This window comes from Accipiter gentilis, chromosome Z, assembly GCF_929443795.1.
Source record: "Accipiter gentilis chromosome Z, bAccGen1.1, whole genome shotgun sequence".
NCBI classification, from domain to species: domain Eukaryota; kingdom Metazoa; phylum Chordata; class Aves; order Accipitriformes; family Accipitridae; genus Astur; species Astur gentilis.
In genome coordinates, this window is record NC_064919.1 from 16,634,435 (window position 1) to 16,778,613 (window position 144,179).

A 144,179-nucleotide genomic window follows, 5' to 3' on the forward strand; every position below is an offset into this window, starting at 1 on the left:
TGAATGAGAGTTCACAACCTGCTGAAGTTCAAGAACATTGAAGTACCAGCTGTGTGTTTTTTATTCCCTAGGGCAGTCATTATTACAAGGTAAGACATGGTGGTTGCATCTGTCTTTTTTATGCACACATTTTCAGGAAGTAGAACCTCTGCTTGAAGAACAGAAGCCAACTGAGGACTTCATAAAAGACTGTCATGGTCATTAGGTGCTCCATTTTTTCAGTGCACCAGTGACTAGGAATAGACAGGTAAGACAAAGAATTGAGGCTTATTATTCCTAGCCAACATCTGCAAATTGGAGGGTGATTCAGGCCCATGTCTCCCTCCTGCCTCTCCATCACTGCACATGTTCCATGCCATGTGACAGGATGAATTTTGTATAAATGAACAGTGTCCTGCAGAAGTGTCTAGTGTTCTGTCTCGATCCAATGTCAGGGAAGGTTTCGATATGATCCCAAGAGTGAGATTAAGACACAAATGAGGTCAAATGCCATATACCCAAAGAGTTTTATTATCAAAAGTATCAAAAGTAGAAAATGGTAGCACCAGGATAGAATGGAAGAAAAGGCAGAAATCAAGCAAGCAGTCGGGATAGAGTTGCAAGGATAGTCACCACCATGGATCCAGTGGCATCCCATTTGTCCTCAGTCTTCAGTTCTTCAGTGGTGGGTGCACACCATGGCTTGTCTCCACAGGTTTTTATAGGGCATATTTCGATGATGCATGCACATATGTACTGTTAATGCACTGTTCACACGCTGCAGGTTTCGTCTATCACAGAAACCGGTATCTTATCTCAAAGACTACAGTTTCCATGAGAATGGTAGCCTCCACATTCCTCCATGCTTCTTTGGCTCCAGCCCATTTCCTCCCCTGGATGCCTCAGTGGCCTGGTAATCCTTATGTTCTTATGGACAGAGGAGTGTCCTGCTTAAACAGGCCATCTCAGAGACAAAGGGCTCAAGATAAGTAGTAACAATCCTTGAGATGAATGTCTTGAGATGACAGTCCAGTCTCTCATGCTTAACAATCTTTGTTACAAACAGCTCGACATAACAATTCAGTCTCTCACATGCTCACACCTGTTGTTAACTACAGGATGTGTTCTACCTGGAACAGGTGGCAGGAATGTAGTAGGTGGACCGAGGAGGTATGGAGGACTGAGTTTTTTGACAGCTCAACTGCACTGTACGTATATGCTACTTGATGTCATACTAGCAATTATGGGAGGAGGTAAAAATATAAAGCAATACTGAAGAAAGCAAGGTGAGGTCTTAGGGGACATGTAAGAGTTGGCAGGATGGTGCTGTATCTATCTAAACCTGCATCGGCCCAGGTACATACAGGAGCCCTAAAACTGAGATCAGCAAATAATGAAGACAACAATTTCTGACAGAGTCAGCAAAAGCCATCCCTCTGCTGCTAGAGTGGGGATGTAGTTCTTTGATGAACAGCAAATCAGTCTGTTAGCTGCAAGTGAAAGACAAGGATTTCACCAACCAGCCCTGAAGTGGAGCTGTTCTCACTGAACATGCATTCTGCAGACTTTAAAATGAACCTGTTAAAAGTATCCTGGGAATAAAGGAAAGAGATGGTGGATTGATCCAGGATGAGGAGAAAGCCAAAACCCTACTAACTGAACCATAATGGTGGCAGCACCTACAAATTTTTCACATAGAAAACAAGTTGTCAGACCCTTTTCTGAAATAGGGACTAGCCACAGAATGGAGCATTCTTATAATATGAAAAAAAGGCTATAATTCTGCCCATGCCTTTGAGATAAACAGTCTGTTTTCAGAGTAAGTGTGAAAGATTCATGTGAACATTAGACTATATTCTGATTGCATCCCATGCAAGAGAAAAGTAGCAGTGAAGTAGAAAAATCAAAACTAAATAATGGAGTTCATTAAGTGAGAAATGGAGCAGAAATGAAGGGGAATATGGTGATAAAGTAGAATAACAGGCCAAATAATACTAAAAACAATTATAATCTTGCATTCATAATGTAAGGCATAGGATTAAATGATAAAGCCTTAGCAATGAGTTTAGAGTAAAAAAAAATTTATACACTAATGACTCCATTCATTTAAAGTTGAGACACTAGATGTATGTTTACAGATGTATTGCCTTATTTATCTGAAGTCTGATTCAGCCGCATTTGGTTGCACTAATACCTTGATTCAGGTAGAATTCTGTGACTCAGTTTATAGCCTTTCCTTTCTGTGTTTGCTATACCTACCTTTCCTGGGACTCACACACAGTAAGGTTGCCATTTGTTCACCAAGGAAACCATGTCATATCTAACCTTGTTGCTCACGGAAGTAAAAAACCAACTTGATGGAGTTACTTGTCTGAGTAGGACACCTGCATTATAAGAAGCTGTAAAAGAAACTATCATTTAGAAAAACTTTGCACTTCCCTGGAGTAGAAATTTGAAAGGGTTCAGTAGTGATTTTATTCTTAAACAAGGAAGTGACAACAGGAATTGTTCCTCATAAAATTTCAGTTTGTTTTCTTTCTCATATCTCAATGTTCTGACAACAAACTGTATCTGGAAGAGGGGGAAAAAAAGGGCATAAAAAAAATAAAAAGGTGTGGCTTGGCAAAAATCCAGAAGAGAAGCAGTCAAAATAGAGACTCAAGACCCAAAAAGGCACTGAAAAAAAACCTAGCAGGAATATCTTGTTGGCAGACTATCTGATTTGCTCATCATCACATACAGACTTATGTGTACTTTGAGACGGTTGAAAAACCAAAAGTATTTGCACTCTGGAAAGTCCATACAGAAGCTTCTAGCCCACTTAAGTTGTGCAGGAGGGACTTCAGGTCTAAGCACTGCCCTTGTATGCTGAAGAAGCAGCAGCTTTGCAAAGGCCTCAAGAGGAAAGAACGGGGAGTATTAGAACTGAACTAAGCTGCAGTGTTCCATACTGTGTTGTATGTTTGGTTTGGTTTGGTTTGGTTTGGTTTTTCTATAAGAAAAACATTAATGACACCAAGCTGAGTGGTACAGTTAGTGGTACAGTTGATTCACTAGAGGGAAGGCATGGCATCTAGAAGGACGTTGACAGGCTTGAGGAGTGGGCCTGCATGAACCTCATGAAGTCCAACAAAGTCAAGTGCAAGGTCCTGCACCTGGCTTGGGTCAATACAAACTGGGGGATGAATGGATGGAGAGGACCCCTGTAGAGAAGGACCTAGGGATACTGCTGGACACAAAAGTGGATGTGAGCTGGCAACATGGGCTTGCAGCCCATAAAGCCAATTGTATCCTGGGCTGCATAAAAAGAAGCATGGCCAGCAGGTCGGGGGAGGTGATTCTCCCCCTCTATTCTCCACTCTCATGAGGTTCACCTGAAGTACTGTGTCCAGCTCTATGGTCTCCAGCACAAGAAAGAAATGGACCTGTTAGAGCAGGTCCAGAGGAGGGCCATGAAAATAATGGTCAGAGGTCTAGAGCACATCTGCTATGAAGAAAGACTGGGAGAATTGGAGTTGTGCAGCCTGGAGAAAAGAAGGCTCTGGGGAGACCTTACTGGGGACTTTCAGTATATAAAGAAGTCTTATAAGATGGAGAGCATCTTTACCAAAGCCTGTAGAGACAGGACAAGGGGCAATGTTTTTAAACTGAAAGAGGGTAGATTTAGATTGGACGTAAGGAAGAAATTTTTTACATTGAGGGTGGTGACACACTGAAACACGTGTATCACTGGAGGTTTTCAAGGTCAGGTTGGACTGGGTGTTGAGTTATCTGATCTAGTGAAAGACATCCCTGCCCGTGGCAAGGGGTTTGGACTAGATGATCTTTGAAGATCTCTTCTAACTCAGCCCATCCTATGAAAAAAGCAGACATTCTCATACTGTTTTACCATCTTCTAACCTTAAATTGGAGAAAGACAACTTCCTGTAATACATCGTTTTGGTATTGCATGTGTTGTATTTTTTAATAAAATTATTATCCTACTCGTTTCTGAGGTTGATGTTTTTGTACACTTTTATAACAATTTCTTGGAGTAACTCCATTTTTAGGGTCTCTGACATTTTGTATTGCAAAGAAACTTCTAAAAGCTGTATAGATGTTTTGAAGACTGAAAATTGCCTGGATTAAGTTGCTGAAGAGTAACCATGTAACTCTACTAACTCAAATAATTTGTTGTTTTATCCCTCTTCAGATAAAGTCTCTGGCTGTAATCAGGACATTACTGATGCAGCTTACCATTGAATCCTACACAAGTAGGATTTCATCGATTTTAGTTAATTTAAGAGGTCTCAGGCTATCCACAGATGTAAGCTTCTCACTTTGGAGATCAAAAAGAAAATCATGGATCTGAATTTCCTACTGATACTCAGGACCATTTTTAATAAAGTCTTGTGTACTAAAGTTCTTGAATTTTGAAGTCAAAATCATAATTCTGTAAAATACTTTGTTTTAAGTTTTTGAATGATGTTGTAAATCAGTCCTTTTTTCTGTGGCCATTAAGATATATTATGCTTTCTTCAGAACCTATGTAAAAAAAAAAAATCCAATTTTTATTTATTAATACTATTTACTTATTTGGTAAATAAAGGAGATCTACTGTTCTTTTATTTTGCAGGGTTTTTTTTGTTTTATTTTTTGCTGAAATATCTTATATCTTTAAAGAAAACACCATTCATTTTTTAAGCCTACATATACACCTTTTAAGATCCTAATTCAATAAACAAATCAATACTTAACATTCTGAAATTTTATGGCTTTAATCATTAGAGGTGTCGGAACTGTAGACTTTTTATTTATTTATTTTACTCAAACCTATTATCCCAATACTGATAATAAGGGTCCGTTTGCTCTTAAAGAGGTGATGTGAGCTTCAGTGTACAAGGCCACTTTAAACATAGAGATAATTCTAAGCCACTTTTCTGATCAGTGTTTAGTCCAGGAGCCCATTTGTTGTACTACGTTTCCTTTTCTCTCCCCAACCCCCACCCCCCCTTTTTTCTTTCTAGCTGTGTGTTCCCTTTCTTTTTCTCTTTTTTAGACATGAAGTTTTTCAATGTATTAGTAAGTGAAAATTCTTTTAGTCAGAAGCCTTTCATGTGCTTTCCCCTGTAATCGTGATAAATAGCTATGCATATGGGGAAAACCTGATTATTTTCCACCAAGCTGGTGTCATAAAAGGGGATAACTTTTTCAAACAACTCTCTTAAATTAGTGATAGGCAATAGTGAAAAATCTCACAGAATATAATTAAACTCAGTATCCTCATTTATAAAATTTCTCTCTTCCATGTATTACTTTCAAAAAAGTTAAGTTGGACTCTGACTCCTTCCATTCATTTTGTATATCAACAGGCTGTCTCATAAACTGTGATTTTATCCAGACAGTGGCAATGGTTCATTCAGCTTCAGTCTTTGGCCTTACCTACAAGGGTGTGGTGGGTTGACCCTGGTTGGATGCCAGGTGCCCACCAAAGCCGCCCTATCACTCCACCTCCTCAGCCCATGTGCACAGGACATCCTCTGGATCTTTGGAGACTTCCTCATCATCTAGATCACTGTAGATGACTTCCACCACTGCTAACTCTCTCAGGTACTGGATGCCTTCATCTGCGGTAGTCCACTTTTCTGAGGAATTGACAAGATCTTCCTTGAATGGATATCTTGTCCTCACACTTGAGAGGAGCCAGCTCCAGAGACTGCAAATTGCTGCCTCTTTTCCAATTCCTCTTTCAATTCCCTGGTTTCTAGCAAGGGATCCCAGCTGTTGGGCTTCCTTGCCTTCCAGTTGCTGACTATCAGCCCCGTTATTCCAGCTTCTGAGCAGCCAGGCAGCAATCCGCTCACCTGTCTGGCGGCTGTAATCTTTCCACAAGTCCCAAAGTTCTGAGGACGTCAGGGACCAGGTAGTTTCTGCTTCCTTCATTGTCCCCACAAGATAGCTCTTGCAGCACAACAAAGCCATCAGTGCCAGGACAAAGCACACAGCCATTATTGGCATTAACATGTTCCCAAACTCAGCAAGATAGAGATAAGCAAGCAGCCAACAAACTCCGTGACCTGCACAGGAGCTTGCCACTTAATAACTAGCTATAGAACACTTAATGCAAAACTGCCATTGTCATGTCCCACCAGAGTCACCAAAAAGGACTGTGGTGGGTTGACCCTGGTTGGATGCCAGGTGCCCACCAAAGCCGCTCTATCACTCCCCCTCCTCAGCTGGACAGGGGAGAAAATATAACAAAAGGCTTATGGGTCAAGATAAGGACAGTTTAATAAAGTGATAGCAAAGGTCTCGTGCGTGAAAGCAAAGGAAAACAAATGATGTTATTCTTTACTTCCCATCAGCAGGCGATGTCTGGCCACTTCCTGGGAAGCAGGGCTTCAGTACGCGTAGTGGTTGCTCCGGAAGACAAAAAAAATTCCCCCCTTCCGTCTCCCTTCACTTAGCTTTTATATCTGAGCTAATGTCATAAGGTATGGAATATCTGTTTGCTTAGTTTAGGTCAGCTGTCCTGGCTGTGTCCCCTGCCAAGATCTCACCCTGCCCCCGCCTGCCATTGGGGGGGGGGGGGGGAGGGGGGCAAAAATGTTGGAGAGACAGCCCTGATGCTGTGGGAGCACTGCTCAGCAGCAGCCAAAACACTGGTGTGTTATCAACACCTTTCTAGATACCGATGCAGAGCACAGTGCTATGAGGGCTGCTATAGGGAGTACTAACTCCATCTCAGCCAGACCCAATACAACGGGTCTAGTTAATATCAGAGGTACATGTTTCCATACTATAAATGACATTCACTACTCATGATATTATATGTAATGACAATTCAGGTCTACTATTTTTCTTTCATGTTTGTGAGTAATTGTTATACTGTCTTTACAGTTGCAAGTTTCTAACTATATATAAATTGTCCTGTATGTTTTTTTCAATTTAGATATGACTATTGCACAGCCAAACCTTCGACCTTGCAAGATATACCAAAAATAGTTGACTGAAATCTGCCAGCCACTCAAGACTATTGCTGCTATGCTGTTTTTAAAATCATTTATTGTTAGATATATAAATACCTTTACCTCATTTGCATTATTTATGTATATCTAATACTCCTTTAAGTTGATTAGATCACTTTTTTTTAACCAATTCATAAAATGCACATTTCAAATTAATAAGTATGTGAGGTTACCATAATAAATTTTTGTACTCAAATCACAAACAGTGTAAAAGAATTAAGTTGCAGATGACCACACACAAATAAATAGTTGATTGAGGATATCAGTGCTTGTACATCATTACAGAGACTTTGATTTTAATATCATATGTGATTAAGAGATGGTTTGCTGACAGTATCTATGAGCTGTCATGGGGGTGAAAAATAGCAGCTATTAAATGACTCTCTCATCCTGCAGAGAAAGATCTAAAAAAATCTAATCATAGGAAGAAAACCAGGAAATGAAGAGAGAAAAATCTATTCTGATTTTATCTATGAAGGTAATTGGAACAAACTGTTAAAGCTGGGAGTAGCTGTCCATTTCTTTCTGTTGCCACATGAAAAGAAGAAGTCTTTGAGGAGATACTCCCTCAATGCCCTTAAGTATTGTTTGTTTATAATCTGTAAAATTTTGATTATATTTTTACTAAATTGAGGACAGTTTACCTTGGGAACTTTGATTAATTCAGTGCATGAATGTGAATGGACTGTGGTATCTGAGTCCATACCTTCTTAATAATTTTGTCTTCACTGTTCAGTGAGTTGCAGCAATTTCTTCATACCATTCAAGTCTTGAAAAAAGAACTATTAACTTTTTACAAGATTTTGGGGAAGACATTGATCTCAGTATACTATTTTATATAAGTGAATTGTTTTCTAGGATAAAGAGATGTCTGTTTTGTAAAAAGGCAGGATAATTGCCTCCTCTATTTTATATGTATGGCAATAACGCATGGAGAGCAAGCCCAAATTGTCAAAACTGTAAAACTGATTTTTTCTGCCCATTCCAAGAAATCTAGGACACAATGTTAACATCATTAAAGCCTTTTATTTGTTCAGTATAAAGTTACCAATGAACTTATTGACTGTTGCCAATGAAGACTTTTGCAAGTTCAGTTACAAATCTTCAAATATACGGGACAATACCAGAATCCTTTCTGAAATGCTAAAGAAAATAAGTCCAAATGGGGCAAAAACTAGTCCCAGTTAATGCTTGTTGTTCAAAGTCCCACTTTCACATTTTAAGATTTTGTCTGAGAAAACGTTTTGCTAATACATTCAATGTGTTCCTTATAGTAGATATCACTCTGTAAGGTATGAAATAGACATTTAAAGGCCACACAATAGAAACTGTGGTTCATTTCACATTCTCCTTAAAAACCTGTCTAACACATTCTAATACTTAATTCCTATGTTTTGTTCACAGTCTAAATTAATAGCCTCATCTAGGGGACACAAAAGGTTGCTAGCTGCTGCTCATTTGATTCTGCCTAGGAAGACATACATCATGTTTTTCAACAGCAGACCCCAACAAAACACTTACAGCTTTGCAGACATTTTTGATGTTTAGTTTTTATTACAGACATCTCAGATTTTGGCAGTATATCATAGTGTATTTTACCACTTCACCCATATAATATATGAGAAATTATATGTTTTACTTTGGATTCTTGTCTCCAATCCATTTTTTTTAAGTCTGTTTGGTCATTTTTGCTGTCACTAAGCGCCAACTTCATCCTTAAGGAAACCAAATGTTCTGTGTAATACAAATGCTGAGCTGCTTTGTCTATTTTCTATTTTATTCTTTATTAGTCATGCCTTTGGCAGTTGCCTTTTCAGACTTATCTGCTTTCAGGCTACATTTCCTTTTCCAGGTGTGTAGGCCTTTGTTACATTGAATTTTAATTCATTTCAATGGTTTCCATGAAATTTCGAGGCTCTGCACACTGCTGCGTACGTCATAGAGAATTGGCATACATTTCTTAGTGTCTTCTGTGGTCCAGATGGATTTCTACATGGTCAGTTTCACATGCATATATATATTCATAGGACAACATTCATTATGTGAACCTAAGAAAGGAAAGTTCTCATTACCTTCTGTTTTGGCACTGAAGCAGTTTTTCCTGTCTCCAGTGAATCAATGCTTCCTGACTATGAAACAGTAGTACTATAAGGTGCATTCTTCTTTATATTCTTACCTTTCTGCTCAGGTATATTCTTTTCAAGGAAACAGAATGCATTTAGGATGTAAAATATAATAGTTAGTAAGGTGCAGCATTAATTATTTCTAATAGTTATAATTTTTGGAGATAACTCCTAGTGTCCCTTCTCCACTGACATCTGGTAATGTTGTTAGCCTGTAAGGTACAACACTATGGTAGACTACAAGGAAAAATGCTTCTTCTATAACCAACAGAAGAAGTGTTAGCTGCAGGTAGATCTAGATTCAATTCTTTGCTGTCTTTCTGAAAGTCTGATCATATTTTTATTCATCATCTATTTTATTATTTATTATTTATAATTATTTTATTCATCATTTATTTTTCCTCTTTTGGGTTGCTCTGGTACTATTAGTAAAATAGGCTTTCTGCACTAAACCAAACATGAGAGTAGTGATATTTTTATTATTCCCTTCGCTTTGAGGCAAATAGGTTATCTGTACCTGAATGACAAGACTTAGTGGAGCATTTTAAAACACCGTTCTAAACAGATCAACAAACAGCTACTGCATTAAAATCTGGTGAGGTTACCTCCCTGTACAAGAAATCTTAGTGGAGATCAAGGTACCAAGGAATCAAGCAAGTAGCAGTTAAGCTGCTGGGTTAATATAAGTTCTTTTGACTACATATGTTATGTTCTTAAGATAAATAAAGTTCAGTAATGTTGCCTTGGTTTTAAAAGAATGCTAAACATTTGTTGAGCTGCATGATGAACAACAGCCTTGTTGTCTTGGCCAAACATATTCTTACTAAAAAATGTCCATTATTATAAGTTTGTTGAGAAAGGAAGACTCATGTCATTGCAATTTCAGCAGACATAATGTTCCTGCTATTGTCTCTAAGAGCTTGTTCTCAGTGCTAGTATTTCTACAAGGTTGAAAGGAAATAAATGTTGAAGAATTTTAAAAGAATTTCCAGCTACTGGAACTTGTACATCTCTTCGCAACTTCAGTGAAGATATACTGCATCTCCATGGCACTATTCTCAGGGTAATGGAAAATTATGATTGAAACAAACAAATAGAAATGTTGGTATACTGAACTCAGTATTTCAAGTTATTCAGAAGAAAGATCTAGAGGTAAGAATGAACACAGCTGAAGTAACAGGAACGTACCTCTGCAAACAGTATTTAAGCTCCTACTCTCACTATCTGATAAGAATGTCAACAACATAGTAACACACTTCAGCAACAAATGTACTTCATTTTCAAAACATGTTTTCTCAACATGCAGTATTTGAAATTTCTGTGTACTGTTTTAGCTTATCCAGTGTATCTTGGGAGAATTTCTACAAAGATAATGTTCACAAAAGCCAGATGTCACTAGCTTGTGTTATGAAATCTACTTATTTTAAAGAACTTGCATTGTTATTCCTTAGACTTTAAGCTGTAAGGTTTTAAAAATATATTTTCCACTCTGCTTACTCGTTGTTTATATTGAACATTCATATGATATTGCCTTTCAAAAAAAAAAAAAATGTTTTACTAGCATTTTGTTTTCTATGCAACTTTCCACATGGAATTGAATTTTTTTGTTGTTGTTAAAATAGGCTTTTTACTAGTGGAATTTACAATTAGGGTTTTTTTTCTTCAAGGAGGAAAAGCTAAAAAGTTCTTATTAATAAATTAATGTTTTGTTTGTTTTTAATGTTTCGTTTTCATCATGTGTATGATAAAGCAGAATAAGAAACCATGGTTTTCCTTCCTCCAAGATATATGAAAATGTGCTTTGAATGGAAATTATTTATTTTTAATTTGAACTGAATATTTTTTTTTTCATTTTCAAACAAAAAAAAGGGTATTTTATGAGTCATGAAAAAAATGCTACATTCCAGAGGAGATATTTCCAATGTGCTCTTAAAATGCTACATAAAATGTTTCAGTTCTCAATGCACTGTAAGAACCCTGTCAGTAGGGCTCTTTTACTTCTGACTGACCTACCAAATCACAAATAGGTTTTATGAAAATAGCTGTCTTCAGTCATACACTCTAGCATAAAAACAAAGCCCTTAGGCAAAAGCTTTCAACCTCAAACTTGATTCTGAAGGGAAACTCCCATTGCTTCACACCCTTCCAATAAGTTTGTTTACCAAAGGTCAAGTAGTTCTCATTCTTCACCATGAACTCAGCTTATTGATATATCTAAGTGATAGAATATTATCAGGATTTTCTTTCTTCCATTCATAAATATGTAGAGCTGCTCCACTGTTGTAGACAACTCATTGAGAAAACTTGAAAAAATTGTCCATGAAAGGATTCTGTGCAGAAATTATTAATCTCAAAGTCAGACTTAAGATAGTGAAAGCATGACAGGTCATCCATTCCACTATCTTGCTTATATTAAAGTCATCCTACTATATTATTTTCAGAGTGTTTTCCTAACTTGACTGATTTTGTTATTATTACTATTTCTAAGGGACAAAGAAGAAAACTGTTGTGGTTTAACGCCAGCCAGCAACTAAGCACCACGCAGCTGCTCACTCAGTCCCCCCATCCAGTGGGATGGGGGAGAAAATCAGGAAAAAAGAAGTAAAACTCCTGGGTTGAGATAAGAACGGTTTAATAGAACAGAAAAGATGAAACTAATAATGATAATGATAACACTAATAAAATGACAACAGCAGTAATAAAAGGATTGGAATGTACAAATGATGCGCAGTGCAATTGCTCACCACCTGCTGACCGACACCCAACCAGACCCCGAGCGGTGATTCCCTGCCCCCCACTCCCCAGTTCCTAAATTAGATGGGACGTCCCATGGTATGGAATACACCGTTGGCCAGTTTGGGTCAGCTGCCCTGGCTGTGTCCTGTGCCAACTCCTTGTGCCCTGGCTGGGCATGAGAAGCTGAAAAATCCTTGACTATAGTCTAAACACTCCTGAGCAACAACTGAAAACATCAGTGTTATCAACATTCTTCTCATACTGAACTCAAAACACAGCACTGTACCAGCTACTAGGAAGACAGTTAGCTCTATCCCAGCTGAAACCAGGACAAAAACCTTTAATTATGTAAGACCATAAAGTTGTTTTTATTTGCTGGTGCTGAAATTTCTTCTCTCAAAATGGTATTGCTAGGGTGATCCTACTGCAATTAAGCATCACGGGATCTGTATCATGTCATAAAATAATGAAATAATAAATCTTATGTATAGAATATGAATTACAGAGAACTTTACCATTGCCCTCATGCTGTTTGCAACAGTGGCATTGACTGTTACTAGCTTTGTATGGCATAGTCTCCAGTGAAACAAAGGATGAATTTACAGACCAATTTCACTAATGCAATCCTTTCCAGAACAAAAATGACATAGTGAAAAAAACAGCTAAGAGAAATTTTTTTTTTTTTTCCATATGTTCTGGTGAATGAATACGGAAGAAAGCAAAGCAAGATCCTTTCTATGTTGAGTTAATAAGGGAGAGAGAAACAGTGTTTGTTGGTTTATAATGTCAGTTACATCACAAAAAGATAATCCTGGATTTTGCTGCAGTATTATTAAATTGATAGCTATGCTTGTTCTCTGTATGAGTCCTTTAATGCAACATAACATATCACAGTTCCTCTAGTTTTTACTGTGAAATCATCATCTTGCAAGAATAAAAAGAAAAAAAATAAATCATAAATATAGCTTGTACCTGCATCGGGTAGTGACAGAGTAAATATTTCTGTGCTTATTATATAAAATGATAATAGCGTATCAGCAAGATTTGAACTATAGGACTCACGGTACATTACCAAATTATTTAGAACTCTACAGATATCTTTCTGGTATAAGCCACGTTTTCATGTCTGAGTTATGGGTGTGTACGTTTTTACAGGAAAATTCAGTGTGTTTTATTTAGGATTACAGAGACTAGTAGTAGATTGCTATGTCCAGTAGACATTTGTATTACCAGACAAATTCTTTATGGAAAAATATTTGAAAGTGTATGGACTATTTAGTATGGATGTAATTTTGTCTCCCTAATATAGACATCTAACACCATTTAAATGTTGGATATTCAGGATATCCAGCATCAGAAGGGTCATCCAGAAAGACACTGGTCTTTAATAATTCATGTGCCTTGTCGACTGTGTGGTTGTCGCAAGTGTCCTAATACATATAAAAATTGTACCAAGCAGTTACATTTAGGTGAACTAAGCTGCATCCTAAATGATACCATAAAAACCATGTGTGACATGGTAAAGAAAAACATTCACAGTTCAAGTGTCTCTAAAATATTATTTCTTTCAGAAAGGTTTTTCATAAAGGAACTCTTACTTTTTTACTCACAAAATTTATTATTTTATAAATCAGGTATCGTGACAGTCTGACAAATTATAGTCAATGTCTCAAACATTCATTAAAGAACTTTGGTGGAGAAAACAGCCTCTGTAAAAATGCTGGAGTTTTGTGAACAGGACAATGTAGCTGGAGGAGAGGGCCCCCTGGAGGGTGGGACCCCGCTTCTCCAAAGCAGCAATTCCTTATCTTAAGTGACCAGGAGAAGGAGCACAGCATATGCGCCTGGAGGAGAAGGGCCCACGGAGGATGGACTGTACTTTTATCTTAAGCCGTCATGGCAGCAGAAAAAGAAAGGCAACTCTGTCTGCAATGAACCCCCTCCCCCCCCTCAAAGCTCACGGACCAATTCCAGAGAACCCCAGGAATGGGACTGTGCATGTCGAGACCATCGACTAACACATTATAAAAGAAGGGAGAACGAGTTCTCAGGGCATGTCCTCTGGAACTGGATCTCTACACTGGGTGGACCAACGCTGGACCCAGGACTGGTGAAACCCTTTTCTTACCTTTTTCTTTCTTTCTTTCCTTCTTTCTTTCTCTCTTTCTCTCTTTCTATCTTTCTCTTTTGCCCTCTCTCCCTCTTTTCCTTCTCTCTTGTCCACAGTCCCTACACCTCATCCTTTTAAACATAAACTGTTGACCAAGTCTGAGACTAGGAGTGGATCTAGCTGCCCCTGGGCTCCTCTTTGAGAAGGAGTCTAGAAAGCAAGGGGGTCTGCTCTGAATCTTGTGACTCAACAGGAGGGCTCTCCTTCTGATACATTTAATGTTTCTTCTTCCATTTCTTTTTCTACACCTCCCCTCTCTTCTCAAACAGCGGCTTAATTACATGTTGCTAGGTTCATTTTGATAAGTTCACTTGTACTTGGGCAAGGTTAGCTTGGTTGAATAAATGTTGATTGTTGTTTGAACTCCCCTGGTGTCGTTTCACCTTAATTCTGACAAAGGAAATACATGAACCTGGGTCACTCCAACTTTGGGATGTGACAGGTATCTATACCTCCCCGCTTCCACCATGCTGTCAAAATTAAATGCACCTATTTGTAGTTTGGAGGGGCATTTTAGAATGGAATTATTGGCTGACTGATACAGTGCCTCTAGTAGGGTCAGTAATGCAATAGGCACAATAGAAAGGACAAAGTAGGATAAAACTAAAACTCAGAAGCTTATAAATCATGAAAGAGGCCATTTCTGACTTACATAATAGTTAAGATGTATTGTCTGTGTTCACTCATATGCCAAAATGTTCCTTTTGTTAGTGACAAAACTACTTCCCCTCTACAAATTTTCATAATCTTGATACAATTTCCTAAAACTGATCCAAAAATTTTCCTTCAGATTCATGTCAAACAGCTGTATGGGATGCTATTCCCATGTGATACTGGAATCCAAATACACAATGTAAATTCCTTCTTAATTTGCAGGGTACAAAGAAAGAAAACATTTCTGTTAGAACAGACCACAATGAAATTATTTTGGCTTCCCCCCTGCCAGTGCCCCTGCTAATTGAAGTAGAAAGGAAACAGAAATGATAAAGCAGAATGATTGTTCCAAGTTTTTACTGAAACTTTGCAGACTCCAGAACCTGCTTTTCCAAAACTAACTACTTCGTCCCTGGCCAAACAATGCATTACATTTTCTAATCCCTGAGCAAATCTCAGCTTTCCTAGATGGAAACTTTATTACTGTTTTTTTGCAACTTGTGATGTCTCTTATCTGTGTGAAAAGACCATGATCTGTTATTAACTCAAGCCTACAAGCTTACTCTATTAATCTTTTCCATTGAACTTCTGAGATAAAAAAGAAGAGGGGAAAAAAAAAGGCTTTATCAGATATTGAAAGATATTATTGAATGTTTCATAGCTTCCAGTCATGCTGTGAGAATACACCAATCTATATTTACCCCAACCACTACAGCTTACTTGTATTTTGCATTCAAACTCTTGCTTTTGCCAGTTACTTAGTCTTCATGTACATCTCAGTAAACAATATAAAAGTCAATTATTATGTTTCATCCTGCAGTTTCATAAATTACTTATTTTGTACACATATTTTAAACAAAAATATAAATGAAATGAAAGCCAATGAAATTTCCATCCTCTGGGTTAGATTTTAGTGCTTTATAGAATCATAGAATTATTTAGGTTGGAAAAGACCCTTAAGATTATGGAATCCAACTATTAACCTAACACTGCCAAGTCCACCACTAAAGCATGTCCCTAAGCGTTACAACTACCTGTCTTTTAAATATCTCTAGTGGTGGTGACTCAACCATTTCCCTGGGCAGCCTGTTCCAATACTTGATAACCCTTTCAGTGTTAAGAAATGCAGATTTCTCTAATAACATAAAGGTTATTAGAAATAACAGAAATCAGGTCTGACTTATTGTTTTTATTGCATGACCTTGTAATGACTTTTCCCTGACCAGTTTAACACACTGAAATTTTCCTATCTGACAACATTAGGGGCAGAACCACTGTCAAGAAAGCACTTTAAGATTTTGAGGCAAAGATGCAATTTTCATGACAGTATACTTTCTTCCAAAAATAATTATTCAGAGTACATAAGTTTTCTGCCATGTTACAGTTTAGATGAACTGCTAATTTAGGTTTCAGACACTTGCTGGCTAGAAAAGGTCAAGAGAGGACACAAGAATGATGTAGACACAGGATTTTTTTCCTTTTGTTCATATAGCTTTGTGTTGCATTATGGGTAGAGCTTAGAGGGAAAACAGTGAATAGTTTACAAACCAGAAGTTTTGCATAACCAAAACAACTGAGGAGGAACAAAGGATATAGGATTAAGAAAATGGGGTATTAACAAAAGAGAGTGAAAGGAACTGGAACAGTAGCCCATGGCTAGCCACTGTCTAAGCTACATTAAATAATCAACATATTTTATTAATTCTTTCCTTATGCACAGAAAATAAAGAAAAGATTTGATTCTTCAAGATAAGGACTGGAGAAGTCATGTATCTCTTCTTGTAACAGCTTCAATCCCAGCTCAAAAAATCTGACTCTTAAAATGACAGCCACTAAATAAGAACAAAAAACTTCCCTGATCTTTTTTAAACTTGAGGAGAATTAACTTCTGTATATAGGCTTGTGAGAAACTGAATTGTTACCTTGAGCTGTTTGTCTCAAAGATTGTTAGGTGCGAGAGACTTCTGAAGCCATTCATCTCAAGGATTGTGGACTGCTTATCTCGAGCCCTTTGTCTCTGAGATGGCCTGTCTAAGCAGGACATTCCTCTGCCCATAAGGACAATTACCAGGCCACTGATGCATTCAGGAGAGGAAACAGCCTGAAGCCAACAAGCAGGTCAGAATGTGGAGGCTACCATTCTCATGGAAACTGTAGTCTTTGAGATAGGATTTGGTCACACAAAGGTCGTGAAAGATGAAACCTGCAGCATGTGAACAGTGCATGAACAATCCATATATGCATACCTCATCGAAATATGCCCTATAAAAAACGTGGAGACAAGACGTGGTGTGCACTCACCACCAAAGAATTGAAGACTGAGGACCAATGGAACACCACTGGATCCATAGTGGTGACTATCCTTGCAACTCTATCCTGACTGTTTGCTTGATTTCTGCCTTTTCTTCCATTCTATCCTATTGCTACTATTTTCTACTCTTGATATTTTTGATAATAAAAACTCTTTTGGGTATATGGCATTTTGTTACTGATTTGTTATTGATTTGTTATTAGTAAGATTTAATCATATTCAATTTTGATAGGAATATAGAATTATATATCTCTATTGCATTTTATACATTCAACCAACAACCAACAGCTGCTGTGAAATCCTCTGTATAACCCTGTACCAAGGCCGGAGGAATTGGCCAAAATCACCTAGTAGGAACATTTAGAACTTAGATAACAAGCTTAAGATTTAAGATAATTTGGATATACTAGGAGTATTTTATAACCTAGAAGAATGTATAAGATGTCAGAATTTTAAATTAATGGAAACTGATAAGTTCTTTATGAAGCAACTTGTGGTTATCTGCCAAGAAAGAGTTAGTTACCTGCCAAGGGCCAAACTGCGCAGAATCACCTAAGGAAGTTCAAGAAGCGTACAAGTGAGGAAGACTATTGTTATAAACTAACAGAGCCAATTCTATATAAAATTGATATATTTATTGAGAATAGCAAGCAAGCAGCGCTGGGCGGCTGGGGAGTCCGCGCTCCACCAACAGCTCGCGTTTTCTGTTATAGTTACATTCCTTTTATACAGTTAATGCACCCCTTTCTTGTAAATTTCCATCTTGACTTGCTTCTTCTTTCTTCACAGGTTTGTAGATTCGGTCAATCTTCTCAAAAAGGCAAGTGTCTGTGGAATGTCTTTTGTTGTGGAGGAATGCAGTCGTGGTAGAGTTAATCCCCTTATCTGGTCCATGGTCTTTTCCCCCCTTATCTAGTCAATCACGATGTGTGTCTTCCCCCTTCCCGACTGGTATGTAAGCTTTATTGTCTTCTTTTTAATTCAACACGAATTACACAATGTCAGGGAACAATTTGGTTCCCTGTCTATTACAGTCCCCCGTTTTCCTTTTTGGTACCAGCATTAATTCGTGTTTCCAATTTAATAAGAGTCCTTTTAATTGGAGTAATTTCTGATTCTGATTCAATTTCTCTTACTTCATCTAAGTTATTACATTGTTGTCTCAATACCATTAACCGGATTGATTCTATCCTACTCTGAACAAGGGTTATAACTTTATTTAAAATACATGGACCAAAAGTTAAGGTTAGTAATAATATTATTAGGGGTTCCATCAAGGTTGAAATTAGGGTGGTCATCCAGGGTGATTGGTTAAACCATGATTCAAACCATCCTTGTTGGGCTTCTCTTTCTCACTTCCTTTGGGCAATTCCTTCTTGCACTTTAGCCAGGGAGTCCCAAACTACCCCAGTGTGGCCTGCGTAAAAACAGCATTCTTCTCCTACAGCGGCGCACAACCCTCCTTGTTGGAAAAATAATAAATCTAACCCTCTTCTATTTTGTAAAACTACTTCAGACAGGGAGGTAAGGGATTTTTCTAAATATGAAATTGACTTTTCAATTCGTTCTAAGTCCTCATCCACTGCTGCTCTTAAAGAGGTTAACCCTTGATTTTGTTGTATAATGGAAGTTATCTTTGTTGCTGCCCTGGTTACTCCTAAGCCAATAAGAGTGGCTATAGTAATGGCTGTTATGGGTTCTCTCTTCCTGATTCTATGTTCTCTACCTTCCCAATAGGTATACAGATCACTTTCCTGATGGTAAAGTATTCTCGGGATAACTGTAACTTGGATACAGTATTCTCATTTTTTGTTGAAAACGTTTAGGGACAGACATGGAGTGAGGCCTGTTTTGGAGCAAATCCACCATCCTTCTTCACCTGGTATGACCCACTTATCATCTGTCATGTTGTTTATATACTCTATCCATGAGCTACAAAGCCTTTTTTTCTTTTCACGGGGGATTTTCCCTAAACATACTCCTTTTCCCCTTATTTGTTTTAAAGTAATGCCAATTCTTCTTCCTTCCCACCGGCACTGTAGGGGGTTGGTTTGGTTCGTGAGGTTATAAGTGGTGTTTATTCCTATGGCTTCATAGAAAGGAGGTTTAGCGTCATAGCATAACCAACAAGCAACAGTAGCATTAGGGTTCGTATGGTTGAGGGCTTGATAAGCTGCTTGGACTAACTTCCATAATGGTTCAGTATAACTCTCTTTGGTAATGATTTCCCCTAAGGTAGGTTCTGGAGCTAAGATGGATAAGTTGGATACAGTTCCATTAGGCTCTTTCTTTGGTTCTGATTCGGTTCTTTTTATAACTCTATTGGGGCCTATGGCTTGAGAATTCGGTATCTCTTTTTTTTGAATAAGAATTAGCCCTCCTCTGTCTGTGTTAGGCCAACCTTCCCAATACCTGACTCCCCAAGTTTTTCCCAGTAACCACCCAGGGTCTTCTGGTAACATGACATTTAGGACTAAATATCTACAATTACTGTAACCAACTGATCCTCCATAACTAACTGATCCCCCACTCCAGTCGTACTTAGGTGGTTTAGAGGTGTGAGGTCCCCATTCTACTTTCAAAAATTTGTCTTTTGTCGGGGGGAGTCCAAGCGTTTGCAATAGTAACACAGTCCCAGTAAGCACAGTAATATTGGTTAGGCGTATTGCAATACCCCTTCCCTGGATTAGAACTAGGACAAAAATAAAAGGGTCTTAGGTCTAAGCATGGACTTACGGGAGCTAGAGTGCAAAGTGAGGCGGTAAAACTGGGGGACCCTGCAGTAATTTTCTTTTGGATCATTGCGGAATCTCCCCATCTTGACAGAGTCCATTCGTATGGCTGGTGGAGATTTTTCCCTTGTACTGAGCCCATCCATATCAAAACTAATAATTTTACAGTTTTTAGGGTCTAAAATTGTATAAAGCAAAAGCACTAGAGCTTGATTCCAATATTTAGGGAACAGTGGTGGTATCCATGGACCATTGTGGGTATTATTTTCCCAACTTAATATATCATCGTAAGGTGTCTCTTTTATACTCCAAGATCTTTGCCTTTTTGTGTCCTTAATTTTTAAATCCTTTAGGTCATTGTGGAGTGAGGTTGGGTCAGTGGGAAACGTTAGCGTGTTTTCAACTTGGTAGCGCTTACTATTTTGGTCTGTAGCTTCATATTTAAAGCAGCTTGTCATTAACAGTCCCCACAGCAGTACATTTCTGCCTCCTCCGTCTACTCGGTTGCTTCGAGCAACGGGGGGTATCATCTTCTCGGCAGCAAATGTATTCTTCAGGGGAGCACTTGTTAGGCTGCTTGGCCTGTCTTATTTTGTAAGCGCTCCAAAATTTTTTTAATTTTTTTTTTTCTTTCTTCCCACAAGTAGCAACTCACTCCCACAACCGTTTTCTACAATTTATGTCAGTTATTATTGTTACGTTAGGTCAAAGTTTGACAAATATTTCTTACCACTCAGTGGAATCCTTCTCAATTTTTCCCTAAGGAAACCCTTAGGCGTAAGGCCTTGTTAGTCAGTTGTTTTTCCTGATCGTGACACTCCTGACAAAACCCCTCTGGGGGAATACCTGTAATGGCAATGATTCCACCACTTTCCCTGACACACTATACACTTATAACATACAAATGGTTAGCAATTATAATATAGATTTACACAGTTGATGGTCACAGGTTTACTCATTTGTTCTTTCTTTTCAAAGTAACCTTCAAGTCCTCTGAGTTGTTGGCCACTTCCCAATGAGAAGTGTGGATCGGTCCCTTAACCCGAGTAGCATGGGTCCATCCCTTTTCCACCGTCCGGATGGCTGTATTTGTAGTTAAAAGAACAAGAAACGGACCTTCCCAGCGGGGGTTTAGAGATGTTTCTTTCCACGTTTTTATCAGCACGTGGTCCCCAGGCTCAATTTTATGAATAGGAAATCCCAAGGGGACTGTTTGCTCCATTATTCCTTTCTGGCGGTTGTCTCTTATGACTTTTGCTAAGGTAGTTATGTAGGTATGGATAGATGCATCTTCAACCTTGGGGTGTTGGATTGGTATTCCATGGGAATAAGGCATCCCATATAACATCTCATAGGGAGATAATCTCGTATTAGTCTGGGACCTTGTCCTGATGTTTAATGAAGCTAATGGTAAACATTTAACCCATGACATTTTGGTCTCTACCATTAGCTTCGTTAATTGTGCCTTAATAAGCCCATTCATCCTTTCTACTCTTCCTGAACTTTGTGGATGCCATGGGGTATGGAATTCCCATTTAATTCCTAGAGCCTCTATTGTTTCCTTTAATATTTTGGATGTGAAATGCGTTCCCTGGTCCGAATCAATAGCTATAACCATACCAAATCTGGGAATAACTTCTTCTAGCAAATGTTTAACTACAGTTTTAGTAGTAGCTTTCACGGTGGGATAGGCTTCCACCCAGTGGGTAAGCTGATCTACTATTACCAAAAGATATCGATATCTTCCTACCTTAGGTAACTCTGTAAAATCTACTTGGATCCTCTCAAAAGGTCTGCAGGCCAATTTTCTCCCTCCAAGGGATTTTGTTCTAAAGTTAGACCTGTTCACCTTTTGACAAGTTAAACACCCTTGGACCTCTTGTTTTGTCAGATCATATATGCCTATGCACCCATAGTATTTTAAAAATTGATCAGCTAGGGCTTGGGTTCCCCAATGGGTGGTCTGATGTAGTCTGGAAATTATATGTTTAGCATAAGCTTTTGGTAACATTTCTTGTCCGTCTGGGAGGATCCATTTATCATCCATCTGGACAATCCCTAAGGCCTGAAATTTTTGTATTTCTTCTTCAGTAAAGACTTTTTCCTTATGCTCAGTTAAGGTTTTAATGGGCATTGCTTCTATTTCTTGGGCGGTTGAGGTTGCCTTCTTTGCTTCATAGTCGGCCCGGTTATTTCCTCTGGTATAAAAATCCCGTCCCTTTTGGTGTCCTTTCATATGCACTACTGCTATCCGTTCTGGTTCTCTGATTGCAATAAGAATTTTCCTTATTAATTCTTCGTGGATTAAAACCCTTACCCTGGGTATTGATAAGTCCTCGCTCTTCCCAAATTTTCCCAAAAGTATGTACTACCCCAAAAGCGTATTTTGAATCTGTAAATATGGTTCCTACTTTTCCTTTTAGCCTCTGTAAAGCCTTTAATAATGTGTATAATTCACAGGCTTGCGCTGACCAGCTAAGGCTAAGGGGGCCAGACTCCAGTACTGTTTCTTTTTTTCCATCTATTATTGCATATCCTGATTTCCTTTTCCCTTCCTCCATCTGTGAGGAGCCATCAACAAACCATTTTTCTCCTTTAATTAATTCCTCTTCCTCTAAATCCTCCCGGATTTTGGTTTGATATTCTATCAAGCTGATACAATCATGTATGAGTAAATCATCTACGTGCCCATACAAAAACTGGGCTGGGTTTTGTGCCGAGGTAGTTTTTAGTTCTAAATTGGGAGAATGAAGTAAGATTGCTTCATATTTTAGCAATCTACTATCAGTTAGCCACTTTTCTGCTTTTTGATGCAAAATTCCCCTAACGTTATGGGGAGCATACACTTCTAATTTTCCCCCGAAGGTTACCTTAGTTGCTTCTTCTACCATTAAAGCCACAGCTACTATAGCTTGTAAACACGTAGGCCACCCTCTACTCACAGGGTCTAAAAGTTTAGAAAAGTATCCTATCGGTTTTTTCTGTCCTGCCCAATCCGGTGCTAGTATTCCGTATGCCGTGTGATTATCTGTTTCTACAAATAAATAGAACTGTTTCTTTAAATTCGGTAAGCTTAAAACCGGAGCTGTTATCAAATCCTCTTTTACTTTATTCAACTGTTCTTCATCTTTACTTGTCCACCAAATTTTATCACAAGTTAATTTTTCATATAAAAATTTTACTTTACTACTATAATTTTCAATCCATTATCTACAATAGCCCAAAAGTCCTAACAGTTGTCGAACATGTCTCTTAGTTTTTGGAGGTGATAATCTTAAAATTCCTTCCACCCGATCAGGATCAAGTTTTTTGGTTCCCTGGCTTAGCCAGTGGCCTAAGTATTTTACCTCTGATTCAGCAAACTGAAGTTTTGATTTAGAAACCTTAAGCCCGACGTTCCCCAAAAAGTTCAGTAACTGTATGGTGCTTTCTCTAACTTCTTTTTCATCAGTTCCTGCTATTAATAAATCATCCACATATTGTAAAAGCTTAATCCCTGGGGGTAGGGTAAATTGTTCTAATATGGTTTCTAAGGCTTGCCCGAACAGGTTAGGTGATTCCGTAAACCCCTGGGGCAACACTGTCCATCTTAACTGCTGTTTCCTACCTGTATCAGTGTCCTCCCATTCAAAGGCAAAATAGTCTCTACTGCTTTCATCAAGGGGGCAGGTTTAAAAGGTATTCTTTAAATCCACCACACTATACCAAGTGTAATCTGAGGAGATCTGATTCAATAGTGTGTATGGATTAGCGACTACTGGAACCGGGTGACCGTACGGCTATTTACAGCTTGTAGGTCCTGAACTAGCCGGAATGACCCGTCAGGCTTTTTGACAGGTAATATGGGGGTATTATGGGGTGATATACAGGGTTCTAAAGTTGTCTTATATTAAACTTTGTATTATGGGTTTTAAACCTTTTCTTCTTTCTATGGACAACGAGTATTGCTTCACTCGTATTGGTCTCTCTGGGTTTTGGATAGCTACCTTTATCGGCGGAATATCTAATTTTCCTATATTGTCTTGGTTATACCATATATCAGGATTGATCTCTGCTTCATCAGTGGGATTTAAAGGATACAACTTTACCACGAGATTATCATTCTCCACCAATAAATTAATCCCTAAACTAACAATTAAATCCCTTCCCAAAAGATTATATTCCGCTTCAGGCACCATCAGAAATTTACCCACGCAAAATTTTTGAGGAGCCTCTATTTCAATAGCTTGAGTTTCATATACCTTAAATGGTTCTCCCTTTGCACCTGTAATATTTATGGTGTTTTTAGTAAGGGTGCAACTGGAGGGTAGTTTCTGAATGGTGGATCTCTTGGCTCCTGTATCTACTAAGAATTCTACCTCCTCTTTTTGGGGACCTAATTTCAATTTTACTTGGGGGTCCATAGATGTTTTAGTTCCCAATAAGTAGAGCCCCTGACCCCCCTATTCATTTTTAAACATCTGCTCATCCTGTTGTTTTTTTTTTTACAGTTCCGCTTTAAGTGCTCTCTCTTCCCACAATAATAGTATTCAATTCCTGCTTCTTTATTTTCTGGTCTAATTGGCTTTCTTTCTTTGCTGGGTCCTTTGTTGTCTGTCCTCATGGACCCTGGTTTATTAACTCTCTGTCCTTCTCGGACGGGTGCAACTAAAATTTTGGCCTGCTTCTTTTGACTTTCCTCATCTCTGCGTACATACACCTTCTGAGCCTCTCTCAACAACTCATCCAATGCTTTGTCCTGCCAGTCTTCTAACTTCTCCAATTTCTTTCTTATGTCCACCCACGATTTAGCCACAAACTGTGTTTTCAACAGGGTTTGACCCACGGCTGTATCAGGGTCAATTCCAGAATACAACTGCAAATTTTTCCTTAATCTTTCTAACCAGTCAGTTGGAGTTTCATCCTTTTTCTGATACTCATTGAAGGCCTTATTTATATTTTGACCTCTGGGAACCGCTTCTCGTATGCCCTGAATTATTATGTCTCTTAAATCACTCATATTTTGTCTATCTCCTGCAACTTGATGGTTCCAATTTGGTCTCTGTAGGGGCCATTTCACATCCCCCTGGGGCCCATGTTGATGTCTTTGGTCCCAGTATTTCATCCCTGATCTCCTAATCATATCACTTTCCTCAGATGTGAAGAGTATCCTTAAGATAGCCTGAATTTCATCCCAAGTGTAAACACTAGGGCCTAAAAATTGATCTAGTTTTTCGGAGACCCCTAGAGGGTCCTCGAGTAAACCTCCCATTTCCTTCTTAAATTCTCGGACATCCCCAGAATTTAAGGGTACCGATACAAATCCCACTCCACCCTGATTTCCCCCCATGGCAACTTCTCTTAGGGGCAATAAGTGTGTCGTTTCTTGGCCTCTCCGAGTCCTACTCCGAGTTTTCATCCCCTTTGTTTCTACTGGGGCAGAAGGGGTCAGGTGAGTGGGTAATTGTGGATATATTCGGGGTGGGGATGGAGGGGGTGATGGGGTCGGGGATGGCGGGGGATTTGGAGCTGGGACATATGGGGGTGGGGAGGGTTGGTTATTTGGGTCCCACTGTTCACATGGGGGCCCCTTCGTTTTTTTCTTTTCGATTAAAGTAAAAATATAACTTCTAGCCGAGGATATTATCCAGAGGCTGGCATATTCACTTTCTTCTAAACTAAAAGGTTCTTTTTGGTTCACATATACATTCAGAGCTTGACATACCCAAACTGGCCAACACAATTTATCAGCCCTTATCTGTTTCCCCCTCATATTTCCATAAAATAATGTATCATCTTTTCCTTATTTTTTTCTTTACAAGATGGCCAATCATTCCAATATTTAATCATTGATCCCAAGGGACTATCTACCGGTATATCAGGTAAATGGCTCTCCTTTTTGAGGGTACTTCTCTGTGAGTCCCCTCCCAGGCCAGAAACTTTACTCTTTTTCTGTCCCATCGTCCTGAGGTGCCTTCTTTCTCTCAATACCTTTCGTTTCCCTCCTTCGGTGGCCAAGTCCCTCGCGGGAGATTGGAACCGCACCTAGAAGAGGTCCGCACTCGCTTCGCAGAGTTTTCTGTGTCTCACACACTCGCACACTCAAGGAATCCCGTCCCCAACCAGCGGTTTATACTTACATATCTCTGCCGTCTGGATCTTCGTGCATGATTTTACAGGGTGTTAGGAGAGCTCATTTTTTCTTTCCTTGCTTGCTACGCTCAGGTAATTTAGGTCCATGAAGGTCAGAGCGAGTCTGGAACGGGACCTACCAATCCAGGACCATCCAAAGATGGGGGCGCCCTCCCGAGTTGGGGTCACACACCAGCTTAACTCTGATCATGTCGGGGTCACCGAAATTGTTATAAACTAACAGAGCCAATTCTATATAAAATTGATATATTTATTGAGAATAGCAAGCAAGCAGCGCTGGGCGGCCGGGGAGTCCGCGCTCCAGCAACAGCTCGCGTTTTCTGTTATAGTTACATTCCTTTTATACAGTTAATGCACCCCTTTCTTGTAAATTTCCATCTTGACTTGCTTCTTCTTTCTTCACAGGTTTGTAGATTCGGTCAATCTTCTCAAAAAGGCAAGTGTCTGTGGAATGTCTTTTGTTGTGGAGGAATGCAGTCGTGGTAGAGTTAATCCCCTTATCTGGTCCATGGTCTTTTCCCCCCTTATCTAGTCAATCACGATGTGTGTCTTCCCCCTTCCCGACTGGTATGTAAGCTTTATTGTCTTCTTTTTAATTCAACACGAATTACACAATGTCAGGGAACAATTTGGTTCCCTGTCTATTACAGTCCCCCGTTTTCCTTTTTGGTACCAGCATTAATTCGTGTTTCCAATTTAATAAGAGTCCTTTTAATTGGAGTAATTTCTGATTCTGATTCAATTTCTCTTACTTCATCTAAGTTATTACATTGTTGTCTCAATACCATTAACCGGATTGATTCTATCCTACTCTGAACAAGGGTTATAACTTTATTTAAAATACATGGACCAAAAGTTAAGTTTAGTAATAATATTATTAGGGGTTCCATCAAGGTTGAAATTAGGGTGGTCATCCAGGGTGATTGGTTAAACCATGATTCAAACCATCCTTGTTGGGCTTCTCTTTCTCACTTCCTTTGGGCAATTCCTTCTTGCACTTTAGCCAGGGAGTCCCAAACTACCCCAGTGTGGCCTGCGTAAAAACAGCATTCTTCTCCTACAGCGGCGCACAACCCTCCTTGTTGGAAAAATAATAAATCTAACCCTCTTCTATTTTGTAAAACTACTTCAGACAGGGAGGTAAGGGATTTTTCTAAATATGAAATTGACTTTTCAATTCGTTCTAAGTCCTCATCCACTGCTGCTCTTAAAGAGGTTAACCCTTGATTTTGTTGTATAATGGAAGTTATCTTTGTTGCTGCCCTGGTTACTCCTAAGCCAATAAGAGTGGCTATAGTAATGGCTGTTATGGGTTCTCTCTTCCTGATTCTATGTTCTCTACCTTCCCAATAGGTATACAGATCACTTTCCTGATGGTAAAGTATTCTCGGGATAACTGTAACTTGGATACAGTATTCTCATTTTTTGTTGAAAACGTTTAGGGACAGACATGGAGTGAGGCCTGTTTTGGAGCAAATCCACCATCCTTCTTCACCTGGTATGACCCACTTATCATCTGTCATGTTGTTTATATACTCTATCCATGAGCTACAAAGCCTTTTTTTCTTTTCACGGGGGATTTTCCCTAAACATACTCCTTTTCCCCTTATTTGTTTTAAAGTAATGCCAATTCTTCTTCCTTCCCACCGGCACTGTAGGGGGTTGGTTTGGTTCGTGAGGTTATAAGTGGTGTTTATTCCTATGGCTTCATAGAAAGGAGGTTTAGCGTCATAGCATAACCAACAAGCAACAGTAGCATTAGGGTTCGTATGGTTGAGGGCTTGATAAGCTGCTTGGACTAACTTCCATAATGGTTCAGTATAACTCTCTTTGGTAATGATTTCCCCTAAGGTAGGTTCTGGAGCTAAGATGGATAAGTTGGATACAGTTCCATTAGGCTCTTTCTTTGGTTCTGATTCGGTTCTTTTTATAACTCTATTGGGGCCTATGGCTTGAGAATTCGGTATCTCTTTTTTTTGAATAAGAATTAGCCCTCCTCTGTCTGTGTTAGGCCAACCTTCCCAATACCTGACTCCCCAAGTTTTTCCCAGTAACCACCCAGGGTCTTCTGGTAACATGACATTTAGGACTAAATATCTACAATTACTGTAACCAACTGATCCTCCATAACTAACTGATCCCCCACTCCAGTCGTACTTAGGTGGTTTAGAGGTGTGAGGTCCCCATTCTACTTTCAAAAATTTGTCTTTTGTCGGGGGGAGTCCAAGCGTTTGCAATAGTAACACAGTCCCAGTAAGCACAGTAATATTGGTTAGGCGTATTGCAATACCCCTTCCCTGGATTAGAACTAGGACAAAAATAAAAGGGTCTTAGGTCTAAGCATGGACTTACGGGAGCTAGAGTGCAAAGTGAGGCGGTAAAACTGGGGGACCCTGCAGTAATTTTCTTTTGGATCATTGCGGAATCTCCCCATCTTGACAGAGTCCATTCGTATGGCTGGTGGAGATTTTTCCCTTGTACTGAGCCCATCCATATCAAAACTAATAATTTTACAGTTTTTAGGGTCTAAAATTGTATAAAGCAAAAGCACTAGAGCTTGATTCCAATATTTAGGGAACAGTGGTGGTATCCATGGACCATTGTGGGTATTATTTTCCCAACTTAATATATCATCGTAAGGTGTCTCTTTTATACTCCAAGATCTTTGCCTTTTTGTGTCCTTAATTTTTAAATCCTTTAGGTCATTGTGGAGTGAGGTTGGGTCAGTGGGAAACGTTAGCGTGTTTTCAACTTGGTAGCGCTTACTATTTTGGTCTGTAGCTTCATATTTAAAGCAGCTTGTCATTAACAGTCCCCACAGCAGTACATTTCTGCCTCCTCCGTCTACTCGGTTGCTTCGAGCAACGGGGGGTATCATCTTCTCGGCAGCAAATGTATTCTTCAGGGGAGCACTTGTTAGGCTGCTTGGCCTGTCTTATTTTGTAAGCGCTCCAAAATTTTTTTAATTTTTTTTTTTCTTTCTTCCCACAAGTAGCAACTCACTCCCACAACCGTTTTCTACAATTTATGTCAGTTATTATTGTTACGTTAGGTCAAAGTTTGACAAATATTTCTTACCACTCAGTGGAATCCTTCTCAATTTTTCCCTAAGGAAACCCTTAGGCGTAAGGCCTTGTTAGTCAGTTGTTTTTCCTGATCGTGACACTCCTGACAAAACCCCTCTGGGGGAATACCTGTAATGGCAATGATTCCACCACTTTCCCTGACACACTATACACTTATAACATACAAATGGTTAGCAATTATAATATAGATTTACACAGTTGATGGTCACAGGTTTACTCATTTGTTCTTTCTTTTCAAAGTAACCTTCAAGTCCTCTGAGTTGTTGGCCACTTCCCAATGAGAAGTGTGGATCGGTCCCTTAACCCGAGTAGCATGGGTCCATCCCTTTTCCACCGTCCGGATGGCTGTATTTGTAGTTAAAAGAACAAGAAACGGACCTTCCCAGCGGGGGTTTAGAGATGTTTCTTTCCACGTTTTTATCAGCACGTGGTCCCCAGGCTCAATTTTATGAATAGGAAATCCCAAGGGGACTGTTTGCTCCATTATTCCTTTCTGGCGGTTGTCTCTTATGACTTTTGCTAAGGTAGTTATGTAGGTATGGATAGATGCATCTTCAACCTTGGGGTGTTGGATTGGTATTCCATGGGAATAAGGCATCCCATATAACATCTCATAGGGAGATAATCTCGTATTAGTCTGGGACCTTGTCCTGATGTTTAATGAAGCTAATGGTAAACATTTAACCCATGACATTTTGGTCTCTACCATTAGCTTCGTTAATTGTGCCTTAATAAGCCCATTCATCCTTTCTACTCTTCCTGAACTTTGTGGATGCCATGGGGTATGGAATTCCCATTTAATTCCTAGAGCCTCTATTGTTTCCTTTAATATTTTGGATGTGAAATGCGTTCCCTGGTCCGAATCAATAGCTATAACCATACCAAATCTGGGAATAACTTCTTCTAGCAAATGTTTAACTACAGTTTTAGTAGTAGCTTTCACGGTGGGATAGGCTTCCACCCAGTGGGTAAGCTGATCTACTATTACCAAAAGATATCGATATCTTCCTACCTTAGGTAACTCTGTAAAATCTACTTGGATCCTCTCAAAAGGTCTGCAGGCCAATTTTCTCCCTCCAAGGGATTTTGTTCTAAAGTTAGACCTGTTCACCTTTTGACAAGTTAAACACCCTTGGACCTCTTGTTTTGTCAGATCATATATGCCTATGCACCCATAGTATTTTAAAAATTGATCAGCTAGGGCTTGGGTTCCCCAATGGGTGGTCTGATGTAGTCTGGAAATTATATGTTTAGCATAAGCTTTTGGTAACATTTCTTGTCCGTCTGGGAGGATCCATTTATCATCCATCTGGACAATCCCTAAGGCCTGAAATTTTTGTATTTCTTCTTCAGTAAAGACTTTTTCCTTATGCTCAGTTAAGGTTTTAATGGGCATTGCTTCTATTTCTTGGGCGGTTGAGGTTGCCTTCTTTGCTTCATAGTCGGCCCGGTTATTTCCTCTGGTATAAAAATCCCGTCCCTTTTGGTGTCCTTTCATATGCACTACTGCTATCCGTTCTGGTTCTCTGATTGCAATAAGAATTTTCCTTATTAATTCTTCGTGGATTAAAACCCTTACCCTGGGTATTGATAAGTCCTCGCTCTTCCCAAATTTTCCCAAAAGTATGTACTACCCCAAAAGCGTATTTTGAATCTGTAAATATGGTTCCTACTTTTCCTTTTAGCCTCTGTAAAGCCTTTAATAATGTGTATAATTCACAGGCTTGCGCTGACCAGCTAAGGCTAAGGGGGCCAGACTCCAGTACTGTTTCTTTTTTTCCATCTATTATTGCATATCCTGATTTCCTTTTCCCTTCCTCCATCTGTGAGGAGCCATCAACAAACCATTTTTCTCCTTTAATTAATTCCTCTTCCTCTAAATCCTCCCGGATTTTGGTTTGATATTCTATCAAGCTGATACAATCATGTATGAGTAAATCATCTACGTGCCCATACAAAAACTGGGCTGGGTTTTGTGCCGAGGTAGTTTTTAGTTCTAAATTGGGAGAATGAAGTAAGATTGCTTCATATTTTAGCAATCTACTATCAGTTAGCCACTTTTCTGCTTTTTGATGCAAAATTCCCCTAACGTTATGGGGAGCATACACTTCTAATTTTCCCCCGAAGGTTACCTTAGTTGCTTCTTCTACCATTAAAGCCACAGCTACTATAGCTTGTAAACACGTAGGCCACCCTCTACTCACAGGGTCTAAAAGTTTAGAAAAGTATCCTATTGGTTTTTTCTGTCCTGCCCAATCCGGTGCTAGTATTCCGTATGCCGTGTGATTATCTGTTTCTACAAATAAATAGAACTGTTTCTTTAAATTCGGTAAGCTTAAAACCGGAGCTGTTATCAAATCCTCTTTTACTTTATTCAACTGTTCTTCATCTTTACTTGTCCACCAAATTTTATCACAAGTTAATTTTTCATATAAAAATTTTACTTTACTACTATAATTTTCAATCCATTATCTACAATAGCCCAAAAGTCCTAACAGTTGTCGAACATGTCTCTTAGTTTTTGGAGGTGATAATCTTAAAATTCCTTCCACCCGATCAGGATCAAGTTTTTTGGTTCCCTGGCTTAGCCAGTGGCCTAAGTATTTTACCTCTGATTCAGCAAACTGAAGTTTTGATTTAGAAACCTTAAGCCCGACGTTCCCCAAAAAGTTCAGTAACTGTATGGTGCTTTCTCTAACTTCTTTTTCATCAGTTCCTGCTATTAATAAATCATCCACATATTGTAAAAGCTTAATCCCTGGGGGTAGGGTAAATTGTTCTAATATGGTTTCTAAGGCTTGCCCGAACAGGTTAGGTGATTCCGTAAACCCCTGGGGCAACACTGTCCATCTTAACTGCTGTTTCCTACCTGTATCAGTGTCCTCCCATTCAAAGGCAAAATAGTCTCTACTGCTTTCATCAAGGGGGCAGGTTTAAAAGGTATTCTTTAAATCCACCACACTATACCAAGTGTAATCTGAGGAGATCTGATTCAATAGTGTGTATGGATTAGCGACTACTGGAACCGGGTGACCGTACGGCTATTTACAGCTTGTAGGTCCTGAACTAGCCGGAATGACCCGTCAGGCTTTTTGACAGGTAATATGGGGGTATTATGGGGTGATATACAGGGTTCTAAAGTTGTCTTATATTAAACTTTGTATTATGGGTTTTAAACCTTTTCTTCCTTCTATGGACAACGAGTATTGCTTCACTCGTATTGGTCTCTCTGGGTTTTGGATAGCTACCTTTATCGGCGGAATATCTAATTTTCCTATATTGTCTTGGTTATACCATATATCAGGATTGATCTCTGCTTCATCAGTGGGATTTAAAGGATACAACTTTACCACGAGATTATCATTCTCCACCAATAAATTAATCCCTAAACTAACAATTAAATCCCTTCCCAAAAGATTATATTCCGCTTCAGGCACCATCAGAAATTTACCCACGCAAAATTTTTGAGGAGCCTCTATTTCAATAGCTTGAGTTTCATATACCTTAAATGGTTCTCCCTTTGCACCTGTAATATTTATGGTGTTTTTAGTAAGGGTGCAACTGGAGGGTAGTTTCTGAATGGTGGATCTCTTGGCTCCTGTATCTACTAAGAATTCTACCTCCTCTTTTTGGGGACCTAATTTCAATTTTACTTGGGGGTCCATAGATGTTTTAGTTCCCAATAAGTAGAGCCCCTGACCCCCCTATTCATTTTTAAACATCTGCTCATCCTGTTGTTTTTTTTTTTACAGTTCCGCTTTAAGTGCTCTCTCTTCCCACAATAATAGTATTCAATTCCTGCTTCTTTATTTTCTGGTCTAATTGGCTTTCTTTCTTTGCTGGGTCCTTTGTTGTCTGTCCTCATGGACCCTGGTTTATTAACTCTCTGTCCTTCTCGGACGGGTGCAACTAAAATTTTGGCCTGCTTCTTTTGACTTTCCTCATCTCTGCGTACATACACCTTCTGAGCCTCTCTCAACAACTCATCCAATGCTTTGTCCTGCCAGTCTTCTAACTTCTCCAATTTCTTTCTTATGTCCACCCACGATTTAGCCACAAACTGTGTTTTCAACAGGGTTTGACCCACGGCTGTATCAGGGTCAATTCCAGAATACAACTGCAAATTTTTCCTTAATCTTTCTAACCAGTCAGTTGGAGTTTCATCCTTTTTCTGATACTCATTGAAGGCCTTATTTATATTTTGACCTCTGGGAACCGCTTCTCGTATGCCCTGAATTATTATGTCTCTTAAATCACTCATATTTTGTCTATCTCCTGCAACTTGATGGTTCCAATTTGGTCTCTGTAGGGGCCATTTCACATCTCCCTGGGGCCCATGTTGATGTCTTTGGTCCCAGTATTTCATCCCTGATCTCCTAATCATATCACTTTCCTCAGATGTGAAGAGTATCCTTAAGATAGCCTGAATTTCATCCCAAGTGTAAACACTAGGGCCTAAAAATTGATCTAGTTTTTCGGAGACCCCTAGAGGGTCCTCGAGTAAACCTCCCATTTCCTTCTTAAATTCTCGGACATCCCCAGAATTTAAGGGTACCGATACAAATCCCACTCCACCCTGATTTCCCCCCATGGCAACTTCTCTTAGGGGCAATAAGTGTGTCGTTTCTTGGCCTCTCCGAGTCCTACTCCGAGTTTTCATCCCCTTTGTTTCTACTGGGGCAGAAGGGGTCAGGTGAGTGGGTAATTGTGGATATATTCGGGGTGGGGATGGAGGGGGTGATGGGGTCGGGGATGGCGGGGGATTTGGAGCTGGGACATATGGGGGTGGGGAGGGTTGGTTATTTGGGTCCCACTGTTCACATGGGGGCCCCTTCGTTTTTTTCTTTTCGATTAAAGTAAAAATATAACTTCTAGCCGAGGATATTATCCAGAGGCTGGCATATTCACTTTCTTCTAAACTAAAAGGTTCTTTTTGGTTCACATATACATTCAGAGCTTGACATACCCAAACTGGCCAACACAATTTATCAGCCCTTATCTGTTTCCCCCTCATATTTCCATAAAATAATGTATCATCTTTTCCTTATTTTTTTCTTTACAAGATGGCCAATCATTCCAATATTTAATCATTGATCCCAAGGGACTATCTACCGGTATATCAGGTAAATGGCTCTCCTTTTTGAGGGTACTTCTCTGTGAGTCCCCTCCCAGGCCAGAAACTTTACTCTTTTTCTGTCCCATCGTCCTGAGGTGCCTTCTTTCTCTCAATACCTTTCGTTTCCCTCCTTCGGTGGCCAAGTCCCTCGCGGGAGATTGGAACCGCACCTAGAAGAGGTCCGCACTCGCTTCGCAGAGTTTTCTGTGTCTCACACACTCGCACACTCAAGGAATCCCGTCCCCAACCAGCGGTTTATACTTACATATCTCTGCCGTCTGGATCTTCGTGCATGATTTTACAGGGTGTTAGGAGAGCTCATTTTTTCTTTCCTTGCTTGCTACGCTCAGGTAATTTAGGTCCATGAAGGTCAGAGCGAGTCTGGAACGGGACCTACCAATCCAGGACCATCCAAAGATGGGGGCGCCCTCCCGAGTTGGGGTCACACACCAGCTTAACTCTGATCATGTCGGGGTCACCGAAATTGTTATAAACTAACAGAGCCAATTCTATATAAAATTGATATATTTATTGAGAATAGCAAGCAAGCAGCGCTGGGCGGCCGGGGAGTCCGCGCTCCAGCAACAGCTCGCGTTTTCTGTTATAGTTACATTCCTTTTATACAGTTAATGCACCCCTTTCTTGTAAATTTCCATCTTGACTTGCTTCTTCTTTCTTCACAGGTTTGTAGATTCGGTCAATCTTCTCAAAAAGGCAAGTGTCTGTGGAATGTCTTTTGTTGTGGAGGAATGCAGTCGTGGTAGAGTTAATCCCCTTATCTGGTCCATGGTCTTTTCCCCCCTTATCTAGTCAATCACGATGTGTGTCTTGTCTTCTTTTTAATTCAACACGAATTACACAATGTCGGGAACAATTTGGTTCCCTGTCTATTACACTATGAAAGACCACCAGAGGACTCTAGAAGACCACCAGAGACCTTCAATGCGCTTGCGTAAAGGACATTAACATATGCTAATAACTTCCCAGAAATCTAATGAATATGCATAACATTTCTCAGAAATCTAATGAATATGAATGAATAAGTTTAATATAAGGTGTATGATTTTGGTGTTCAGGTGTGTGGTTTTTTTGAGAGGACTCACACGCGCACCCAGCCATCAATAAAGAAGTGTCTGCTTATCTACACTAAATTGGTGTTGATAAATTCTTTATTCCGAGTTTTTCAGCAACAATTTGACCTCGTTTGTGTCTTAATCTCACTCTTGGGATCGTATCAAAACCTTCCCTGACATTGGATCAGGACAGCGCTAAGCAACTTTTGTCATTCCATCTCTAAATCGGGATAAATAAAAAGAGAAACAATTTTTCAAAATCACATTGCTAAGGTCCAGGAGAATCTTATTTTAAGTGTCCTTCTATAATGGATTTTAATGGCTGGATGATTACAACTCTGCTGAAGGAGTTGATAGAAGGTTTATTGACAGGCCCCTACATAGACATAGAGTGATACAGAGAAGCAATGCTATTTTCAGTCAGGTATATTTCTGTGCATTAAGGAAGGGTTGCTAGGAAATTGCTTCCTTTTACACAATGAAGCAATTCTCACCAAGACAAATGAGAAGTGCTTTATGTTTTTATTTTCACTGTTTAGTTATTTATTTTTCATTGTCTACTTATTTCTGTTGTTCTACTTTCTCAGTTTTCAGCAAGCACTTGATGGTCAGTAGGAAAGAAACCTTCCCTGAACAGCCCCAAACTGTGTAGTTCAGTGGGTACTGACCCTCTGACAGTGGGGTCAACTCGTTTTTCTTCAAACTGACATTTCTAATTGCATTTACATTTAATATGAGTTTAACAGTTCTCAATATTTCATGCTAGGGAAATGCCAATAGTGACCTTTCCTTCAAAGGAAAAACGTATGCAGTAGTGCTCTGGTAAATTTAAATAGAACCTTGAAAGAAGGAGGATGGAGGGAAATCTTAAGATGAGGGATCAATGTACTACATCCACATTTAGAAAAAACTGAACCTCTGTTAAGCTCCACAGATCTCCAGAAACTACATCAGCTAAAAAGCTATTTCAAAAATCAGAATATCAGGATTGTATCAGACATTTTATACTGGCTGATAGTTTTAAATAGATGAATCTGCAATAACTAGGAGAACTATTTAGAAATCAAACAACACCAGCTTTATTCACTTGTTTTTGTTAGATTTGTTTTCTAGCCCTAGTACCTAAATGATAGTCTCAGAAATTTCTTTGGCCTCACTTTGCGCAAAGTACCCTAGTTTTTTTCTAGAACCTGAGTGCTACACTTATATTCCACAGACATCCTTGGTCACACCAAAAAAAAAAAAAAAATCTTGTTAGAAAACGAACCCACTATTTTTCCTACAAGTTTTACACTCACTAGTGGGGTTCGCTCCCTTCACATTACACCAGAACTAATAGTTGCCATTCCTTCTTTCTAGAGACATGGAGGATTTCACCTTCTATTTAAAGGAACTCATGTGCCCATATCGAGGAGCACAAGTGTCGTGGTTTAACCCCAGCCAGCAGCTAAACACCACGCAGCTGTGCACTGATTCCACCCAACCTGGTGGGATGGGGGAGACAACTGGAAAAAAAAAAAAAAAAAAAAAGTAAAAATCATGAGTTGAGATAAGAACAGTTTAATAGAACAGAAAAGAATAAACTAATAATTATAATAATAAAATGACAATAATAATAATTAAAAGGATTGGAATATACAAAACAAGTGATGCACAATGCAATTGCTCACCACCCACCAACGGACACCCAGTTAGTTCTTGAGCAGCGATTCCCCCCAGCTCCACTCCCCCCAGTTTATATACTGGGCATGACATCACATGGTATGGAATACCCCTTTGGCCAGTTTGGGTCAGCTGCCCTGGCTGTGTCCCCTCCCAGCTTCTGGTGCCCCTCCAGCCTTCTTGCTAACTGGGCATGAGAAGCTGAAAAATCCTTGACTTTAGACCAAGAACTGCTTAGCAACAACTGAAAACATCTGTGTGTTCTCAACATTCTTCTCATACCAAACTCAAAATATAGGACTATACCAGCTAATAAGAAGACAATTAACTCTATCCCAGCCAAAACCAAGACAACAAGTAGAGCCAAGCTTTTACTCAGCCTTTATTTCTCCCTTCCTTAACTCAGATCCCTAAAAATTTCAGCAATTTCCTTGTTGCTAGAATGCATAAATTGTGCTCTTAAGTATTTATAGAAAGTATTTTATTCTTCAAGCAGTCTTTTAAGATAAAGGCAATAGAGTATGGGCTTAAAGAAACTCTTAACCTTCAGAAACTGTAGGACCTTAGCAGCTGCCTTTTGCAAGGTTAACCACCCTAAGACAGATCTTACACACCATAATTATTCCTGTAAAAGGGCTGTAGAAAGAGTCATCCCTTACCTTTCTGAGAGCTCTGTAACAGGAAGATACGATGACAAGACAATCTTTTCAGCAAAAGCTATATAAATTCCACCTAAATATAGTTATATACAGGATGCTTAGGTTGGAATGAAAAAAAAACCAAACAAACCCACATACAAACCTGGTTTTTTTTCTACTCCAAGCCTATTCCTTTAGTACTTTGCCGTTAGACAAATCCCCCTACTTGGTTTGCAAAGAAAACAGCTTCCAAGCTTTCTGCTCCAAACTGTTCAGGTTCAGTAACTGTTTTCCACCCTTTCTCCTGTCTACTGTTTTTCATAAGATTCTTATAGCCTCTTCACATATCAGCTCCCAGTTTTGAAGTGTAATCAGGTTATTTTCATATATTCTATTTCATCTAAGAGTACTTAAAAGTTAGGACTGACCGCTGATTTTCTTTTCTTTTAACAGGCTGAACATATATAGCTAATATGAACACTCATATTGCCATGGGATGACTACATGACCAACACACACACACAACTGCCCCAAGAATGTTATTAATTTTCCTTACTGAGGATTAGAAGATGAGCAGGCAAGAAAGAAATCACATCTCTTTTTAATTAAACTGATTTAAAATTATTTATATATTTTAGGATAATTTTTTACTGTGAGCAAATTTGGTATTTAAGGAAACAGAATTGCTGAAGTTGCAATCACCTCTAGAGATTACACAGTCCAATGCCCTGCTCTGAGCAGGGTTATCTGGGGCAGGTTGACGAGGACGATGTCTAGCCAAGTTTTTAATATCTCTAGGAAACCTGCTCTAGTATTTGATCAGGCAGTGTAAAAAAAAAAGGCTCTTCATATGATTAAACAGGATTTCCTGTGTTTCAGTTTGTGTCTTTTGCCTCTTGTCCTGGCATTGGGCACCACTGAGAAAAGCCTAGCTCCATCATCCTTATACACCCTCTCATCAGATATTTATACACATGCATAATATCCTCCCGAGCTTTCTCTTCTCCAACCTGAACAGTCCCAGGTCTCCAGTCCTTTCATCATCTTTTTGGCCCTCATTTGGTCTCTGTCCAATATGTCCACATCTTTAATGAACCAGGGAGCCCAGGACTGGACACACCACTGTATCTGTGTCTCACCAGTGCTGAGTAGAGTGGAAGGATCACCTCCCTCAACCTGCTGGCAACATCCCTCCTAATGCAGCTCAGGATACTGTTAGCTGTCTTTGCAGCAAGGACACATTTTAAATGAGGCATAACCATCAGCAGCATTCAGTCAGTGGCGAGGCCAGCAGAGGCAACAGTAAGTCGGCGGCTAAGCGTTAGACTGAGGCAGACTGGGAGGTTCCTGAGGCCCAGGAGCCCCGGGGAAAAGTGGAGGGACCTGTCCAGAGCCGGTGGCTCTTGCGAGAGAGGCTGACCCAGCGTGGGCATTGCCAGGGGCAACCGTGGGAAATTTGAACTGCCCTCAGGAGCACCAGCGACCAGGAGCATGGTGAACAGGGTGGGCAAACAGGGCATGGTGCGTCAGAAAGGGCATGGCACATCAGAAAGGGCATGGCATATCAAAAAGGGTGTGGCACGGCAGTTCATGCAGGCAGTTCCAACAGGTAGGCCTTTCCAGGTGGAGAAGGCTACTCAAGGAGTGGGCGTTGGCCCAGAGGGACACCCAGGGATGGTTGCCACTCCGGGGAAAGCCATTGTTAGGAAAAATGTGGCAACACAGACAGAGCTCCCATGTAAACATGCGGCTGTCCAGGTCTCTGGCTGCGGGGAGCACCTGAGTCTGTCACTGATGACAGAGGGCAGCGGGGACACCTCTTGTGTGAGGTGTGACCAGGTGGGTGATCTGCTCTGCCTGGTGGTAGAGCTGAAGGAGGAAATGGAAAGGTTGAGGAGTATCAGGGAGTGTGAGAGGGAGATAGACTGGTGGTCCTACACCCTACCATCCCTGAGGCAGAGGCAGCAGATGGAAGTTCCGCAAGAAGCGGAGGTTCCCCTCCCCTCTTGCCACCAGGCAGGAGGGGACCTAAGAGATGGAGGGGAATGGATCCAGGTCCCTGCTTGGGGAGGCAAGCAAATCCGCTCCCGGTCTCCCTCACCTTCCTAGTTGCCCCTACACAACAGATATGGGGCTCTGGAACTTGAGGACCAGGCCAGCGAAGACCAGGGTGTAGATGAAGCCCTATCTAGGGAGGTGCCTGGGCTCAGTCAGGCAGCCTCACGCATTCTCACATCCTCTGAAAAAAGAAAAAGGAGGGTAACTGTCGTAGGTGACTCGCTTCTAAGGGGGACAGAGACCCCAATATGCAGACCTGACCCATCCTACAGGGAAGTCTGCTGCCTCTCTGGGGCCCACGTAAGTTACTAGGGAACTCTCTGGCCTGGTTTGGCCCCCTGATTGTTACCCGTTATTGGTTGTGTAGGTTGGCAGTGATGAGATTGCAGGGAGAAATCCAAAGGCAATCAAAAGGGACTTCAGGGCACTGGGGTGAGTAGTGGAAGGATCAGAAGCACAGGTATTGTTTTCCTCAATACCTTAAGTGGCAGGGAAATATACTGAAAGGAACAGGAAAACACACCTGGTTAATATGTGGCTCAGACACTGGTTCCATTGGTGGAATTTGGGTTTATTTTTGATCATGGGGAGGTTTACACAGCACTGGGCTTGCTAGCAACAGATGGCATCCAGCTATCTCAAAGGGGTAAAAGAATCCTCGCTCCTGAAATGGCAGGGCTCATAGAGAGGACTTTAAACTAGGTTTGAAGGGGGTAAGGGATAAAACTAGGTGCACCAAAGATGAGCCTGGGGGCAGCATGCCAATGTTAGAGGTGGATTTGATAACCCAGCTCAAATGCATCTATGCCAATGCATGCAGCATGGGCAATAAACAGGAGGAGCTGGAAGCCATCATGCAGCAGGATAGATATGACTTAGTCACCATCACAGAAACATGGTGGGACGACTCCCATGGCTGGAGTGCTGCAATGCATGGTTATAAGCTCTTCAGAAGGGATAGGCAAGGCAGAAGAGGTGGTGAGTGGCTATGTTAGGGAGTGTTTTGATTGTTCAGAGCTCCACATTCGTGATGACAAGGTGGAGTGCTTATGGGTGAGGATGAGAGGGAAGGTCAAAAAGGTAAATATTGTGCTGAGAGTCTGTTATAGACCACCCAACCAGGTTGAAGAGTTGGATGAATCGTTCTACAAGCAGCTGGCAGTAGTCTCAGAATCATGTGCCCTTGTTCTCATGGGGGACTTCAACTTTCCAGACATTGTTGGAAATACAATACATCAGAGACTAAACAATCTAGGAGGTTCCTGGAGTGTGTGAAAGATAACTTCTTGACACAGCTGGTAGGTGACCCAACCAGGGAAGGAGCCTTGCTAGATCTGTAGTTTACGAACAGGGAAGGACTGGTGGGAGGTGTGATGGTTGGAGGCTGTCTTGGAATTCTCAATTCTTGGTAAGGCAAGGAAGGGGGTTAGCAAAACCACCACTATGGACATCCAGAGCGAAAACTTTGGCCTCTTGAAGGCACTGGTTGAGAGAGTCTCTTGGGAGATGGTCCTGAAGGGCAAAGGAGTCCAGGAGGGATGGACATTCTTTAAGAAGGAAATCTTAATGGCTCAGGACCAGGCTATTCCCATGTGCCACAAATCAAATCGCCGAGGAAAACAACCAGCCTGGCTAAACAGGGAGCTTTTGCTACAAGTCAAGAAAAAAAGGAGAGTCTATCATCTCTGGAAGAAAGGGCGGGCAACCTGGGAGGAGTACAGGGATCTTGTTAGATCATACAGAGAGGAAACTGGAAAGGCAAAAGCTCAGCTAGAACTAAATCTGGCCACAGTTGTAAGGGACAGCAAAAAATGTTTTTACAAATATGTTAACAGTAAAAAGAATCCCAAGGAGAATATCTATCCTTTAATGGATACAGAAGGGAATGTAGCCACCAGAGATGAGGAAAAGGCTGAGGTACTTAATGCCTTCTTTGTCTCAGTCTTTAATAGGGAGACCAGTAATCCTCAGGCTACTCCATCCCCTGAGCTGGAAGGTGAGGATGAAGAGCAGAATATAACCCTCTTAATCCAGGAGGAAATAGTTAGTGACCTACTATGCCATCTGGACACTCATAAATCTATGGGACCTGATGGGATCCATCCAAAAGTACTGAGGGAACTGGTGGAGGTCCTTGCCGAGCCACTCGCCATCATCTATCAGCAATCCTGGTCAACAAGGGAGATCCCAGAGGACTGGAGGCTTGCCAATGTGATTCCCATTTACAAGAAGGATCGGAGGGAGGATCCAGGGAACTACAGGCCTGTCAGCCTGACCTCAGTACCAGGGAAGATTATGGTACAGTTTGTCTTGAGAGCACTCACATAGCAAGTCCAGGACAAGCAGGGGATCAGGCCCAGTCAACATGGCTTTACAAAAGGCAGGTCCTGCTAGACCAACCTGATCTCCTTCTATGACCAGGTGACCCACCTAGTGGATGAAGGAAAGGCTGTGGATGTTATCTACCTTGACTTCAGCAAGGCCTTTGACACTGTCTGTCATGGCATGCTCCTTGAGAAGCTGGCGTCTCATGGCTTGGACAAGTGTACTCTTTGCTGGGTGAAAAACTGTCTAGATGGACAAGCCCAGAAGGTTGCGGTGAATGCGGTTAAATCCAGTTGGCAGGGGGTCACAAGTGGTGTTCCCCAGGGCTCGGTGTTGGGCCCTGTTCTGTTTAATAACTTTGTCAATGATTTGGATGAAGGGATTAAGTGCACCCTCAGCAAGTTTGCAGACAACACCAAGTTGAGATACAGGGTCAATCTGCTTGAGGGTAGGAAGGCCCTACAGAGGGATCTGGACAGGCTGGATCGATGGGCTGAGGCCAATTGTCTGAGGTTCAACAAGACCAAGTGCTGGGTCCTGCACTTCAGTCACAGCAACACCATGCAGCGCTATAGGCTTGGGGAAGAGTAGCTAGAAAGCTGCCCAGAAGAAAAAGACCTGGGGGTGCTGGTTGACAGCCGGCTGAATATGAGTCAACAGCGTGCCCAGGTGGCCAAGAAGGCCAACGACATCCTGGCCTGTATCACAAATAGTGTGGCCAGCAGGAGCAGGGAGGTGATTGTTCCCCTGTATTTGGCACTGGTGAGACCGCACCTCAAATACTGTGTTCAGTTTTGGGCCCCTCACTCCAAGAAAGACATCGAGTTGCTGGAACATGTCCAGAGAAGGGCAACCAAGCTGGTGAGGAGCCTCGAGCACAAGTCCTATGAGGAGGAGCTGAGAGAGCTCGGCCTGTTTAGTCTGGAGAAGAGGAGGCTGAGGGGAGACCTTATCACTCTCTCCAACTACCTGGAGGGAGTTGTAGTGAGGTGGGTGCTGGTCTCTTCTATCAGGTGGCTGGTGATAGAATGAGAGGAAATGGCCTCAAGTTGAGGCAAGGGAGATTCAGATTGGATCTTAGGAAAAATTTCTTTACTGAGAGGGTTATCAAGCATTGGAATAGGCTGCCCAGGGAAGAGGTTGAGTCACTGTCCCTGGAGGTATTCAAAAAGCACGTAGACAAGGTACTCCAGAACATGGTTTAGTGGGCATGGATGATGGTTGGACTTGATGATCTTGAAGGTCTTTTCCAACCTCAACCTAAATGATTCTATGATTCTATGATAGCTGGCTCATGTTCAATTTGGTATCCACTAGGACGCCCAGGTCTTTTTCTGCCAAGAAGCTTTCCACCTGGACAACCTCCAGGATGTGCTGGTGCCTGTGGTTTTTCCTCCCAGGTGTTGGACTTCACATTTCCCTTTGTTGAACTTCTTGATGTTCCAATTGCCCCATTTATCCAGCCTGTCATGGCTCCCAGCAGGTGTATCAGCCACTCTTCCTAGTTTTGTATCATCTGCCTATTGCCAAGGGTGCATTCTGACCCATCATCTAGGTCAGTAATGAAGACGTTAAGGAGTATTGGTCCCAATATCCACCCAATGGGCACCCTGCTAGTGGCTGGTCTTCAACTGTACTTCTTGGCACTGGTTACAATCCTTTACATCTGTCAATTCAGTCAGTTTTCAGTCCATCTCCCTGTCTGCTTATCTATCCCATATTTCATCAGATTGTCTGTGAAGATTTTATGGGAAACAGTGTCAAAAGCCTTACTGGAGCCAAGACAAAGAACACCCACTGCTCTCTCCTCATCCACCAAGCCAGTCATCTCTCCATAGAAGACTATCAGTGTGGTTCAGCATAATTTACCCTCTGTGGTCACTCTTTCCCAGTCATTTTATTAAGCCGGGAAACAATATTTCCACAAAAACAAATCGATTTTGGAAAGGAGAATGTTCATACTTAACACAAACCAATCTGCAAGAGGCAGGAAGATCAGAAAACAGTGCATTTTTAAGAAAGAAGTAGATCAGGAGGTCACTTTTTCCTTTCACTATTGTCTTTCGTATTTATTTAAAATCAAAAAGACTCTTCCCTTTTCCTCCTACTCCAAATTATATTTTCATCTCAAACTTTTGAAGAATTCTAAGAATTGCAGATTTTGACATACAAGGAGTATTTAAACCCCAAAGGTGATTGTTTCAGAAAAGTATAGCTGACTGAAAATAGAGGTGGGGAATGGAATATTATTGGATATTAAAGTTATTGCTGAGATAATGAAAAAACTAATGAATAAGTGCATTCCAGCAGGAACACATGAAAAATGGAATCTGTGACTGTGTACAATGTGGAGTACACATCTGTCCTGATCCAATGTCGGGGAAGGTTTTGATATGATCCCAAGAGCAAGATTAAGACACAAACAAGGTCAAATGCCATATAGTCAAAAAAGCTTTTATTATCAATAGCATCAAAAGAGGAAGATGGTGACGACAGGACAGAATGGAAGAAAAGGTAGAAATTAAGCGAGAAGTTGGGATAGGATTGCTAGGATAGTCATCACCATGGATCCAGCGGCATCCCGTTGGTCCTCAGGCAAGCAGTTGGTGGTGGGAGTTGCAAGGACGGATCCAGCGGCGTCCCATCGCTCCTCGATCTTCAGTTCTTTGGTGATGAAAAAAGCCACCACAGCTTGTCTCTACGGGTTTTTATAGGGCATATTTTGATGAAGTCATGCGCTGCAGGTTTTGTCTATCACAGGACTTTTGCGTGATCAACACCAGATCAGCTCCAGCCCATTTCCTCCCCTAGATGCCTCAATGGCCTGGTAATTGTCCTTATGGACAGAGGTGTGTCCTGCTTAAACAGGCCATCTTAGAGACAAAGGGCTTGAGATAAGCAGTTCACAGTTCCTTGAGATAACAGCCCACTCCCTCACACCTAACAATCTTTGAGGCAAATGGAAGATAACAGTTCAGTCTGTTACAACATCACATTGTGGGATTCTATTTGTTTTGAGGAATTTCTTCCAGCAAAGACTCTGCAATTATAGCTGTGAGTCCACCCAGAGAATAAAGGAACAATTTAATTTTGTATGTGTAGTTATGGTTTCATTTCTAGGCCATAATCAACAGTGTAGACTTCCAAAGTCCAGGCATTGTTTCTAGTATCTATCATTTTGTTGTGAAAGAAAACAGGTATAATCAGACAGTTACAGCTCTTTCCTTCATTCTGTTGTTTCCTGCATCTCTTGCACCACATTTTTTACTGAGCAAATGTAATCTCTGTTCAAAAGACACTTAATCTGGAACCAAACTGACTAAAAGTTCAGGGCTTTTACCTTTACCATTATGGAGATGGAAACCCAGATATTCTGACCTAAAACTTGTCTCCTTTAGGCTCTAAACAACTTTATTTGCAGCCGTCCAATTCTAGTTTATTTTTCTAGTTTATTTTCCTTTATTATTGCTTGATTTCGTTATCCATATTATGAGGTTACTATACATATATATCTGAAATAGTGAAAAGACACTTTACATGGAAATGTACTTACCTCATTACAAGCCTTAAGACATGACTTTGAGTCAGAGGATAGAATGGACATTTTGAAATGAAAATACTAAGCACTACATAATGTACCTATGCAATAAACAATGAAATAATGCACTGGCAGCTGGCTACTGTTCTGAACTGTTGACAATGGCTGGCTAGACAATCTGAACAAATCACATCTACCTGACTTCCTTATCTTCATGATATTAAAAAAAAAAAAAAAAAAAGGAAAATAATACCCTTTGTATAGTGTTTTGACATCATTGGTGCTAAATAAAAATGAAATATTTGGCAGAAAATATTTGTCAAGTTCCAAAAAGAAAACTTTTTACATCCCACAGGTAGAACCAAAAAACAAAGCAGTAAGAATGTAAGCATTGGAAACTTCTAATAGCATTAGAGATAAACACATATACATACACTTCAGTGAATTCTTCACAAGATCAAATGCACAAGTCCAGATGTGACAGCTGGAAATGTAATTTTGTGACAAGGACCTAGACATGCTAGAATTCAATTTGTGTGTACTGCAAAAATAAGAAACTCTAAGATCAATTCACAGAGGAAAATAAATAACAATTCCTGCATCTTTCTTGTAGTTGCAGTCACCATGTTCTCTTCCCTGGCTGATATCTGGGAAGATTTAAAGACAGCAGAATAGAACCAAGCTGATTTTCAGATTAAGCCACAATGTTTTCTCAAAACCTAGGTGCCAGAGAAACAGTACCATTCTCTAAAGAAAACAACAGATCCAAATTTCTGGTTTGTTTAACATGCTGAGTTTCTTACTTGCTGGCTGGTTTTACATGAAGATTTTCAAGCCCCTTTCTTACTTTGTAAGATAAAGATGAAACACTTCACAAAACCTGATTTTTTTTAGTATAGTTTGTCAAGTAGTGCAGCAAGCACACACATAAGTGAGCAATCCTACTACTTGGTATCACCCAGCTTCAGCAAGCTTCACACACTATTAACAGAGAAAGGACACCAATTTCCTTCTGTCCAGTACTTTAGTGATCAGTTTTCTGTGAACAACTCATGTTCCACTGCACAGCTACAAATGGCCTACAGATCCTAAATGGGTTATCACTTGACTCTGTTGTATCAGAGTCACAGCAATTTCAAGCCTGGCTCATACAGTCACACATGACTTTGGAAAAACAATCCTTTTCCTCAGGCAGACTAACATTAGAAATATCTCACAGCAAACCATGTAATGCACTGTTTTTCAAAAGCAAGAGGACCAGGATGGAATACTAAGTTACAATAGCTCTCCTAGGCTGTTATAAGCACATCTCAATGACCCACTACTATGGTCTCCAAGGACATAGTTTTATGCAGTCTAGCCCTCCAAGTGCAGTACCTTTTGCTATGCTGTCAGCCTAAACTGAAATGCCACAGGAATTTTAGTAACTCATCATAAGCTGAACTAAACAATGCCTCTTCAATAACAGAGTGAAAAAAGTATGCAGAAAATCATTATGGCTTCTGCAATGCAATAGTAGATATTTAAAAATTAGAGATTGCAATCAAATTAATTTTCCTATAAACAAGAGTTTAAAGTGTTGTTTAACATAGTTAAGATAAATGGAGAGGTGGGTAGGTGGAAGCAACAGCCATTTTTTATAAAAGCTATTTACTAAGCTGCTGCTTTAAAGTATGTGTTCCCTGTAACTCATTCTCACATCATATTATCTTCTTCTCTTATATACCCAACTCTCACCAGCCTGATCACACACTGTCAGCTGCTGTACTGTTTTTCTATTCTATCCAGGACAAGAGGCACACAAATGCAGCTGTCCTTCATCCAGTATTCATTTTTGCTAAGTTAGAAAATGCTATATAATGCTATTTAGTACCAAGAAATGATTGTAGTGTTTTAACTATTCCTGTGACGTTTTAGTACTTTAACTATCTTTGTTACCTCCAAGAACCAAATGCTAATTTTTCATAGAATCATAGAATCATTTACGTTGGAAAAGACCCTTAAGATCATCAACTCCAACCCTTAAGGCAACACTGCCAATTCAGGCACTAAACCATATCCCGAAGTGCCACATCTACATGTATTTTAAATACCTCCAAGGATGGTGACTCAACCGCTTCTCTTGGCAGCCTGTCCAAGTGCTTGACAACCCTTTCAGTGAAGAAATTTTTCCTAATATCCAATCTAAACCTCCCCAGGTGCAACTTGAGGCAATTTTCTCTTGTCCTATCACTTGCTACTTGGAAAAGAGACTAGCATGTCCCTCGGTACAACCTCCTTTCAGGTAGTTGTAGAAAGCAATAGGGTCTCCCCTCAGTCTCCTTTTCTCCAGGCTAAAAACCCCTGGTTCTCTCAGCTGCTACTCATAGCACTTGTTCTCTAGACCCTTCACCAGCTTTGTTGCTCTTCTTTGCATTATCTTTGCATTCATCTTGCATTTTTCAAACAAGATGCTATATAAAAGGACCTTCCAACTAGCAGTACAGGTTTATTCTACTACTGTAATTTGTCAACTTTTTTTGTTGTTGTTCTTTTTCTTTCTTTCTTTCTTTCTTGATCCCAAAAGGCTCACCTGAAAGACAGACAATTGATATTTTATTACTGCATTTGATCACAAACTATTTACATGAAATTGTTTTTTTTCTTGATAAAATACATTTTTGTAATTGAATTTGAACATTTCTCATGCATAACCAAACGTTTTTTCTCGTGCTTCTACTTCATTAGTATGTTACCTTTCTCCTCTCAAAAGAAATACAAACCAGAGATTTTTAAAAGTGTTATAAAAGAAGGATTAGTACTCTAAATGAGAACATCCAATTTCACACAGTGATTAAAGAGAGTTGTGTTCTCAAACCTACCTATGACATCTTCTTTGAGTTTTTTGTTACAGAAATCTCAGTCACTAGGATTTGTAATCATCATGAACAGTTACCTAAAGTTATTCTGAAGATCAGAAGGTATTTGTGGTTAATTGATTTGACCTTGCTTTAATTTTGCATAAAATCACACCAGTAAAGCAGTTTCTTTATACTTTGATTGGGTTCACCTTCACCCCCATATTCTGTCGTATTGGAGAGTTGTATCACAGTAACTTTAGATCAATGCAAAGCCTACAGCACACATCTTCAGGGTTAGCCATGACATGGACAAAGAAATGTCTGATTTACAAGGCAGTGATTGGTAGTGTCACTTAGATTTATCCACTACCAAAGCCATGGCACATTCATATATCAGGATGTTTTATGAACATTGCATAATTTTGTGGTAAAGGTGTATTTCTTTGCCTTGAATATAGGTTGTACTAGAACTACTTTTCTTATATCTGATACTGTCTTTAACATTTTCTTTTAGATTAGTTTAATCCTATAATGAATCAAATTCTGTCTTTGCATAACCTGGAAGTCTTTTTTAGCTGTTAGTTTGCATTGAACATAGGCCACTGACACTGTTCCTTATTGTTCAATTTTCTGCAGTTGGTTAACACTAACACTCATTAAAAAAACAAACAAACAAACAAACAACAACAACAACAAAACACACACACACACACAAAAACCAAACAAAAACACTTGCTGATAATTTGTTATGGTCTCTGTGTTCAACTCTGGAAGAGTGAAAGGTATTTTGGAGAACACTCCAAAAACATTTCCTTAAACAAACCTTATAACCCAGGCGACATAACTATGTCTATATGTGGATGTGTATGTATATATGCATATGTACATACATGCGAGCGGCGGAGGAATGCACATAAGTCGACTCAATATGAGTGATAGAAGTGATTCAACTTTATTTGCACGGATAGCTCATATTTATACAGATTACGATAATTATGCCTACTAGTCCTATTATGATTGGTACATTGCTAATGTTTATTCATTACTAAAACACACCCACTTGTGGTTTGCAGCTATGGATGTTCCGCAATTTTCTCATGGGAACTTTCTCAAAGTTGTCTATGAAACTCTGCCAAGGTCACAGTGTCCTTATCTTTCTCCTGATATCAGCAAGACCAGCAGTTTTGGCCGAGGCCTAGTCTTGCTGCTCACGCTAACATTCCTTCACACACCACTCTGCTCGCACAACCTTTCCATAGACCCATGTCCTTTCTCATCAAGCCAATTCCCAACACATACATATGTATACATACATATATTTATATCAAGTTTAAAGTATGTTACACTTCTGCTAATAAATGAAGTCTTTTCCATTCACATCACTTCTGTACTTCCCCAAAACATTTTTTTGTCACTAGGCCCTTTCAAATAAGTTCTCAAAATTTTTGGAATTAAAACCAAGCTCAGACATTACATACATGAAACTTAGCAAAAAGCTTTACTAAACTTTACTCAGTTATTTAACAAATGCATTTTTCCTCTGCCAAAGCAAAGCTATTCCTAGTTCTACTCTGATATTAACCAATAAAGTTCAAATTCATTTAGGCTTTCTGCTGGGCTGATTCTTTCCCAATTACTTTGTTGAGGTTGCCAAAATCATCAGGTGATAAATAACTAAAATCAGACAGGATAGAAAAAGGGAATTCACCTGTCTCATTAACTTTAGAGCAGATTTTATAAAATGTAACAAAGAGAATGCTGTCCATACTGAAAGAAAACCTTATTGTTAAGGGTTAACTACAGATTCATGGAACTAAATTGGTGTTTTATGTTATAGAGTGCTTTGCTGTGTTTGGAGGAAGTTGATCTCTAGAAGAATAGTGTATTCCAAGAATAAAGGTTACTCCAAAGTTCAGCTTCTGAATGCAAATTTTTGAAATGTAAACTCAAATCTGTCTGACTTATTCAGAGCTATTATGCTGTGGGTCACCTCAAAACCTGCATATTCATATTCCCTTTCATTTATTTCATTCAAATTTTTCACATAGATGCAAAGCATTTTTTTCCCGTCTTTTCAATTGCAACAACTTTAGCACAGCCTCAGTTCCTCTATTTTATTCAGCAATCAACAAGATTTTAATTCTCCATTTTCTGAACTGTGGTGTGTTTAACTTACAATTGACTTGAATTTTTTACTGGTTTAACAAATAAAATAAAAGTAAATAAAATAACATAAGCTAAAAGTTATACACTTTTCTCTGCAAAGCTGAAGATTTAGAAAGCTTTTTCAGGTCCTTTAAAATTTATTTACCTACTTATCTCTGACATGTTACCAGATGACATGATGTAAACAGTGAAATGGTGTGACTTCATTCTAGCAGGGTTTTTCTCTGGAACTGGAGCAAAAAATTGGAGCAGGGCACACTGATTCTGGTAGTCAGCTGGCAACTGAATATTCCTGAAAGCCAATTTCCCCTCTTGCATGTCTCAGAGGTACTCTTCACCCAGTACAGTACATCCTTTGCAAATCCATGTTCATCAGCTGGCTGTGCACAGGTATGCTGGAACTGAAGTCAGAAGATTTGCTATCTACATTATTTTAAATCTATAGACATAGTATTAAAAATTACATCACTGAAGAGTTTATAATATGCAGGGTTTGGGGTTTTTTTCACATTTCACATGAATTTTACTTCAGTATTCATACCACAGCTGAAGCTACCAGAACTTAATTTATTAGTAACCTACCTGTAGCTCACTGATATCCAATTCCATTTCAATACTCATCTTCCACCTTTTTAAAATAAGTACAAACCAGTTATGTATACAGGTTCAGTACATGTGTATGTCACCCAAATTTTACAGTTCTTCCCCATCATATTCTGAGAATCTCTAGCAAAGTCTCTCCTGTCAGATGTTTGGTCAGGAATATTGCATGACAGGTCAGTGTCCTTCCCAAGCTTTTTATAGAAATAATCTTACAACTGCATGCTGATGCTTAAATAGCTTCACCAGTGCTGAAACTTCCATAGAAAGCTCTCATCTGTCTCATCTGATGTCTAGCAAATCCCAGACTTTTGCAGTAAAATTTCTTGTGACAAAGAGAAACTTACAGGTCAATAACATGCAAAAGCATCCCCAAATCCCACCATAAACCTCTACAGTTCAACAATAGAAAGGAAAACGATCAAAACACCAGGGAGCTAATCTGTTGCAATGTATTCCAAAGTGTTCCAGCTTTCTACATCTTTTCATATGAAGCAGAAAGCCAATTTTCATACCAAAGACGCAACATGAGAGAGAAAAAGGAGGTTAAGGAATCATCATTTTGTTGTCCTAAAAAAATGATATATGAAGACTTACACCATATTTGTTCTTTCCAGCGAGTTTCTTTGTGAACTGTCAGTGAAGGGGGGGAGGAGGGGTGGGGGTGGAGCTACACCACATTTAAGAAACAACTACTGTCAATGACAGTAGACAACTGACAGCAGGGCCAAAAGGGGGCATCAAAGGATACAACAGTCAGATGCCTGAGCTGTAAGTGCCTTGGTGGAAAGAAGACATGATGTTTCATGAGGCAATCGGATGTTGGTAAAGCACTTGTGGATGTTCAACGTCTACTAGTTACATTACAATGATAATTACTTCTGACTTTACCCTGTCTGAACCCAGGCTTCCCTTGACAGCCTTTGCTTTGCCTATAGACATCCAATTATATATATATATATATATATATGTATATATGTGTGTGCGTGTGTATAAACATCCAATCTACCATGCTTGCATTATGGGATAATCATCTGATTAGTCAGGCAAGTTAGGGACTTCCTTTTCCTTCCACATACTAGGTTCTTTGTCTAGTTTTATATCTGAATTTGATAGCTGTAACTCAGAAGCTTAGCTACTCACCTCACCAAAGCGATCATATCAGCAGTGATAGTTAGAATCTGGAATCACAGACAACACCTGTATGGGCCAACAAAAGTCCTAGCTGTCTATCAAATAAATTTTATCACTTACATGTCACTTTTTTGAACCATCGGTTTTGTATCATGAGAAAACTCAGCAGCTGCAAAAGAAAGAAAGAAAGAAACAAACAAAACCAAACCAGAATAAAACCTGCTTGTAACCATGGGTGCTCACATAGCTTACTTTCTACATTCCACTTTGAATCATTTAGAAAGCAGAACACTAATATAGACCTCTTTGTCTGTTTATATAGTTCTAAGGGATGTATGTATCTCCATATTCCACAGGTCTTACTCTAGAATTATACCAGTTTCAGAGTTAATAAAGTACACAGCCTGGAAGCTCTTTCTGAGAGGAAATATTTGGAGCAGTCTCAAATGATACATCCAAGTTTGAAAGTAATTTGATTAGTTATGATTAGGCTGTAGACTACTTAGTTTTTAATTTCCTATATTGTAACAATATCCCAAGAAGCCACTGTTTTACAGAATTAAATATTATGAATGATGAAATATATTCAGCTTCTAAATACTGTCACTTGACAGTATGACAGCAATTCTGTCATAGTGACTTGCTGAGTAAAGTACCCCAGCACAATAAATCTACAACAGCGGGGTATGAAAGTCCAATGGCTTCAGGTTCTTTTGAAATTTGAATTGTTTGTGAATTGTATCACAGAATTCTTTGACAAACACTTTCTATTCATAGAGAGTAATTATGCCTGCAAGTCCAAGGAAAACTGACTTAAACAGAGACTTGATGTATGTTGAAGGACTAATCTGAACCATTATGCAAGGAAAACACCTTAGGAAGTATGTGATCTTAACCTTGAGGGCAAATAAGGGAAACCATGGTGGACTACTATATTTCATTGTGTCCATAAAGCAGGATGGAACTAATGTGCTATAGTAGATCTTTATTTAGTTTTATTTCTTTTTCATCCTCCTAGTACACGGGAAGCCTGCAGTCACCTATCAAATAATAATTACAACATGTATCAGAATTTCTAAGTAACTGTGTATATTATCTGATGACTTGCTATTTGTTTCATTTATAGCATGCCATATTTTCATTACACTTGGTGTGGCCAGAGCTCACCAAGCAAGGGAAGCTGGTTTAGTTCCAATTAACTCTGCATGACGGTTTATTTTTTTTACTGAGAGGTGTACAAACCATCTGTGCCTCGAATGTGTTACTCTTAATAGTCCCTTAGCAAACTGTTTGATTTCTGAACATTTCTACTTTAACCTTCAGCCTTCTAGTAACATTTTTAAGTCATTTAACTCAAACCAGAGACATGTAGGTTTCCAAATCCAATGATCAAAAATCAAGTGCAAAATTACTCTCTAAATAAATTTCCACTAGTTGTTACATGAACCTTTGAGGCAGCTGATATTGCACAGCTTTCTGAAAAGACCCAATGCCTACCAAAGTGCTAGACACACACAAATTAACATGGTCACCAGAGTTTAAATACTCAAATTTCAAAGTAAGACCAAGAAGTAACTTTTGTTTGGTTGGTTGGTTGGCTTGGGTTTTTTTAGTTTTTAAGGAAATCATTCTGTAGAAAGACTTGTTTCTCCTTTTCTCAAAGTTAAAGTAGTATATCTCACTGGGAGACTAGAGAAAAAAACAGTCACCGCAGTGACCCTCAAAATACCCTGTACACAAGGACAGAATAGAAAAGGACAGTAAAACTTTTCGCTCACTGCCTTGCAGAAAAGCAAATCAGCACTATGCTGAAAGACAGAATGAGCTTGGATACACTTCCTAGTAAATATATACTTGTATACTTGTATATATACTTGTATACTTGTATATATAAATGTATACTAAGGCTGCTTCAATGTCCTTGTTCATTGGTCTTAGGAAAGGCATGTGTGTAGAGGGTAAATCCGTATTGGAGCTCATAATTAAGCTGACTTTTTAACATAATAGAAAAGCAGACATAGGTATACTGGAGACAGAGCGTGATAACAGCATGTCTTGTCCTTATGAACCTACCAGCCATGCTTCTAGACATGCTGTTTTTCATAACAGGCCTTTGATGCTAGATACCAATATCAGCAGCAACTTCCAAAAGTAGAAGTGCAGAAAACATGCTCTCCAGCCTTTCCAAGAGACATCTTTAAGAATTAATTTTCTTGTAATCATAACTGAAATCTTATCCTTAAATATTTGACTTTAAGCTTTAGTAAAAACACTGCCTCTCTCCAATAGATACATTTGACATTTAATTTTCTTGGATTCTATATAATTTCCTTTGCCTGACAAAACACAGGTTATTTGCAATGGCTATGAAAGCATGAAGTGGATTAACTAGACATTTATGAAAACTTGTCTTTCCCTTGGGTAATTCTGTTAGTATTCTTCACAGATATGATGGGAAGAAGCATTTCATAGCAGGAATTGTTCAGGGCACTGTGGGACCACTAAGAAACCCAACAGTGTAATATTAGAAATATTGCAGAACTAAATAGAAATTTATACAGTTACTTATTTAACTGATGTTGTGCAGCCTCTTTTCATGGTTCCTTTTGAGTTATGGTCCAACTTAAACATATTACATTTTTGTAGTGTTGGCAGAAAGAAAGATCATTCTGCTGTAAAACCCTGAACCATCTAACTTTCTCCTGGGGGAAGTATTATATGTCTGTTTGTTATTGAAGTAGCCAATATAATGGTTGAGAATGATAATCTCAGGGTAGGGAAGAAAATTATTTAAGCTATCCCTGGTAAAGATAAATGGATAATCAATATATAATGGTTTTATTCTATTGTGACATAATATGAAATATTTATGATTTTTCTGGTTAGATGATGGCACTTTTCAGTTACTCTTTTTATGGCTGCAAAACCCTCTACTCCACCAAAGGAGCCTGAGATAGAGGGAACAAAATTCATAGACAGGAATGTGTTACAGCACACAGAAGTCTACAGTTACTGGAGATGCACACAGCTCTTCAGAATTGGGAAGAAGAACTATCAGCAATTTTCCCAGAGTAGTGTGCAGTGTCCATGACAGAATGGAAGTCTTCACTGATGGGCAGATATGCTCAATGCTCCAAAGTCATGGTCCTGTGTCCACCCAATAGCTTCACCCTGGCTCTGTATTGAAAGTTCTGTGCATCTTATTTTTTCCCACACTTGGATTTCTTCTGTCCCCCACAATCCAACTGGGGATCAGCTATAAAACTGGTTGAAACCCACAGTTTCCTAGTTTAATAAAACTTCCAGAAAATTTTAATTTAATAGTAATGGCCAAGTGTGGAATGTCTTACCAAAGGATAAGGAAGTATGCTTATTCATCAGTACCAAACTTTATTCTGCTTGGACAACAGCAACAACATGACTCACCATATTACAAGTGGAGTGAAAAGCAACACTACACTTGGATAATATTTCTGAAGGCAGAATATGGTTTTTTCCATAAGAATGTATACACTTACACACTTGTAAGTATATATAACATATATAATATATAAACAATTATATAATATATATACTTCTATGTATATGCTTATAAATATATGTATATTTTATTTATTTCATAGACACAGTGTTACAGTAAATTAATAAGTGCTTGTTAGTTAAATACAGGCCTTAAAATTAATGCCTGGGGGTTGGGGGGTTGGGTTTTGTTTGTGGCATTTTTTTGTTTTTGTTGGAGTGGGTTTGGGTTCTGGGGTTGGTAATGGTTTTCTTTTTCAGCTTTCTCCCCATGTTTTGTAACTAGTTTTAAAGAAAGCATATAAGTTGGGGGAAAGTGTTTGTAGCCCTGCATTTTTAAAGACAATCTATGAATAATTTACTCAAAATTTCTTTCATCAGCTGAATAAGTGTCACCAAAAATGATGTGTCCGTTAGTGTGGAAGCAATATGTCTCAACCTGTTGAAAAACCTAACAGAAATCAGCTATGCCTAATGTCTTTCCTTTAATACCTAGACATCTATTTTATGCACAAATTGTGCACCCTTCCAGTTTTTGCTTCATAAGAAGGGAAGAGGTATTCTTCCAGCTATTCTTTTCTTTCTATTCATAATTAATTAGCCTATTTGATACAGCTAAATTGACAACTTCTGATTCTTCTGTGGCAAGGAGTCCCATTATAACAAGAGCAATATACTGAGCTTAACGACGATCCTCCCAAAAGATCATGTTTTCACTTAGAAAGATTCCACAGAATGTTTAGCATTGAAATCTATACTTACATAAATTACCTCCTTTTGCAGTTCAGTCAAGCATGACGTAAAAAAGACCGATCTCATGGCTATTGAACATAGAGTCTATTTAAACAGTCATTAACTGGTTTGTTAGATAATTCTCTTCACTTGCTGCACAAGGGTTCTTAGCCATCTCTGATGAGCTGATCACTGTCTGGGGCTATTATAAATGACTACTCCAGTTTCAAAGAGATTAGGATTACAAAAAGATTAAAAAAAAAAAAAAATCCCTAAAACTCTGGAAAAAACTATTGTCCATTATGTTTATGTGGCGCCCCAAAGCATTTTATTGGGAGTTCTTTATACGTTTAAATAAGTAGAATGGAACCACGTCATAAGCCTATCATTTATTGTTAATTAATGGTAAAGATATACCAAAAATTACTGGCGTATTCTTGGAGTTTTTAGAACACAAAACATAATAAATATAGTGTTGTATTTTAGTAATTTGTTTGCTTCAGCCTGTATGATTAAGTAAGAACAGAGACCTATGGCAGTCTGTGCTCTTCAGTTACAAACCCTGTATGTGTTTTTACCCCACCAGAAATTGTTCATACAGTCTTAATATCAGCATAGGTCCCTAGGAGCATAGCTTGTCTTCTCTTGTGGTGAAAATGATATCATGCAAGACTTTGGATCAGAAACAACTGCCAGCTCTGTTTCCTTTTCACCAGTATTTCTGAAATTCTTGGATTCTTAGGCATGAAAATATTATAATTTAATTTTCAGAAGTGATTACCATTTTAGAACATAAATTATTCCGGTACAGAATGGTAACCTTCACAGAGAATGAGGCTGTCACGTTCAGAATGTGTGGTGTCTTGAAAAATCCTTTACCTGCAGAAAGATAGAGGACTGATTAAGGCAGGCAGATGACAATCAGGAAAGATGACAGTGACTGTAAAGAGGTTAAATTAATCCCAATTTTCAGCTTCTTGAGATAAAAATTCTTCGATAAACTCTTCCCCATACACACACAATCACAGATTTTTAAAAATTCCTTTAAAACCCTACAGCTATGCTATATTAGTTCATTTCATAAATTGTATACTTGACATGTTAAGATTTTTCAAATCTCCTGCTCCCTCTCTTTGGAATAATGTTACCAACTCTGCAAATACAAGGTCAAAACATTTTTCTCCAGTGACAGGGCAAGCACTGTAGCTGTTTCTGCCCCAAAACAGCAAGCTTCTAACCAGCAACAATACCTAAACACCTTCCTGTAATGTACACTTTTTATTTGTCCAGAAGGACCAGACTGTGTTTGCATGCAGGTGAACACAATCTCAAAGAAAACAGAATTATGCAGGAAAGCTTCTTTCACCTGTGCTTTTGACAAGAACAAATTGGAACACAGGAGTTTTCTAAATTTCTGTTGGACAAAAATGATCAGAATGACTGTTGAGGAAGCATGAGCTAAACTATATCTATTTCCACCTTATTTGGTAAAAGAAAAAAAGAAGGATGCATAGATGGTAAATCATAACCTAAAAGATTTTTCATCAGCAAATTTCAAACCAACAGAAAGGGTAAAAAACAAAAATCTAGGAAATCATTACATTTTGTGAACAGAGATGGAGAAAAAGAAAAGGACAAGCAAAAAAAATGTAAATAAAGTATTAGGTGTATTGAGTAAAAGAAAGTAAAGGATGTTTTGGCTACATCCTAGTATTGCTGCAGAGGAAAATGTCTATGAGACTCCATTTGCTTTCCTGGCATAGCCAAATGAGACATGTGGTCTTCTCTAAGGTTTCAGTCATCAGTTAACAACGCTGAGATACTTCTACTTTCTCTTTAATAATAAAGTATGAACAAAGATAACATCCTACAACTCTGAAGCATGCAAAATTTAACATTTATATCAGCATGCTGCTGATTGGCTTTTGTATAATATGATTTTATTTAGAGGCCTTCAAAGACATGAGGTGTCCTGGAAAAAAGTGAGGACAGTGGAAGAGCAGAGGAACCACATAGGACACAAAATGTGTTCCTGTTGACTTTGGGTGCACGCCACAGAGCAAACTCTCAAGCCATCATTACGCCCTAACAGTTTAATCTGGAGTAATTAGTTCCTCTACTTGGGATAGCTGCAGTAGAGTCTGGCTGATGAGAGCAGAGGCAGGAGGACAAAACAACTGTCTCATATAACTGACAACGCACATATACCCTTACAGATCTGTAAATAATAACAGTGTAGGAAAACCCACCTCATGTTTGTTAGAGTTACTGCTTAGATTATCATAAAAGCCACTGGATGCTTTAAAATATTGCATTCTTATGGGAAACAAACATAGCTAGAAACAAAACAGAAATGGTATATCACAACTTGTCTTGTAACTTACAGATTTTTTGATTGTGTTCACAATTCAGAGTCAAATGAGCAATTGCATCTGTGAAATTAATCAATGTCATACAAAGGTATATGTTTTCTATTTGTAATTTACTTGCTCTCAAATGAGTTATTTCTAATATTCACCTCTATGTATTAATTGATTATGACCAGAGAAATAGCCTAAGAAATCCTTTAATTCCATTTCAACACACATTGATTCTGGACAGATCACCAGAGTTAATTAAACTCCCTCCATCCAATATTGCTGTGTAGAACACGGTTCTCCAGTTCAAAGCATATTAAAGGAAAATACCAGATTCAGCTATGTACGTCTTTCACAAGCCTCTGAATGATAATGATACAAGATTGCTTTCATGGCAACCTGTTAGATACTTAATTATCATTGTAAATCTGATTACTTGCTGACCTCCAAACCAGTCACCCTTTTGCTAACTTATAATACAATTTAAAGATGGACTAATATGCACAAAAAGTCCAGTTTTCACTGATTCTTTTATTTCAGCAGGAGGTTCTAATAAGTTTTGATACTATAAAAGAAAGATCTGAAAAGAATTTTTAACTCTCCAGATTTAAAAATGAGTAGATAACATGTTCTGAAATCATATGCATTTTTCTTTATATCAAATAATATTACACCTTCTTCTTTTTGTCACCCTCTTGAGCCAGTACATATGAAGATGTAGACACCTTTTAAGGTGTGTTTTGTCATCTTTTAAAAGGAAGGGGATGAAATAGGAGTAATTATCTAAAAATGTGACTGATGACCAATTGATTGATTTTCATATAATCAGATATGTTTTGTGTAGATATTCAAGCAACAATAAAGGTCTGAGTAAAGAGTAAAGTAGTGAAGTGAGGAGTTTCTTAAGACATGTTTTATACGTGCTGCAGACAAAACCACCACAAGTACTACCTGTGTTGTTTGATCAATAATGGACACATGGATGGAAAAATTCACATCTGTGAGGAAAATAAGATTTGTAGACCACTCAACTCATAATTAGAAGAAATGTATTCAGGCAAAATACTTTTCTTGTAGTACTCATGCAATACTACACTTCTTGCATGAGAATGATTTAGCTTTCTCACTACAGAAAAAACTAAACCAAAATTATGGCTTAACCAGCATGATTTCTTTTACAGCAAGATGTTATCAGAAAAGACTTTCTTGGTAACAAAAATGCTTTGTCTTAAACCACAGTACTTAAGAAGAAGTGGAACTGCTGTAGTGTTACTACAAGCATTTGAACAAGAAGAATTCCTGTGGTTTTAGTGTCCCAGGCTTCCATTAGTAGTAACCACACTATTTGTTTGATTCAACAGGTAAAATTCATATGAAGTATACTTTTGTACCCGTGTTGTCACCATCCTGATTCTTTCATGAAAGAGCTAATCTGGAATCTCTCTCATAACATAATCAATGATCCCTTTTCAATTCTAAATCATAGCTATTCAAGACCTTTTAGAACCATTTCTTTTCTGTGGCAGCAATGTGCATTAGATTTTTTATTTTCTTTCCTTCAGAAAGCTTTTTTCCTATAGCATTATATCTTCAAGATAATGACAATCATGGAATCACTGAGTTTAGAAGGTACCTCTGGTGACTACCAAGTTTTGACTCCCTGCTTTGTATTATCTGCCAGTTGCTCAGGATGCTCTATACTCTATCCATACAAGGCATTAATGAAAAGGTTAAACAGTATTGGCCACAGTATCTGCCCTTGAGGCATACCACTACTGACTGGCCTCCAGCTGGACCTTGTGGTCCTGGTCACAGCCTTTAGAGCCTGGCAACTCAGAGTTTTCAATCTATCTCACTGTTCATCTATCTAACTTATAGGGCATCAGTTTGTTTATGATGATCTTGTGGGATGTCAAAAGCCCTGCTAAAATCAAGATAAAGAGCATCCACTCCTCTCTCCTAATCCACCAGGCTGGTACCTCATTGTAAAAGGCTATCAGGTTGGTCAAGCATAATTACTCTGTTGTAAATCCACGCTGACTATTCCCACAGGTTGGTCAAGCATAATTACTCTGTTGTAAATCCACGCTGACTATTACCAATCACCATCTTATCCTTAATATGTTTGGAAATGGTTTCTACGATGAGTTGCTCCATTAGCTTCCTACAATCAAGATGAGGCTTATTGGCCTGTAGTTCTTCAGATCCTCCTTCTTGCTGTTCTTGAAGACAATAGTGACATTTGCTCTTTTCCAGTCCTTAGACACCTCCCCCAACTACCATAACCCTTCAAAGATAATTGAGAGTGGCCTTAAAATTACATGGGCTACCTCCCTCAGCACTTGTGGGTGCACGCCATCAGGACCCACAGACTTGTGTATCTCCAGCTTGTTTAAATGTCCCCTAACCCCATCCTCCTCCACCAAGAGTAAGTCTTCCTTGCTCCAGATTTTCCATCTGCTCTTAGGGGCCTTAGGATTGCTAAAGGCAATAGTAGTGAAGACTGAGGAGGAGAAGGCATTGAGCACCTCAGCATTTTATGTGTCCTTTGTCAGCAGGGCCCCTGCAGGAAGCCCACATTTTTGCTGCTGAAGAACTTGAATAAGCCCTTCTTGTTGCCATTCATATTTCTTTTCAGCCTTTCCTGCTTTAGTTATAAATACTACAAATCGTCCTTCCTTGCATATATTTAATTCCCTTGCTGCATTGGGCAAAACCCTGTTATTAGCAATATCAGACACATATTTTTACCTTGAAATCCAGTCTCATCCATGCACTGGAAGTCAGTTATGTCAATTAGAGGAGAGTTTTCCAAACTTTTCCCTGTGTTTCTTTCTTCAAAGCTTTTTCAACAGTGTTGGCCTTCATCTGAGAAATCTTAATGAAAAACATGCTTAGACAGTACATCTTCCATTAATTTATCTTGGGACAAGGCATACCTAAACTGTCCTCAGAACACAATTTGAACAATATCATAATTTTCCCACTTATTATCACTATTCCTCCTCTTTCCTTAGAGACCAAATAATTTTACTGTGTGACTGAAGAATCTGTACTTTTAAATCTTTTTCTCTTACTTGTCATAGCCCTTCATTGAAGCTCAAAAAATAAGGCCGACCTCATTATTTGTCTCAAGACAGAAACAAAAATGAGGCTTTTCCTTGTTCTCAACCATATCTTTATTCTGCATGCTGAATACTTTGTCCAAAAACACAACATTACTTTTTGTCCTTGGATTTATTCTGCCAATAAGTATATCAATTCTTCATCATAAGGACATCCTTTTGAAATTGCTTTGCATTAGGTTTTTGCCTAGTAATTGTATGAATAAGATTATTATGCACACAATAGGCAAACTAGGTTATTCATAACCCAGCCACATATTAAACAACTTCAACACTGCATATATTTAGAGGAATACCAGGTTAGGCCTTCTCTGTACTAAGATATTTCCAGCAAGATTGCATTGGTAAAGATTTTATAAGCTTCAGATATGCTACAGAAGCACTGTAGTGACTCTGTCCACCTTTATTTTGGTTTAAACACAGAGGATGGAAATGGTAAATTAATTCTGCTACCATCATTTAAAAGGCAATATTTCTGTAATCGAGTCCTTATGACTCATTTAAATATGTGGCTAGCAAGTTCCTGAGTGAAAACAAACTACTGTATCTCCATCTAAAGTAAAGTTGGCTGATTTATAGGGATTGAGCATCTGGCTGCTATAAATTCCAAGTTGTTTAACTGGAATGCACTGCATTTTTTATGATGAAGAGGACAATTCCCTTTACTACAGATTTTCAATTACATAAAGGATATTGCTTGATAAAAGGTTGGACTTTATAGATTGATAACTAGACAGCAAATCCTAGACAGTAGGATCGTTCTGTGTGAATTTCTAAAAAAAAAATTAAACATAATGCATACCATAATAAGCAAGCAGTGGCTAAATTTGTAGTATTATACTATACTGTTCCCTACTTCTTAATGTGCCCGTTGGCACAGGCAGAACATTTGGCCAACATATCAGTAGTAATGAAAGCTAAACCTCTCAAAACAACATTTTGTGCTTTTTATGGATCATATATAGATCATCATTAATTTTTTATTATCTACACAGAAACTAGCCCAGAAAAAATTATTATAATAAATATAATATTAAAACATTAATAAGATTAAGCAGAGTGTGAACCCTGGGATGCATTATTTTTATAACATAGGGTAATGTTTTAATGAGCAATGGATGGATCTTTAATGAACAATAATGTTCATGCTTTTCTCTGAGAGACTACTCTCATTTCAAGTCTCCTAGCCTGTGTATAGAAAATTTGCATCCTAGCCTAAAGACTGAAAATGTGTAGATATCTTTCAGGAACTAAATTTTTTATTTAAAAATACTCTATATTGAAGTAGAATTATGGATTTTTTAGCTGTTACATGCTTTCTTTTACTCTTTTTATTATGATTCATGAAATAATAAAATCTCATTTCATATTCAAGAGTACCACAATATTGGTATTACTCTTGTGAATCTAATTCTCATTCAAACCTTGGAATGAGTTTTTTCTACCAAAAAAGGTACATTATACTTCAGGAACATGGTCTGGGAAGATAAGGTTCTCAGGCCCAAACAGAAAGGCTATAATAGTACTGCCTGATAAGCTTTCCAATAAGAATGCAATGTGATTTATTTATGGTAATTAGTTCATTTAGTTAGAACAATGTGCTATCTGCTCCAGCAAAAACGAGACCACCAGCTGCCCTTCACATGTGCACAGGTGCTGCTTTCCAGCATATGGTGTGATGCCACATGTGAGGGCAGCTGCCACCCACCACCCAATGTCATGACGCTGCCACCATCTTGTGATGAAGGTGGCAAGCAAGGACAGCCTCATACTGATGCTAAATGGATGCTTAGGTTTAAAAGTGAAACAAAGCAACATATAGCATCACCAGTCACCCTTTATTATTGTGTGTGCCTTTATTATTGCATACTACAAGATAAGCTAAATATACTTACCAAATACTATCCATTAAGAACATTATAGTTACGAGAAAGTGACTGAATCTTATGTGCAGGGAAGTTTGGTCTCCTCCTCTGCTTTTTCAGGGCCTTGTACTGCTTCTTGATGTAGTTAGTTCAGGGTCATCTTTCTCCTGTTTTCAGTTTTCTTCTCCACTCCCCTATCCTTAACTTTTGTCAGAAGGGAATTGAGTGGTGCAGAGCCACAAGACCACAGTCACAACAAGCACAGGCACATATCACCTTTTTTTTTTTTTTTTTTTTACCCCCTGAGTAAGAATGACCTTGTGGATAGAGATTTCTATCCTGCAAGGCACCCACAGGATGCACCCACCCAAACCAAAACCCCAGGGGAGGAGGATGCTCACTCCTACCACTCGAGGTGCCCACTTGAGCTGCTTGTGGCCCTGGTAGGTCATTCTTAGGCTCAGACCTCTGCATGCTGTTGGAGGTCCATATCTGTGTTTCCTCCCAAGGGGCTACTGTTTTCCCTTCTAACAGCTTTTCAAATTTGATCATTGGCAAAGGCCACCAATGACCCCACTAATTGTGTAGTCTTATCCAAACTTTTTGGCATGTCCCAAGCCAAAGGACCATTAGTGGCTCCCTCCAGGGTCTCTGTTCCCCTCTGCCCTCCTGTCCCAGTTGTGTTATGGCAAGTGTTACATTAGCAGCAGTTGCATTACATAGTCTAACACTGCTGTATTAATCTAATAATCTCATCAGTTCAAACTGGGAAGAAGTGCTCCAGGTCTCATTTATCTGAGCTGTGCTTTGAAGTAGGCTTCAACCTGTGACATTTTTAATGCCAAGTTGCTAGTAGTAACATCCTAGTTGCTAGGCAGAAACAAATTCTTTTTTTTAATCAGGATTAACTAAATCACTGACCTTTGTTTACTTTTGCATGTGGGTTTGGCTGTCATTTAATCTGTACTGTGTTCTTCCCTTCTTTTTCCCAACATCTTCAAACTGCCTCACTCTGGTATATGTTAATGCTAGGTTGAATTAAGCACAAGTGATCCATTATTATTCAGTAATTTTTTTTCTTCCTAACTCCTTGCATGGCAACTTTCTGGAAGAGTTATTTTGACACCTAGAGAACAGCTGAAAAACATGTAGTAAGAGGCAAGAAGACCCATCATTCTGAGCAAAGCAGCTGATGTCTTACTTTATTGACATCAGCAGAAGAGTATTTAAGGAGTTTTAAAATGAATAAGCAAAGTGCTAGACAAAGACAAAATATTTATGGAACATTGCAACCTAACAAGCCTATTTTACATGTTTCTCAAGTATGTGTGTTGGAGGTTTTGAAAATACAGACCCTTATCCTAGTCTAAAAGATGCAATACACAACATTCAGTGAATGCAACATAGAGTCTGAAAATAATAAAAATCTAAAACTTGCTTGGTAAATACATTATACTTCTTTTTTCTATGGATGTATTCAGGCCATAATTCCTGTACCACATTTCATTCACCCTTAGAACTTACAGTATTTTGAATAGAAATACATCAAGGGATGTAAGAAATTTGGGATTTTTTGCTTAACATATCACATCCAAAATTTGTAGTCTAACATTAAATATAGAATATAAGGAATTTCTCTGGGAATTTTAAGAAGAACATATCTGTGTAAAGGGATGAAGTAGCCTCATCAACAACCAAAGAAAATAATAGCTTTAATGGTATCTTTCTGTTTCTCTTAAGAACAGGAAGGAATTTATAATTTCATTAATAATAATTGCAACTACCAGTCATCAGCTATCATGGCATTTCATGGAGACCAAACTAGAAGATCAGGTCAGAAATATAGCTAAAACATCTTTTAGTTAAATAAATATTTCTTATGCTGTCCTCAGGGCTCGTCTGTCTTTTGTAGTCTTCTTAGATGGCCAAAGGGAAAAAAAAAAATAAAATTGCTTTTACTAACATGTCTTGATGCCTTTCAAAAAAAACCCTTTAAAATGACTTTTAAAAACTTCCTTAAAACATCCCATAGAAGGAGAAAAATCTCATTGTTAAAAAAGATTAATTTTGCTGATATAAAAATATTCCTGACAATATAAGTAGAAGTTATAAACTTTGCCATAACTTCCATGTGCTCTACAGAGCCAGACAATATTCAGTACCAGAAGACTAGCCCTTCAGAAGTTTGAACTTGCATTAAAAATACAATACTGGCTTGAGTTTTACCATGTTTTGTTTTACCATCTTCATTACAAAACCCTTCACCTTTCCTTAGATATCTCTTTGTTTACATATTACTCACTCTGTTTTCAGAATGTTACAGTAATCATTGCCTTTTCCAAAAATATATCACAAAAATTGTAGGTAATGAATTATGGTTTATCATCAGTATCATATAGTAGCAGTACTATTTTCTAAAAAAAATAAGATCTAGTTTAAGGTGTCTTTTTAAAAATATATATATATTTCAATTGTTCCTATTCTCTTGAACCAATTTCCACCTGTATAAATGATTTTGTGGATAAATTCCTGTGTGGTTTTATACAAGATGCCTACAATGAATCTCCTCCTCAGAGAAGTTTATAGTGGAGTCAGAATTTTATAGTGGAGATAACTCCAGCAGCTTTAGAACATCCTGTGTGTGACATGTCTGACCATCACAGAAATCTTGCACATTAATTAAATATAATACTTACTTGGCTGCTTCCTAATAGAATAGAGAACCATTTTATTTCATCCAGGCAATTATGAAAATCCTTCCTTTAAATAGACCTCAAACTGAATGTTCCTGGTTTGTGAGTGTGTGTATAATGTGTGTGTGTGCACATGTATGTGAATGTAAGTGTATAACCTCTTCTATCTGAGTACCACCTGCCTGGGATGTATTTTCAATGGATTAAAGGTAAAATACAAATGGAATCCAATCCTCATGTCACACACCCATAGTAAGTTCTTCACTGTGCACGAATTTCTGATTTCCACAGTCCAGTGGAAACTGTATGCCCTCACTTGACCTCATACTGTTTAAGTGCCCAGGAGTCTTTACAGGACTAGATTACTCTTTAGTCTCAAATCTCAGAACAGATTTTATTTCTCAGAACAGGAAGTCAGGTTGTTACAAAGGTTTCTGAAGAAAAGAGAAATTCCCTACATAAGGCTTTTTGACCAAATCTATCTACCCCAACACAAGTATGTGCATATGCTTTGAAATATGCAGCTATAATCCATTAATACATTGTAAGGTCTTTAAAAAAAAACCAACAACAAAAAAAAACCCAAACAAACAAAAATCAACCAACCAACCAAACAAACAAACAAACAAAACCCAAAACAAACAAGGAAAGGAAGGTATGTGCTCATTCCAGATGGCTGATTTCTATCATTTGAGTTGCCATTTCTAACTGAAGTAAGTAGGTGAAGTGACATTAAACTTGGAGAACCTGCTTAGGAAGGCTGGCCTGAATCTGACCAGATGGAAGTACTGTTGAAGCAGATGTCACAGTCCCAGTTGCTCTCCTCAGTAATATCATTGCCCGGAAAAGATGTCACTGCTAACACAGGCACCCAAAGCCCCAGTTGGTCCATCCAGGGGGCCTGAATTTTAGTGCAGTGCAGCAGTTGTTTACAGAAATATCCACAAAGGCTTGCTTGTACATTCATGACAGGAAGACCTGCAGAGACTTATTTAGGCACAGCAACAGTGGGATAGTTTTGTTATCATAAAGCTTGAACACAGTACAATTTAGTTTGCTTTTTTGATTTACAACTTAGTCAGAACTTGTACACAGTACTAATTCAATTTAACTGTCCTCTCATTTACTGCTTTTATTGTTATTTTTACTCTAAGATACCAAATTTTAACTTCTTACTGTAAACAGTGCTGGTGTGCATCAGTGGTTTTAGATAAGGTTGTAGCACAATTGCCATATGCATAAAATTAATAAGGATTTATTTATTCAAAGTGGTGGTGTTTTAATTAAGACCCTTGCATAATTGTAGCTCTAGATTCCTTTTCAAATGGCTTGGTAAGCACAAGCAATTATGACCCATTTCTATCTCCTGATTAACTAAATCTTCCAATTCAAAGAAACAGAGTTTACTTTTTGTTGTGACTTACTTTTTCAGAGTGACTAATGACATTGCTACCTTCATTACCCCATACTTCAAGTGCTTCAGACTGTCCCAAACATGCAAAATAACATCACAGATGAAAGATATAGCTATATATCAAAAGGAATATATTACCATCGTGGTTTAACCCCAGCCAGCAACTAATCACAATGCAGCCACTCACTCACTAATTCCCCGCCTCCCCCCGCAGTGGGATGGGAGAGAGAATTGGAAAAAAAAAAGAAAAGTAAAACTTTGAGATAAGAACGGCTTAATAGAACAGAAAAGATGAAACTAATACTGATAATAATAACAATAATAAAATGACAACAACAAAACCAACAACAATATTAATAATAAAAGGATTGGAATATTTCCAAGCACTGAAGTGTAAATTCACTACATAGGAAAGCCTGTGTGAAAAGACTGTTGAATAACAGGAAACCTCTGTTGTGAAATAACTCTTAAAAGATCCAGAGAAAAGCTTTTTCAATTATTCACAAGTTACAAGTAAGCAGGAGTTATTTGGGAAAAAAATGAAGGGAACATGTAGATCGGATGGGGAATCAGAAAAGAATGGACGGAAAAAAAAAAGATAATAACACAAAGAAGAGCAAAATGCTATGAATTTCTGGTCAATGTAGTTGGAGAAACAGGGCAGGGGAGGAGGGGAGAAACACTCAGTCCTGCAAATGAACACATTACAGTAAAATCTTGATCTACCTTGAAGCAATGATCACCTGTAATACAACAATGTTTCACTTCTGTAGTATAATTTTATAGTTTTTTTCTGATGTAAAATCACTTGGCAGTGGGTTGTAGAAAGAGACAGAGAGGCTCTAGAGACAGGAGAACAAATGAAAAAGGTTTGATGACTAAGTGAGAGCTGTTGCTTTTATGTTAATTTCTATGACAGTGTGAAGGTTCTTGACAAGGACAGAAACTAGGCTTTAAAACAAGGCAAATTTTAGTGTATAACCAGATGATTCCGTAACAAAAGGCAAACATGCCTCTTCTTTCTTCTTTCATTACTGCTGTAGAAAGAAAAGAAATGGACCTGGCAGATGATAATGAGGTCAGGCACTCCACACCTCATGATCTGTGTGTTTGCTGACTTGCAAATAAGATATGAACTTGCACTCTTTATCTACTGTCTTCAGCGACACAGACAGGTTTAATAGTTCAGAATTTTCAATTTAATCTCTACACACATAGAACCAGAATTCATTTATAAGTAGTCTAATGGTCTGGAAATCTGCTATCAGACTTTTTACACTTGTGATTAAAATAATAGAAAAATTCAGATGTTCACAGAACACATATTTTCCTTTTCTTTTGCTGTAGTACAAACATGTGACAACTTTTATTTTAGAACCATCTGGATAACTCAGAGGTCATTAGTGATAGAATCATACTCATACTACTGGCAAATAAAATACATAGATCCATTGTTCTGAATATAAAAAAAAGCAGCAACTGGACCATTTTAACAACTAGAAGGTATGAACAAGTTCTATTCTTACAAAGCTGAGGGGTGGATGATTTAAGAAGCATAACATATGTTGCCTCCAGGACAAGCAAAGTCCCTGATCCTGGCTAAAAATAGTGCAACTCTACAAGTTCAATGAGAACTGAAAGGTGAACAGAGTTCCTGCAACAGCAAACAAGGAAAGGAAACTGGGTCAAGAGGGATACAGGTGAAAGGGGTGCTCTCACTTTCAGCAGAAGGGGATACGTGTGCTCCTGCTACATAGTTATCCACCAAACCAGTCCCAAGCTACTCCTTCTCTTGTCACCCAGTCGTGAAGTGGTAATTTGGCAGTAGTTTGCAGTGTCACCCTAACAATTACACCAGTTTATGCCACCTTATTACTGCACACAAAAATGCAAAGCACCTTACACAACTTGAAGAGAGGAGGCTTTCTATGTAGGCACTGCTAATTGCACACAAATCAATTATGCTGCTACTCTAAATTAGCCTGTTTTCAGTGTAAAGTTTTATGATGAAAATCAAAGTCTACTATCATTGCTTATTTGATTTTAATCATTTACATGTATACCCGGACTGCAGCTTCTGCAAATACATTATTCAGGGAAAAGCAGCTTATTTCTATCTCCTCATTTCAGAGACTTGATTATTTTTCCTTTCTCTTCAGTTCATGTTAGTTTGTTATTATATTCATTAACACATTGCCAGAGCTTAGGAGCTGAAACATCCATTAACCAAGAGTTTTAACAGAACATTAAACTATGCATGCACTAAAGAGAAGACTTTGCAGCTAACTTGTTTATTACAATCTAAATTAAGTTAGAAGCTAGCTAGAGCTATGCTCAGTTCATTGTGAGAAGAGAAGAACAAAGAGAAGTAGAAAATAAAAAAGGGGCCTCTGGTCTTTTGAGACTAATAAGTCAGAACTGTTACTCCCTGGAAGCCACTGATGTTCTGACACTAACTACAGGAAAATTAAGCTTTCTTCCCAAGAACAGACCATTCATAGATAAACATGCCCCTATTAGTATTACCTGGTTTTGGTTACTATTTTGTGCAATGCAGCTTCAGACCAGTTTTAGGCTTTCTGTATGGTAGATGAAGCAAAAGAGTCAAGCCTTAGACTGACATGGAGATAGCAACTCTCACCTACGCTATGTGAGATTTCAATGTTCTGACAAAAGGATTTTTAAAGGACAATATTTAAGAAATTAATTCCTGGTACTAATGATACACTTCCTTTTCCCTCTGTTTTTGTATTCTTCCTCTCCCCTTAATTGTAGCATGCTGGATTCAGCACATGCTGAGGTCAACAGCACTCTGAAATAGCAAGGTAACAGACCTGTTTAACTATAAAGTGTAATCTATTCTGTGATGCAATACCTATTTTAACCTGCTGGTAGCACAGACTCCTTCTAAAGGGGATCTAAAGCCTTTATCTTGTGATTTGGATAGGAAAGCATTTGTATTTGCCAACAGCTTGGACCTGTTTGAGGAATGCCAGCCACCATTGCTGCATACCCTTCTCCCCTTCCTTTTTCCCCCAGAAACTTTGTGAGGTGGACCAGGTGGGTTTTTGGAAAAAGTTCACAATTTAGCACTTAAAACTGCTTAAGCAACTCAGGATAAGCATCCTTCATGATTTAACCCTGCCAGGTATAATTAGAACTGAAGCTGTGAGCAGTGGCTTTCTTACAAAATGCTCCAACTCAGTGTTAACTCTAGTTTATAATATTAATTACACTGTGCAGAAAGTATAGTGTGAATGGGATAGGAAGAGAAGAATCCAGCGCATTGGATTCACATGTGGTTATCCTCAAAGTGAATATCTGTTGTAGGGATTCACCATCTCAATTCCCAATAGTATAGCAAGCAGCACTTGGATCAAGAAAGGGGAAAAGCATGTTTTTTCCTGCATCGCTTCACTTCTATTTCTTTTGTCAAGTCTATAAATCCAACTGGATGTAGACCAGACTCCGTATAAAAGTCTACAGAAACACTATTTTGCTGTGACATACTCAGTTTCAGGGAAGGGTGGAGGAGGGCAGAACTTATAGCAAAATTTTTTAATGATCATACTTCTGGATGTCTATGACCAGTGACTGCATAAACACAAATCCTTCACAATCCCTCTTTCTTGCCTTATGGCAATCTTTTGTCTTTTTCTAAAGCACATCTTCCTTACTTGCACTTGTACACTGAAATGCTGTTTTTCTGGAGATTGAATGCTACTCTTCAAGCTTTCTTTTAATGCTCCAGTCTTAATGCTGTTTCAAAATAAAAGATCAAGAGCTTCCAAAATAATTTTATTGCAGTCTTCTCTGTCTTAATTTGAAAGAGGAACGTAAATTAAAGACTAAAAAGTGCAGACACACATATCAATCCTTATTTTAGTCTGATAATGGCATGATATTTACTATTTACTGGGAACTATGATCAATGCCATCAGATTTCATTTGATTTTTCTGTTCTTGGATAATGGAGGTAGATTGACTTGAGGAGCACAAATGATCTTTCACAACCATCCTTAATCTTTTTGTCACAACCAGAGTTGAATGAAGCAACAGCTTTTTACAGAAATTTTTTCTCATGCTCCACATCCTCCTGCAACTGGAGTGGCTATTTCAATGTTGCTTTGACCAGCCACTTACTTCTGAGCTGAGTATAAACATGTTATTCCAATGTAGTAGCATGCTATGTTGTGCCCTGGTACATAACCTACCAAATAAGAGTAAGCAGTTGAGGTTCAAAACAGTCCTATTAGGTTTGATAGTTCATTGCAAACCAATTCCCTATAAAAATGCAGATAATTTCTGACATTCTGCCACAAGTACATAGCTAAACTGACAGCATAATCACATATTTGCTGATGCAAGGAGATGGACACATATATACCTAAGCATTTGAACAGCCAGAACAACGATGGTTAATTCAGGTGATAAGTACCTAATCACACCTGTTAATAGGAAGGGTGGGAATAAAACACATCTCTCTTGACAAAAAGCCACTTTAAATCATGAGAAAACACTATTCCATTTGAAAAGACAGGAGGAAGAGACACTTTCAAGAGGAGAAATTTGCTCAGCTGTTTCCTTCTCTGTCACGGTGCACTCAGTGGACCCATGACGGTTCGTTTGCTACGATCTCGAAAGTGCAAAATTAAGGTGACCAACACCAAAGGGGATAGCATTAATCACACAGTAAAACTTTATTGTATTGACTGTGAGGAGGCATGCGATAGTTAGAGATGGGTGAAGGAAAGGAGTAAAGTAAAGTTAAGTTTAGAGAGAGGAGAAAGAGAGGTTATAGCTACCACTGCTGATCGCACGACCTCCTAACAGTCCCGGGTCCAGCTAATGATGCATCATCGATCGTCGTGGTCCTTGGTGGGGAAGCTTCAAACTTCCATTGTTCAGAAGTCATCTTTTATACTTAGTAACACACCTTGCTCCACCTCTGCCTCAGGACTCTCCGTCCTTCTCAGAATACAATTATCATGTCTCCGCCCTTCTCGAGCGAGGCTATCACGCAGGCGCAGGGTCAGTGTCTGAGGCGTGGTAAGTCTTGGAGGCGGGCAGCCTTCGACCAGGAGGTGTGTTTTGGTATTATAATGAAGCAAAGTTCGTCTAAAGTTCATGATTTCTTCATCAATGTTATGGCAACAGTTGCAATCCATCCTTTTTGACAGTCTCTAACGGCTCCAGCCAGGTACCTTCCAGGAACCTTGTACCGCACACTCCATCCTTGGGACCAGTCACTGCGCTCCAAACAGGCCGTTGTCAGGTAGCGTACTGTTCATGTTCCTGATGACAATGTTGAGACAATGCTGATCTTCTGACCAACTCTCACATTCTCTGAATATTGTCACAGAGAATATTTTCAGAAAATGTTATCATAATGGTTTTGCAATGTGCCATACTCTTGAAGAATATTCTTGTATATAAACAACACTGAGTTTTGAGAAAGAAAAATAGAATTTACAGGATTAGCATGCTGAATTAGTTATATGTATGAAGAAGGATTGAGGAAAAGAGTGGAAGGTCCAACATATAGTAAAGGTATATTTGTATTCTGTACAAAACTGTGCATTCAGTTGTTATCAGAAAACAGTATTAGTTGTATGCATCTTCACCCGTATTTGTGGTCTAGATGTACAAAACTTTGCTTCACTTAAATTGTAAGTCATAGAATTGTATCATAGAATAGTAGACTAGCCTAGATTGGAAGGGACCTTGAAAGATCATCTGGTACAACAGTTCATGGGAAAGGGATCCTAGATGAGATTATCTAGCGCTCTGTCCAATCTCATCTTGAAAACCTCCAGAGGTGGGGACTCTACCACTTCATTATCGAGGTCGCTCCAGTGAATGTTTTTACTGTAATAAAATTATTTCTTGTGTTGAGATGAAAAGTCTCCCAGTGCAACTGGTACCCATTGCCCCTCATCTTCTCCATATGGCTCCTTGTGAGAAGAGAGCCTCCAACCTCTTTATAACCACCGTTTAAGTACTGGAATACTGTGATGTACTAGAATACTGTGATGTACTAGAATACTGTGAACTCAAACCACTCTTTGTTGAAAGACTAAACCAAAGATTGATCTACTTTAAATGTTTTTCATACATGGAGTACAATTATTTCTGTTGAGAAATGCATTGTTCACTATTTATTGATCTTTTTAGTTATGATTTTTGTTAAGATACCCTTTAAAAGAATATTAGAACTCAAAGAATACAAACCCAAGACTTTTTAAAAAGTGAAGTACGACCTAAATCAATAAAAACTTTTTCTTTTGAAAGCTCGTTATTTAAAAGTGTATTGAAAGTATTTAGTCATTGAGGTATTGTTTGCCTCCACCAAAATAAAGGTAAACATTGATGTAGGTTTTACTTAACCATCAAACCAAGTGGCATGCTACAATCAATACCGATTGCATCTATCTGGACATGTAAATGCTGGTAATATGTTGTATATAGATAGGGATGATTTAAAGAGGTTGACATGTGAGAAAAACAGAATAAAATCATAGAAAACCAGTGTTCTTAGATCAAATACCGGAAGAGTATTTTTACTTTTTTGTCATTAAAACTCTAACTATCAGATAATTAATCTTTAACATCAGCTACATGACTACTAAGTTTAGCAATCTCTAATCTTTTCTAAAGGTCACCTTGATGTTTTCTGAGATTTAGTACTTTTCTGGGATGAAAATATAGGAATTATTGCCACAAGTGATATTGCTCAAAAGTCATTACAATTCTGATGTCTTCTTTAATAGTGGAACAGCAGGTGGAAGTTGCTTTTACTTTCTAAATTTAGCTAGTCAATAAAAAATTTGAGGATTTATGGTCATTTCAGAGTTATTTTAATCACTCTCAGTATCTGCAAGAACCCTGAACTCCAGATATTTTTGTGGGATAATTAAAAACAACAGCAATACTTCAGAACTCTTTTCTTCTTTCTTATTTATGTCCTTATTTATAATATTTATAATGGCAAAAGACTTTGCCATCTGGTTTGATCACTTTTACCTCTGAAAAAGAAATGAAAATTAATAGCTGTTCTTTGCATAAGCTTTCAAGTCTTGAGCCTTGAAATCTCAAGGTCTTTTAGTCTACCAAAATACCATGGCATATGCAAATATTGTGTCATTAGCATATGTCATTTAAAATGAAAGATACCACTAAAATAGTTTCCTAATATCTTGTGATGGATGTAATCCAAAGTAAACCATATAAAATGGTTCACAAATGCTTTTACTGTCACACTGGCCGTTCTTAAGAAGAGTGGTATGATACTACAATACATTAATATGGCAGGATGACTGTATGTTGGACTGAAAAAAAAAAATAATCTCAAATGCTGTTTTCATGGTTACGCAAATCAGTGAACCTTGATTGCCTGTGACAATCCAGTTTGTATGGTTGTTATTCAGTAGGTGTTCTTGTACCTTGTATACTGATATTATACTAATATAGCAGTCATTAGGTCAAGACAGTAAAGCACATGTACAATCTAGTTATTTTGTAAACAACCCAGCATACTAACTTTGAGGACTGCTATGCTTTTGGTTTTGTGAACACAAAGCTGTTGCACACTACAAGCAAGAAGGGAGTTTCTCTGGTAACACTTGAAAGCTTAGGAGGATTAAAAACTCTGAACTATGTACAAAACCAGTAGGGAAACTACAAAGCAACAAAAAGAACTAAAGAAAATATTATTCCAGGAAGTGGTACTCTGTTGTTGTTGTTATTGTTATAATTATTATAATAATTACTAAAGACTATGCAAAAAGTGTTCTTTAAGTTGTTTTTTTTCCCGTTTATTCATACCCAGCTTAATCTAATTGAGTGTTTATTAGGCTCAGTCTAAACCCTTCACTGAAGCTCAGCCTAGCCACCAGTAACACTATTCTACAACAGGAAACAGGTAACACAACAGGAAAACCTGTGTATAGATGATCTGTGGGGAGGGAAAAGGTGGAGAAATAAGAAGGAAAAACTAAGAAACCCCACAAATGGAAAAGGAAAAAGGGCTGAATTAATTCACATTTTCCCAACTGTTCTGTTTCCTTGAAAGCATAGTATAACTACAGTACAAGAAGGCTGGCTGTAGTAAGGGCATTACACAAAAGTTAATGTCATTGGGATTCAGCTTCAGTTCTGCTACGCCTCCTACATGGCTTTGGGAAGGTCTGGTGCACAAATTATTCAAACATGGAGCTTGCAGCTGCAGCTTTTCTGTTTTAACTAAAATACTTTAACTGCAGCTGAGTCCAGCCTTTACTCCCACAAAATCCTATAACAAATGGCATGGCCCAATAAACTATGGTAAAAGAAGGAAATACAAAATGAAGACAGTGGAGGAAAGGACATGGTAAACTACGTTGCTGAGAAAAGGGTAGGTTCAAGCAGCAAGCTGAAACAGTAATAGAGATCAGTAAAAATGACTTGACCCATGAGACTGAAGTAAAGATTTTAGGTATCAACGGACTTTGGATCAGGCCCTTTACCTCTTTCCAGGAAAAAGAACCTTAAAGTAGAAGTCTCCAATTTCTTATTCTTCCAGTTGGACCTTCTTGGTGGGAAAACACAGGCTGAAGTGCTTGGCTGAGCAGGTGCTAAAGCAGTGTCATTGTTTCCATCCTGGAAAAGATAGGAAAGTGGGAGACTTGCACACACCAATGTCAAAGATGGTTGCACAGTTCTTATTATTTTCATGGCCAAGTTTTAAGATGTCATCACACATTTATAGAAGACAGCATATGTCCTGTTTGGAGAAAAGGTAGCATTTTATTTTAGTTGAGTTGAAATGTTATATAATTGGCAATGGGAAACAGTTTTTCTCTCACACAAGTATATGAACAAGCACTTAATCACTGTATCAGAAGCTCTAGTTCTTATTGTTTGATAGCATTATGCCTAAGGCAGAGGGGAAGGCTCTACCGCAAAATAAAAAGCTTATCTGCACAGGAAACTAAAGTTATTCTACTGTACCTTGTAGCATGTTGTTACAGGATTGTTTGGCACACGTTTTTTGGTAGCGGGGCAGGGACTGCAGGGGTGGCTCCTGTGAGAAGCTGTCAGAAGCTTCCCCAGCTCTGAGTCGGACCTGCCTCTGGCCCAAGCCAACCCAATCAGTGATGGTGGTAGTGCCTCTGGGAGAACAGATTTAAGAAGGGGAACCTGCAGTGAGTAGCAGGACTGGAATGTGAGAGGAACTCCTCTGCAGATATTGAGGCCAGTGAGGAAGGAGGGGGAGAAGGAGGAGCAGGAGAGGAGGTTGATGCCCCTGCAGCCCGTGGTGAGGCGGCAGGCTGTGCCCCCCAGCCCACGGAGGGGAGCAGGGGAGCGGAGGCCCCCGAAGATGTCCGTGACTCCATGGGAAGGCCCACGCTGGAGCAGCCTGTGACTGAAGATCAGCCCACGGAAAGGACCCACACCAGGGAAGTTTGTGAGGAACTGCAGCCCACGGAAAGGACCCACGTTGGAGAAGCTTGTGAAGGACTGTCTCCCGTGGGAGGGACCCCATGGCGGAGCAGGGGGTGGGTGAGGAGTCCTCCTCCCCCCCGAGGAGGACGGAGCGGCAGAGACAAGGTGTGGGGATCTGACCCCAACCCCATCCCCTGTTCCCCTGCGCCGCTGGGGGGAGGAGGGAGAGAGAACCGGGAGTGGGGTTGAGCCGGGAAGGAGGGAGGGGTGGGGGGAAGGTGTCCTCAGGTTTGGTTTTACTTCCTAATATCCTTGGTTTGATTTGATTGGTAGTTAAACTAAACTGATTTTGTTTCTTCCCCAAATTGAGCCTGTCTTTTGCCCGTGACCATAAGTGGTGAGTGATCCCTCCCAGTCCTTATCTTGACCCACAAGCTTTTCTTTATATTTTCTCCTCATCGCATTGTGGCCGGGGGGGAGAAGAGTGAGCGAGTGGTTTCGTGGTGCTTTGTTACCGGCTGGACTGAAACCACGACACGTGTACATTGAGGAGAGGAATGAGTGGCCCAGTATTCCAGGCAACAATAATGAATAAAGGTTGTGAAAACAACAATACAGAACATGCAAATTTAACAAAAAAATAAACAAAAAAAGACAATGCTAAAAGGCAAGCCTTTAACCTGCTGCTAACATCACCAATGGAAGGTGCTTGAAAAAAATGAGAATTGTAACATAGTAATTTGCATTCAAGTGAATATAGCCCAGATCAGAAGAGACAAATCCATCTAGCATGAATAAAACAGTCTGAGATTACAGGTCAGTTACACAAATGCAAAAAGATGTTCTGACATGGTACAGGAAGATAAAAGTGAGTCTGGGTGTTTCAGCTGCACACTGCTTCCTGTTTGTATGTGTGCGTATAAATGTCATTTTTTTCAGAAGAATCTAGTATGCAGAACTGGATCTAAGCAGCAAAGACTTTTATATAACTGCTTCAACTGCAATGAGTGCTCAAGAAACAACATACAGACTTTGGTGTACGTAAAAGAAGAGGGTGAATAAATTTGCTCAATGTTTTGTGCTTTTCAGAAGCATGAGACAAGAATCCAAGCACCTTTTACAATGTAGGGAAAAAGTATACAAAAGGACCTTGATAACTCAGAGGACTTGCTTAAAGTTTCCATAGGCTAGAGTATGCCTTGAGAATACTTGGCAGGGAAGGAGATGGAAAAATCTCCTTATAGCCTATGCCTATGAAGCTCTGCAATAAGAATAAAAAAGATCATAGGATCACTTCCTCAGGACCACAATATAAACCATAAATGGCAAGTACCTCTGTGTGGAGTTTTATGAAAATATTTGTTTTGGTTTAGTACAAATTCAGATGAAATGAGCATATTTGTTAGAGATTGCAATATTTAAAGTATGGCCTGTGTGTTTGCCTTTTTGTCACCATTGCAGTAGGTTTGTTTTGTTCCTTTATCCCTTAGCACCCATTGAATGCATTATTTTGAACCACCGAATAACAGATTTCATGAGTATTGAACTTTATTTCTAAATGCATCTAGTAATAAGGAAAATAGGTTTTAGATAGGGAGAAGGATTGGAACATAAGTTCTGCTTTCCTTGGAAAGGAAGAACAGAAACATCTAAACACTGAGACATAACATAATTTCCAAAACCTTTTCCATTTTAAGTTCTATATGTCAGTTACCTGGTCTCCTTGACAAAGGTTAAATTTCAGTTTCTTTAGCATGTGCCTGTGTAAGCTACATGCCTAACCATTTGTTGAAATACTTTGTTTATGTTCTTACCTTAATTTTGTGTAAACCAAATAAAGGAGCTACACCTGGACTGCTTTTAGGATTTCACTTCAATGTTTTTAATGTGCCCTCCACACCTAGAATTAAGAATTTCACAGATGAGAACTGCCAGGCATTTACTGATGATTACATGGTATCCAATACAGAATATATGTAATATAGCTGGCAAGTCTTTCTAGCTGTGTGTTGATTATTCTGCTTATAACTACTTTCATCCTCAATTAAACTTTTGTTCTGAGACTATAGATTGATTTTAATCACCCTAATCAAACACTATCTCACAATAATTGTTCATTATGATTGCAGAGCATCTTTAAAACATCAGATTTTCAACTTATATGATTTTCAACTTTGTCTTAATTGCCTGAGTTAATTAAATTAAATGTGGATTAAGTTACCTTAGCTAAGCTGATGACATACAGATTTACTACTTTTTCAATAAGAAGGTCATTAGCATTCATTAGGTAAGCCTCATGATTGCTCTGCAGTATGACATTGATAGATGAGTGCATATCACGGGTTGTCTGAGTGTAAAGAAAATGAAACATCTAGTGGATACATAACTACTTTTAAAGTGTAGTACATGATCAGAACACATTCTTTTCAAGACTTAGACATGGATGAGATAGTACCATGGTGACAATATTTTCTAATTCCCCTCCATTTTAATTTTATCTGAGATCTGATTTTCTATACTAAGTATTTATCTTATTGCTATATTTGAGAGCTTAGTTTTGTCATTTCTTAAGGGAACACACTTGAGAGCTTCATTTTCTTATTTCTTAAGGGAATATTACTATTTACTGCAATGTACAGCTTTGATCAGTTTAGGAATAGCATGTTTCATCACAGTGGGATGAACCCCATGCAGCTGCAGCAACACTGAGTATAAGCTGTACTATCTAGGACCTGAGCAGCAACACTGAAATGGCCTTCACATTTCCCTCATTGTTGCTGTGCATAAAACATCACAAAGTATCAGGAATGATGTCCAAATCACAGATGACTGGATCTAATGCTGCTAGATGAGGGCTTGTCATGCATCAGCTATGGCACAGTTGAACCCTTGGTTTCAACTGGAGCTGAATGCAAAGAGAGGTTAAAATCAGATTGGTCTTACAGAAATGAGAGATCAATGTTTCTTCCACACAGAGCAATCAGAAAAGTGAGGTCTGTGAAAAGAGTCAGGATTGGGGTGGGAAGAGGATTGAACTCAGAGATATTGCAAGGTTATACAGTAACCGTCCTATTAAGGGGACACACTGTGTTTTAATTCTACTGAGGTATCCTCACAAAACAATTTTTTCCTGGCTTTCAATGTTATAAGTAAGTAAATATATAACTTACTACTCAGGTGTAGTACGTTGCCTGTTCTGAGATGTTTGAGATGTGCACTACTGTCTTTGCAACAGTAATTAGAATTAATTAGAATTAATTAGAATTAAATTGTTATTAGATTTTAGATAGTGTGAAGTTGCGGTTTAGACACTGCCCAGGCATGAAACGTTGCACAATGCTTCCATCTGTAAATCTGATGATGGGGAATCTGTATTTAACCCTGATGATATTAGTCCTTATTTATAGTCACTTGCACTTTGAGGAAACACAGATAGGAGTATGGGGCTCTGCATAACTGTGACTGATACCAGTAAGAATTAGGTGGATATTTTCAGCTTCCACCAGTTTAACTCTACGAACCAAGGCTTCAAAAATTATTCTGTTTTGATTCTCCTACTGCTCTAACAGCCTTGTAAAACAGAGAAATAGACTCCTTATAACTGTTGAGCATCTACATTTAATTTCTGGTTCTTGGAGGGCATGGGGGAGGAATTCATTTGCCTTCCAAAATAAAGTACGCAGAATGGTGACAGGCAGGCATATATCCAGACTGCAGGCATGTGTATGTCAGGTGTTGGTAATGGTCTCTCCTCAAAAGTGCAAAGCTCTGTACTGTTTAATATACCTTTCATCTTTTGAAGATCTGTGCTCTGAGTTTTCAAGTTATGTAAATTTTTAGCCACTTTGTGTCTTACCTACTAAACACTTCTACAAATCATCTCCTGGAGCAGATCAAAGTACTTGTGATGTATGCTGCAAAGCCCAGTTTTAAGTCATTTGTCAAGACTCCTGTAGAAGCGCTATGGCAGAACAGCCACAAGACATTGCTCAGCTGCTTCAGCTGAAGCATCATTCTTTCTCCTTGCTTCCTCCCCTAGACTGAAGAGGTGTTTGCCACATTCACTGGTAAACTCTGGGTTTTTCAAAAAGTTAACCCAAAGTATATAGACAATATCTTCCTGGAGTCAGCAGTTCTGATGTATTCTTAAAGAAGGGCAGCCTGGTTAAACTAAATGAGAAAAGGGTTCAGTGGTAACTGGACTGTGTGTTTAAAGACTGCATGATAATCTTCACAAGCAAGATAGATGGTACTGCTTTTTGGCTTTCAAATTGTTCATTTTCAAACTTCTGAGTGCTTTGATTTATACCCTTAATTATTAAGTTTGAACATAAAAAAAAAAAAAAATCACTTACAAAGAAATGGATTGGGAGTATCTTATGTTGCTGCTTTGATATAGATGTGCCTGAAATATAAAATTTCTCACATCTTACCAGGCATCATGGTCAAAAATCCAGTAAACTACTGGGAAAGTACTAAATATAAGAGTTCTGCTAACACTAAAAGTTCTGCAATATGTATTTGTTGTTTGTATATATAAAAATGCACTTTTCCAAAAGCAATTAAACCTTTTCATAATCTTTCTTTCTTTAAATATTTATAAGGCTGGATATGCATCATTTACAATTAACTTCCCTCGGTTACAATGTTTACAGGAAAAATGCTAATTGCAGCAATATCCACAGAAGTTTCATATATGTGTCACATTTTAATTTCAGAATGCAATTTTCTGCCACTATTTATTTGTTGCACATTTATTTTTTTACCAGCTGATTTTGAAAATGTTTCAGTGTATGAGAAACTGTTAGGTTCATGTACATATATTTTCAGAAATCTATAGGTGTACCTTGAACAAGAGTATCTTAAATAGAAATAAAGATACTAGAGTCATTAGTAGATTGTGAAGAATGTACGCTTCTGGAGATAAACTTAATTGCCAACTATCTGCCTAAATAGGCATTTGTATTACTTCCTAGACAGGAATAGGTGAGTTTAGATTAACTAAGCAGTGAGCTATAGGTGCAAAATATAAGTATAGATTCTGCAAAGAGAGCCCTTTGCATTAAGAGACACAGCACCTCCATTCCCCAATGAGGAAGAAGTTATCTCTGTAGGGTGGGGAGGCTTTATTTGATCCACTGGGATATCTGATTGTTTCTGTTCATAACTATTTCAGCTGCTGAAGGAACCTATATAAAAATAAGTGTTTTATTCTGTTATATTAAAATCCTGCAGAAGGAGTTTAATCGCTGAGACAAACACACAAGTTTCCACCCCTTAAAAAAGCTCACCAGTCCAATGAGGAGGGACTCCACTACTGTTGAGTCTTGTATTGATTCTTCCATATTGATTCTATTAAAGCTCTATTTAACTGACTCCCGGACCTAGGCAATCTTATTAGAGGACTAAAGAAACAAATTATGCTTGTTTTCAGTGATCATTTTCACTTTCTCAGATGCTCAGATACCAAGAAAGTATCCAAATTGGACTTAAATAAAACACAAAAGTAGATCTAGTAGAGCAGACCTGAATTACTAACTATTTTTAAACAGTAAAGTCTTTTGAAGATATAAAAAATAGCAAACTGTATGCTGGAATCATTTTTTTATATATATATTTAAACATATCCTGGAAAACAGCAGATGTACTGTACCACATTTTTCTCCTTCAAAATTAGAGGGATGGGATATAAGTAGGTAGAAACCTAGAACAGCCCTGGTTGGAAGGGACATTAAAAGATCATCTGGTCCAACATTTCATGGGAATGGGATCCCAGGTGAGATTATCTAGGACTCTGTCCAATCACATCTTGAAAACCTCCAACAATGGGGACCTTACCACATCAGTTGGGGAGGATGTTCCAGTGAATGATTGCTCTTACTGTAAAAAAATTCACATTTTGAGGTGAAAAGTCTCCCAGTGCAACTTGTACCCATTGCCCCTTGTCTCCTCCATGTGGGTCCTTGTGAAAAGAGAGCCTCTGACCTCTTCATAGCCACCCACCCCTTGTACTTTCAGGATGCTCCTCTTCAATAACTCCCAGCACACAAAAGCTACTTTGCCCTCCATGATTGCTTCACATGGGCTCCCTCGCAGCTGGACTCTGAGTATCATGAAGTTGCGTCTTCTAAAATCCATGTCCTACTACTGGTCTTCAGTGTGCTCAGCAGGATCTTAAAATCCACAATATTGTGGTTGCTGTATCCAGGGCTACCATTTATAGTTATGTTGTCAGGTAAGTCTTCTTGGTTTATGAGCAGTAAATCAAGAAATGCACTGTTCCTAACCAGCATGTCCATCATCTGTAACAGAAAACAATCCTCAATGCATTCCAGGAACCTGATGGATAACTTGTGTGCTGCTTTGTTGTTTTACCAACAAATGTCCAGGTAATTAAAGTCAGTCATGAGGACCAGGTTCTCTTGTCCCAAGACTTCCTTGAGCAGCCAAAATAAGCATTCATTGGCCTTGTCATCCTGATTTGGTGGTCAGTAACAGATACATAAGTTCTCCCTTGGTGGCGATCACTCTAATCTTGATCCAAAGCCATTCAATAGAACTTTCACGGTCTCCATAGCTTATCTCCATACAAATGTCTCTTACGTAAACTGCAACTCCAACTCCTTTTTTTCCCTTCCTATCTTTCCAAAAGACTTTGTAACCATCCATTGTGGTCTTCTAGTCATGTGACTTTAACGACCACTTTTCTGTGATTCTTATGGCCTCATAACTCTCAGACTGGGCACAGAGCTCCCATTTGTCTTGTCTGTTGCTGAGACTACATGTCTTGGTATACATGTACTTAAGGTGGCTGGACTTAGGGTTCTTGCCTTTGGAAAGGGTTGGAGAGCATTCTTCAATACTCTGGTAGGTGTGCTTATTCACTCCATTGCTTATGGATATACAGGTGTCATACCTGTGGACCCTGCCCCCAAGTTCGTTACTCTAAAGCATGATTCACCAAGCCAATCTGCTAGTGAAGATTCTCCTGCCTCTTCTAGATAAGTGGATCCTATCTCTCCCCAATAGGCTGTATTCATCAAAAAATGTCCCTTGATCATAGAAACCACAGCCCTGGCAACAACATCAGCCACAAAGCCAGGTATTGATCTGCACGATACATCAACCTCTGCCTGCACCCCTACTCCTGACTGGCCAGATAGAGCAGAAGATCACTTGGGCACCTGTCCCTTTCACTTGGGCTCTCACGGCTCTGCGGTTCTGCTTGATCTGGCCCAGGTTTTACTTGCATTGGTGCCCACATGGAAAAGAAGTAGAGGATAGTAGTCTGTGCTTTTAACCAGTTGTAGCAGCCTCTCTGTGGCATCGTAGATCTTGGCTCCTGGCAAGTCACAAACTTCCCTTGACTGTATATCAGGCCAGCAGATGGGTGCCTCCGTGCCTTTCAGCAGAGTCACTCACCTCTAGCACTCGCCACTTTCTTTTGCAGCTTTCATTTTGTGCTGCTGGTGGCGTTTCTCCCTTTGAATTTTCCTCATTGGAAACCTGTAAGGGTTTCCCATCTTTTGCTAGTTGGTGCATACAAGGAAGGAGACTGAAGTTACATCCTGTTCCCACAAGTCACCAGAAACCATGGTCCTCTGTTCACTGTTGACACTTTGTCTGGTAGTCCTTGGAAGTCAGTGCCATGGGACCTTTTTCTTCTCACAGTCTCAAATAATTATCTATTGCTGGTTCCCTCTCCCTAATACAGTGTAACCTGATTACTTCCTTCTGGAGCTCCTCCACCCACTGCTTGAGTGACTCCACCAGGGCACACCTTGTGCAGGTGGATCTTCCACCCTCCTCCACCCAGGAGGCAGGGGAGCAGTTTTTGCAGCCCTTCACCTGGACAGTAGCTTCCCTGATAGGGAGCTCTGTCTGGGTGGCCACCTCCACTCATCCCAGGCTAGCCTGGCTAGGTAGCTGTTTCCTGTCAACCATAGAGACCATTGCCTGGTCTCTACCACCATGCTTCTGACAACATCAAAGCACTGCCTAACAAGCCCTTATTCTCTGGAGACAGGCTGCTGGGTAGACTTGCACAGACACCAGTTAGGCAAGTTGACCACTGGGACTGCAGCTTAAGCCTGAGGGTGAGCAGAGCAGGCAGCAGCCTGATAACTGGCAGAATGCACAGCTCTTTATCCACACCCTTCCACACGAACTGCCATGAGGACTGCCACGCTGCTCCCTCCTTGTTTTCATGCCCTGTTTGCTGGTGCTCCCTATGGACTGGTTATATGTGGCTTCCCACAGTTTGAACTGGCCATGGGGACTGCTGGCATTGCCCAGCTCTCACCCGCCTCTCTTGCAAGACCTCTCAGCTGCCAGTTTGTCCCTACACACACACACCCAAGGGAGCCAGGGAGCCAGAAACCCCCTCAGACGCTCTCTGGGGACCTCACAAGCCTTGCACTCCTCCCAGTACACGGAGCTGCTGCCATCGGGAGTAGGCTGAGGATTGGATTGCAGGTGGTGAGCAATTGCATTGTACATCACTCACTTTATACATTCTTTTATTAGTATTATTGTTATTATTATTTCATCTCTACTTGTGTTGTCTTATTAAACTCTCCTTATCTCAACCCACGAGGTTTTACCTTTTTCTTCTGATTCTCTTCCCCACCCCACAGTGGCAGGGGGGAGGAGTGAGTGAGCGCTTAGTTGCTAGCTGGGCTTAAGCCATGACAGAAACTATCTATGCTTACAGAAGAATGGAGCTATTCCGTAATTTATGAAATGACAGGTTGTAGAAAGCTATTTTATATTCATATCAACAGAAACAAATTTGATTCACATCCTTGCAGATATCTGAGTAATGTGAAATCTCCAGGTAATTGTAAGAGTCTGTGTGAGTGGGGACAACAAAGACTCTCCTGGGACTTTTCCAAGACTAATCTAGAGAACTATTTAAATGCACCATTTCTTGCCCACGGCTTTCCTGCTTATACACAGGTTTTGTGCACTGACACTAACTTGCTAATCAATTATCTACACAGAAAAAAAATAATCAAATGGCTTTATAAAATGTGATTATTAGGGTTATTTGAGCACCTAAAGTCTGTAGAATTGTCTGAACAACAACATTATCTAGAATTTTCTTTAGAATTTCATTGAAAAACACCAAAAAGATACCTCCTGATAAAGGTTTCTTATCGTGCTTTTTGGAATTTTTTCAGAATTTCAGTTAATATGATAAAACCCCCCAAAATGTCTTACTCAATGGAAAACACAGCAAAACAAACCAAGACATACCAACCAACCAACCAAACAAAGAAAATCCAGAAAAGAATATTTAGAATTTATTGAGCCAACTATTTAACACAGCTAATGGACGAAAAGAAACATTTTTGCTTGGAATTTGGTGATTTCTGTTTAGACAGAAAGTATGATGAAACCATCTTTGAGATCTCAGACCTCTTGGATTTCTCCTAACCTCTCTGTGAAGTGAGCAAATCAGCTGCAGGGCTCTGAGTTGCCTACCTCTTCCCAAGGGCTTGTTTACATGGGGTAAACACCATGAAAAATGTGGTTTTCTAGCCTGGGTGCAAATCCCTGTCTTCAGCATAGGGGAACCTCACAAGGTCCTTAACCACAGCTGGAATAACTTTTCTTGCTACATTTCCAAAGTCCTAGGAAGGTCTACCACCACTGATATCTCTACCCTTGTCTCAACTGCATTTTTTTTTTTTTTTTTTTTGGTAATTCCTTCTCTTTGCAATTTTTTTTTGTTTGTTTGTTTCTATGGGGACTTTAGTCAAGACTTACACTGACACAGGGTTTCCTGTAGGAAGGAGAAATCTGTCTGGTTTATGCACTATCAGCATTACTCTTTATTTAGAGCATTCCCTTGGCAGCAACTTACTGTTGCTCTGAACACAGCAACAAGGAGGCAGATGGACCTTCCTCACCCTTCTCACAGACTCAAGCACTCTCAGAATCTCCAAATGTGTGCATAGGAGAATAAACCAAAACCAGCACAGGGAGCAGCAGAGGGATATGTAACAGAAGAGTATGACCACAGAGAGCAGATGTATGACAGACAATCACTCGTACATCTGTTCAAGGGGAAACCCTCACAAAAGCAGTGTGTAAGCACTTCCCAAAAGGTTACCAACCTGTTTCAGCCACTGAAATCTCTCCTATTATTGTTGGCAAGTGGAACAGTCTTCCACTTTTGTAAAGAAGCCAAAGTCAAAATTGGTCATCTGGAGAGTCAGGAAGGAAAGAAACGTTCAGTTATCCTACAGAATAAAGTAACACAGGACTATTTCCTTGTTGTTTCCATTTCCAGAGGTGTTTGTCCTCAGAAAGAAACAAACGTACTCATATATCTTCTCAAAAGGTGACTTTTGATAACATAGAATATTTTAACCTGATGACATTTCATGATCCTCTGGCACCAGTCAAACTAGAGAAGATTTTTATGTTTTATTGTTCTCTGTTTTGCTGGAAACAAAAGTAATGGTGTAGTAAAATGGAAACATACTGAATTCTTTACACAACATTTACCTATTCAGGGTATAAACAAATGGTATAATTTTTCAGATTCCAATCAGTTTAGGGAAAACTGCAATCAACTAGGGACATAAAGTCCAGAAGTTCAAATGTTTGGTAGATTTACTGAGCAAGAAAAAAAGGAAAAACCTTGATATTTCTTTTACACAAATTTGCATTTGTCTTGCATTTTTAATGTACTTCATCAGCTTAACATGGGAATAGGTTCTACTAACAAAATGGTATGGCTTTTTTTTGCCTTTTTTTATTTGTTTGTTGGGTTTGGGTTTTTTACAGGAGTATAATTAATTTGTACTTACCCTCTAGAGCTGTGTGATTTTTTTAACCACTTAAAAAATTCCTTTTGCTCCAAGTAGAGTAGGCTCACAAAATTGCAAGTTTGTTACTTTTAACATCCTTCTAGAAAACAGACTTTCCTGCTTAAACAATAAAGTCCCTCTAACACAGGTAGAGATGTTGAGAAAGGGTATATAAGTGGAGGCAACAGCTATTGTCCCCAGATTGCCAAGGTCTGGACTAGTGAAATTGCAGTGGCAGCAAATTACTGACTGTTGCAGGGGAAAAAAAAAGAAGAAAAAAAGGAGAAAAATCCCCAAAATTTCCTTCACAAGCTTCATTTCTTCCAGTGAGCTGACAGAGAGTTCATGAATGTAAAAACCTGTCTTACCTAGAATAGGCTATAGTACCAGCATAAAGAACAACAATGACTGCTGTGACTTAAGGTGTATGGTCCATGAGTAAGTGGTGTCTCCTATGATATGCTGCCAAAATTTTAACAACTTTCTTCAAGCACTTTCCACCCTGTGCCTGTAATACACATGTCATTTTCTAGCTGAAATACACTGCTGGCCACCCATAAAATCTCATACACTTTCCTTCTTTTTCTTGGTTTCATTTCCCTTTCCACACCCTCAGTACTACCATGCTGATCACTTCCTTCATCTTCAGCCCTCTTAGCTCACCACCCTGCCCCACTGTCATGCTAGGTAATGCTGTAAGAAGGTAGTATCACAAGGAAAAGGAAGGGAGTATCTGGTTGCATTGATGAAATGATTTTTCTAAAGTTCATATGATTTGTTTTCAAAACTGAAACAAAGTTATGTATTCATTTTGGTAATATTAATTTCTGAAATAAATTGTTAGTATACTGTGTAAGTTTTTCCATTTCTGGGAAAAAAAAATATTTGACAGATATATTTTGAAATGAACTAATGTTGGTTGGCATGCTTATGACGTATGGGTTTGTTGTGGGTTGGGTTTTTTTTCCAATTTTTAAAAGTACACAACATTATAATATCCAAAATAAGCTAGCATGTCAAATTTTCACAAAATACTTGGAACAACAAATTTTCTTTTTAAAAACTTGATACTGGTTTCTTGAGATGCATGAAAGGTAATTTTTCCTTCTCCTTCCTTCCTCCCATGTAGGATCTTTTAGTCATGAATTAGAAATGTGTTTCTGTTAATGCACTTTCTGATATACACCAAAATTTACACCCATCCCCTCTACAAGTTCCTATTCATGTTGTAAATCCATGAGATTTTTCAAGTCCAGAAAAGTCAATGGGAAGTATGGCAAACACAAACACCTCATTGGTACTTTATGTGTCTAGAAGTTTTTAAAGTAGAAATTCAACATATTCTACACTGATTTCAAATAACTGTAGTCAGAAGAATGAGATTTGTAGTCATAATAATAATAACAACAACAACGTTACTGAGCTTTGCTGCACAATCTAAGTAATATTTTTTTTATATTAATTTACTCAGAAGCATAAGAAATTTCTTTGCATGGATAATGCCTCATTCAGATTTTCAGATTGCATAGGTCTCCCAAAGAAAACCTTTGGCGCAAAAAAGATGCGCCAAAGAAAACAAAGATTTTATAAGTTTTTGGTACCTAATGCCTTTCACTTTTAAAAACAAACTATCAGGGAAGAATTACTGAAAATCCATTTTTTTTCTCTGTTATTTAATAAGATGAAAAAATGCACTGTTTTGTGAATATAGTTAAAAAATCCATAAAGTTAATAAAATTTAATTTCAAACTCCTGCTTCATTTTATTTGTAGTAGCACATCGATATTACTATGCTAGCATACAGACAAGCCCGACTTGGAAAGAAATTAACTGAATCAAAATAATGAAAATAATTTTTATTCATGCATTCTGTTTACTGCCACGACATTTATAACTTACTGAATTTGTACAGAACAAAGGAAAGAATAAATCTAGGTATTGTAGTGATCAATGGGAGCTGTAATGGTATTCAGGACAACTGCTCAGCCCACGCTATCTGCCTGCTTTACAGAAGGGCAGCAGAGATAGTTGTGTGCTCACTGACCATGTGGACTTTTCCCACTAAGGAATCCCGGGCAGTTTTGCAGCAATTTGTGCTCTTACTGGTGGCAAGCACTTTCAGTGCAACAGCACAGTTTCAGACTTCTGACTCAGTCGTGCATTTTGATTGACAACTCAAAAGACACAGTCATCCAGGAAGGAAGAATTTGGAGGGAGCAGTTACATAGACAGTAATTTATGTACAGATGATCTTTTCTTACTGGATGTTCCTCCAGAATCTTATCTAACAAAAAGAATGCTTCATGTCCAGTTTACATGATAAGAAGCTGGGATGTACATCTGCAGGTATGGAATTGCTTTTATGATTGCAACACTCTGTAGACATGCTCTATCAAATCTTGTTTCATGAGTATTTCCTTTTTGTCTTGGGTGGGTTTTGTAGTTTATGCCAAACTTTGTATTGCTGTTACTGATTTGTTATTGATTTGTTATTAGTTAGAATTAATCATATTCAATTTTAATAGGAATATAGAATTATATTTCTCTATGGCATTTTATACATTTAACCAAGAAGCAACAGCTGCTGTGAAATCCTCTGTATAACCCTGTACCAAGGCCGGAGGAATTGGCCAAAATCATCTAGTAGGAACATTTAGAACTTAGATAACAAGCTTGAGATTTAAGATGATCTGGATATAGTGTTTATTAGTAGGAGTATATAATAACCTAGAAGAATGTAGAAGATGTCAGAATGTCAAATTAATGGAAACTGATAGGTTCTTTATGAAGCAACTCGTAATTATCTGCCAAGAAATAGTTAGTTACCTGCCAAGGGCCAAACTGCGCAGAATCACCTAAAGGAGGTCAAAAAGCGGACAAGTGAGGAAGACTATGAAAGACCACCAGAGGACCCTAGAAGACCACCAGAGACCTTCAATGCACATGCGTAAAGGACATTAACATATGCTAATAACTTCCCAGAAATCTAATGAATATGCATAACATTTCTCGGAAATCTAATGAATATGAATGAATAAGTTCAATATAAGGTGTATGATTTTGGTGTTCAGGTGTGCGTGGTTCGTGAGAGGACTCACCCGCGCACCCGGCCGTCAATAAAGAAGTGTCTGCTTATCTACACTAAATTGGTGTTGATAAGTTCTTTATTCCGAGTTTTTCGGTAACATTGCCATAGGGGAAATGACTCTGAGTTAAATCCTAATGTGACACATCTACTTTATACTGAAATTTTGAAAGAGTATTACTTTTCAAAATGTGGTTACTGTACCTTATAAAGTACTTTGTGGAATATATGTTTTCAGTATCTGTCTTGTTCAGTAAAGTATTTAGCTGAAATAGATAAATGTAAGAAATGTTACTATAATTCTAGTGTTTCTGGTATTAAAAAAATGTGAGCATACTGGTCTGAGTGGATGTCTAGTATTCAAAGTTATTTTCCTCTGGATCAGTCATGTACAAGAACAGCCTGCTTCCAAAAGCAAACCACCACCTTGGTTTCCCTACTCAAAATCCCCATGCCTGTCCACCCTGTGCAAGCTATTTTGTGTGATTGCTTCTTCATAACAGCTTCTCCATATTTTCCACTTCTAATCAAGCTGCAACTGAGTGGGTATCCTTTGCAATCCTTGAGAAAATCCTTCACATCACAGAATTTAGAAGTAACTTTTCAAATAGACTTGTTGGTAAACAGAGACTGATTTTCTTAATTAAAGAGTCTGATAGTCTTTTGCTGGCCTTCCATTGGATTCAGGAGTGATTAGTATCTGTGAGTATTTTTTTTTTTTTTTGGTTGGACAGCTGTCATGGTTTAAACCCAGCTGGTAACTAAGCAGCACTTAATGGCTTATTCACTCACCCCAACCCAGTGAGATGGGGGAGGGAATCAGGGAAAAAAATAAGTAAAACTCATCAGTTGAGATAAGGAGAGTTTAATAGGACAGAAAGGAAGAAACTAATAATGATGATAATAATAATAATAAAATGACAACAACAATAATAATAACAACAACAACAACAACAGGATTGGAATATGCAAAACAAGTGATGCACAATGCAATTGCTCACCACTGACTGATACCCGTTTAGTTCTCAAGCAGTGAACCACCCAGGCCAACTCCCCCAGTTTATATACTAGGTATGACATCACATGGGATGGAATACCCTTTTGGCCAGTTTGGGTCACCTGTCCCAGCTGTGCCCCCTCCCAACTTCTTATGCCCTGTGAGAGACTGAATTGTTAGTCTCAAAGTTTGTTAGGTGTGAAAGACTGGGCTGTCATCTCAAGCCATTCACCTCAAGAATTGTTACTGCTTATCTCGAGCCTTTTGTCTCTGGGATGGCCTTTCTAAGCAGGACATTCCTCCATCCATAATGATGATTACTAGGCTACTGAGGCATCCAGGAGAGAAATGGACTGAAGCCAACGATGCATGCAAGAATGTGGAGGCTACCATTCTCATGGAAACTGTAGTCTTTGAGATAAGCTATTGGTTTCTAGTGTTGATCACAAGGTCATATGATAGACGAAACCTGCAGCATGTGAAAAGTGCATGAACAGTACGTATGTGCATGCATCATAGAAATATGCCCTACAAAAAAACGTGGAGACAAACCGTGGTGTGCATCCACCACGGAGGAATTGAAGACTGAGGACCAATGGGATGCCACTGGATCTGTGGTGTCGACTATCCTTGCAACTCTATCCTGACTGCTTGCTTGATTTCTGCCTTTTCTTCCATTCTACCCTATGACTACCATTTTCTATTTTTGATACTTTTGATAATAAAACTCTTTTGGGTATATGGCATTTGAACTCATTTGTGTCTTAATCTTGCTCTTGGGATCATATCGAAACCTTCCCTGATATTGGATCAGGACATGCCAATCCAGATTTCTTGCTGCCTGGGCATGAGAAGCTGAAACATCCTTGACTTAGTATAAACACTATTTATCAACAACTAAAGACATCAGTGTGTTATCAACACTCTTCTCGTATTATATGCAAAACATAACACTATACCAGCTACTAGAAAGAAAATTAACTCTATCCCAGCCAAAACCAGGACAACAGCCCAAGCTGCTACAGAACTCATTTTGCTTTTAGCCTAAACCTTTCTACTATCTGGATATCTAATGTGGGCTAGTATTTCGAATCAGTGTTAGCTTACATGATGGTGAGCAACCAAAATCCAGACTGATTTACAAGCTTCCTTTTATGAAGACTACTGGAAAAACTATTAAAGTGTTGGTAAGAATATTTGAAAGACAGCAGAGGATTTTGATACAGAGGGTTATGGAGGAGTTTTCAGGCAAAAAAAATATGGGAAGTTTTGTGCTCACTTTACTGTAGTCATTCCATTGGCAAAAAAGTATGCAAACATTTGGACAAACTTTGGGAGATGGAGCTAAGGAAGTTATTAAGGCTTTTGTTAACTGGTCAGTGCAGTAAGCAAGTTAATAATTAAACCCCTTGTATCCAGGCTAAGCAAAAACCTTCAGCAATGTGTGCTAAAAATATGAGAAACCCCAGAAAATTTTTAGACTCTTACAATCAGACACATGTATGCAGTCTGATGGAGTGGACAACTCTGAAAATACAATGTGTCCTTCTATAAAAAATATAAAAATAATTGTGGAATAAAGTTTGTCAACAGCTATTGTTGCAGAGACTGTAATAAAAGTATGTGTACAAAGTGTATTATATTCTATAATAAGAAAAATCTGACACAGACTATTGTAAAACCCCTTTCTGAGCTTTGGTTGCTGTATACTAAAAATATGTAAGGGGGCTCATTGCTGCTTGTCAAAAATCCATAATGGAGTCTGCATGCATCCAGCCTAACTATACATCAAAGAATGTTCTTACGTTGTCCTCAGCTGCTAAGCAGCCACCCTTGCTAAACTCGCATGGACACACTGCCAAGGAAGTTTAATTTTTCTAAGCTTACAAACAAACAAAAAAAAAAGGGGGGGGGGGGGAATTTGAAGACACTTTGTTATTGTTTTCATTAATTCCTTATTTACACCAGAGGCATACGTCACATCTTGTTCTACAGGATACTCAGAATGCATTTCTGATATTTATTATATTTGAGTTCAGAATAAGTTGGGTTGCTAAAGCACAGAAAAATCTTCTGATGCAATAGTGATCCAAACATGGCCTTTCATACACAGAACAAGCCTACAGCTCATATACTCAACCTGAAGCACAAGGGCAATGAATAGAAATGTTCCAACAATTTTAGCAACCCTACACAATTAGAGAGATAAAAATGAAGCCCACAAGGAAGACACTGCATGAGAACACTTGCAAAATGTTACATGTTCAGTATTTTTGGCTACATACCAAGAGCTAGCCAATACCAGTCTGAAATGTAAAAAGAGAGACAGTAAAAGGCTGTTAACATCTGTACAAAAGCATCTTAGAAAAAGTGTTTTAACATGACACATGATTTTGGCCACTTTTTGTCACAAGGATTTTATTGTTCATACTTTATAGACATGTTCTTGAATTTCTACTCATGTTCATGTTTTTGTACCACCAACACAAGTTTCAGTTGTGGAACTTCAAAAAAAATTAAAAGTTCAGACAAGAAATAAGTATAAATATTCAAATAACAGAGTCATCAGAATGAGTTAGAAAACACAAAGAAAGTAGTTGTAAACAGTGACATAGTCTTTTTTTTGTGTTTGAGATTCTGCTTTGACTCTTGAGATTACACAAAACTGTCTGATCTCACCTATATGATCTAACACTATGGAAAGTCATTTAGCATATTTAATTCCTATTAAAATCAACATAATTCTGAGCCCTCAAGAAATTTGTGAGTTGTCCAGGATTTTGAAAGATCAAATTTTGGCAGAAAAACTGGCTTCCCAGAGAACTGTATTCTACACAGCTAGATATAACCTTACATATCTCTGCACCTAAATACCATGTATGTACTTAAATACATATATCATTATAGAAAGGCATTTGGAGTTAATGAAATGCTAAAGGTGTTTGGCAAAAAGACAGTTTTTCAGCAAGATACTGTGCTCACAAGCCTGAACTATTTAATAAAGACTTGTCTGGGAAAGGGGCAAAACTAGGACTTCTGTTTTGCCTGTTTTGGCACCATTTGGGATGAAAGATCATTTTTATACAAAATGCAAATGAATTTGAAGATGGAGTTATTCCTATGCTGGCTGGCACCACAGCCGGCAGGATGTAGAATGACTAAAAAATAGCCTTCATTCCCATGTGAGATTGAAGAGTCCTTGACAGAACGAGAAAATATGGAATTGTCATTCTCAGTGTTGACATGTAAAATTTCCCATTGTTTACTCATAAAGTAATTTAGTAATGTCTCCGCTTCCTTCATCAGAGGTAATGACTGTTTGTTTACAGCTAACCAGAATGTAGTATCTTCTGTTTTAATTATATATTCCAAATTCTTCTACAGTGCATCCCCACTTCATTAATAGAAGTAGAATCATAAGATTTGTAAATTCAACTCTCATATCAAAGGCTGTGCTTAAAACAGGGATTTCTGCCCCCCCCCCACCCCCCTTAATGTTTTCTTTAAACAAGGAATTACATTTGGTACAGATTTACATGTGTCTGTGTTTAGTCTGTGAGGCAATGAGTAAAAGGTCTTCTTGAAGGGTGGGGATGATGCATTTTGATTTGTAACCCTAGTAGTAACAAACTACACAAATACAAATATCGACATTTGAGCCACATGATAAGGAAGATATCCCTTCTGTTTTGTAACATGTAACTCACTGATTTTCACAATTTAAAATTGTTGGTACAGCATTTAAATCTTCCATTCAAAACGTGTTTTCATAGGAGAAAAAGTACTATAGATTTGAAAAACAAAGGGAGATTTCCTATACTATTACATAAAGTTAGCAGAAACTTCCCACAGCCATGCAATCCTCCTTAAAACATACTCATTAAAGATTATATCAGCTATTATTTATGAACCTACTTAATATTTGTAGGAGCTCAAAGCACATTTGGTGATAATGATTTTTTGCCTAGAAGATACTATATCCTATTGAAGACTGGGAACATTTAGGACAAGGGAAAAAAAAAGTGTACTATACAGTCCTTTAAGGATTTAGACACTCACTTTAACCTTTAATTTTTTTTTTATTATTTATGCATTAGTGCATATTTCTAAAGGTTATAAACATGATAGACTCATACACATTGGGTCACTATGATGCTCTTTACTTCCTTTCTATAAACCATGCAATTTACATGAAATTAATTTTATATTTCAAATAGCCTATATTTTTTTTCATTACAATAAAAAGTTCAGAAGTCAACTTCTGGTTTTTCATTTTCTGCTTTTTGCATTTATATTAAGGCAGAGAAATTACTGAATATGGAAAAAACCCCATAAGATCATTAAGAAAAAGGCTCTGTACCTTCTTTTTCAACCTTAGTATAATTAATGCTTTCCAAATGTTGAAATATATCTGTGTTCTTACTTCACAGGAAGTACTCTTGAGAGTTACACCAGTATTAAAGTAAACAGTAGCTGATAGACTAGAAGATTAAACAACCACTGCAGCATATATAAATTTTATGATGCAGTTTGCTGTTGCATTGTCTATGACTCCACTTTGTGTCTTTACTTTGCAACTGGTTTATTGTGATATAAAATTTAATAGTTTGATCAGTGATTAGTATAGATAGGTAAAAGCATCTCAGAATACAATGAACCTTGAAACTGCAGGTTGCTTTTGAGTTATGGGCAAATTTCTGGTTAGCTTTTTTTACTCATGGGCTTTGATGAAGTACCATGAAACTGATTTCTTCTACCATCATTTTCAAGATATAGAAAAGATTCTGGGAGACAAATTGTAACAGAATTCTTTCTTGCTATGGGAAAGCAGGTTGGCTTAATAACAGCAGGAAGAGTGAGGAACATCAATCTGTTCTACAGACATCCGGTAGAAAATTCCTGCTTTTGTTTAGCCCACCATATTTCCCTCATTTTATCTTAGACTTTCTATGGGGTTGTTCATTTCTTTGCTAAAGAACCACAATGTTCACAGCACCACTGTCCTAAAGGTCATATAGATGATAGGTTTCTGTGAAGAAATTACTAATTTGAATTCAATGTTACTGCAGTTGCCAATTATCCTGTTGTAATCCCCTGATATTGTGTTTAACACTTTCATAATCCCTCCAAGAGGTCAGATAAAGGAGCAGAGCTGGCCAGAGTAGTGTGTTTCTTAGCCTTTCCATATTCCTTGGAAAAAGTGCAAAGTCAGATTATTCACAGCTTCTAAGAGCCATGGACTGCCATGGGGAACCTAAGCAAAAAGTCACTGTTGAAAATTAAAATACTTGAAGGGCTATGTGATTAATAAAACAAGTATCATTCTTTAGAATTTCTAGAATAGTACAGGGACCAATGTTGAGTAGCTATGATTGAATATCTCTGGTATTATACTCACAAGAAGATTAAACTACTTCGTACCTTATAGAACCTGGGAAGGAGTATGAACAAGAGCTGAATATCTACTTTTTTCCTGAGGCTTTCTAGCAAAGACATTCCTTTGAGAATGTTCTCTGCTATCCTGCTGTAAATTCAAATATTTCACTAAAAACAATAGACTTATTCTGAGTTTATATTAGTACATTACTGTGTCTAAGTAATTCCTCCCAACCCGTCTTTCCATATATTCATATCCTTCTATGCTTCTAAAAACAAGAGCCAGATATTGCAGGATTGTTCATCCACCTACACTGTTAGCTACTTTTTCTTCACATTGTGGAATTTTGGAACTGATAAACAAAAGAACACCCACTGATCCATTCACAAACTCTGTTAGTAGGACATGAATTTTTTAGCTTTGGCCAGGACTCCTGGATAAATACCAGTATCATTTAGAATGACAGCCGTAGCCTTCATTGCCATATTACTCCATTTCCTGACTCAAAGCATAGCGTCTGGTAACTATGAAATATTTCCTCTAAACTCTTGCATAAATATACATCTGATGAGCACAGCTACAAGGACTGTCTGCAGATGACTCATTTCTTTTCTGCATTTTTCCTGACAGGTAGCCAGACTCATCCAGAGCACAATGGATAGGACTACAATAGAAGTTCTAGTCTCCTGAATCCAGTTCTGATCTATAATGGCCAGAAGATAAATTGTATTCAAAGTCCAAAACTGGCAAGTAATTTCTCTGCCCTTAGCCCTCCCTTCTTTCAGGAATCCTTCCTCACTCATGCTTCACTCTTAGTTGGTATAAATAAGTTATTTGGGGGTTTTGTACACTAGTGATTCTCTGTGTGGAGTAACCATCACCCCAAGTCCTGACTGTAATACAATAGCAACAGTGAAACTACATCTAATATGTTTTATTGATCAAGACATAAATCTAGGGAAATTAAAGATGAAGCTTTAGGTTTTAAGCAACTTGTTAATCAAAACATTTCCAGAGAGCTAGCAATGCCATTGTTAAATCTATGCTTATAGTAATTAATATCATTTAGCTACAGATGCCTTTTTATTCAGCTGCCTCTGTGAATGTTGGCTGTTTTCACAGATGAGGAAATTACTTGTTCCCACAGTTTGGGGTCTTGATGGTCTTTGCCTGCAACTTCAGTAGAAAATGAAGGAGGGAACCTAGTTCTCTGTGTGCACAGTGTCCCCTCATCAGACTGCTACACTGCTGATCGAAAGCAGAAGAGGAGGGGATATGAATATTACAAAGAAGCAAGTACAGTTTTTATTCTTTTTCTTTGTTAGAGTACCAACTTTTTGCTTGTTACCAGTTCATGCACTTCAGTTCATCCATTTTGCTGCTCTGATCTAGAAATATTATGTTCATATCCTGAAGTCAGATGTGTAAAAGAACTTACTATTATTGTCAAAGCTTATTGACTTCTGAAGGGCTTGCTTCTGATATTTCTTTTGTCCTCAAAATACTTCCCTGACCCTTTAGTCTGTCCTCATTGCAGTTATTTGATAACTTTGAATTATTTAGGGACCAATTCAGATCAAAGCTGAGGTATGTTAGAAAGAAAAAGAAGCCCACCATGTTTTTGTATTATAGGTAAAGCTTCTCTTTAAAGCTTTTAACTGGGGAACACCCTTCCCAAAGAGCATTGTGTCTTTAGGAAGTACATTCACCTTCTCCTTTAGTGCTTGTGGTTTCTCTTCGCATTTTCAGCCACAGCCATAGCTAATAGCTCTGATTTCTGAGATGGTCACTGAAAGTCTCAGCAATTTTTTTATCCCATATAAAATGTATAAGCCAAGATCTTCCTTACTAAATGAAGAGAAAGCAGAGATATATATATCAGTATCAGTAACATTCCTCAGCCCTTGAATATCTATATACTTTAGTAAGCTGAAATATACAGTTTTATAGGAAAAAACTTATGCAAATAATTCTTCAGCACTACAGAACATTTTTGCAGGGAAAAATCTTTTAGAAAGCAACTAGTCACTTTTGCTAAAGTGAAAACTGAGGAAAAAAATCTGTTTCTAAGCAAAGTGAGACTTCTTGGGACAATCTCGATGTTTTTCATTGAAAATAGCTAAGTTTTCAGAATCTGACTCTGCCAGCATGAAATCCTTCAATTACCAGAAACTAAGCAGTAGGTAACTCAGACTATCTAAGCTGCAATGTGATATACAGGTATGCTAAGGCCGTTTAAGCTATCATGATTTATAAAAGCACCTGAGGTGGTTGGATTCAACTCAAATAACTTTGAAGACAAGCCGAATTAGATGTTATCTCATTTAGGATTTCCCACACGAAAAAGTCATTTCATTTACTTCTGATCCTTTTTTGCTCTGCTCTGTACACTAAACATAGTTTGTAAAAATGAACTGAGCTGTACTTAAATTATCTTGCCTTAAACAAAACCATAGGGCTTGCAATGTATCAGCAAGAATATCCACCCAGAGTAGCCACATTAGACAATCCAGGAGAATCCTGCAGTGCATAGAGGATAACATCTTAGGCCAGGTAATAAACAGCCCTACCACAGGGGATGCATTACTGGACCTGTTGGTCACCAACACAAGTGAGCTAATTGGTGATGTCAAGATTGGAGGCAGCATGGGCTGCAGCAGTCATGCACTAGTAGAGTTCACAGTCCTGAGGGATGTGGGTCAGGTAAAGAGTAAAGTCAGGACCCTGAATTTTAGGAAAGAAAATTCCAGCTGTTCAAGGAGTTAGTCAGTAGGACACCCTGGGAAACTTCCCTCAGGGAAAAGGGAGCAGAATATTGCTGGCAGGTCTTTAAGGACACTTTCCATAGAGCACAAAGCTCTCAATCCCTAGATGTAAAAAATCAGGGAAGGATGGCAAGAGACTGGCATGGATGAGTCAAGACTTGGCAAGAAGGTCAAACTGGCTGGTCAAACAGGCAAGAAGGAAATGCATAGACAGTGGAAGCATGGACAGGTATCCTGGGAAGAGCATAGCGATGTTGCCTGGTTGTGTTGGGATCGGATGAGGAAAGCCAAGGCATGGCTGGAGATGAACATGGCAGAGGACACAAAGAATAAATAAGAAGGACTTCCATAGGTATGTCAGCCAGAAAAGGAAAGTCAAAGAAAGTGTACCCCCCCAGTGAATATGACTAGTGAACTGGTAACAATAGTTGAGGAGAAGGCTGAGGTACTCAACAACTATTTTTCCTCAGTCTTCACTCTCAATCTTTCTTCCCACACCTCTCAAGTGGATGGACTACAAGGCAAGGACTGGGGAGCAAAGTCCCTCCCACTGTAAGAGAACACATTTCTGTTGACCTGAGAAACCTGAACATATGTAAGTCTATGGGACCTGATGAGTTGCATCCCAGAGTTCTGAGTGAATTGGCTGATGTAGTTGCCATACTTGAAAAGTTGTGACCATCAGGTAGAGTCCCCAGTGACTGGAACAAGGGAAATATTGCACCCATTTTTAAAAAGGGTAGAAAAGAGGACTCTGGGAACTACTGACCTGTCAGCCTTACATCTGTGCCTGGGAAGATCATGGGACAGACCCTCCTAGAAGCTATGTTAAGGCACATGGAGGACAGGGAGGCAATTTGAGACAACCAGCATGGCTTCACCAAGGGCAACCTAGTGGCCTGACCAACCTAGTGGCCTTCTATGATGGAGTGACTATATCAGTGAACAAGGGAAGAGCTATGGATGTCATCTATATAGACTTCTGTAAGGCCTTTCACATGGTCCCCCACAACATCTTTCTTTTTAGATTGGAGAGATGTAGATTTGGTGGATGGATTGTTCATTGGATAAGGAATTGGCTGAATGGTCACATCTGGAGAGTAGTGGCCAATGGCTCAGTGTCGGGATGGAAATCAGTGACAAGTGGTGTCCCTTGGGGGTCTGTATGGGGACCAGTACTGTTCAATATCTTCATCAATGACATGGACAGTGGGATCGAGTGCACCCTCAGCAAGTTTGCACATGACACCAAGCTGAGTGCTGCAGTTGACACACCTGAGGGACAGGATGCATCCAGAAGGACCTTGACAAGCTCAAGAAGTGGCCCCATGTGAACCTCAAGAGGTTCAACAGGGATAAGTGCAAGTTCTTGCACCTGGTTTGGGGCAGCTCCCGGTAACAATACAGGCTGGGGAATGGAGGACCTGGGGGTACTGGTGGATGAAAAGCTGGACATGAGCCAGCAATGTGTGATCACAGCCCAGAAAGCCAACTGTATCCTGTGCTGCATCAAAAGAAGCATGACCAACAGGTCAAGGGAAGTGATTCTGCCCCTCTACTCCACTCTGGTGAGACCCCACCTGGAGTACTGCGTCCAGCGCTGGGGGTCTCAGTACAAGAAAGATATGGACCAGCTCCAGAGGAGGGCCAGAGGAGGTCCAGAGGAGGGCCACAAAAATGACCAGTGGGATGGAACACCTCTCCTATGCACAAAGGCTGAGAGAGCTGAGGTTGTTCAGCCTGGCAAAGAGAAGGATTCAGGGAGAACTTCTTGTGGCCTTTAAATATTTAAAGGGGGCTTATAAGAAAGATGTCTACAGACATTTTAGTAGGGCCTGTTGTGATAGGACAAGGCGTAATGGCTTTAAACTAAAAAAGGGTAGATTTAAACTAGCTATAAGGAAGAATTTTTTTATGGTGAGGGTGGTGAAACACTGGAGGAGGTTTGCCAGAGAGGTGGTAGATGCCCCATCCCTGGAAACATTCAAGGTCAGGTTGCACAGAGCTCTGAGCAACCTGATCTAGTTGAAGATGTCCCTGTTCATTGCAGGGCTTGGACTAGATGACCTTTAAAGGTCCTTTCTCTAAACTGTTCTATGATTTTATGATTTTATGATCAGATTTGGCTGCTCCCAGTGCCCCATCATGCTCCAAGCACCAGAGACAAAATTACAAGTTTCAAACATGGTATTAGGGAAACCAAATCAGGAAAATAAAACCTTAAAACCACCTCCCTCACCATAGTGGAAAAGCAATAAATGAAACAACTAAATTGTAATTTGCAGTGGAGTAGAAAAGCAAAGAGATGGAATCTATGAAGGTAAGCAGTTTTTTTGCGAGAGAAAGATCCTTAAACACAAGACACATAAGGCTCAGTGCTACACTTCATCTGTTAGACCCAATCAAAATAGATAAACATGCACGAGTCTGAAAGGCAATGAAGTGGTATGACCATTTCCTATTATACAGGAAGGTTCAATCAGTCATACCTAAGGTGGCAGTTTCATTTTCAGTTAAGGAAAAAAATTTCAGAAGAGACTTCTGTTGATTTTGCTTTTGATTTTTTTCTACAGGTCATCTGCAGTTTTTATAATTGATGCAAACATTTTCCTCTGGAAACCCTGGGAATTCCCAAGGAAACTCCTCTGGGAATTCTGAATTCTACAAGAAGAAACACAAACAAAAACCTAAATTTTTAATCTTGCATAATTTCAATTAGACTTCAATGTAGCCACATATTTTTGGGATATTGCCAGTCATTTGCTCCAGAGTTTGACTAAAGGCACCTGTCTATATGCAGAAAATACCAGCTTGTAGGCAGGACTCACCTTGCTAACAAGTTCTGTGCTAAATGAAAACAAGCTAAACTTCAAGGAGAATATGCCCTCTGCCACTCTGGGACATACCTTCTGCCACTGCAGACCCTGTCATAATGACAGGTCCTTCCCTGAGCTGGTTACCCCAGTTAAAAAATAGCAGGTCCCTGTATAAATATATTATATTATATTATATTATATTATATTACATTATATTATATTACATATATACAGGAATATACAAGTATACACAGGAATCTAGAAAACCATCAAGGTGGGGAAGAACAGTATCACTGAGTAGGAGTTGACAGGGAGATGGATTGCATCTCCTTATCCATTGACAACTGCAGAGTTACCATGATGCCACCTTCAGGGTGATAACATACAGTTTTCTTGACTTATTTTTGTCAGTGAGAGATAGGGTAGCATGGCACTAGGCTTTTTTTCTTTTTCCCTTTCCCCACAGCATTCTGCTTACAGTAAAACTGTCATCAGAATTTGCAAAGCAACCCAGAGCAGCAGTTTAAACTTTATTCCCAGCCAGCCTGTTTATACCGTAAATCTATGTCTGCCTGTATTTATAATTCATACAATAGCAAAAATAAATGGACAAAAAATATAACCACTATTATACTTTGATTCCATGTTTTTATAAATATTTGTATCCAGTCTTAGATATTGATACAAGAGGCAAAAAAGGCAGAAAATATCCTCAATTTAAATAAAAAAACCAACAACTTAAATTATAATTTTTGAAATAAAGTTACTTGAGCTTAAGATATTAATGAAGCAATAAAGTTAACCATTTACATTGCACTGAATATTTTCTATTATCTTATAAATAAAAGAAAAAAAAAACAATAAAAAAGCTGTGCTTATCTGTTAACAGAGGCCTATTTTCCCATCTTTTTTCTGCCAAACTGCTACAAAATCATACCTCTTTGGTATACAATGAAGCATTCTAAATATGTAAAATATAGAGAGACAATATAGCCTTTATGCCATCTATATGCTATCTTGTCTTTTCTGGTGTTCACTTTTTAAATAAAGATGGAAAGAAGATTAATCCTATTGGAACAATGCACAAAGGTTCCAACCTTGAACAAGATCTAGGTATCATTTAATATTAGTGGTCTTTCAGTAGGTTTATACCAAGAATTAATTTTTGGGGGGAAAAAAAACCACAGCCATGAGAATTTACAAATAGTTTTATGCCAGTCTGCGTCAAACACACATAGCAAACAAGAATGACATGAACGTCAGTAGTCTTCTGAGACTAGTCATGTGCAGAACTTAATACTGTTAGAGGTATTTGGTATTCAGGCATAAACATATTAGTAAGAAAGAAGTGCTAGGTGCTGTAGTTTTACTTCCATGGTGAAAGACTCTAAACATAAGGAATTTCCTAATTTTTTGAAAGGGGAATTCATCCGCAGGTGAGATTAGAATGCTAAGCAACCTTGAAATGCAGGTTTTTCAGTTTACAAGAATGGACCCTGGAAGCAATAAAACTTACAGTATCCTTCCAGGAATCTAGAAATGGATTCATTTAATTCAAAAGTGATAGAACTAGAGATACTTTCTGAACTATTGTTTTGCCAAAAAAAAAAAAAAAAAAAAAAAAAAAGAGTGAATTCTCAGCCATTCTGTCAGTCTGGAAGGTCTAAATTCCTGCAGAGAGTGAGCCAAATGCCAGTTCATCAGGACTTACTTACTGACTCCTTTCCCTGGCACTACCACCAAACTGCCATCTGGCTCTAGTCAAGCTGTCTCACTTCAGCCTGTGCAAAAAACCCTGTTTTGTCCTTCTAGGCACTAAGCTTTCCTATGTGGGATTACCCTATTCAAAGAGTTAGTATAAGGGTTCAGCTCCATCTGAGGTGAAGCTGTAGATCATTCTGTAATGAAATGTTTATCATTACTAATAATAAAGAAAAGGTTTCCAGAGAGCCAATTTTCTGTCAGTCCGAAAGATACAGAAGTGTGCTTCTGGGGCAAAAGGGCAGGTAGAGAGAGGAGGCATATCCACAGACTGTGAGCAGCAGCCTGTCTTAATATTTTATAAACTTCTCTGTCACAGTTACAGAACTGTTCTCAGTAGCTTAATGAGAAGATTTTTGCCTGTTAAAGCTATCTATCATTATCAGTGATTTTGCAATTATTCAAGCACCATATATCTTGAAACAACAGATGTCACTAGGTTCATTATAATGGGAAATAGACTTCCAGTCTATTAAATTTCATGTTACTGAAAGGATATTTCAGTGCAGTCATATCAAACTTAGTGAGTCTGCCCCACACAACCACCTGTCAGCATTTTTTGGTTACATATAGTACTTAGATTTTAATTCAAACATGGCTCCCATTTTCTCCATTTCCTTCCATGTCTCATAGGTGTCACATAATGCTGTGCTTCAACACTTTTCAGTATGGTCAGTAAGGTTACTAATGCAAAAAAAAAAGAGAAGAATTAATTTTGAATGAGTAGCAGTTTACTTCCATCCTTGCCTCTCCTGATTAAAACACTCTACCCAACTAACACACATAATTTCACAAACCATTCTTTGTTAGCACTTGGATTGTGTTTTCAGTCAAAAGACTTTTTTGAGAATGCATGTGATCACCAGCCTATTCAGTGCCTATCTTCTGCTTCACAGTCTGGTTTCAATGTCCAGCCTAGACAGGTCTTTGTTAAGAATAAGAAAAAAAACCCCCACAACATTTTCATACAGGTGAAAACTGAATAAAACTGTTACTGTTATACAAGCCTGGGGAAAAAAGAATGTAAAACTTTCCTTATCATTATATGGTTTAACTTCAAAGAATCTCCTTTATTCCCTGCAGTTACCAGGTCAAGCTTCTTCCAAAAATGTTTCACAGAGATCTCCAGAATTGGATTCTTGTCTTCTACATCAGGTCTTCCTCAAGGTGATGTGGTTAGAAATATCACATTGTTCTACCAGGGTTTCATCTGAGTGTGAATTAACTCCTGGGTCTTCTTGTGTTGCTGTATTGGGTTATACGGCAAGGTTTTCGTAGTGGGAGTGAGGCTGTAGAGGTTGGCTGCAGGGTGGCTACTATGAGAAGACACCAGAAGCTGCCTCTATGTCCAACAGATCCAATGCCAGCCAGCTCCAAGACAGACTAGCCACTGCCAAATCTGAGCCAATCAGTGACATTGGTAGCGCCTCTGTGATAACATATTTAAGGGTAAGAAACCACTGTGCGGCAGCAGCTGGGAGAGAGGAGTGAGAAAATGTGAGAAACAACTATGCATACACCAGTCAGTGAAGAAGGAGGGGGAGGAGGTGTTCCAGGTGCTGGAGCAGAGGATCCCCTGCAGCCTGTGGAGGTCCATGGTAGAACAGATATCTACCCTGCAGCCCATGGAGGACCCCATACTGGAGCACGTGTCCTGAAAGAAGCTGCAGCCCATGAAGAGCCCATGCTGGACCAGGCTTCTGGCAGAAACTGAGTCCCTGTGGATTGGTGCCCATGCAGGAGCAAGATTTCCAGCAGAACCTGTGACCCCATAGGTGACCCACACTGGCACAGTTCATGAAGAACTGCAGCCTGTGGGAAGGATGTACAATGGAGAAGTTCATTAGGGACTGTCTCCCACGGGAGGGACCCCACACTGGTGAAGAGAAAGAGAGTGAGAAGGAAGGAGCTGCAGAGACAACATGTAATGAAGTGACCACAACCCCTGGTCCCTGTGTGTCTGCACCAGATGGAGGGAGGAGGTAGAGAAATTTGTAGTCAAATTATGTCCAGGAAGAAGGGAAGGGTGGGGTAGAAAGTAGTTTTAGATTTGTTCTTATTTCCCATTATACTAGTCTGATTCGTTTGGCAATGAATTAAATGAATTTCCCAAGTTGAGACTATTTTGTCTATGATAGTAATTGCTGAGTGATCTCCCTGTCCTTATCTTGACCAACAAACTTTTTATCATATTTTCTCCCCCTGTCCTGTTGGCAAGGAGGATTGATCGAGCAGCTTGGTGGGTACTTGGCAATAAGCCAAGGTTAATGGATGAACAGTTGCACAGTCCAGTGTTTAGGTCACTGAACTCTTGTCTTAATGTCTATTGGTTGGCTGTTAGAACTTTGCAATGCAAAGGAACCTCAAAATTCCTGTTCTGGCTGGGTGGCTTTTATCTGAACTTAACAAAAGTTGACTCTAAATGACAAATGTTTGGAGTTGGGGTTGGTTTTTTTTGACCTAGTAGCCAGCTGCAGAAAGTCTAAGTCTACTGGAAACTCAATACAAAATGGTTTTATATCATAGAACTTCAGAATCATCAATATATAGACCAATAAATGGGAATAACAAAAAGCATCCATTAATAGACTGAAATCTGGTATGTTGTCAAAATAAATACCTTTGGCAATGGCAGGATATTTGGATGTGGATTGTTGGAAGTGGGAAATTAATTATAGCCACAGAATCAATTTGATGTGTGTCAGACCCATCTGGGACCTCGAGAATTATGGAGTGATTTCCTAGAGGAGACATTTGCCATAGCTCCACTTGGTTAGAAGGTGGCTTGCACCTTCAGATGTTTTACTCATATCTAAGTTGGTCTTATCATGAGCAGGCAAAGCTCTCATGAAAGTCTATGCAAGGGACAAAGTCTGACTGACATACTCAGCTCTGGGAGAAAAGTGCTTTCCAGGTTATAAAAAAATGCATAGCAAAGATGTCTATTTATTTTCATTACCTGTGTGAACTAGAGACACAACAAATCATGGACCTTATCTTACAAAACCCTTTAATAAATGTTTGTTTACTGTTGCCTTTGTACATACTGATAGAAGCCTTTGTTTAAAATTACTTTTATGCATATTTTTGCAATTTATGAAAGCCTGCCCACCGACAAGTACCAACTATGAGAAACTCAGGTATCACCGATTAACTTTTCCCCTCAGATGGAGCTGTGTATTGAATGTGCTGTAGTGCTTCTACTTTACTCCTATGGTGAAAAGAAAAAAACAGCAGCAACAACAAAGAAATTAAAAGAAAAGGAAAATAGTGAGGATTGATCATATCATACATTGCAGCAGATCAATCCTACCTCCTACCCTCTGAGATGATTTTAGGATTGGGAATGTGTTTATGTTATTTCATAGATCATTTCATAGCAAGCAAACAGATTTGCTTCAGCTACTGCTATGTTAAATGTGGTTGTATTTCATGGCCAGTGATTCCCGTGCAAAAGGGAAGCCAAGTGGCTTTACTCATTTGGTTTCCATTGTTCCACACAGGAGTGCATCTGCTTCTCCTCCTTTGAAGGGAAGGTTCATTTAACTTGGAATTATGTGCAATAGTTTGGTTAAAGACTGCACCCAGATGCTGAACCTCACTAAAACAGATAAATTGAGAGCTGCCTTACTTGTACTACAAAGGTAGAAGGAGTAGGACAAGCCATAAAACGATTCTCTAGTAGAAAACAATATGGTAAAAAGAAGGAGAAGGTAATTATAATCCTAAAGAGAAAGAGAGAGTTTGATTAACATAGGTTATAAATTATTTTTTTTAAAAAAACACAAGGTAAAATGAGTTCTGCTAAGTGGTAATTTTATTGTGTTAATTTTTCATTATCCTGTCAGATTCAGTTTATTTCTCTTAAAGAAGGGAGATAGAAACCAGCTGTTTTGTAAAGATTTTATTTCTTTTAAGTACACCAAATATATTTTTTATAGAAGATGAATAATGAGAATTTTGCAGGTGTTCTCTTGAAAGATATGCTTTATTGTTTGTGGAAATACTTCTAAATTGGAGATAAAAGATCATGCCTTGTGTCAACAGAATATTAATGAAATCATGCTGCATTTGAGACAAATACATCAGAGTAACAAATAATACATCTCAGAATTAAAGAGATGGTCACAGTAATTAAGCAATGATGTTATACCCTCTACAGCTCCAAAGTACCTTTTTTTTTTACAGTTTTTAAATTGTATCTTAGTCTGCCAAGAGGGACCTCTTTCTATTCTGTGCTGTCTACTGCTTTATTCTGGCCTGTAGAGTTGTGTTTCCTAGCAGTTTTACATTGCACACTGCTGCTGGAGCCAGCAAACTGGTGGATTACCCTAACTGATGATCCTACTCAGGTAAATGACAATGTGTTGCAAAAAGAGTTACAGAGTGGGAAATTTTATTATGAAACAGCTATGAGACATTTCTATAGTGTTGCATCTCAAAAAAATAGGTGGTGGAGAAATCCTTTTTCTTACAAGAAGTACAAGCTGCTTTCTTCTCTCCTTACTAGGGTCAAGGAAAAAAAAAACATTTACAAATTAAGACTGTCCAGTGAAAGAAATTATTGGCTTGTCAGGGAGACTGGACGGTGGAATAGTTATATTTTGAATGGAATAACAGCTATAGCATTTTCAGTCAGTGCTTGATTTAAATATCATTGTTTTCTTTTGGCTTTAGAACTAAGCAAAACATTCTTGCTTATAGGCCCATCAAGTCAGCTCTGAAGGGCTCTGTTTTGACAGTTTTGTTCCCTTTTATAAGGCTCTTTCTGTTGATAATTTCTTTTATGAATAGCCTACAACTATGTATAAAGTATTTAGAGCATTATATTTTATGGGAAGGACTGCTGCTGTAGCTGCAGCATCTTTGGTTTGTATAGCCCTTCATTTGCAGGATGGGTGTGTGCCTGTATATGTAATTGCATGCAGTGTAACAGATGAAGGGATTGCATCCCTCTTCAGGTGAGAGAATCTAAGCTTTTTGATATTGGTCTTCATTTAACCTTAATACACTTATTACCCTGGGTCCTTGTGGTAAGATATTTATACCCAGTATAAAACTGTCCATTCACCACTTTTCTATAAAGTAACAAAAGAATGTCAGCTATTGGACATTTGACCACCACACACACAGAAAACCATGGATACATCATGATCCCAAGGGTATTGCTTCTAATAAATCCTTTTCTTCTCTCCTTATAAATGAGATCATTTGAGATAGTGTCTATTGATCATGTCAATAGATGGTATTATTACAGCAGGACTGATCACTTCCTTTTGTAGATCTCAGGTCATGAAAATTGTAAGTCCTTTTTTAATGAGATCTGACAATAAAGCTGAATTTATTTAATACTCAGATTCACGCTGAAGAAATTGTTTTAAAACTCCACTGATAGCTTGTCAAAATATCTCAGTGACAGTGGTTTACCTAAAAAATATTATTCATATCTGAATGTTGTTAATTCAAAATGAAAGTGGAAAGTGCCATAGTTTGAGGCAATTGTGAAATCTGGGCTGAAAATAAATTATTTAGAACATGGGTATGAAGTACTCTTGGGATCTCTGGAAGGCAAGGGTCAGGCTGTAAAATATCTGCATTAGACAGAACTTCTACATGGTACTTTTCAAATAAATATTATGTTAGCTGAAATTTTCCATCTCTAGTTTTATTTTGGGCTAAGGTGAAGAAGAAGGTGAAGAAAGGTGGCAAAATGCTGCCAAATCTAATTTAAGAGGTCAGAGAATCTAATTATTTGGATAACTGCCTTATGGTTATGGACAGAAAGAGGGTGAATGTAACAATGAGATAATTAGTGATCTGCACTTGTAGAGATAAGATAAGGCAAAGTGGCATACTAGAGTACTGTACAAGGTTGATCCTAAATGAAAATGGGTGCAAAAGTGGACAAAGTTTGTTAGATTTCTTCAACAGCCTGTTGCTAGGATTGTTATATTACTCTGAGAACTAAACATTTAAACTTACATTTTCATTGTGCAAAAAACCCACATACTTTTTTATCCATAGATTATGATTTTCAGCTTGGACTATATATCTCTTTAATATGGACACTATTAACTTCCTGTCTTTTAAAATAACACTGTTGAAAACCCTGACTGCTTTGTGTAGAGCTATGATATTTCTCCAATAGAAAAATGGTTCACTGCTCAAATCTTCCCTTGACATGAATCTTGAATAGGCATATGGGGACATATATCTTTGTACTAGATAAGGCATCTTTCTTTTGCAATGAAATTTTCCACGGAAATAACATTTTACTTAAAAAAAAGACAAAAAAATATACTTTTTAATGAGGTAAGAACTTTGAAAATAACACCAATAAAAATTTTATTAAATTAGTTTTAAAGATTCTTTAAGTACTGTAAACCTTACTGCACTTGACATGCCATTCTAAATCATGGAACTTCGCAATGTTTCATTTCCAAATAGTTTGTCTTCTAAAGGAAAAATAGAGAAAAGTAAAATAATGGATCTGGAATTATATGTTTCTCTTTATGTTTTAAGTCATCCAGGTCATCTCCACTCCTCGTCCTCAAGCTCCCTAGTTAAGCAAATCAGAGAAAAAGAAAAAAAAAATAATATCAAGAATAGAAAAACTATTTTAAATTATCATATTTCCCAAGAAACATGCTTCGCAACAAATTCTAATACTTGTGGTCTAGATACCTTTTCTCTCTCCTTGCAGGCTCTTTTTCTGTATGTAAAACTTGGGGTTACTCTTCAAGCATTTTCCAGCATGTCACAATAAATGTCTGATTTGCAGGAAGATTTATGATCAAAGCTTCTCTATTAGTATGTCTCTAACACAGAAAGATTTATTTTGGAGCAGTCAGGGGGTTAGTTACTTGTTCTTTCCATAGGGGCACACTTGGGTTTTTTTCATTAAATTCCAAGTGACTTTTTGGGTTTTCCTCCATCACAGGAGATGATAGTGTTAGAACCTGGGCAGAGATATGTGTGTTAGACTTTAAAATCTCTCAAGGGACAAGAGAGAAAAAACCCTCCATGAATGAAGTAAAGAAATAAACTGCAAAGCTAATATTGTTTTCGGTATTCTAATAAAGTTCCCTGCTCATTATTAGAAGAAAACAATTTCTATGGCACTTGGAAGTGTATCCAAAGCTGTCTCTTTCTGAACAGTGTCAGTAAGAAAAAACTGAACGTCAAGAGTGATGTCTCCACAACCCTTCAATCTGATGAGCCCAGAGGAAGTCCCAAGCAAAAGGAGACTTTGAACAGCAACAAAACTTCAGATACAATCAAAAAGTTCTTAAAAATAATGTGTGAAAACTGTTTAATTCAGAAAAGAAATATAGTAGTTGATTAAAGCCAATGTTCTGCAGGAACAGAGAGGAAATGTATCTAAAACTATACTTCAGGAACAGAATAATATGAGAAAAAACTCTAATTCTTGTTCTTTAGAACTCTCGTTCTTTAAAATATCTGGACTGCTAAATTCCAGGTGATGAGGTGGTGATGACTTTACACAGATGAAGAAGGAAACCATTTTCCAAAAAAACAATGTATTTACTGTGATTTTCTTGGAGTGATAAATCTGTTCATTATATCACTACTTCCACAGAGCAATTAAAGTCTTAAAAAGAAAAAAAAAAAAAAAAAAAAAAAAAAAAGACCCAGCTTTGAAAGCTGATATTCTTTACAGTGCCTCTCAGATGCCCTGGTCTGGCCCATCCCACGTGGCAACCCTGTGTGCCTACATTATTGAATGCTTCCTGGTTCCCCCTGAAAAGGACCCCTACACTAATGAGGTAGGACAAGAGCTCTTCATTGTCTGAAGAGTTTTTCTGTCACAGTGAAATTCATTCTTAAGACTCACAATGCTGATTTATTTAGAGGTTACCTGGACCACAGATAACTGCGCAAGATTTGTTTTAGCAGTTAATAGATACTTTGTAAAAATAAATAAATAACCCAGTTTTTTGCAATTCTTGATCCTAGAGGGATTTGAAAATGTGTGTCAGCTGCTTTCCACTATCTGAATGTCACCTGTTACTGAGATGTCAGTTGTCTTCCTCTCTCACAGATGTATTTTTTATTGCATAAGCTTGGAAAACAGCTGCCATAAAACAGGGTAAAGTATCTTCCAGGTATCACAAGTTTTAGAACCTTTAGAAAGTTTTTAAGGGATAGTTCATAGTTTTACTCTTGTAAGGCATATGAGTTACCAAAAAAAATGATATTTCTGTCTGACATGTTCATAATCTCTCTGCCCAGAGCAGGCTCAGCCACAGGGCCAGACCAGGTTACTCAGGCTTTTATCAGGCACAGGCTGGAAGCCCTCCAAGGAGGGAGATGGCACTAATTCCTTGGGGCCTGTCCTTTTTGTCTCTCCATCCTCATATTTCCAGCCTCCTTGGCCTTGCTCAGCCTTCTCCACAAAGCTGCCCCTGGCAGCCTGCCCATTACTCTTGCCTCAAGTGCATGGTGGGGCTGTTGGCCCCTTCCTCCCACCAGTCACAGTCCCTCTAGATGGCAGCCCTGTCCTCGTAAGCACCAATTGGACTTTGCCCTTGGCATCACCTGAAATCCTGACAGCACACTGTGTGATTTCCTCAGGTCACAGATAGAGGCGTTAAACAGGACGGGCCCCAGGAGATACCCTGTGGGACCCCATGAGGCACCAACTTCCAGACAGATATGACCTAGTGCCTACCACCTCTAAACCCAACTGCCCAACCAGGTATTCAACTCACCTGGTAGGGTACCCACCCAGATACCCTAATTTCCAGCTTGGCTACAAAGACATTGTGGGAGAGTGCTGGAAGCTTTGCTAACGTCCTCTGTTCCCCACTTACCCACAAATCCAGCCATTTTGTCACTGAAAGCAGCAAGGTTGATTAGGCACCAACTCCTGCTCAAACCACACTAACTATTGCAATCACCTTCGTCTCCTTCATGAGCCCAGAGATGTTCCCTAAGAGAGTCCACTTCATAATTTTTTCAGTGACTGAAGTAAAACTGTCTGGCTGTTCTGCACCACCTTTCTTGTCCTTTTTGAAGATGGGTGTGATATTTGCCTTTCTCAAATTTTTTATAATCTCCCCTAATCTCCACAGCCATCAAAGATACTTGACAGTGGCCTTACAAGGACACCAGCCAGCTCACTCAGGTGCAGCCCCCCACGTCCCACAGAACTGTATGGACTGAATTTGTTTAGATAATCTCTGAATCAACCCACATCTACTGCTGGTCCTTCTTGTCCTTAAGCACTTTTTTTTCTAAGCACAGAGGCCTTAGAGATGTTGGCGAAGACGGATTTTTCTTTTTTTTTCTTGTTTTAATGAGATGCCTATTTGCAAAGGGACAACAACATAAGGCTTTCCTGATGAATTTTTCTGTTAAATAAGGTCTGTACTACAAGAAGCCTATGTTTTACATAGAGACTCAGCACACATACACAATATATATGCACATATAACCCCACACCCTACACACATTTACATAAGTGCTAGAACTTCACAGTGGGAAACATACCCTTTTCCTGACAAATATATTGATAAAAGAGTCCCTGTAAGCTTCACAAAAATATAAATACTTTTGTTCTCACTTATCATCATATGGACATCCATCTTTTTCATACTAAAACTTCTCTTTCTTATATTTGACATGATGTGGGTATTTTGTTTTATAGAATTAGTTCCAATCTTGAAAGCCTTTGAAAAAAAAAAAGTGAGTGACATATAGGGGATATTTTGAAGACAAAACAAGCCCATTTTTTAATTTAAATTTATGTGGTTACAATACACAATTTAATGCATATGCATCAGTAAAAGCAACAAAAAATATCACAGTGAATCACATGAAGAATTACAGTGTTCAAATGACATTGTACTACAGTATGATTGGTATGTACTCATTGAATTCATGTATATGTGTGTAACTTGAACAATAGGAGGGGAAGAAAACTGTATTCTATGGTAAACTAATATTAACATATTGTAAACCATTTACAGCCACATGTGCTGAAGGTTGAAGAGCTTGTAGACTGTGTTATGCATTTAGTGAGAAATGCTACTAATGGTTAGCATGGTGACTCAGTAAGAAAGCCAGAGGGCTCACTTGTAAATCACGGTGAACTCCAGAGACAGTGCTTTGATTCCTAGAGCTATCAGTCAAACTGAGAATCACAGCCATGGCAATTAGCAGCATGTTTCCAAAGCTCATCAGAGAAAGCAGACTCACTGCTTCTTGGAGTGTTTGCCTTCCTGAACCCATGCTGTAGTGGAGGCAGAGAGTATTCAACATGATCAACAGATTGACAATCAACAAGAGTCTGCTATAGGGAGTTTCAAACAGGGTTGCAATCTCATTATAAGGTCTTGGCAAGTCACTCTATCCAATTTCCCTACCAGGAAAGAGAAAGACAAAGAAAAGCAGGAAAACTGTAGGGGGCTTATTGTGATGATGCTGGTGCAGCAAACTTGACAAAAGAAGTGTAAAGTTGTGGGTTTCTGTCCTTTCTGCTCTAATGCACAGCATTACTTGGTACATCATTCCAGTATATGTAGTGCTTTTGCTGTGCTCCTGAGACTCAGGTCTGTGCAAGAATTCAAGGAATGTGGTGGTAAAAATTGCCATCTGCTTGTCTCCAGAAAAGAAAAGTTGGTTCAATAGCTGAGCTGGGAGGAAAGAGGAGGGTGGCATCCTTCAGCATATGAAAAAATTTTGCTTATGAAGATAACTGGGTGAGTAAGAGGAAGATGGAAGGGAAGGGAAGGGAAGGGAAGGGAAGGGAAGGGAAGGGAAGGGAAGGGAAGGGAAGGGAAGGGAAGGGAAGGGAAGGGAAGGGAAGGGAAGGGAAGGGAAGGGAAGGGAAGGGAAGGGAAGGGAAGGGAAGGGAAGGGAAGGGAAGGGAAGGGAAGGGAAGGGAAGGGAAGGGAAGGGAAGGGAAGGGAAGGGAAGGGAAGGGAAGGGAAGGGAAGGGAAGGGAAGGGAAGGGAAGGGAAGGGAAAGGAAGGGAAGAGGAAAAAAATCAAAGTTCTTTCCTGTGGTCTGTCCTTCCTTACAGCCACTGGAATGGCCGTAGTTACCTGGGCTGAGAAAATTTTAAACTGGAATTTAAGCCAGAGGTACAACTAAGCTGGAAGATCTTGAGTTCTGCATTTGCAACAGGGAAAATCCCCAGATTCAGACAGCATTCTAGAAACCTGACTTATCTGTTCCGTGGTAATCTTGCAGCAGCTGAACTGAGAGTAACTGTATCTTCAGAATACCACCTGGACTTTTCAACTTCAGCAGGCCTGAGAAAGTAGGTGCAAAGGACTGCTTCTGATAGACACTTCTTTGGAGTTTAATCATATTTGTGGGTGAGAGAGAAGGGGAGAAATGGAAAAGTGAGGCATACTTCTGCACAGCTTTCACCAAAAAGTCCCTGAGAACCCTATGCTATCATTTACAGAACAACCTTCTATGCAAATACCATACAATAAGAAAAAGTTTTAATCTCTTTGTTGCTTTCATATGAGCTGACGTATGGAGATTAATTAATTAGTAGCAGCTTTCATTAAGATGCTGGACATATTAAACTGAGTCAAAATTCTTGTACTTCTATAAACAACCTAAAGATAGGCAGCCAGATCATATTGTCTCAGTTGAAAACCTGAAAGAGGAAGCACAGGAAAAACAAATCATTCCTTGGATTTCCTCCATAGTGTCCTGCTATCAGTGTTTAGACTTGTGCTTATGTGGAGCAAGAGTGGATTTGGAATTTCCTGACCTTGAAGACAAAAAGAAATTTTTTCCTAATTCTCTCCCTCTTTATTTTGTCCACATTAGATATTTGCTAATTGTAACACTCCCCAAAACTTTTTCTTAAGAAAATGGGAAAAAAAATGGCCCATAATTTTTTTACTGTATCTTCAAACTAAGTTTTTCCTACACTGCCCCACAGACAGAACAATGAGTTAACCCACACTGCAGGTCACCCTAAAAGACGGTAGGAGTATTGGTGCTCACTGGACAATAGACCTCACAACTATATAGCTTTAGAATTTGATGTCCACATGTGTAAGCAAGTTTTTTACATGGAGCAGTATGACACAAGTAGGACTCTAAATAGTGACTTAAAGAAAATAAAATATACATCCAGACCACTGGATATGTTTCTTTTAGAAGACCTGGTGTTTATTATTAAGAGAATATATGGCTAACTATTTGCATTTCTACAATAAGTATGATCCATGGTTTCATGAGATACCAGCAGGACTATTGTAATAGGGAAAGTAATAGCATTTTGACTGATAATAGAGAGAGAAACATTAACAGAATAAGAACCGACAGTGAAGATTAAAGAAAAGAATGTATATGGGAGATATCCTGATGAACAAACCACGCAAAAATTCTCTCAGCAAGACAGTGAATCAAATAGCCTTGAAAGCATGAAACTAAAATTATCATTATACAAGCTGAAGGAATTAAAAAAAACCCAAAATTTTGAAGGAAGAGACAAAGCAGGACTTCTAGTAAAAAAAAACTAAAGGAAGAAAAAAAATATTAATTCAGTAATAATTAAAAAAAGAGAATGAAAATGTATTAAACTAAATAATATTTTGACAAAAGAAGAGAAATTAACAAGATACTTACTGAATTCTACAGGAATGTAAAATGTGTTGAGAAATAATGGATGAAGGATTTATTTCACATGCAATAAAACTAAAATACACAGAAGTTACATTAAGAGCAAAATGATTGACTTTAAAATGTGAAGTAATGAAATTATTGAAGCTGTACAGAAATTCTCAAGTATATGATCAACATGCTCACCTACTTTATACACACCAAGAATATCTTGTTCAGCTTCATTTTCACAGGTGCAAGTGGATAAAGAGGAGAAATGAAATGGATTGTGCAGAGAGCACACAATTTCAAAATCAACAGCATCATTTTCCAAGGTTGCATATGCAGGAGCCAGATCTGCCAAATAGTTTCTGTAGTTACAGGTAAAAGTAGGGGCCTTAATAGTTTTATAAGTGTGTAAAATCAGGCTAGGTGTCTGATTTGCTGTAATAGTCAATTCTTGTCCGTGCAATCTGGCTACAAGTGGTGGGAAGCTAGAGCAAAATTGGTGTACCCATACTGTGGAGTGACTTCTCCCCTCCAAATCCTTTTGCTGTCCAGGAGACAAAGAAACTATTGCTACAGGCTGATAGCGAAAGTTTCATAACAAGAGTTTATGACTTTTGTAGAGATGGCCTTTGTTTCAAAACCTACTGCAAGTGCAGGTGATACCCAAATCTTCTCATCTGCAATTATTTAGAATACAGGAGGATTTCCATCTGGTGAACTGGATACCTTACCATTTCTACCAGCCTTATAATCACTTCAAAATAGAAAGATTAGTGTTTAAATGCTGTTTTACAAACAAATTTTGACAGCAGTTATGGCATAAACTGTCATTGCTTCTGCCTGCTAGCTCATTTGACGACTGCAATAACTCACACTTTCTGCTCACACAAGAGTTTTGGCAGTGGTATGGTAAGTTTATTTAATATTCAATTCAATATGTACTGACTTTTGGGAAGTAACAGGGACAGAGGGGCTGCAACTTTTTAAACCTCTTTACAACATGCATAGAAACCAACCTCAGACTCAGGGAACAGCTCATGTACAGCACAAACCCTCACTTCTTTCTTTGCTTCCCATTCTTTACATCCCGCCTATCATTGCACCGTGACACACTATTTGTACAGCTGCAGTAGGAACTAAGTCAAGCGAAAGTTCTATCTGAAGATGGACTAAACCAAACCAAAAAACTGCTGTCCCAAAGCACCAGCCCCCTTTTTTTTCTTATTTTTTTTGTGCAAAGAGATGTGCAGCTAATTGATACAGCTGAATGGGTAACTGCTACAGCTGAATGTTGTGGTAGAAATGTTGAAAGAAACGTGACAGTAAAGAAGAGGTCAGTGGAAGAAGAGAGGCAGTGATGCCTTAAACCATTAATGATACTCTCAGTCACATTGTCAACCTACAGCCTCATTTAATATGTAGCTAGGTAGAGCAGCCCACGTTGAGCAATAGGAGACTTTGTGTAAGTACAGGTTATGAGTGTAGATAGACAAAATGAAAGCATTAGTTGTGAAAGCTCTGCAGAAAAGGCCATGGTTACTTTAAGGAGAAAAAGAAATACAGAGTACAAAATGCAGAGATGAACAAGTAAAGGGGGAGTTTTTCTTTGCTCTACCTTTGAAATACAAAATGCTATGCATTTTGCAGCTGCTCATTTGAGCAGCTAAAATACACTTGTGAAAATTACTTTTTCTTGTTTTATTTTGCTTATCATAAATTCTGTCAGAACACAAAGTTCCTGGTACATAAAGTGACTTTAATATTACAGTGACATCCTTTGTTTAATACATCAAACAGGCAGCATCACTTCACTCTTTTTAAAGTCCTCTTTTTGTGTGTGCCATTGCATCTAATGTCTTCTAGAAAAGAGCTGTTGACTTGGGCTGACTCTGTAATAAATGAGGAGAGCAAACCATGAAAAACATGTTTCAGTTTTCCAGAAAGGTAGTGGAAAATAATTTTAAAGGCTTTTTTCCTAGTAGCTTTTATAAGTAGATGATTTGGAGCCTACATTAAACTCTAAGAATTGTATCACGCATGCAGTTATATCTATTGTTTTAACAGTGAGGAAGCCAAAGAAGGTGATGTGCAAAGGCAAACCTGTGGACGAAGACAGCTTTTCTATCAGAAGTACAGAAGGCAAAAATGTTGAGGTAATTAATAAATGTTTGTATCAGGTGGAAAAGAGTGGATGACCCAGCACCATACTACCATGATAGCAAATTGTCCTTATGTTAGCAGTACTCCCTTGGTTGTAAGCAAGGACACTATCAGGACCTCAAGATATCTAGCAAGCATTCAAGCTTCTGTTATGGGAATTTGGTAATTGTATTGCTCCCACCTTAGCTGGCTTGAACATACCTGTCTGCAACATGGCTGAAGTTGCATATCCTCTGGTCACTTGGGTTAAATGTCCTGCCTGGAAAAATGTAGGCCATGTGAAGAGTTTAAGTGAGCACTGAACTTCTTCCGTTTGGTGAATGACATGATTGTGTTAGGTGTGCATAACATGATTGCAGGATGGAGTGCACTCAGGCATAGCTGGAAAGCCAGCAGCAGAGACAAGATTACTATGAGCTTGGACCTTTTAAAGAAGCTCTGTGACGATGATAAGCAGATCTTGTTTCCAGCCATGTCTGCTTATCTTGGTACCTCATTGATAACAGAGGGCAAAGATCTGAGGTGGAATAACAGTCAAGGATATCGCCTGTTCCTTCTGAGCTCAAAAGCAAACCTCAGCATGATCACTAGTGCTGCATCTGTATCACACTGGTAATTTCATCCTCCTTGACCCAGTAAAGTAAACCATCCATGGAAAGAGCTTCTCCTCTACCCCCATAATACCTAAACAAACCACTAATTGAAAGAGATTTTGCAAGCCGTGGATTCTACTGGTCCTTGGAGCCAATTTTTCCTTACATTAACACGGTAAATTTCTGGTAGAGGTTTGCCTACAGAAAAGCTTCTTCTGCTTTCCAAAGATGACCCTTATCTTCTGTTTCTACCATGGTTTAAACCCAGCCAGCAGCTAAGCACCACACAGCCACTCACTCACTCCCCTCTGGTGGGATGGGGGAGAGAATCAGAAGGGTAAAAGTAAGAAAGCTTGTGCATTGAGATAAAGACAGGTTAATAGGTAAAGCAAAACAAGGAATTCATTCTCCACTTCCCATTTGCAAGCAGGTGTTCAGCCATCTCCAGGAAAGCAGGGCTCCATCACACCTAATGGTTACTTGGGAAGACAAATTCCATCACTCTGAAAGTCCCCTGCTTCCCCCTTCTTCCCCCAGCATTATGTGCTGAGTATGAAGTCATAGGGTCTGGAATATCCCTTTGGTCAGCTGGGGTCAGCTGTCCCAGCTGTGTCCCCTCCCAACTTGTTGTGCCCCCCCAGCCTACTTGCTGGTGGGGTGGGGTGAGAAGCAGAAAAGGCCTCGACTCTGTGTAAGCACTGCTCAGCAGTAATGAAAACATCCCTGTATTATCAACACTGTTTTCAGTACAAATCCAAAACATAGCCCCATACCAGCTACTATGAAGAAAATTAACTCTATCCCAGACAAAATCATCACACTTTCTTACTTTCCTATTGGGAACCCTGGCTGACATGCTGTCCCTCAATGGAACAGTGGGAGAAGAGTTAGAGTAATTCACATCTAAGCCAGGGGAGTAACTGAAGGATGCTAGAAATCCTTGAGAACTAAGAAGGGCCATGTGAATTCCATAGTCCTAACAGATTTATTCTAAATATACACGGGGGGGGGGGGGGAAGTTTAAAAAACTTGAATATCTGTAGAATTGTTTTTGAAAAAAAAAAAAAGGTATTGTCTGTTGGCTTTGGAACCATGTTTTGGGCAGTCTCCAAAGATGAGGTGTAGATGATTTATATTTCACAGCTTCTCTGCTGGATTTTTTTATATCTGGCTTGGTGAAGATGTTTTTACTGGTTGGGGTCTCCTCAGAAAGTAGTCTTAGTGGAAGAAAAGGATTGCCTGTCCTTGCCATGATCAAAAGACATAATGTAAAAGGATAAAATCACTAAAAATACTAGACATCTGTATGGTAAAATACTGCTAAACAACATTGCAGAAGTAGAGGGTGTCACAGCCACTGACAAAGTCCCACAATACAAAGGCATCTCTCCATCTTTCTGGTAGCCTACCCCTCCTTGATAGAGATCAGCTTTATGGAACAGAGAGGAAGTCATTGAGAAAACCATTTGCGTTGAAGAAAGTTTGACAAAGACTACAAAAGTTACTGAGTTAATGACATAGTAATAACTAGATGCTTCTGAGCCAAGAAATGTGGAATAATGGGAATGCTGTGTAGCAATACTTTTAAGAATCAGTTAAAAAAAAATGGAAGTTCAAAGGATGTATTCAGACTTATGGTAAAGAGTAGGAAGTGTGATGACCAGACAGATAATCATAATTTAATGTTAACAGGATTTGAACTTGAGTTTTCAGGCTAAGAAAGCATTTAAAGGCTTGATTTTTGCTAATTTGATTTATTTATTTTTTAGTAAACCTCTGAGGCATTTTTATAACTGTCTGATTTTTCAGGTGGCTTTATAGAAGGAGGCAGAAGTGAACTCCACACAGGACAAAGGCAACTTCTCTGACAGTGTACAGCGTGTGCTGTCTGTTAGGTGCATGCCAAACTGCATTGCTTAGGGACCACCAAAGTCCTGGGTATACAGAGCCAAGTCTCAGTCTAACAGCCATAAGATGAAAAGTTATGGAAGATGAAAATCCAGTACAGTCCAGGCCTCCAAGCTGCCCCTAATAACATCCTCAGAGTCTTTTCTTCACTACTGCCAGATGCAGACTGCCCAGACCAGGACCTCACAATAACTTGCTCACCCGTGGACATGGATTACCAGCAGTAGAGAAGCACAGATGTCAACCCTATCATAACATGGGCTCAGTGCTCACCCCTTCGTGCTAGCTTTCCCCCTCATCCCTCAGGGCAGACAAATCATAGAATCATAGAATATCTCAAGTTGGAAGGTACCCATAAGAATCATCAAGTTCAACTCCCTGCTCCTCGCAGGACTACCTAAAACTAAACCATATGACTAAAAGCATTGTCCAGATGCTCCTTGAATTCTGACAGGCTTGATGCTGTGACCACTTTCCTGGGAAGCCTGTTCCAGTGTCTGACTACCCTCTCAGTGAAGAACCTTTTCCTAATGTCCAATCTGAACTTTCCCTGATGCAGCGTCATTCCCTTTCCTCATGTCCTATCACTGGTCACCAGAGAGAGGAGATCAGTACCTCCCCCTCCACTGCCCCCTTTGAGGAAGTTGTAGACTGCGATAAGGTCACCCCTCAGCTTTCTCTTCTCCAAGCTGAAAAAAACAAGTGATGGCAGCTGCTCTTCGTATGTCTTGCCTTCAAGGCCTTTCACAATTTTGGTTGCTCTCCTCTGGGCACAATCCAATAGTTTGACGTCCTTCTTACATTGAGGCACCCCGAAATGCACACAGGACTCAAGGTGGGGCTGCACCAGTGCAGTACAGAGTGGGACAATCACCTCCCTTGACTGGCTAGCTTTGCTGTGCTTGATGCGCCACAGGACATGCTAGGCCCTTTTGGCTGTCTGGACACTGTTGACTCATATTCAACCTGCCATCAACCCAAACACACAGATTTCTTTCTTCAGGGCTGCTCTCCAGCCTCGCAACCCCCAATTTGTATTACCCCATCCCAGGTGGAGAATCTGGCACTTGCTCTTGTTAAATTTCATATGGTTGGTGATTGCCCAGCTCTCTAGTCTACCCAGATCCCTCTGTAAGACCTCTCTACCCTCAAGGGAGTCCACAGCTCCTCCTAATTTAGTATCATTGGCAAACTTACTTAATGTGCATTTGATTCCTGCATCCAGATCATTTATAAAAATATTAAAGAGCACTGGCCTTAAAATTGAGAACTGGGGACCCCACTGGTGACTGGCCACCAGTCTGATGTAACCCCATTTACAATAACTCTTTGAGCCCAACCCATCAGCCAATTGCTCACCCAACATATTATAGGCTTGTCTGGCTGTGTGCTGGACAGTTTATGCAGAAGGATACTGTGAGAGATAGTATCAAAAACTTTGCTAAAACACCACATCTACTGGCTTCCCTTGGTTAGCTAGATGGGTGACCTTGTCATAAAATGAAATTAAGTTAGTTAAGGAGGACTTTCCCCTCCTAAACCCATGCTGGCTGTGACAAATGACTATGTTGTCTTTCAAGAGTTCTTCAATGACTTCCAGAACAACTTTCTCCATAATTGTACCAGGCACTAAAGCGGGACTGACAGGCCTGTAACTACCAAGGTCTTCCATCTCACTCTTCTTGAAAACTGAGACAACATTTTCCAGCTTCCAGTCAACTGGCACCTCTCCAGACTCCCAAGACCATTGAAAAATAATGGAAAGAATTCCCATGATGGCATCAGTCAGCTCTTTCAGTAGCCTGGGATGAATCCCATTGGGCCCCATAGACTTATGTGCATCCAGCTGGTGCAGCAAGTCTCAAACAAGTTCAGGGTCAGCTGGGAGTTTATCATCCCCCAAGTAATGGTCCTCCAACACAGGGCTCTGGAGGTCCTGGGGCCCGTCATCACTGTTGAAGACAGAGGCAAAGAAGGCATTAAATATCTCTGCTTTGTCTACATTCCTATTTGTGAGGTGACCAACCTTGTCAAGTAATGGACCAATGTTATTTCTGACCCTCCCTTTGCTGTTATCTTATTTAAAAAAGCCCTTTTTGTTGTCCTTCACAGTGCTGGCCAGCTTGAACTCTAATTGAACTTTGGCCACACAAATTTTCTCTCTACAGTGACAAACAGCATCTCTATAGTCCTCCCATGTCAACAATCCTTGATGAGCTGGAGCTGGGTGTAAGAGTAGGCCAGAAAATCAGCATTGTCTCAGCATTGCCATCAGGAACATGAACAGTACGCTACCTGACAACGGCCTGTTTGGAGCGCAGTGACTGGTCCCAAGGATGGAGTGTGCGGTACAAGGTTCCTGGAAGGTACCTGGCTGGAGCCGTTAGAGACTGTCAAAAAGGACGGATTGCAACTGTTGCCATAACATTGATGAGGAAATCATGAACTTTAGACGAACTTTGCTTCATTATAATACCAAAACACACCTCCTGGTCGAAGGCTGCCCGCCTCCAAGACTTACCACGCCTCGGACACTGACCCTGCGCCTGCGTGATAGCCTCGCTCGAGAAGGGCGGAGACATGATAATTGTATTCTGAGAAGGACGGAGAGTCCTGAGGCAGAGGTGGAGCAAGGTGTGTTACTAAGCATAAAAGATGACTTCTGAACAACGGAAGTTTGAAGCTTCCCCACCAAGGACCATGACGATCGATGATGCAGCATTAGCTGGACCCGGGACCGTTAGGAAGTTGTGCGATCAGCAGTGGTAGCTATAACCTCTCTTTCTCCTCTCTCTAAACTTTACTTTACTCCTTTCCTTCACCCATCTCTAACTATCGCATGCCTCCTCACAGTCAATACAATAAAGTTTTACTGTGTGATTAATGCTATCCCCTTTGGTGTCAGTCACCTTAATTTTGCACTTTTGAGATCATAGCAAATGAACCACTCACGAGTCCACTGAGTGGACTGTGACACTGGGAGATGTTCATAAGCGGTGGTACATTGACTCTCCCATCACAGGGAAGAAGGGACAAGGATTGCTTTGACATCTGTATGTGGAAGAGTTCTCTTTGGAAATCAGGGTACTTCAGTTACCTCTGTACCATTAAATGCAATTGGTTAAAACCAATTTACCCTCTAATAATGACAAACACTTGGCACTTTTTTCCTATAGGACTTGCTTGATCATATATTCCTAGCAATGCAGGTATATGCCATCCCCACCGTTGGTGAAGTCAGTGAACACCTGCATTCATACAAGCATGGGCTCATAGACAGAATACACTTTTGACCATTTCAGGCCTCCTTCTGACTTACAGCAGAAAGTGACTTGCTTTCTCTTACCAACCGCTTTTCAGTGTCTTTGAGCCTTTTTGCCTGTCCCATGTCTGCTTATTTTCCTTGTCATTCATATTCTCTCAGTGTTTGTTCAAATAATTCCCCCATAGGACATGCCATCTGTTCTGTGCAGGATGTGCACTCTTTCTCTTAGTAGCATGTTAATTTGTTTAAAAAATAAGCATTTTTATTTATGGACAATTATAGCAGGAATTTAAATGGACTGGTCTTTGTGTTTTAAAGAGAGATGAATGGATCAAGAATGAACCACTAGCTCTTTTTTTTTAAAAAAAAAACAACAGAATTTTAACAGTTCTCAAACAGAAAGTTCATTTTTCTGTAAGCCTCTGCACTCTTTGATTCTATAGGACTCAAGGTGTGAGGCATCTATTATTCCTAGAAGTGCCAAAAATCCTCTTTAAGGGTAAGAATATTTCTGTGAGTAATAAAGGACGGGATTTCACCTCCCCAAAACTTTCTGCTTCTCTCTTCCCTTCTTCCATCGCTCCGTTCATTTTGCTGGTGGTCAACACTTCTAGGTACTTTTTCCCTCTCTGAAGGGAGATAAAATATAAATACAGATGCCTTAAATTTAAATAGCATGTAAGTTGCATGTGGCAGCATAATATGTATTGTGAAATTGTGACTAATTATCTTTTTTTTTTTTTTTTTTTTTTTTTAATGGGGGAGGGGAGAAGGGGGGGAGAAAGAGAGACAGGTCCTGAAACACTGTGGAGCAAAGAGAGGAATATCTGACTGACTTCATAAGAAGATGACATGGAGTGCTCAGCCATTATCATTTTAGGAATAGGAGTGTTGCTAAGCAGCAAGTCTCACATACTCTTGCTCGGCTTTTGCATCTGAAGAAAATTGAGGCAAGGAAAAGCTTGGAAAGCTAATGAAGAAAAAATAGCTTCAGCGCAGAACAATCAATTCTGCATCTGACAAGGAGTAGTGCACCAGAGAAACCAAAGCTACTTATAGATACTTAAAAGCAAATTTATTATTATCCGGTACGTTTAATTGGCTGCATATTACTTTTCCTTTATCTCTGTGTCCTTTAGGGAAGGGAGTACCGCTTCCTTGAATCTGGTTGCAATAACATACACAAATTTTCCTGCTTAGTAAATTTAACAGTAGAGCAAATTAGGTAGCATTTCTTTCACTTTATGCCATTTAAGCAACCAATAAACTGTACATAGCCTACAAAAGCACTGAGAGAATGAGTGGCATCACTTTTCAATTTTGCATGGATGCCTAAAATGAAAGCTTAAAGGAAGGAATAATTCCCAAATACCTTTTTAAGTCAATACCAGGTATTGAGTTAAAAGCATACTGCTGGTATTAGAAGACATTGTGCCTGCTGAAGTACATGAAGCCACCAATGTTATTTTCATCCTCTTCTTCAATTCAGCTAAACTAGTATTGAGCCTGATAATTTATTACCATACTATTCTTACTCAGGTGTAATGGTCTGAAGAATCCAGCCTATGGCATCCAGCGCAAAAGCATGAAATGTGTTTTGTAGTGGTAACTTGTAAAAGATCTTAGGTCAGATGATTAACTGCAGTTACTAGAACTATCAGTTGTAATTAACTGTTGGTTTTTTATTGTTGTTACAGTGAAAGTAGTGTTGTAGGAGCAAGTCAGCTGACTACATTTTTTCCATTGACTTACATCAGTCCACTCTATTACTAAACAAAGTAACATCAGCATGATATACACAACTTGACAGCCTGACAAGCAAGTGCTTTCATTTTAAAAGACCAAACATAATTCATAATGTAAAGGAAGGCAAAAATTGGGAGCCAAATTTTACTGATCCATGGAATGACTTGTGCTATTTAAGCACAAGCTAAAGTGAAATCTCTATCATGCTTTAGTACACAATGAGATTAAAAGAAAAAACATAGGGAAATAAACACAAGTGGTCATTAATCATTACTATATGCTTATTAAAGGAGAAAAGATAAAGAAAAAAGGACATGGGCACATAAAAATTGCTTAGTTATAGTCCTTCTTATGTCTTCCTGTGTGGATGCTTTCAGAAGAGCTTAAACTTTTTTGATGCAGACTTGCTTTGGAAAAAATTCAAGAACCTTATTCCCAAAACTAATAGAGGCTCCCACTTAGCAGTACAATTTTTAAGTCATTAAAGGACATGATCCATCCTACTTTCTCAGAAGCAATAATTTGAGGAAAAGTCTTGGAACATAAATTATGCTTAAGAATGCTGAATTCCAATCAATCTTATAATTTCTCTTTATTTGTCAAGTTTATCATAAGCCTCCCTGTCCACACAACTAAGTCCAAGTCAGTTTACTAACTGGATAAACCATCAGTATACTGTAAACAATTCAGTATCAAACTAAAGCGATGATAATGAAAACATTAATCTCATTTTCTATGAGCAGTATGGCAAAGTTAATCTCTCCGTGGTGCTGAAGTGGAAGGCTGCTTTTTCTTGATGTTCTTCTCTGCTTCTGTTTGTTAGGTCTGATTTCTGTGGTTAGTGGCTTGCTGGCAGGGGTGAACAGGAAAGAGCTGTGCTGTAAAGTTGAGTGATGGGATCAGAGCATGCTGCTGCTTGTTCATTGCTAACTTTTTATATTCTTTTCTTCTGGAAAGAGAAAAGCATATTTCTATCATCGCTTACCAAATTTAAAGTATCTGTGGCTGTCATCCTTTCATTTTCTCAGCACCTTCATGAGATAGCTTGGCTAGTTTTAACTTATGAATAGGTGCTATGCTTCTGTGTATATAAGCTTATGATTTTTCCTCAACTTGAAGGTCTTCTACTTTTGAATTTGTGATAAGATATTCCATAATACATTCAAAGGTATCTTATCTTCAAATTAAATTCAGATTTCCTCTTAGGTTTATCAACATTTGGTGGGAATTGAAATCTCAGATTTATAATTTTGCTCTTGTTTTGTATGCAGAGCTATTCTGACATCATAGGCCCTTTGTGGTGTAATCCTTAAATAGATTCTTTAGCCTTTGTTAGTTTTAAATGGTAACATCTTTTATTAATTACATTTGTAGAGGAAGTTGTTATCTGCTTTTGGTAGAGCACTGCTAGATGACTAATTCATTTTCTTATTTAATTTCTACACTTTATGATGAAACTGATTACTTAAAGAAGGGGTTGTTTAGTTCACCCTGATATACTTGTGTATATCATAGCTACAAAAAGAGTAGATGTTCATGAAATCCACAAATTATTTTACCAGGGAGTTTCTTTGAGGTAGGCTGATCCTTGAAGCACAGCTCCACTTGCACAATGTAAATTCAGTTTCCTCATCCAGTAAGCATAGTCTGACCAACTGTGTAAGAAAATACTCTTATCAGAGTAAGAAAATAGGATTCAAAATCATGCTTATGCTGAACTACTCATTCTGAGATGCAAACTGTTAATTGCAACAACCAGCAGTGTTTATCCAAGTTGCAGGTGAGGAGTCTCAAAAAACTTGATTTTGGGAACAAAACGGTTTGTAGCATGTGTACACCACTGGTGACAAGCCTAATTTTACCTTCAAAACCACAGAAGAATAGTGTTCAGTACAGTAACACAAGCCTGACAAGGAGTATGGGCAGTTAGTAAGTGTTAAATCCATGTCACCATGCCTCCACTGTATCTGCATCAGACCTGGTCAAATAAAAGCTATCCTGGTTGTGTCTTCTGTCTTATACAGGTTTCCCTCTTGGTTTAATGACTAGTTTTAAATATTAATCAAATGCACTTGGTCTTACTAGAAAGATGAGCATTAAAATTATTGCCATTTTGCCTTTTGTTAATTAACTTAGCACGATTGCTATGACAGTATTTTTTGGTATTTCCTGTATAATTAATTGCTTGTAAATGCCTAGTTGAAAGACTTTTCTTGTGGTCATTACACCTTGAAAATATATGCAAAATTGCAGTTACTGACTAATGTTACCTTGAAATTATTTTTTTTTGTATTTCTGAGATAAGTGAATTAAGAAGCCTTTACAGTCTGATTTTTCCACCCATATTACTTCCATCTCAAATATTATGGCAAGATAATAATAGTGAGTGAAACAGCTATGAGAGAAGGACGATGTGTCAGAGAAGAAACATCCACAGTGGAATTCCTGATGTGTCCAAAGCTGGTGCCTCCAGGACAGTACCAAGCAGCCTAAAGAGACATATCCCATAGATATGAAAAGATAGTTCTGTTATGAGACCTTCACTTCCCAGTATGACCCAGTCTCCTGTGAAAAAAAAAAGAGGATTAAAAAAACCCCACAAACCAACCAACCTATTAGTTATTTGACATGCTGGACAGCTAATGGGCAACTGAATTGTTTTCAATCTTTAGATCAACTACATTATGTGACTTTGGGTACTCAGTTGCAGTGCATTCATTTGACACAATTCATCTTGTTCCAAAGTAGCTGGTTTGGGTGCTCATTTTATGTTAGTCCAGTGTTATGTCTGCAATAATATTAACAATATACATGCAATAATATTAACAATATAGTTTTCTCCTTCACCCTGCAATTCAGTCTCTTTTGCTCACCACTATCATCAATTTATTAAACTGAACCTAGTTCTGATTTGTTAAGAAAGGGAATATTCAAGACAGTTAAAAGCATTACAGCAGTTATAATCATTAGCTTCTCTGCAGAGATAACAACTTTGTTGAACCAATTATTATGACAAAGTCCCAGGCCTGAGAAGTTCTCCATATATGTCTTTGGAGACGCCACACTACACATATTTTCATATTACAATATGCACCTCCTTGCCTCTTGTCTTGATCCTTTAATTATTTATGTTTAGAAATCTTTTGCTATGAATATGCACACTTCTGTCTTTTCACAAGAAAGCGTTTCATTCTGTAAACATATTTCAGTCTATTACTGTAATTATATTTCAACAAAATCTGCTCTTTATCAGCTGACCCCTCAGATGCTTAACCATTAAAGATGCTGCCTTTTAACAAAAAAATGGGTATTTAACAATTCCTTCTCAAATGTCCAAAGATAATTACATCATAAGTACTATTCCATGATATGGAGTTTGCCATAGCAATAGACACATTCACACACCCACCTTTCGGTTGAAAGCAAGAAATTGTTTAAGCAGATGCTAGCTCACCCTTGGACCAAGTGAGATGTCTTTCTTAGAGTGAAAAGGCAACAAAAGGTTTTCTTCACTTTCAGTGTCATATCTAATGTTAGAATGTAAAAGCCAAAATGATTTCCATTAGAGAGCTGCTGCAGGGAAATTTTATGATGAGGCAGATTACTGTAGGATCTTTAAAAATAGTTATAATTTTTTAATATCATAAGTTGTGGTCTGAAGAATCCAATGCAGAAGCAGCTTAACATATTCTGTTTGCATTACACTGAAAATTTGTACTGCCATCCAGTGACTAAAGCTGTAGGGGTCAGGCAAAGCCACCCAGGGCCACCTTCACACAGGCACCGTCATCAGAAAGTCCCTGTCTTTCTGACTTCAAGGTGCTGTCACGGCAGTCTCACCTAGAGTGAAGAGGTGCAGTAACCCAACACAGCAGCCGTTCCAACACAGGCAAGCAGCCGGACTCCCTGGCTATCGTCTCTGCCAGCCACGGGCCATGCCCAGCATGAGCCACCACAGCCCCTCTCCCACCCCCGTGCAAGAGCTTTGCTGTTGGTGTGATGTGGGTTTTCTAGTATACATCAGTGTATTGGACGTCTGACTCCCGCAAATGGGAAACTAATGGCACTAATTGGAGCTCAGCACACTGCAGGCAGCTGCACTGTGTATCTCCCCACGTGGCCCTGCCAATATTTCTCAGTTTTGGCTTGTCATACTCCTCCTATTCTGGTCCCATGCTATTGCTAACCCTCTGCTTCCTGTCAGTCACACCAAGTAATTCTGCCAATTTTTTTTTGATTGTTTGATGGTGCAAACGCTAGCTAAATGGGGAACTCAGAGACCACCATTATTAACTTGTTATGCGTTTTCAATTCAGGCCTCCAGAGACAGAAAGTTATTGTTGATTCGTCTCAAGAAGGAAGGTATACCAGTGGTCATCTCCTTACCTTTAGCTTTAAATCCCCATCTCTACTTATTCTACATTCATTTACAGTGGTGTGAATTCTCAGAAACACCTCTCCTTATTTGTCTGCTGTTTGGTTGGGTTTTTTTCCTGAATTTAAAACTAATGACTAAGGAACTTTTTATTCACCGTGTATATTCAATAATTTAATACTAAATGTAAACTAACCTTAACATTAATAATTCATAATTTGATATCATTTCAGGGGGGGAGTGGAGGATGTCAAAGCAATCAAACAAGCTGTGTTACTGTGTCATGGCTAATAAGTTTTAAACTCCAGGAGCCTTTAAAGCTTTACACATATTTAAGAACTTCTGGTATAAAATAGATTCTTCTGAGCTTTTGGGTGAACTTGTACTTCATATGCTCAACCTCTAAGCTAGAGTTTTAAATTTTCACACCAAAAACCCCACAGCTTCATTATGTTTTTTTCTGCTGTGCTTGCAAATACTCTCCCCCTTCTGGACAAATGAGCTACACAGAGACCAAATAAATGAACTTTTTCCAAATGGAGCTTTTACCTCCAGGATCATTATTGGCAATGTGTGATTGCTACTTGCTCTATTTTGCAGTTTATTAAGTCATCTGTGGACAGTATTTTATTCAACAGTGTCCTATAAACTGTTAATCTGTTTGTTTCAACTTCTAACACCATTGTTGACATGTTTGATAAGCATTGCAGTAACTAGCACTTTAAATGAATGCATTACAATCCCATTTCAGATAGCATGCTTCAGGTTGGAAAGGGACACTGGGGTTCTGGAAACTGAGGGCAAAGTAATTAGTAAGGTGGAAGCCACTGGGAATGTGGGGCAGTTGAAAATAAGATTATCAGGAAATTAAACATGTTTCAGATAATTATCCAGATAATAAAATGAAGCATTCATTGATCTTAGGCTTTGTGTTGCTTTTGCAGCCTTCTCTGTGCAATTCCCATGGACCATTTAGTCTAGCTGAGATGGAAGAAATCTTTACCTTATTTCACCTCTGGAGCAATCTTTCTGAATATTTTCCCTGATGATCCTGTTTGAGCCCCTCTTGGACAGGATCTGTTCCAACTTTGTACTTCCCCTACAAGATTTTGACCTTAACAGTACTTTCTGAAAACTTGGAGATGGGTTTGCTGGTTTAGAGAAGATAAAGATGTTCTACCCCGTTGCCCCAACAAACAGCACATCCTGATTTCATCTGAACTGTTTACACTCCCCTTGTCACTTTCCTGAGTTTTTTGCTTAGCTGGAATTTTGAACAAGGAGTAGAAAATTGAGAATACAAAAACACACTGGAATCTCAGAAACTTATTCTGGCAAGATTTCCAGAGCAGGCTGGCAGTGTCAGGAAGTTTGTAACAAATCTAATTCATACATTAGTATACTTTCTAGGAATACTTACATCCACAGCACAAAAATTAGGTCTGTTAAAAATGCTGTCTACTGAGTCATTGCTTTGTTTCTCCCTTTCTTTGCATAAGGCTATAATGAAGTAGGGCCTTCAGACAGAAAAGTGGGGAAAAGCTTTTTCCTTTAAGGGGCTAAATAAACTCTTTGCACAGAGCATTTCTAATTTCATCTAAAATATTTTACTTTTCAACCTCACTTATAAATCCCTAAAAATGAACAAGATCTTATACTTTGTACTGTAAGATTGACTATAGTTGTATTCTCAGCATAGGCACAGATTTGGTTTGGATTAGTGAAAATACAGAAGAGTCCAGTGCTCTGACAGTATACGTCTGCAATGCATCCTCAGAACACTCTGGTGCTTTAGTAAGCTATAATAATTGTATAATGTACCAATAGAGCTGTCACTCCAGGAATTTTTTTATGTAATACATCATTTCAAAATAAAATGCTACCCTTCAACCAGGTACTAGTTAATGTCATCCTGTTAACAATTGTCAGTAAAGTAATTCCTCAAATACATAGGCTGTTAACATATTTTAAATTTTCATTGCAGAAAAGGAAACTGATTGACAATCAAACACAGCAGGAGAATCTTTTTTCATATTAATTCTCCTACAAAATTAAAATTTTCAAAATAAGAGACTTGAGATAAATGGGGGTTTTGGCAGGTATGTTGGTAGTGATTGTAAGAAAACAACGAACGTCACTGGTAGCACCCAAATGAAATAACATGCTTTGGGACCTCTTCCATATGGTTTCCCAGTCCCTGTGTACTAGGAGTCAGTAGGAAAATAGTCAGATTGTGACTGAAGACCTGAACTAATATTATACTGAGCTGAAGGAGGATTGCTGTTTCAAGATATCTGCCTACTCAGACGTTGATACTTTGGTGATGTTCTGTAACTCTAAGATGAGATTCTAGAGAAAATTAGCCATTCACAATTAAAAAGCATTGGACTCTGGTTTCTGGGCAACAGGTGTAGAGAAAGCTGCAGATGACAGATTTTCAAATTAAATATTTTGTAGTTTGTCTTCTTTCCTAACCTCCTGTGGAAAGTTTTCTGAATATAACATTACCAAAAGAATTTGCTCAGATTTCATCAAAAAGATGTAAGAATATACATTCTTTACATATGTAGCTGAAAGCCAGAGATGGAGAAACAGTGTAAGTTCTAATGAGAGATCCTACAGCAGAACAAAAATTGTAATGGGATTGAAAAACACATTTTAAAAAAAATATTATCATCTTTAACACCACAGGAAGATTACTTTACTGACCATTGCAACATTAGCTTGGGTACAATAGGTTATATTCCCAAAATGAGAAGGGTTGCTTGTACTGTGCTTCTAGTAAGGTATGTGTTGCAAACCTTATTCAAGTGCTTAACTTAAAGTTAGTAACTTACACTGACTAACTTCACTGACATATGTTTGACGCTTATGGGCCTGCACATGGTAAAAGCTCACAAATCTCAGCGTGGAGTCAAATGTCAAGAAAAAACCTTTTTTAATTCTTTTTTAATTTGGAAAAAAAAAAAAAAAAAAAAGAAAAAGAAAGAAAGAAAAAAAGGAAGTTTTGAAAACCTAAGGAAGAGTAAGAAGGTCATCAACCAAATATATTGTCAGCAGCTTGTAACTATATATTTCACAAAATTTATTGTATGGGAAGCAAATTAACACCAATCCATCAAGTTTGTTTCAAAGTAGAGCAGTTCACAGTTTAAACAGTCACTGTTTTGGAAACATGGAAGGTCCCACTAATGTCAAGTGCAATACACCAGTACACTGCATTAGTAGCCTAATTGAAATTTTAGTATAGCAGAAGACTGTATTTACAAGGACAAAGTGCATTAGTATTTTTTTTCTTCTGTAAACAATTGCTGTAGTTATATATAAATTAAATTAACACACAGAGGTTTGAAAATGTCAATGGTGCCTCCAGGGAAATTTATATAATAAAGTTCTGTTTGGGTAAATTACATGCAAACCCGGGACTCATTGAAGCCAATTGCAAAATCCCTGCTAAGTACAAAAGGACCAGCATTTTGCCTAGAGGGATCTTCTAAGCAAGGAGAGATACTAACTGCATTTGTTAACTAAATTTCTTCTTTAGTGTTGCACACCCTTTGCATGGAGAATGAGAGGGTAAGGAGGTAAAATGAAGTATTCCTGGAGCTGGGTTAGAATATTCACTTCATTATTCAGTTTATTTTCAGTCATGCAATATGATAATAGAGGGTCAACCTGCCTTGTTTAAAAAGTTATACGTGTGTCAGTAAGCAAACATCTAGCTGCCATATAAGCCAGCAGTTAGGTTTGATTTCCATTAATTTTTTCTTTTGCTTCAAAGGCTCAGTTAAAATCACCTGCATCAGCTTCCTCCACTAATCATTCAAAAGCCTCAGTCAGAGGGCTAAGGACCACTTCAGGCAAATTCTGAGGACAAATCAGGTTCGAGAAAACAGAAAGTTTTCATTGTCAATGCCTCAATCTGTAATACCTTAACTGTGGAGAAATCACGGGTTCTCATTTGCAGGGATATGTGAAGAGGCAACGGTTGTTTGGTACCCAGATTTCTAATCTATTATTTCTTTTGACATATACCTAATAAAGAGTTATGCCTGCATGTAGATTGTAGGATGAGAAGCATATAGCCTGTACAGAATGCAACTTTTAAAATGTACGCTAAAAAAAAAAAAAAAAACAAAAAAAAAAAACCAAAAAAAAACAGGCAAAAGCTCCCTCCCTTAATAGTCAGAGGAATGTAAGTCTTCTGAAAGTAATTTATGGACAGGATCCTCAGCTAAGATTAATAAGTATAATGTCACTGATATAGACAAAGATGTTTTAACTGACATAAACTAGCTATCCTCATGCACCTTTTTATCTAAAGGTTTAGGAGTTCATTTAGACTAATAGCTTTTATTTATTCACATTATTTTCTTTCATCTCTCCACTTTCTATTAGATTTAAAATTCTAGCTTTTATTTGGAGGACATGGATAGTAAGACTAATTTTTAAATGTGAAAAAAATGAAGTAATAGAGAGGCTGATACTGAAGTTTCCTATGCCTATTTGAAGAGTGAAGCCTGTTGACCGGTGCCATCTAGTACAAATATAAATGTGCATGTGAACATACCTAAGACTTATGACTGAGCATATTGTCCACATGTTTTCTCCTTCCAAGTTTTTTTTCTAAAAGCTAAGCCTATTCCATTTTTTTCTATACATTCATCTCACTCCACTCTGGACTACTGTAGAATTATGATCATTCACTCATCATGTGAATGAATCCTGGAAAAGGAAAAAGAGGTAATTTTTTAATGTAATCAAAAAGAAATTCAGACATTTGTGAATAACTTGCCTAAGCTCATTCAGAAAACCCTGAAAACTCACTGATTTTTTCTGCTAAAATACAAGAATGAAAGTTCCCAGTGTTGATCCATTTTATGCGGTTGTTTAATCTGAAAATGAAAGTAGCCACAAAGAAAGAATAATACTTTGTTAGCCAAGACAAAATAACATATTTTAGCTCATTTTTTTCTTATTCTTGGAGATTATTCTGTCATTCCACTCTTCCTAGCCTAACAAGTTTAGAAAGCTTTTGAATAATTAGCAAAGAAGTTTCTTAGTTCTCTAGTTCTTTAACTGGTGGCTTCACCAAATGGTGATGCATAGAGTATTGTAGTGCATATACAGTGTGGCAAGTCAGGTGAAGTGCAATGCTAAAATGTTACAGAACAGAACTAATGTCCAGTCATGGTGAAAACTCTACAGATACATTCAAGAGAAAAGCTCACATGGAAGTATTTGTAGAACACTCAGTCCTATGGAGGTTGCTGGGTAGAGGTTTAAAAAAGTTTGAAGAAAAAATTAGTGGTTCTAGTACGGGTCTTTTTCACTGTGCTTATCTGACACCCAATATGATCAAATTTGGTGAACACAAGCTGCCAGCTTGGAAATTAGACATAAAACTTTCTGATGGCAAAACTTTTTTCATATGTGTGATGCTGTGGCAGTCTGAATCCTTTCATACAGAGCTGGTTCTATTTTTTCCCAGTACCTTAGCATTGGTGAGATGAGCAACAACAAATACGTAACAATTACAGTAGAAAATGTCCCTGCTGTTAATATTAGAGCTTTATCAGCTTTGCAGAGCTTTAAGCTAGACAGGAAGTTGTGGCAGATTTTGGAAGAATAGCACACCTGAAATTGCTTTACATTGTTCTGATCCAAGGCTATTCTTGTTGATTAGAAAGACATGAGAAATCTTATAGCATTATTTTCACAGAGAAGTACTGGAGAAACTTTACACTGAGTAAGATACCTGTGGTGTCTTCAAGCTACTTTGACCTTTTGCCAGCACACAGACAAGGTTGTCAGTCTAAGATATGGAAGTGCTTATATTGAAAACAACAACAAAAAAAATAATGCTGAGATCTCAGAAAAAAAAATGCAATCTGCAATTTCACTCAGCTTTTCAAATTTAAAACCAAATTTTAAAGCCAAAAGTTCACTGAATTGTCATACTTTCCTCTGCAGTATCTGCTACAGACTAATATTGAAGAAAGGACATACAAATAAAAAGGCCTACTATACCAATTCTTGCATTTCCTCATGCATGTTGAGTGGCAGACCACAGCTAACTGTGAATATATATGAGAATGTCTTTGACAGTCATTCATTCTTATGTCATGTAGAATCTTTAGGGCCATTTGCATTTTTCAGCTCCTTTCATATGCTATTTAGAGGTAGGTAAACTGGAGTTCAGGGAGTGACAACTATTATCTACTGGGAAGACTCAGCCATGAATGTTCACACAAAGGCATGTGTCCACTGTAACAGCTAAAGAAAGAAATAAAAAGAGGTTCAAAATTTTTTTTTTTTTGCCATGGTATAATAAGTTGAAGTAGCTTTCAATAATACTTTCACGGATAATGTGTTTATAAATTAGCAACTTATAGAGGAAGTAACCAGATAAAAATTTATACAGTGAAGAGTCAGATGCAGTGAAAGAGAATTTCTAAGACTACTAGCGCAAAAGACTTGCTTATTGTCTTTCATTTTGTGCTATATAGTAAAGGCTCCTATGCCTCTGTGTTTTATGACTTCAGGTCTGAACACAAATGTAAAGCTATGTGTTACCTTATTTAATTCCAGGTTTAACACTTTCCAGAAGAAAATCCTTGTCTTTATAATGTAAAATGCATTGGGAACCACAGGAATAATATTACTAACAAAAAGATACGTTTGAATAGACTTCTATGAAAACACTTCTTTCAAAATTAAAAATGGCTTTTTACTAATTCTATTTTCATGGTTCCATCAAATATTTCTAAAGCAGAAGAGAAAATTAAGCTTGATAGGGTATGAAGTTTTCTGTATTGACAGACACCTAGAAACTCACATATTTTTTTCACTGTATTCACCCTTTACAGCTGAAACCTAAACTTTCAAATAAACGTGGGCACTTAAGGATCTGAGAATGTAAACTACATCCAGAACTAGCTGCAACTTATTTTGAATGTAATTTTTCTTTATTTCTTGTGATCAGTCTTTCCTCACCCTTATGTCCAAGTGTAAAAGAGCCTGGTATAGAGCATGAGGAAGTCCATGTGCTCAAAACTATGGGTCTTAATATTCTTCAGTAAAGAGCTGGAATACAATTGGCTTGTTTTCTGGTAGAGGATTTTGTTCTTTAGTGTAGAGTAAAAGAATTCATGCATTTTAGCACAGAAGACCCTATTAATCAAAGCTGACCTGAAGCCCAATACAGAAGCCCAACACAGTCCTCATTTTTATAGATTACTTTGAAAACTGTAAGCTTGTTCAGCCCACAAGGTCCACAGTATTTGTTTTATTGCCAGGAAGATCTACACTTGAAGTTGACAATTTCATATACCCAAAGAGCCCAGCTTGGTCCCTCAAACAGATGTATCAGAACAATGAGGTGAATACTGACAAAGAGGCAGAAGGCAGCCAAGGGCAAAAGCATCTCAGAAAGGTTTCTGAACTGTTGCAAACAGATTCATGAGCTGCAACTGCAAAAATCCATTTGAAAACCTACAAATTAGATAGGTTTGTAATGAAACAGATAAACCAACAAACAGCAGACGAAAGAGTTTTTGAGAGAGAGTTATTTTCTTGGCCACTTCTCCCTTACCAGTTGAACAACTGAAGGGTCCTAATGACAGTGCTTGAAGCAATTAATATTTTAGATCACATATATATATATTTATATATATATATAATCCATCATTCCTTATCCACAGCTGGTTTTATTCTTGTTGATGCTATCCTGAAACATCCAAAAAACACTTAGAGAATTAGTAAAATGTTAATTTTTTATAAAGAAATGAATTTATCATTTTAATTTTCTCTACAGTTTCAGGACTGTCATGTAGAAAAACTATTTTCTGTTTTGTTGGGTTTTTTTTGTTTTGTTTTTTTTTTTTTTTTTATGTAGCTGTATACAGGAAATTACTATTGCATTTAGGGTGTTTGTTTGGCATCTATTTGTTGTTTTACAAAGTATAAATCAGAAGCAATCAAGACCTCTTAGCTACAAAGCCAATATTGCGTTACATAACAGAATCAGAGCCCACACATACAACTCCATATTCTGACCATATAATTGTTGCTTGCACAGTGTCTTTTGGAAATCTGATTTTTAGGGGTTTTACATCCAATAATACTTTTCCTGTATCTGTTCCATCCACTCTTTGTACTATAATAAAGCTGGACCTTCAATCCTCGGTACACAGGCACCTAAATCCACAGTGGGGCTTATACTAGGTGTTACAGGGACCAAGGGCTACAGTTCGCGTATCCTGACATCTGCCTTAAACAAGCTCATAATGCAACAGTCATGAGACTCGACCCATTTGATTCTAGTGTTAACACAGAACCAGAACTTCCATTGTTTAAATATAGAAAGGAAAAAAATGAGTCCAAAAGAAAATTAAAAACTACTTGCCCACACAAAAGGTTTTTTATGGATCTAGCACTTAGAAGATTTGCACACCTTAGACCAAGTCAAATAAAAACTTTTCTGAGTTTTCAGTTCTGTGATGATAACAATACATTAGAAGCATACTGTTGTCATTACAATGTCATTTGCTTGAGCAGGCAGATGCAAGAAAATATGTCATTAATGTTTTTTTTCCTCATAATTGCAGAATACATGTTATACTTCTTTATACTACAATTTTTAGGAAAGGTGACTTCCATTTTACATTCATTTTTTAATACTTCTCAGCTATAACAGCATAATAGCAAGCAAAAGATTTTCTTGCTCACTCAAATGCTGCTCCATCACTGTTCTGTAATAAACCATGTTAGATTCATTTTCACATGGCTGTAAACTTCAAGAGCATAACGACATTCAGAACAGCTTGTTCTATTACAGATTCCCTCTCCTAATCGTGTTTCCTTGCAGATATTTCGAAAAGACTCACTAGTACTCTCTCCTTGCACACAAGGTGTATTTATGAGAACCAAAAAAGTTTTGTTGGTTGTCTGCATATTTAAACCAATATGTATGCCATTTCAAAACCTTCACATCCAAACACGTGGATTAGTAAAATACTTCTTTCACAAATTCAGAATGCTTTTGTCAGCTTTATAATGAAATCAGTCAAAATGTCCTGATGAATCTAAGTTTCTTCCCAGGAAACATAAGTATTTGGTTTGTTTCCACTTCCACCACTTATCACTGTGGACTTGGAAATTTCCAGCTACCAGTATGAACATTCTGTGTACATAATACATTGTATATAATGCAGTATATACAATGTAAATGATTATTACCTGAACAAAGTCATGGTACAAAGACATTCATCTAGCCTTTATCCTCTCTTCTTTGTTTTCAACAATGGTGTATTGGTTTTGTGTGGCAAGGTTTTGGTAGCGGGGGGGGGGCTACAGGGGTGGCTTCTGTAAAGCTGCTGGAAGCTTCCCCTGTGTTCGAGAGCGAGCCCATACCAGCTGGCTCTAAGACAGACCCACCACCGGCCAAGGCCGAGCCCATCAGCGATAGTGGTAACGCCTCTGGGAGAACATTTTTAAGAAGGAAAAAAAGTTGGGACGGGGAGAAACAGCTGTCGGAGTGAGGAGTGAGAACATGTAAGAAAACAGCCCTGCGGACCCCCAGGTCAGTGCAGAAGGAGGGGAGGAGATGCTCCAGGTGCCGGAGCAGAGATTCCCCTGCAGCCCGTGGGGAAGACCCTGGTGAGGCAGGCTGTCCCCCTGCAGCCCAGGGAGGTCCACAGTGGAGCAGATCTCCAACTGCAGCCTGGGGAGGACGCCACGCCGGAGCGGGTGGGTGCCTGAAGGAGGCTGTGACCCTGTGGGAACCTGGCGCTGGAGCAGGCTCCTGGCAGGACCTGCGGATCTGTGGAGAGAGGAGCCCATGGAGAAGGTTTTCTGGCAGGCCTTGTGACCCCACAGGGGACCCACGCTGGAGCAGTGTGTGCCTGAAGGATTGCAGCCCATGGAAGGGACCCATGCTGGAGCAGTTTGTCAAGAATTGCAGCCTGGGGGAAGGACCCATGTTGGAGAAGTTCGTGGAGGACTGTCTCCCATGGGTGGGACCCCACGCTGGAGCAGGGGTAGAGTGTGATGACCCCTCGCCCTGAGGAGGTGAAGCGGCAGAAAATAAAATGTGATGACCATAAACCCCATCCCTGTCCCCCTTTGCCACTGAGGGGGCTTGGTGGTGAAATTTGGGAGTGAAGTTGTATCTGGGAAGAAGGGAGGGGTGATAGGAAGGTATTCTGAGATTTAGTTTTATTTCTCATTACCTTGCTCTGGTTGATTTGTAATAAATTGAGTTAACTTTCCCAAATTGAGTCTGTTTTGCCCGTGATGGTAATTAGTGAATGATCTCTCCTGTCCTTATCTCGACCCGCAAACTTTTGGTTATATTTTTCTCTCCCCTGTCCAGCTGAGCATGGGGGAGTGATAGAACGGCTTTGGTGTGCATCTGGCATTCAGCCACGGTCTACCCATCACAAATGGTATTTGAAGATCTCAGCAAAGGAGATGATAGATGGTGAGACATGGAGACTGCATGATTCAAGGCTGATTATGCTACAGGGATGGTCCCGAAGCATCTGCACAAAGCAATCTGGCTCCCAGCTACAGCCTATTCTGTGGCTACACAGGATACCATCAACAGGACTATACTTCAAATAAATGTTGAAAAATTAGTGAAGATTCTTTAAAAGTGGTGCTAAACCCCATCAACAACACACAAAGCATGCCCCTGAAACTCATGCTTCACAACTATTATAAGATATTGTAATAACATATTCTTCCCCGTACTATACAAAATTAATCTCAACTACTGATAACACAATTTCTTCCTTGCTCCACATACTTATGGCCCCAGCTTTCATGCTAAAGCATTATCTTGTGCTTTTCATGCCATTTTTACCTTTGAAAGGGCTGTTGTCATAAAGTTTGTGTCAATAAAGCATGTCTTTTGTAAATACCTCTAGTCAGAAAGTTTTTGCCATTCATGTCTTTTAAAAGAAAGGGGAAAAAAAGATTAGTAATTTTTAATATTACACAAATATTTGAAAAGTAGCCACAGAAGAGGCTTTTATTTCACTTGTGTTAGTCAAAATGAGTTTAATTTGGAAGAGATGACATTTTGACAAGGCATTTGTCATAAAAGAAAGAAAATTATGAGAGAGCGTAAAAGCACCTCGAATACCTGAAGTGATGGATGAGCACTTTCCATATCTATAGGAAAGCAACTTATGCTTCTGTGACTTGCTCTCTTGACACCTCAAGATTAGATCAAAGTCAGTCCCTGGTCAAAAACATAGACAATGAAATTTTTCTTACAAATGTTTCCAGAAGAAATCAAACCATTACTCATACATGGAGAAAGTGAAGGACAGAAAGTAGGTAAGGTACATTAAAAAAAAAAAATAAAAAATAAAGCTATTGACAAATTTAAAGATAAGAAGTTCTGAATGTGTTTAGCACACCAGTTATTTAAAATAATAACTATCATTGCCACTACTAACAGATGAGGCACTAGCAGCTAGAAAACTTTTAATACAAATAATGGTGTGTATTAATAAGAAAGAAAATAGCATGTGTGTATCACATATGTAAAGAACCTCATATTCTGACAATGAAGAGTCAAAACCCAATTTTCTTTCCTCAAGATGTTTCACAATACAATTTAGACTTTATAATAGGAACCATTTCCCTGAACACCTACAGATAATACCTCATACATTCATTTTATATCCTCTTTTCTTGTCCCAAACCTCTGTCATTGCCATTTGCTCCCAAATCTTCCCCCTCAATAGCTTTCTTATTATGTCAGTAAGTTCCAGTTACCCTTGCTGAATGGCTCTCTCCTGGGTTTTTTGCTCCTCTTTCATGCTAAGGTTTGCTTTTTGTTGTCCTCCAGGAATGTGTCTCCATGTTTCATGCTCGAGATCCTTATTGACAGCTGCTTTCTTTTGAATTAGAAGCAGTGCTTGCAGAGATAGTGTAAGATATGTACAAACAGAGAAGGCAGTTGCCTGACATATTAACACATGATTTTGTAAAAAGGACTTGTTTCCAGTTCATATATGGTAGCCACAAATCTGTGGTCCTGGGAAGTCAACTATCACATTAATAAGTCAACTATTATACAAGTGTCATACTTTTCTTCTAATAATAAATAACAGAATGCCTCCTCATGGCTGGATTTCAACATTTGACCACAAAATGAGAAAGAGGGATGTGACACAAGCTTTTTTCCTTATCCTTTAACTTCACACACAGTGTTTATACAACTACAGAATTAAGATTTTGATCACTCTAAGGTTCTGTTTGATGGGTACCCTGAATCTTAATTAGTGTTTGCAACTCAATTTTGAATTCTGTGAATGAAAAGTGTGATCAAAATGTTGAAGGTTATTAATTATTATTAAATCAGTGCAACTAGGGGAGATAAATGGGCTGAGGATTTCCAGCACTCTTACGTTGACTTACATAGCAGTTGCCTGTACTGTTTCTACTGAACAGTGGAAAACTGAAGTAAACTCAAGACATCATGAACAGATGTGTGAATATGCTTTAACCAAAGAATGAATGTCCTTTAAAGTTTTTAACTCTTAACTGTGCCTTAATGAACAGTCATTGCAGATCATCTACCCCATTTCCAAGCTACGCTGCATTAAAAACAGGTGGACACCATCCTCAGCAGATGCATCGAGGTTTTTCACCTTTCCTGGATGAAAAATTACTTACTGCTCTG